At 29.2% G+C, this 144,179-nt stretch overlaps 7 protein-coding genes across 8 annotated transcripts; 3 read left to right on the top strand and 4 right to left on the bottom strand.

The window, feature by feature from the left end:
* The first annotated feature begins 50,845 nt into the window (after window positions 1-50,845).
* On the top strand, window positions 50,846-56,446 carry LOC123291822 (mitochondrial-processing peptidase subunit alpha). The gene is made up of 9 exons (XM_044872246.1): window positions 50,846-51,057; window positions 51,125-51,366; window positions 52,628-52,707; window positions 52,767-53,045; window positions 53,846-54,127; window positions 54,993-55,198; window positions 55,260-55,425; window positions 55,507-55,639; window positions 56,145-56,446. Exons 1-9 carry the CDS (start codon window positions 50,999-51,001, stop codon window positions 56,321-56,323), a joined length of 1,626 nt encoding a protein of 541 aa, XP_044728181.1. The 5' UTR covers window positions 50,846-50,998; the 3' UTR covers window positions 56,324-56,446.
* A 1,134-nt stretch (window positions 56,447-57,580) lies between these two features.
* On the top strand, window positions 57,581-59,274 carry LOC123293508 (mitochondrial pyruvate carrier 1). Its single transcript, XM_044874360.1, has 3 exons — window positions 57,581-57,748; window positions 57,813-57,913; window positions 59,036-59,274. The coding sequence occupies exons 1-3, from the start codon at window positions 57,681-57,683 to the stop codon at window positions 59,206-59,208; spliced, it is 342 nt and encodes a 113-aa protein (XP_044730295.1). The 5' UTR covers window positions 57,581-57,680; the 3' UTR covers window positions 59,209-59,274.
* Window positions 59,275-60,202: 928 nt separating this feature from the next.
* On the bottom strand, window positions 60,203-62,131 carry LOC123292855 (UPF0488 protein CG14286). The gene is made up of 3 exons (XM_044873568.1): window positions 61,822-62,131; window positions 61,626-61,760; window positions 60,203-60,456 (listed from the first exon to the last, which is right to left on the bottom strand). Exons 1-3 carry the CDS (start codon window positions 62,015-62,017, stop codon window positions 60,203-60,205), a joined length of 585 nt encoding a protein of 194 aa, XP_044729503.1. The 5' UTR covers window positions 62,018-62,131.
* A 541-nt stretch (window positions 62,132-62,672) lies between these two features.
* Window positions 62,673-74,384, bottom strand: LOC123292854 (the record flags this gene model as incomplete). The annotated part of the gene is made up of 15 exons (XM_044873567.1): window positions 74,235-74,384; window positions 74,022-74,156; window positions 73,049-73,205; window positions 72,378-72,599; window positions 72,147-72,316; window positions 71,487-71,829; window positions 70,131-70,375; window positions 65,983-66,162; window positions 65,778-65,912; window positions 65,388-65,544; window positions 64,821-65,042; window positions 64,590-64,759; window positions 63,757-64,104; window positions 63,341-63,473; window positions 62,673-63,034 (listed from the first exon to the last, which is right to left on the bottom strand). Coding segments are annotated over exons 1-15 (3,129 nt in total), but the record flags the coding sequence as incomplete, so codon positions are not given.
* An 8,770-nt stretch (window positions 74,385-83,154) lies between these two features.
* LOC123292239 (ubiquitin-conjugating enzyme E2 Q2) lies at window positions 83,155-92,927 on the bottom strand. The gene is made up of 5 exons (XM_044872815.1): window positions 92,587-92,927; window positions 87,133-87,636; window positions 85,238-85,529; window positions 84,198-84,425; window positions 83,155-83,477 (listed from the first exon to the last, which is right to left on the bottom strand). The coding sequence occupies exons 1-5, from the start codon at window positions 92,746-92,748 to the stop codon at window positions 83,446-83,448; spliced, it is 1,218 nt and encodes a 405-aa protein (XP_044728750.1). The 5' UTR covers window positions 92,749-92,927; the 3' UTR covers window positions 83,155-83,445.
* Window positions 92,928-95,075: 2,148 nt separating this feature from the next.
* Window positions 95,076-100,816, bottom strand: LOC123291698 (cyclic AMP-dependent transcription factor ATF-6 alpha). 2 transcript variants are annotated; one of them, XM_044872074.1, is made up of 6 exons: window positions 100,647-100,816; window positions 100,438-100,568; window positions 98,807-99,535; window positions 98,102-98,247; window positions 96,512-97,137; window positions 95,076-95,377 (listed from the first exon to the last, which is right to left on the bottom strand). In XM_044872074.1, exons 1-6 carry the CDS (start codon window positions 100,726-100,728, stop codon window positions 95,091-95,093), a joined length of 2,001 nt encoding a protein of 666 aa, XP_044728009.1. In that variant the 5' UTR covers window positions 100,729-100,816; the 3' UTR covers window positions 95,076-95,090. The 2 variants fall into 2 exon arrangements, with proteins under 2 accessions (XP_044728009.1, XP_044728008.1); XM_044872073.1 differs by having other exon boundaries at window positions 95,076-95,371; window positions 96,485-97,137; window positions 100,647-100,812.
* Window positions 100,817-103,104: 2,288 nt separating this feature from the next.
* On the top strand, window positions 103,105-143,893 carry LOC123292853 (protein crumbs). The gene is made up of 25 exons (XM_044873566.1): window positions 103,105-103,109; window positions 103,208-103,236; window positions 120,247-120,668; window positions 121,480-121,669; window positions 121,751-122,059; window positions 122,922-123,298; window positions 123,487-123,838; window positions 127,755-127,994; window positions 128,374-128,619; window positions 129,423-129,656; window positions 130,050-130,198; window positions 130,570-130,765; window positions 131,781-131,952; window positions 132,017-132,196; window positions 132,279-132,504; window positions 132,580-132,822; window positions 133,463-133,862; window positions 133,988-134,304; window positions 134,934-135,167; window positions 135,412-135,605; window positions 136,001-136,721; window positions 138,166-138,694; window positions 139,888-140,169; window positions 141,614-141,987; window positions 143,430-143,893. The coding sequence occupies exons 1-25, from the start codon at window positions 103,105-103,107 to the stop codon at window positions 143,655-143,657; spliced, it is 6,849 nt and encodes a 2,282-aa protein (XP_044729501.1). The 3' UTR covers window positions 143,658-143,893.
* Window positions 143,894-144,179: the final 286 nt, after the last annotated feature.

Genomic DNA, 144,179 nt, shown 5'->3' with positions numbered 1-144,179 from the left:
ATATATTGAAATAATTACAAAATAATAAAAAAAGAAGTATTATTAACTTTATTTATTTGATAACAAAAATTGTTTAAATTTAAAATTTACTTTTGTAAAGCCAACACAAAACTTTTGACTTTCAAAAAAAAGAAAAACATATTTTACTCAACGGGTATTATTATAAAATGGCATGGCTGTCCTAAAATTAAAATATTTTTAATACCTGTTACGAAATTTAGTAAAATAATATATTTTTAAGCTTCTCTAGTATTACCTATATCTTAATTCATTCATAATTCTCGCATTTTTAATTATTACAAAACAGAAGAATATCTTCAACAAGTTCTTGATTTTTTTTAGAGAAATTATTGTTCCAAAATAGAGAGCACAAGCTGTTACGTGTTACGAAACACTTTTTTTTTATATAATGAAATGAAATGTCAAGAAATTTGTACTATACCACTTAATTACAATTTGATACATAATGATATCACAACCCTTATCTTAAATATTTACCCCTTTCAAATCTGGTAAAATAATTACTAACGTTTAATGTCGGTAAATCTTAAGATATGTTCATAATTACAGCTACTTAGTATCAAATTAATATCAAATATAATTATCCTTATTTCAAAATAACGTCTTAATTTCTGTAGCAGGATAATACAAAAAGAAAAAAATCAAAAATTAAATAAAATGAAACTAATTAACACGAAACAGGTAGATAACTTTTTAAAATTACACTTTACCTGTTAATAATTTAATTATTATAAAATGAACAGAATCATTAATAAAATTATTGGTACTATTTTAATAAAATGTTACATCTCATCAATTTTTGAAGAGAAAACTTAACGTTTGTTATTGAACTCCTCCTAAACGAGTGCACCGATTTTGATGAAATTTTGTGTGTGTATTCAAACGGATGTGATGGTGGTTTAGATTTATAATTTGGTCCACTAAAAAATGAGTTTTGAGGGTTCCGCGCCCAGTATACAACATTACATCTTACTATTTAAACGTATTTATTTGCGCTTCCACCATATTTATCTAGGATTGCAAACAGCTAGTTGAAAATAGTATTGAGCTCCTGGCTTTTTACTTTGTCGGTCCTGCCCTGTCTAATTGAAAAATAACAATCGTAATGAAATTGATAGGGAAAAGCAAATTTTTATTATACTTTATAGGAAATATTTCGGAAAATTTAATTAATACTCTCATTAAAAAAAACTTCAAATAATTCAGACCAGATTTCCCCAGAAAAGATGATTCCACATCGTCTATTAAATTCATTATAAAAAAAAAAACAGAAGTTATATTTTAACAATAAAAAATATTTTTCAAGCGGTCATATTCTTCTAAGCGCCGCTATACAAATCTGTCAGCTTCTGTTGCTACTTATTATTATTACATATACTTACAATACAATATTATACTGATTACGTATTACATTTAGCTGGCTCTCTTGAATAATATATATATTGGTGGTCGCGGTCCTTACGGCATCTTCTCGCGTGCGATCTGCTCTCTATAATCATTTTAATGTATTGTTGTGGTTCCTTTTTGTTATAAAAAAAAAAAACTAATTCTATTTTTTTATGTATTTTGCCATTTAATTTACAAAAATAACTACAATTTAAAGAAGAATATATGCAAATATTGTATGTTCCTTATATTCTTTCCAGAAAGTTTGTTGAAAACAAAATGAAATATAAAATAATTTTAAATGGAGCAAATAGAGATATCTTATTTGCTCCATGGAGCAAAAATTCATTAAATCACCACAAAGGAAAGCATATTATGGAGACCTAAAGTATATCTTAAACTTCACGGTTTAAAATGAATGCCTGATGAATTCCTCTGCAAAAATAATTAAGTGCTATCTGCTAGTATTTTAGCGCTTTCATGTAAAATAAATAAATTACTTTTTATGTCAATTAATTTATAACTTTCTTTTCCCAAAAATATGAATAAATATTACTTTAGAACAATTTTATTTGGAACACATTGAATTCATTCATTATTTTATAAAGTTCGGTCTACTATATTGAAAGTTTGAGCAGACGTCATCGAAACAATTACAGTACATTACAACAAGTACAGACCAAAAAGTCACTTTGCTGTGATTCTGACCTTTCTCGTATTACTTGGGCGAAAATATAAGATGTAAAAATTACATAAAATTGAAAAAAAGTTTCCTGTCTAGTGGTTTATTCATACTGCACAGATATAATTTAAATTTTATAAAACCAATTTTATAAACCCCGGATAGAGGTAACTATACTTGTAAATTTTCTTATTTTGCATTTCATGAAAAAAATTCATTCTTTATAAGAAGTTTTGCTTATTCTGAAAAGTATGTAGGCATACTTAAAACTTCTAAATAAAGCCAAAATAATAGCCAAAAAATTGAAATCACTATTTTTCTTTTTGGTAAACTAGCCTTCCTTTTTTTAAGTTGACAAAATGTTACTAAGAAGAGTTACTCGAAGTTAACAACTATGAATCTATACAAAATATCAAGAAGATCCGTGTGCCTATTTTAATTGTAGCATAATTTTTTATTTGAACAAACAAACGTAACAAAGTTGTAAAAACGTTATAATTACAAAAAAACGTAGTAAAGAAAATAATAATAAATCAATTGGCATGTGCTATTCGAGAGTGTATTCTTTTTTTGGACTAGGTTAGAAAATTAAAAAGAAAATTTATTTTCTCGGATAAACATTCACTAAGAATGGAATTGTCAAAGTTGAAAAGATCTTCTTGAAATTTTGTACAGAGTCATAATTGTTAATTTCGAACAACTTTTCTTAATTTAAACAACTTTATTAACATTTTGTCAACTTACAAAAAGGAAGGCTAGTTTACCAAAAAGAAAAATAGTGATCTCAATTTCTTGGCTACTCTGTACAATATTTAGAAGTTTTAAATATGCCTAAATATTTTTCAGAGTAAGCAAAACTTCTTATAAAGAATGACTTTTTTTCTTAAAATTCAAAATAAGAAAATTTACAAGTATAGTTACCTCTATCTGGGGACACACTGTATATTTAAAAAATATGGTGGAAAAGTTCATTGGCTCATCATAAGTGAATTTTTTTTTATGATTCTTATGACTAATCTTCTGGAGAATTGACAAAAGTAAGTCTGGAAAAACTTCAATTTTACTACGCAAGATCAATTAGATATATTGTTACCATCTTGCATATACATATTCCTTTGGTTTCTCTAAAAGTAAATTACTCTTAGAAAGTGAACTTCAAAACTTCAATCAAATTGTTTTCATTCTTGCTCATTTTTCATCATCATTTGTAGAACATCCTACAATTTGACTGTGTAACAAGCAAAACTTTATCTCATAATACAAACAAAGAGTAATATTACATCGAGAAAAGAAAATAGTGGGAGCCGATGATCCAGAAAAATTCAAGACACTTACTTATACGAAATAGTTGTATCACGTATCTCAAAAATATCGTGTTTTACATATTATCTAAATAATTTAAACAATAACCTAATTTGTTTTCATTATACTGCGCAAGATATATTATGTTTTTTTGTCAATAGTTGCGTGGGAATAACTTAAAGCAATTCATGCAAAAAAAATTCTTTTTTACTTGTGCCGAAATCAATAATATTCAAAAATAAGTAGCAGTTACCTTCAATGCATTTAAAACTAAAATGTTGACATTACTTTCCAGCAAAAAAAAAACAAAAAAAAAAAACAAAATAGCAAACACATGCAAATGTTTGTCGAAAATATACACTCATTAAAATATATTAGTGTCTAAATGATGTTCGATGCTCTCAAATGATTGAAAAGTATGAAAATACCTCTAATATTTAGAACTTTTTAGCGTGCTGTTAAATAATACACTAAATATTAACTAATTATATTCATATGATTCCAATCTAATAATACGCTTATTTAAACTGTTACAGTGTTTGTATAAGACCAGTATACAAAATTCTCTTTCTTGCTGAGTGGCTACATTTTTATATGCGGCGAAATTGGTATTGAGGAAGAATATAATGATGAGGCAAATATTGATGTTTGCGGGAATGGCAAGGCTCTTCGTAGATTGTTAGAAGAATGCCAGATTTTTCTACTAAACACTAGTTAAGCTAAGTCATTGGATAAGTCAGGCAATGTGTCTACACCTCTTAAATGTTTCGTCTAAAAATGCAGATAGCTACGATCATACTTTACAAATCCTGTCTGCAACGATCGGGGAGTTAGATCACGAATATCAACGATTAAGGTTAGGAAATGTATTTGCTACAATTGTGTCATCCAGTAAGATTTACCATAATGGCTACTTTTCCCATGTGAAACCCTAGTCAAAGATATTTTTAGACTAGGTTTCGCTAAATCTTCAATCGAAAATTACAATGCGATGGTTGTCTAATGTCGATCTTGCGAAGTTACACATAAAAATGTAAAACTAGATTTGATACCATGACAAAACTTGAGAGTGAAATTAAAATTGATTAAAAACGAAACGAGGTCACTAACCAATATCTTCCTCTTTGTTTAGTTACATATTTAGTTTCATATTTTATGCACTTCCAATGATTTTCAAAAACCAACTTCACTTTTCTGCCCGTGGAGTGAGGAATCTTAATCTAAAATCATGAAAAAAATTTAGTCAACATACCTATATTACCAAGAGTAATCCTAGGCCAGTCTACTCCAGAAATAAATGTCTTCCGACCAAATCTGTTTAGGTATTTGAAGCTTTAGACAAAAGAAATTCATAGAAGATATAATCCAATAAATATCCTTAACATCAAAGTCTGGTTTCTTAATTGTAAGACTTTCTTGGCATACACTTACAAAACCAATTTAAACGAAGTATGTTAGGAATAAGCTTTACGGTCTAGCATTTGCAAATCTCGGGACAAAGGTATTATCTCTACTAGGGGATTAAAATTCTGGATTAGTGCTATGAATTAGTAAATATCCATAAAAATTTAAATTGAATTTTAATGAATTTTTTAGCAAGGCCGTGAATATAAGAAGTAAACTATATATAATCGTTTTGTTAGTGTTTTTTTATTAATAGTTAAACAAAATTGAAAACTTTGAATATATTTACCGACAAACGATAATTTATACACACTTTTTAAGACATTATTACATCAATTTTAAATTGGATAATTGTTTGAACAGCTCTTTAATTTACTGATCATTTATTAATTTTAATTTCATTTAATTCAATATTTTACACGAGTCACTTTTACATGGTCTTGTTAAATGAGGAGAAGCCACGCCAAAGCTCTAACCATACATATCTGATACGGGAGGCAGTTCTAAATTTTAAGCATCTTTTTACTTGTCACAGACAATTTGCGTGTGCAGGCAATTGGTACTTGGTTATTTGTCCAATGAAAATCTGTGTATGATAACCGGTGCGGAAATTACATCATTCTCAAATTCTTTAAACTATTTTTATAAGCCAAATGATTGCGCTTTTGATAAAAACTAATATAATATAATCCATCATCACTCGCGTCAACCGTTCGGTATACTTTAGTCGCGTGATGAGAGATTCGCTCACGCGTTCTGCACATGCGTCATATATTTTGCGCGTTGAATATTCTGTAACTTTTTAAACCATGCCCTTATGTAGAAGCTATGATTTACAAAGATAGAATTTTGTAGAACTGGGCTTAAAACTAAAAACCACCGCTTTATAGCCTCCACCTCTCTTGATCTCACTTATCCCCCTTCCATAGCACTTGTTGAAGGTATTGTTTTACGCAGCTAAAAGATATGCACAGTTTTCAATTTTTAAATTGTAAAATAGTCATAATTCATTGAGTATATCAGAAAAGGTGGCCAGGAATCTTTGACATTTACTGTTTTAAGGATTTCTGCAAAAATTTAAAATAGTAAATGTCAGATTAAATTTAATTTTTTTGGTCTGGTATAATCTTTACGAAAATTTTGTTTGTACGAATCCTATTTTTATTGTTATAGCCTTTAGACTTTTAGCAAACAAGAAATTTATGCAGGACAAAATAATAAAATATCAGAAAGCAGTTTTGCTGACCTTAAGAATAAAATTTTGAGATTACCATTGAACGTTATAAAAAATTATATCTCATCCAAAAATCTATTTTAACAAAAAACCAATTTTGTTTATCATTAGTTTGTAAACTTTTCATTAATATTTTATTAACTGGTAGTTTTATTTTATAATAAAACTTTTTTTATGGGGAGAATTTGTTTTTATACATGTTTTACGATATGTTCCCTGTTTCATTTAAAAAGGAAACAATACATAATGTTTTTTTTTTTATGTATGGTGTGTACTGTAATTGGATATATTCACTTTAGTTTCTGATTGATGTGCAATGGAAGTGTGTGACCACTTGAGATAATATTAAATCGAAGGGAGATATTTGATTATTTGTAAATAAAACAGTTCCCACAAGTTTTTAATTCTTTCTCATCAATGACTGATATCAGAAGAGCTAGATAGATTAACAACTACTTAATGAGAAATAAGGCTGAAAAAACTTGGGAATGGAAACTTATTTAGTAGTTACCAGACCAAAAATATTTTATTTTGACATATATAAACAACGACAGTTATTTCGATAAGGCATAAAACAATTAGAGGGAATCTCAGAAATTTATATGAATGAGTGGAGTGCCGACCGATTGTAAAAGATAATTCTAACATAATTTCATAGAACGCGATCAACGCTACACAAGAACCATGTCACAAGTTAAAAACGATTTTGACTAGCTATAGACTTCTAAACACTTTTTTTCGAAAAAAATGCATTTAAAAAATTGACTTTAAAATATGCCACAGATTGCTGACCGGTTTTGAGTCTTAATCGATTGATTAATAATCATTTGAGGACTCTATTAATTTTCAAGTAGTAAACAACCTGCACGAATTACTGCACAGACTTTTTTACGAATGCGAGGAGTGTTGTAGTTCTCTTTTTTCGCAAACACAAATATGTAATAGGGGATAATCCTGATGTCGAATTAGCCATATTATCTATAAAAATGTAAAACTAGATTTAATACATGACAAAATTTGAAAGTGAAATTAAAATTGATTAAAAAACGAAGAAGTTATAAGCAATCAAAGATTGCATTCAAAAGTTTCCCATCCCCTTTTAGCAAAATTAGTGGGTATCTTCCTCTTTGTTTAATTAGGAATTTTAATCGTTCATATCTTGCATACTCGTAAAGATTTTTTAAAATCAACTTCACTTTTCTATTTGTGGAGTGAGAATTCTTCAGCTGAAGTGATAAAAAAAATTTAGTTCGATTCCCTATTGATCACTGATTGCGCAATTTTAACTTGCCACAGATAATTTACTTGTGCAGATAATTGATATTTTGCTATTTGTCGTATGAAAACCTATGCGGAAAGAGAGAAGTAAGCTTTCATGAGTAAAAATATATATTGGATTTATTTTGTATTTAACTTTTTGATTGCAATTATCTTTTTTCGGGTAATATCATGTCCCCAAACAAAGTTATCTATCTCTCTATTTCAATATGTGCACGCACATATGGCTGTGACCTAGTTTTCATATTAGGAAAACAGCATAACAAGATAAACAACTAAACAAAATCACTTGCTTATACCTAAATTATTTTCTTATTAATTAACAAATTTGTGTTAAAGATCTTAAAGTTCATTGCACATGTCTCATTACATTTACCAGTGTTTGACAACTTGCATATTGGTCTTTAATACTCGGAAAGTCTTAACATAGTGATCTTTAAAAAAAATAAATAAACAAGCTGTGATGGATATGACCTTAAGAGGCAACATCATTATTTTTTTTAATTTTATGCATTCGTAAATATAAAGAAAGTTTGGTCGCAAAAGGATGCGAATTTCACTTATAGAGGTATTCTACTTAACCAGCGTCTCAGATATCCAGGTATAAATAAATAGCTGTCTCCTTTACAGAGGGTTCCAATAATAGAGGTCAGAATACAGGTTATTTCAGTTATAGAGGTTCGATTATTAATTATAAATAACGTATTGTCAATATCATTGCTGATATAAAAATTATGAATACCGAGCCGTTACGCGAAATTTTGTACCTTTTCTTTAATCATCGGTCCACTTACCGGAACGTTTTTGTTATCAAGTTGCTTGAACCATGTTAGCAAACACTGTTCAAGCTCAGGATAGTCTGATAAACGTACACGTTTTGTTTTTCTTTGTCCTTCAGAACATTGTGATTTAATTTTATCTTTATTCTGAATTATTTTAGAAAGAGTAGATTTGGGCATATTAAATTAGACACAGAGTTCATCGCGTGTCTTCCCGCTTTCATAAACGGATATTAACTTCAGTTTTTCACGTACTGATAAAGATTTGAGCCTTCGTTTTGTATGATATAGAAGTGTGCTCCGTCCCACAAACAGAGGTAAATCAGTGCCAAAGTTTTGGAACCCAAGCTTGAGTTCCAATTATGGATGTTTCCACTTATCCAGGTCCCACTTAACCAGGTTCCACTGTAATAGTAAAAATTATAATTAGTATAAACCAAGTTGGAGAAAATAAAATTTATATTTTTATATTGCCTTTTATTTAGTGTAATTTTTTATTTAGTGTAATATTTACATATTTACGTCTAATTTTCTATAATATAAAACCTGAACTTTGTCGCTTAATAAAGTATCTTTCTATCAGAAAATTAAAAAAGTGAAGATTGAAGATTCATCAGTACAAATCAATGATATTTGACACCAATATAGGTAAATACGTTACATGTTGAAGCTTAGACAAATGATAGTTAAATGGTTGTCACACAACACACACTGTGATCGGATAATCCGATAAGAAAGAACTTGATGTTTAACGTTTAACGCATCATTCATGTTTATAATCAATGTATTATATGGTCTTTTAAACAGGATAAACAAACATCCCTTTTAGTAGGTAATACTGAAATTAAATTTATTAGTTAATCATACATTTATTGTTTTCAATTAATTTTTTGATATTATCAAATACGAAATACATTCAACAGTTTAGTAAAACAACCCTTTTTTTAAAGATTTTTTTTCGTTGTTTTTATTTGCTTTTGGATGTTTTATTGGTGTTTTTATGATATTTTTAATTATTTTTTGACTACTTTATGTTTAAATATTTTGAAAATATTTGGACTTTCGATACATAAATAATTATTGTATTTGGGAAAATCTTGTGCAATTTTTGTTTTATAATATTGAATTTCACATTCCATGAGAAGATTTTTTGCTGTTATTTAAAATTAAAAATTTTAAGGAGTGTCAGGACAACATAACTTAGGGGTAGTAAAAATAACTTAGGGGTAATAAAATTTGAGAATTTTTTTTGTGAATTATCGTGTAGTGTTAAATCAAAGTATAAAAGTTTGATTTTTTGAGGCTATAGTTTCTATACATTCTTGAAAAGGGAAACATTTTTTATGACACTATGACCATTTAAAAGAGAATTTCTTCAAAATAATGGTTTTCTCTAAAAGTTCATTCTAAATTATCTTAAAAGCTTAGGTAAAGAAAAATTTTAATCTTACTTTTCGTCTAATTCCATTAAGCTCTAACAGAATTCATGATCAAAATCGTAATCTCAAAGATTGTCATGAAATTATTTTTAGCGGAACTATACACCAAAATTTTATAAATATAGAATTGTTTACAATTATTCTGATAGAAACAAGATTCGTCTAAATCGATTAAAAGCCACAATGTATAGCTAAAAAATAAAACTCTGAACACACATTCGTCGATAGTGTATTCGTGGTTAATTTCCATTTTGGAACTATTGGAACTATGTCGCACGTTATGATTTATAAACTAATTGCACTTTATGATTAGTTTACTCGTTGGGAGGTAAAACCAAAAAATGTGCAACAAATTAAAACGATTCCAAAATCCGACATGTATCTAGGTTATCTAGAACTAAATCTCTTTTAATCGATTCAGCTTGCCATGATTTTTGAGAATATGCAAAAATATTTTACAATATGTCAATTTGTATTTTTTGTCCAAAATTTATGTTTTTTCATTCGAAAAATTGAGTTGAGAGTTATCCGAAGTTAAACATAATGGAGATAATTTAAAGTAAGAACAAGAAAATTTTATGTTATGTCATATTAAATATTCAGATCAATAAATTGTCTGTAATGTTCGCACATATTGGGTTGACTACTAAATCAGAATTATGTCTTTTTTAAACTAATATTACAATTAATTCATAAAGAATAGAGTTGAAGTAGCTATAATATTTAAAATGAAAAAAAAAAAAAAAAAAAAAAAAAAAAAAAAACATATCAAACCTAAAATTACCAAAGCACAGAAAAGCAAAAAGTATCGAGAGAGAAAAAAAAAACAATTAAAAGAAACCAATTACACTAAACTTGTAAGGTAGCGTAACACAAAAGTAATATTAATAATTAATTTCTAATACAGTTATTTGTATTATCAAAGAATTTTTATCCTATTGTACAATTCATTATTTTTTTTTTAAATTTTATTTTTTTTATAGCTAATCGACTACAAATCGTGTTGAATATTTTTTAAAATATAGACAAAAGAAAAAAGCACAAAATGATCTTAAAAAATTGATGATGTGCATAATCAATCATTCAAATCAGCAAAAAAATCAAAGCCAATCTAAGTAAAAAAGTAAGCGCTACATTTATAATGTACGAAAATACGATAGAAACCTGGGTCTCTAATTTTCCTCGCACTAGAAAGTTATTCGTCATTAAAATGACGAAAATATTATTGATAAAACAATTCATGTGTTTAAGATTAATTACATAAAATTATTAAAATTATTCAGCCTCCAGATAAATCTGAACCAAATGACGGAGACGATTTTGAAACTTATTAACAGGAAACGTCTCATAAATGTCACTTTAAGTTATAAAAATTACCGTAGTTGTTTGTTTGTACACTGCAGTTAATAAATTTAATTGGTTGTTGTATAACTTTTTAAAGCCTAAAGGAATACTATTAAATATATGTATTATACACATAATACATATACGTATATACCTTTAACGCCTTTCTTGATGGGTAATTGGACTTTTTTTTGTTTAATTATATTTTTTTAATGGCTAATAGTCTGTTATTTTACCCAAAAAATAGGCCTTGTCTTTCAAATCTCTCATGTCAATTGTAGGGTTTGCCTCAATGATAAATTTAGCCTACTTTAACAATTTCACGTCCACTTCGAAATATAATTCGAAAATTGAATTTTCTTGTAACAGATCAAATGTTGAAAAAAAGAGAGGTGTCGTGGAACACCCGGTAGGAACAATGTTTCTTTCGTACAAATAACTGCATTGGTAATTAATTATAAATATTAGTTTTGTAGTTCACTTCCTTGCAGGTTTAGTGTAATTAGATTCTTTTAATTGTTTTTTTTTTTCAACAATAATGTGCCTTTATGACTCAAAATCAGAATATATCTCTGCATGAATTTTAATTTTTATCAAATTTTAAAATTTATTTTGCTCTACCGAAAGTACCCTATTGTTATATTTTGAAATGTATTTAAGTGGCGTCTATATCATTGTGATTTCCTACTCACTTTTCAGTCTAAATGCCGGACTATGACGCACATCAAATGTTATTATTTGCTTCATTTGTAAATAATCAAGTTTATGAAAAACTGTTCCCAATATGTTGACTGCACTAAAATAAAAATCAAATATTTTATATTATTTTAAAATTCAATCTTGGTAATATCAAAATATGTTCAAATAATAGGTGGATATATAGTTTTGTAATAATATATAGGTCGCTAACTTTTTTGTTTGTTTATAATTTCTAGTTGAATACACTTCTATATTAAATTAGTTCCAACCATTTTAATTTGTTTGGACAACGATAGTCACTCTATCAAAAATAATATGACCTATAAAAAAAATTGGTCAAACTGTTGATGCGAAAAAAATAATTGGTATATTGTAGAGTGAATTCCATTTAAAAATAAAAGTTTTTAAAACATTTTATTACCAACAGATAAAGTATAAAACTTTTGAAAATATGGTTTTGTTTTCCTGCCTTTCTATATCAATTTTTCAAAAAACAAAAATTTCAAATGCAAAAAAATGATATCAGAACATGTTCGTCAGAAACAAAACCCACTTTCGACATACGGATAGAAATTAATATTTATTTCGCTAGACTGTTGTTACAGATTTTATCAACACTTTGTCAATGAATTCAGTGTTCGCTTCTCATTCGGCAACAGCTTCTCTTTCTGCCTTGATAACATAAGATGCCAAAATATATTTTGAAAAAATGCAGAAATTGATGGAATGCTGATAAATGAAAGCAAAACAAAGAAATTAACGACCTTATTTAGGAACAGAATAATATTGTTGAAGTCACTTTTTTGGCAGTTTTTATACTGACTGATTCTTATTCCCTTCTTATCCATCTCCCTTACGTCAGAATTTTTGTGTGTAATGGATTTAAACTAACTTTTTTTTTAATTTCACATTCTTTTACTAAAGTAATAGTAATGATTTTAGACACTCCTCTAGCAAGAAAAAACAAAAATTTCAGGGTTTTTGCAAATATCTTAAACTTTGAACACATATAACACATACCTATATCGAATGAAGACTTTATGCAGTAAGTCTTCAGCTTACGACTGTTATATCTTAAAAAATATTGAACAATAAATATGACTAATGTAATTTCATGATCACAGTATATCCTACTCTAACAAGGTAGAAAAAAAGAACGAGAGGTGTCGTTGTACAACCGGTAGGGCATATGTTCTTATCCTAGCGATTACTGAAAATTTAAAATATTCATTTTAGAAGTCAAATACTTGTTTTATTCTTTCAAGATATTAAATATTCTTTAAATTTAGCTTTAAAAAAGACATAATTCTGATTTAGTAGTCAACCAAATATGTGCGTGTACCTACATTTGGTTTGATCAGGATATTTATTTTGGCATAATATAAAATTTCCTTGTACTTACTTTAAATTATCTCTATTATCTTTAACTTCTGATAACTCACTTCCACTGATAACTGACTGGTAACTCACTTCCACATTTTTTTAAATGAAAAAACGATGATTTTGATAAAAAACCCAAATTGACAAATTATAAAAATATTTTTGCATATTCCCAAAATTATTGGCATGCTGAATCGCTTAAAAAACATTAAGTTTCCTAAGTTACCTAGGTGAGAATGGTCGGTTTTTGATGTCGTTTTTTGGTTGCACATTTTTTGGTTTTACCTCCCAACCAACACACAAACCAGAAGAATACTTCTGCATTAAATTTCAGGAGCTATTTTTTTATTTAAATAGGTTCAGTAACACGTACTGAATGTAAATGCACAAAATTCTTACAAAAATAGGCAGCCGGGAGAAGTGCCTCCATTTTAAGGAAAACCGTTTTAGGCTATCTGTCCATAACCGTGCACTTTAGACCAAAAATGGTAATAACTTTTATTGTATATAATTAAATTACCTACCTTTTTTTTAAACTAATTTTTGTTTTTGTATCAATAACTGTTTATGACTTATACGACTATGACGATTTACTTATTGACTATTTGACCGATATGTCTTCTAATATTTGTTTAAACAAGAAAATGATAATAACTTAACTTTTAAATCTACAAATTTCCTAAAACATTTATTTTAAACATTTTTTCCTAAAGTTAATATTTATGACGTTATAACGCGTTTAAAGTTGCATTACGGCCTATAATATATATAGCCTTTATATATAGATAATTAAATTTCCTATCTTATTAGTCAATTTTTTTTTAATCTGAATAAAAATTTCAAGGGGCGGTTGCTGTTTTAGCAGGTAAGAAGTCTATTTATTGCTAATTATGTTAACTAATGAAACTATTTATTGCTAATTATGTTACTAACGTTTACATTTTTCACATATTTATTGAATTTTTATCATTAAGCTATTTAAACTTCTTTTTTATTAATCTTGCACCCGGTGGCTGCAACATTAAACGCGTTATAACTTTATAAATATTAGTTTTAGGAAAAAAAGGTTTAATAAAGTAAATGTTTTAGGAAATTTGTAGATTTAAAAGTTTTTATCATTTTTTTGTTTAAACAAATAATAGAAGATATATCGATCAAATAGTCAATAAGTAAATCGTCATAGTCGTATAAGACATAAACAGTTTGTGATAAAAAAAAATTAGGTAACAAAAAAGGTAGGTAATTTAATTATCTACAATAACAATTATTACCACTTTTGGTCGAAAGTGCACGGTTATGAAGATAGAGCCTAAATCGGTTTTCTTAAAATGGAGGCACTCCCCCGCCTATTTATGTAAAGATTTTGTGCATTTACATTCAGTACGTGATACTGAACCTATTTAAATAACAAAATAACTCCTATAATTTAGTGCATTATGGACAAGAGTAACCATATATAATAAATATTTATATTATAATTTATTGTCTATGAGAGTAACTATATCTTCTATATAACCTGTATTAGAACGACAACGTGCAATAAAGAACATAGTTCCAAAAATTAGACGGAAATAAATTTTATTAATATTATCTCATACGTTAAATACTATATTATTAGCCGTTAAAACAATCAAATGACATATCTTAAGGGCATTATATTATATGGTATAGTAATACTATTAATACCTATTTCATAACAATAAATTTTAAAGTTGAAAAAGAATAAGAGAAAAAGTCAAGGATTCACCTGCTTTAGTTTATGCTACTTGATCCGCCTACAATGAACAAACATATTTATGTACGTTTATGTATATATGAATGTGTGTGTTAACTTTACCAGTACCAAGCTAAATGAATTTTATTCACAATATAAAACATAAAACGGTGATCTTTATCATAACATCATAAAAAAAAAAGAATAATACAAAAAACATAACTAAATATATTTCCGATTTTAAAAATAAATAAAAAATTTATAGGGTCCGTAGATTCAAAACGGCCATGCTTTTTTTCGGTAGTGAAAAATAAATTATAAAATTTGATAAAAATAAAAATTTATGTAAAAATATACTTAAATAAATCTGTATATCACGTGACCTAAAACACAAGCCGCCATGATGTGATGTCATATAAGCAAAAATAATATGCAATAGCTACTTATGGTTATGTTACCAATGACTTTATACATAGCTCTATTACGTTAGCGACGCAAAGTACGGAAATCGCTTTAAAAAAATGCTAAAATAAGGTACTTTTTAGATGCTAATTAGGTACCAAAGTCAAAAATTAGGTGCTCTGTGACTTACACCGCACTAGGCATTGTGTGATGCAAGCAACGCAATGAAAATAATAATGAAATAATGAATGGTAAAGAAACATAATTAGGTGCTTATTAAGTACTAAACGGTCAGGATCGAGAAATTGCCTCATTAATAAACGAAAGCCTCAAATTTTGCAAAACAACGGATCTAAAAATCAGGTCTCTCTAAAACTAGGACGAATAATTAAGTGCTTGCAAGTAATTAAAATGAAAACGATTATAAATAAACGGGATATGTATTATGAATTTATTGTTTTTACCAATATTACGTCACCAAAATGGTTGACATCGTTTTTGAAAAAATAAGAAAGGTTTAAAATGCAATTTTAATTTATAGGAACAAAGCGGGTTTATTTTGCCGAAATATATTTTTTGTGGCTTTTATTAAGAAAATCAACATTTTGAAGCCTCCACCATATTTCTTTAACCACCATAATTATTTTTTCACTATAATATTAATTATTATTGCATTGATACGAGCCTTAAATGTATACATACAATTTTTTGTTGAAATTATTCAGTAAAAAAAACATCCTTTATAAAAATGATTGGGAAAGTAAAATTTACATCCCATTTCAAAAGTAATATTCATCTTTGATAACTAATTTCAATCAATGCCTCGGTTGTTAAAAATTAACAAATATTACCACATTCAAATCGTTGAAAAATTTTTAGAGAGTAAATCTATTCAAAACTTTCAAAAAAAAAACCTTGTTAAATACAAACTTTCCTGTAAAACTCAGAGAAATTCAGAGTGAGTATAAAGTTGTATCAAGTTCAAAAACTTTTTGACAAAAACCATTTTTACTGACCAACTCGATGTCATAAAAATGAGATAATATCTGTTAGGATAGTTAACCTGAGCCATTCGCAATTATAAAAACAAGCTAATAACCAGTTACTATTCTAGTGCATACGAAACCCTTGATTCTGTACCAACGAGATCTATTATCTTTTTTTTATATTTGTATCGTAAATTCCGTACAAAAAGTTTCAGTTTAAAGTTGACATGTAATACACAATATATGTAATATTAATTCACTTTTATTAAGTAATAATTTATTATTATACTTATAAAAAATTGTAATTTATACGGATAAAGACCGTAAATTGTAGTCTAAATAATATTTTTACTATTGCAAAAGATTTGCTAAAAATGACATGTAAATTAATTCCCAAAATTATTTCATAATTTCAAGGTGTTTTTTTCACACAAAAATTGCATATTTAAAAATTCATTTAAAAGTTATATATTCCAAAAAACCATACTCACAAACGAACGATGTTTTAATATTTTAAGCCCTTTTTGCATTTTTTTTAATTTTAGAGCTATTATCATTTAATCGAATTAAACAAACCTAGAATCAATCAACTAGTAGAGATTACGTAAACATTTTCAACTTCTTTGTTTTATAAAGTTTCCCAATCCAGAGGAAAATGTACCGGCAATGATTAAACCTTTTTATGAAAATGGGTGCTCAATTTAAATCAAGTAGGTATTCATCGTTCGGTAAAAATTTAATTCAATTTCTGGTTTGTGAAATAATAGTAATGCCACTTTCGTAGTTGGTAAAGAGAGCCGACTATCTGGCTTCTTATTTTGTATGTATTTGTCTATAAAATGTATATCCTTGGCACTGCTTACAGTTGACTTTACGCTTTACGGAAATCATTGCCCAATTGATCCAAAAAAAAAAATCTATGCACGAGACTCTCTTTTTGGCTTAATTAATTGACCCCTTCACTTTAAAAAATTTATTTAAAAAAAAATTTAATTCAACTTAATTTAAATTAATTGAGCTCTTTCACTTTCAAAAGAAAAAGATATAGTACAATGCGAAGTAAACAAAGCAGGTTTCGATACGCTCGCAGATTCGGAGGATTTCCTTATAGCGCCGAAACCGTAATCGGCTTAGCCAACTAATCGACCTCTTTTCAACCGACTAATCAATTAGTAGGCCTATGTCATAGTCAGTACATCTCTAAAGTTGTAGAGATGTACGTTGCTCTTTATAAGAAGCACAGAATATGCCATCGACGATATAAATCCCGATCTATATGGTCGAGTTACTGAAGACTTGCATTTCTCGCTTCAACGCTGCGCAGTGGAGCAGCGATTACCATTTGCTTGGTATTATGTATCACACTAAAAGGCATGAAATGTTATTACACGCAGAAAACAATATTTCAAAAAACAATATTTATCGTTAATTTTTCTCTGAAAGTATAAGAGAGTAAATGAAAATTTATATCACTGGTTATAAAATTTATATTGAAAACGTTTTTGTGATAAAAAAAGATAGGTATACATGTGTACAAGATACCATTTAGCAAACAAAATAGTGGCATAAAATAAATCATCAATATTTTAATTTTCTATACATGATAATTAACAAATAGGTATATATTAGATTGCAATCATTAATCTTTGTTATAACAAAGCATGAATACACAGGTACACAGGTTGTAATATTTAAATTAGATGAATGTTTATTTAATTCACTAGGTACTCCTATACAGTTGTATCATCATTTTGTTACCGTTAATACACGAAATTGGTTAAATACGTTTATTCGGGCTTTGTCAATATGAAAGAACAACGCATCGATATCAATGCATTGATGTCGAGGATTACTCACAAAATCTAAAATAACTCAAATTTGTATACAAATTTTTATAGAAACTAGTTAGCACTCGTTTAAGACTTCTCATGAAGACTAGAACAAGTCCCCCACCAGTTTGCAAAGAAGCCCTCGTCGGAAGCCTAGTAATATGACTCGGTTTGCAACCACCTGGAAAATCGAAAAACTCAATTTTCATTATCATGAAGTTTTGGGTCACAGAATTTTCATTTCATTGTGGACTACACATTTCTAAAGTTTCTATTATTTGAAACTTTGGAAATGCATGCATTTTTATGACAAACTAGCTGTGAACTACTCGCTTCGCTGGGCAACTTCAATTTTAAATACAAAGATTATTGTGCTATAACCTTCACTTCGTAAGCCGCCACTTTTTCTTTCACAATTTGATTGATTTTATTATTGTGGTACGGAACCCTAACTCCCGAAAATGGACTAATTAGATGATTTTATGAAGACCTATACCAAAATTTTATTCGTATCATCAGTATCTTTAAGCGTTACAAACTTGGGACTAAAGTTAGTATACCTTGATATATTTCATATATACATGGTATAACAATCCTTGAAGCTGGTTGTATATCGTGTCCAAATTTGAGCTTTATCGGTGTACAACTTTTTAAGTTTTTGAAGCACAACCCTTTCAATCTCTATTTCAACCCCTTACAGCCCTTTTTTGCATTAACATAAAATGAATATAAAAAATGAATTGAACTAAAATTAGGTAGTAGCTAAATTTGTTTAGCCACTGAAAGACCATCAAGTTATTCATAGTTTATAAAGGAATGCAACAAGTAAATGTTCCTAACGCTTCCACCTAAATGATACTAAATTAAATCTGTCTGAAACATGATTTAATCGTTTTGATTCATTATGTTATTAATGAAATCTACACGTGTTGTCAGTTTGTGCAAGTACATAAGCCAAACACTACTCTTGTGTTAAGAAAAAGGTATTTTAGTTCGAAGGTTTTTAAAATTTGGTGGATTTCATTTATTTTGGATAATGTCTAGCTCAAACACAAATAGAAGAAATTTCTTGTGTTTGCTATTAAACACTCTTGAATGAATGAATTATCGCGTTTAATCTCAAACAAACAGTACTTAAATATAATATACCTTTACACCTTTTATTCCAGTTGTCATCGAATCATTTTATCTGATAATACAATGTATAAAGTATATTGTTATAAATATAATATTTAAAAAAATGAATTCATACCTGTGTACCACATTTACTTAGCGTTTTTACCTAAGGTACCTAAGTTTCAGATCTTTTTATTAAGAATCTAGGTATATGACTTACAATAACTTTTATGACAGATTCGCTTTTTTTTTTGTCGTTGTATAAAATTAGTGTTTATTGAAAATTAAAAATTATGAATAAAATTCATGGCTATAAATAATAAAAAATTAGTGTTATAATTTTTTTTAAGTCTAAAACTGTCATTATTTCAACGAAAAATATACAGGGCGCGACTCGATGGCCATAGTATAAGACCATATCCGTATTCTTTTGATAATTTTAAGTCTAAAAGGCTTTATATTTTTTTAATGCCTTTTTATGTATAACAAATAAAGTAAAGTTATTGTTACATAAAGTAGGTTAATGTTTTATTAATTAAAAATGTTTGTATTATTCTAACATAAATGTAATTAATTGATTTTTCATGTAATTAAAAATTGAAAATGGTTTTTATAAACTTTAAATTCAAATGCCAGTGACGTACACTATTAAATACCTATTGCTTTTACCATATTATAACGTAATTTTCCATAGAAACAAGCTGAAAAATATAAATTTTGCCTGATTCCGGTTGGCTCACATCCTCAACGGATTTGAATACGTCACCACCTTTTTTTTATATTCAAATATATAACTATCTTTTATTAGTAATTAATAAACAAAAGGAATTATTAACTTTTAAAAAATATACTTTAGATGTGTTATTCTTTCATTTATACATGAATTTGCGGCAAAAAAAAAATTCAATTATCAATATTGATAATTTTAATTCCAAGTTCCTTATAGGAACCAGCTCTGTGAGTTAAATTATTAATATTTATATCAATATAAAATTATCAAATGTATCAGTAGTTATACATATTTTGAAGTAAAATGCAATAATTATCGTAAATTTTTAAAATGAGTTTTTTTAGTATTCATTTTCAGATTAGTTATACTATTCTAGGATATGAAACGTAAAAAATCCACTAACATTAATCCATTTTCTCTTATAAGACATATATATGGCTGAGCCGGTCTCTCGAGATAGAAGGGAAGAGGGAAATACTTTTTTATCGAACCTCAATAACTTGAATTTTACTAGATCAATAACTACAATCAACTTCGAACTATAATATAAAATTATAGTTAATTTTTAAGGAAAGAATCTATTTTACATTGCTTTTCTCATATACTCATTAGTAAACTTTGAAACATTGTCGCACAAATGTTTGACACACCATTTTAAGAAATATCAATCAAGAAATTTGACTTATTCTACTTAATCTTTGCACATAAAAGTCATTAGACTTTTTACTGACATACTATTTTTTTAAGTTTGAGTTGTTTCAAACATTATTCATTATTTTTGAGGAAATAACAAAGAAATATTAAAACCAAACATCCTAGTTCGTAATCTCATATCAGATAAAGACAATAATCACATCCAACGAAAATAAATTTTTTTTAATAAGTTCATACTAAATCATTATGTCGAGATTTAAGAATTATTGCGTGCGTTGAATAATTTTAAACTTTCAATGATATTTTCAAAAATTTTTGGATACAAAATTCCGAAAATTTCTCCAGAATATTTACATATTTCTGAATAAACAATTAATTTACGTATAAAAAAATGTATAAAAGTGTTTTAAAATACCCTAAGGCAATGGCGGTTTTAATGCTTTTTTTGTAAAAATATTATATATTCTTACAACCCTTAACAAATGAGGGATGGATTTTATAAATTAGGGTTTCATTATTTCGACAGCAGACATTTAATTTCTAATATGAGAATTATATATCTTTTTATAAAGATTTTGGTAATTTCCATAGTATTTTTTTTAAATATTATTCGTAAAAAGGATTGCACCTCGCCGCGTTTTATGATGAGAAAAAAATCTTTCGTTTGTTAATGTTCACTTCCGCAGTGAAAAAAAAAAATTGATGACCCAAACAACCCCCAAAAAAAATTCTATAAATTATCTTAAACTATACGCTTGGTGAAAGTAATCATTTTTTTAGGTGACCTTTCTAAAAAGTTTTTTTTTTCTGTATAATTAAATTTTTTTCAAATACTAACAAGAAACATTTAAAATATGATGCTGAAGCCAACAAAATATGAAAACCAGAATTGTCTATTATCCCATTTCCTGTATTACAGATTTATTTTAAATTAAGTAAATTATTGTCATGGTTCTAATGAATATTTTTTATCCTTTCGTCTCCATCAAAGCTTTGAACTTATAAAGAGCATAAAAATGAGCTATTAAAAGCTATAAGATCAAAATAATATTAGCTCTAATAGATTTCAAGAATGTGGAGTCCTGGTCCCTTAATTAAGCGCATAAGTGATAGGTAGCGAAAAATTGATAACTCAGCTGAATATAATGACCCAAAATTAGTGATAAAAAATAATTCAATTCAAAAAATTTAGTCAAAAAAATTCCAATAAGAATTTTGTAATTTTAGACCAAGTATGCAATCCTACTAAATGTGGGTCATACTTTTCAAATTTGTGATCAAAATTAATCTAGCTCTAATAGGTTTCAAGAATGTATAATACTGGCCCCTTAAGTAAGTACATAAAAGATAGCTAGCGAAAAACTGACATCACAGATGAAAAAAATGACCCAAAATTATTGGGTTTAAAAAATAATTCCAATAAAATCGGATTAAATTTTCCTGTATTATCGAGAAAAAAATAATTTTTTAACTTTATGACGTCATCATAATCCAAAAAATTTAATTTTGCTCTGTCACATCCAAATTGTATCCAATTTTGATAGAACAAGTAAGTAATCCTTCTAAATTTAGGTCAAACTTTTCAAGAACGTTTCGAGAACGTAGAGTGCTGATCCCTGAATTAAACACATAAGTGATATCTAGCGAAAAACTGACCCCACAGCTGAAAAGAAAGACCGAAGATTAGTGAGTTTCAAAAAAAGTTCCAATAACATCGGATCAAATTTGCCTGTGTTATCAAAAAAATTCGAATTTTTTTACTTTATGAAGTCATTAGAATCCAAAAATTTAATTTTGCTCTTTCTGTAGAGGTTTTAGATTTCGAACTTTTTTATTTAATATCTTTATATTTTTGAATCGCTAATTTAATTAAAGTTATGTAAATAACTTTCTTTAATGATTTTATAATAGATCTATTTTTTATATTTCATACAACTGGATATACCAACATAATTTAGATATATCCATACAGCGAACGACCCATTTATACTACTGAAATTTTTACCTGAGTTATCATGGATTTTAATAAATTATGATTTATCGTAAAGCCTCGTTAATATTGGTATTATGTAAATGAGCTGTCATAACGCATTCAAAAAACTACGAGCATGATAATATAATTTAACTCAATTAGTATGCAATATATTATAAATTTATTATGTTAACTTGTGTTCTTTGCAGTATCTATTAAACTAATTACTAAATACTTTTCTCTGACTAGACCACCCAAAATAAACAAAATATTATAATTTTTTTTTTATTCCTGCATTTATTAATTACAAATCGTTACTGATCTACATGATATGTGCATCAAAATACGATTTAGAATAAAACAAAATTGTTTTTTTTATACATTAGTATTCTGTGAAGCAATTATTTGTAGAATCCGCAATAGTTTTACATAGATACCTGTTGTTACAATGGCGCGATTAGTTTTATATTTTTGAACGATGCTTACGATTTGCGACAAGCAAATTTAACGCTCATATTGATTAATTAGTTATTTGTTCGGAAAATAGTGCAGAAATAGAGAATGAGTAAAGAAAAAAAATCCTATTTGAAATTTTTCAATTTTTTTAGGTTTTGAAACAAAAAACCGTATTCAAAAGCTGAAAAAATAGAAATTTTTAATTGTTGTACTTTGTAATGATGCAAATCTGCAATGTTTCGGATCATAATCAGGTACCTTTGGCACTATCTGTAAGTACATAAAAAGACTGCTTTAAAGAAAAAAAGTTAAAATCCGAGGATTTGCCTGAACTGTACGAGCAGTTCAGTTGAAATTCAGAAAAATTTGTTTGTCTCTAAATTGAAGTTAATCGGGTTAAAATTTACCACATTTTTTTATGATCATAAGTTACATCTTTTTCCAGAATTTTAACTCAATTGCTTCATTTTGCAAAAAAGTTATCACAGAAAAGTGTTGAAAATATGGATAGGAATAGGATGCAGAAATTCATAAAAAACAATTCGCTTTTTTATTCGCTCAATAGAAGCAGAGATATTTAACTTTTAAAAGAATATATTGTACAAAATTTCATATTTTTCTAAAAGTTCTAAATTAAAAACTAGTAAAAACAGACAATTGACTGGAAAGTGTTGAATGTTAGTGTTTGCATTAAAAAAACACAATTTGTTTTAGTTTTGAAAAATTTACAAAATTATTTCCTAGAAGTTTTTTCCTTTTTCGATAATCTTTCACAAGAGCACTAGTTGAAGCTATCTGCAAATTTTAAACTGCCTATCTTCTATGGTTTTCAAAAAAATGGACATTAAAGTTTTGTCCTAATTTGCAATCTCACGGGTAAACGGTGATGTTTACGAAAAAAATATTTCAAACAAAAGTTGTTTATTTTTTTATAAAAAACATTTGTTCTATCATTAACAGTTTACAAAATGGCCCTAAGAGCTCAAGACCTGGTCCTTTAACGGAAAGTTTTGTCCTGAACACGCTTTCAACTGACATCTCTTTTCGTTTTTGAGTTATCGTGTCCATGAAAGAACAGACGAACAAACAGGCAACAAGAATAGCATTAATAAAGTGATTTTATGAGCACTTATAACAAAATTTTGTTCCCAACATCAATTATTTTAAGGATTTCAAACATGGGGGGGACTAAACTTAATATACCTTGATATATATTTCATATTTACAGTGTATAAAGAAGATACTTTAATTAGAATTGAATGAAAACAAAATATCTTTTGCATGTCCCGAAATTTCAAATCAATTGATAATGCTGTATGCCTCCATATACCGTATCCAAAAAGAATATCAAAAATAGTACACAAGATACCAAAAATAGAAAAAAGTTGTTGTTGAAAAAAAATCCATTATCGAAAAACACCAAAATTTGTTTTCATAATTAAACCAACTTCGAGCAAATCTAACCTTTATTGTTACCTTAAACGCAAATGAAAAACAAATAATTTTGACTTCATAATGGGCTGGCTATAAGTTGATTTTCTCTAAACGAAAAACTTGATATATACCTACTTTTAATCGACCGTTAATTTATACTGTTAATAAACTTTCGACTATGCTGTTGACTTTTCAACTGTGTAGTTTCATCTATGTTCAAATAATAACAAAAGAAAGAAACTCAAAAGAGAATAATAGTAATATTTAAATATTAATAAATGAAATGACATAAAACAGTCGTTATTAGTTGAACCGAAAACAATAACAATGATTATAAAGGTTCCGGTCATTGAACATAAACTAATATGCCTTGTAGAAGAGTCCTACATAATATAGATTATATAGGTATAGGTACTCCTGATCAACACAACTGGATAGAAGGAGAAGTGTGTGGTTTCTTTATTTTTTTTAAATAATTTTTTTTGGAGCCGCTTGCCAACTGGCACTTGTTCGTCCCTTACAGTCCCTTTTACAATTTTGCTCGTTCAATATACATATGTATTTCAAACACTTATATGGGGTAAATGTTCATACATGTTTTACCTTAAATATTATTACCACGTGGCTGAAAAAAACTCCCATCCAGATCGGACGTTCAATTAATTTTTAGTTTTGTTTTTGAGCCAGAATGCACATTTTTCCCTATAAAGAGCTTTCCCCCGTTAAAGCCTAAAAATTATCGCTTTCCCATAAGAACTAATATTGGCGTTAACTTATTTTCTGAATAACTTGCATATAAAAAAAATATAAATATTTAAAAAAATTTGATTGTGGCTTCTTAAGTGGCTCAGTAACCTTAATACATTTAGATACATCCAATTTTCATAGCAAATTTCCTTAATAACTTATTTCCATTTAAAAAAAAAAAATTTAGTAAAAATGATAATTTTTATATTTATTAGTGAATTTTAGTGACTATAATTTCTAGGATGAAAAAAAGCAAAAAGTCAATTCGTATCAAGAATACTAAACCAAAAACAATTCTATTTTTTAGAATTAAAAGGACTAGTCCGATTAAAACAGTTTTGACTATGAAGAAATTAAGTAAATAGAAACTGAATATATAGTTCTATGGATTTATTTGCGCTTCCACCATATTTTTTAACTTTGGCTACTTATTAGAAAAAGACAAAATTTAATTTTTAAAATTTTCGAAAACTTTTGGGAATATAATAGCAATATTTTTTTCACTCTCCTCTTTCAAGAATGTAATGCAACGCTGGAAATCGTATTAGAAATAGGCAATCCAAAATGATAGGAAAAAGTCAATATTCAGCAAATTAATATACATCTTTCCCTAATCAAGTTTGAACTTTAATATTCTATTGAACTTTAATATGATAACTTGTTAGTCGTAATTTTTAACGCCCGAACTAAAAAAAAAGGGATGTTATAAGTTTGATCGCTATGTGTGCGTCTATCTGTCTGTCTGCCTGTCTGTGGCATCATAACGCCTAAAAGGATGAACCGATTTTGATTTTGTTTATTTTGTTTGAAAGGTAATTTAATAAAGAATGTTCTTTGCAATGTTTCAAGTGCGAGTTTACAATTCCGTACCAGAAAAAACTAAAAAATTGACGAAAAAACGGTTGAATTTGAAAAAGGCTTTGAACAAAAAGATAATTTAGTGGAGAGTGTTCTTAGATATGCTTCAAGTGCGAGCTCAAAGGTCCCGTCTCCGAAAAATTGTCGGGGTCACTTGTCAATCTATTTGAGAAAGAGACAAACTCAGTTACACGACCATATTTCCTTCCAACTTTAAAAATAGTAGTATTGCATTTTTTTACCCGAAAATATGCAAATTAAACTTTTAAACAAATAGAACTATACTTTTTACGATTCCGTACCTGAAGCCTAACCAACAGAACTCTATTACTAAAATTCCGCTGCGTAACTGTTGAGCAGTGGATTGAGCCTTCAGGCTCCGTGTAACTGACACTACCGAGCGAGTCTTTCTCCCCTATTTTTTGCTTCCAATATAAATATAGCTTTATATTGCTTAATATAAAGCTTAATAAAATATTGGTTTATAATATTGCTTATAAAAAAAGAATTATTTGTAATTTTTGTGAATGTGGATATTTTTTCGTAGACACTTGGCTTCAGTATTTATAAATAATCGCATTATATACACACATATATGTGTACACATAAATAGATAAATACATATGTATAAGTATTATACATGTGTGTTAGGAGAAATAGCTGTCACGGAAGCGTGCACAGCGCGTGCGGAACTACTCACATATACAATGTATATATGTATATATAACCATCCAATCATAGACAATTTCCTTCAAAATAAACCTGATGTATATAAACATATTTCCAAATAACTATACACGAGCTATTGTACTTACTCATGCGATAATTTTTCATACCTATATATAACTAGATGAAATCCATTGAAATTTAAATAATACCGACATTCAAGTTATCAAAATACGTAGTCATCGATTAGAAAGTGCGCACACGTTTGTGTATGATTGAGCGTCACGAATGTATCACGTGATATGTTTTTAGTGTGGATTGGCATTATTCTGAGATTGGAAAGCAAATTTCTTGAAGACAAACAAACTCGACAAACATTATCTGGTCGAACGTTGCACAATCGTTATCTTCGGACGATGGCCCCCCTATAATATCCGACTGAAGCTCTCCACCGAGAAACCGAACACCCAACTATCCAAACCTTCATCCAAACCATGTCAAAATCATGTTTCCTCTCATCAAGCGAAAATTCTTTTCCGGAAGTCAATTTGACCCATGCACGTTACTTTTCAGGAAAAAATACCGCATGTTACACTATATCGATTGCAACTGATTCAGTGTAATCTTAATTGTTTATACTTTCTTTAATTTCACTTACTTATTTAAGGTGTAGTTGTAGGGATGGCTTATCCATCCAAAGTAGGAGTTAAGTTATGATTTCAATGGTTTTTATTAAATTTTCCATTTAAGAACTATGTAAAATGTTTATAAATCTCGATGTATTTTATCATAAACGATGTATTATAGGTAAATTCTAGGCTAGGAACTATAAATTTAAGATGTTTTGTAATTGCCCATACGGCTGGTCACTTTTCTTCAGAATAGCCTCTATTAATGCCCATACACCTTCGTATGTAAGAAGTTATCGTTACAGAGAACTTTAAAACTTATTGAAATGTTATGATAATATTACACTATTATATAAATGATACGTTATAAAATCCGTGTGACTGAAATAAATATTTTTGAAAGACTGATCATTAATATTCAAACTTGATGAAAAATAAACTTTTTTCATACAGTGTACATACGAACGAGGGCCTGCGTTTTGCACCTGTAAAATAGAAACATTACTTCAACCGCAAAAAAGTTCTGGTGATCAAACTGGAGCTAAAATTTCAAAAACTTCAAGGGCTAAATGTAACGTTAAATTTGATGAAAAATAAATTTTGGCATCCAGTGTACGAACGAGGGCCTGTATTTTGCACCTGGAAGATAGAAACATTAATGCAACCGCAAAAAAGTTATGTTTTTGCTAGAATTTCGACCAATTCTCAATTCTCAGCAATGTTTGCTATAATTTCAAACGATTGTTATTAACAATTTTTAATTACTTTTATTGATACAATGCCATATTACACCTTGCATCAAAAGAGAGAAAACCCAATGTGAGAAATCACGTAATCGATTTTCGTTTTCCCAATTAATGTCCCTTAGTCCTAGCATTTATGCAGCTACAATTTCAAACAAGAATTTTAGAAATTCAATAGTATCTGCAGTTTAAATCAGTATTTTTTAATAATATAAGACTACTATATTCAAGCCAAAAGAAAAAATTTAAACCAATTCTCGAAATTGAATGTTATCAGAGAAATTTTGACCGTTGACTATAAAACTGTTCTTCCGATTGGTGGCTGAAGTGAAGCGTCTTGCGAGTCTATTACAACGGCGACATATTACAGTTATTCAATCAATTTTTAACTAAATCGTCTTTACACAATATATATATATATATATATATATATATATATATATATATATATAAATTTCACAGTACCTAAAATCTCACCATCTGTTGTAACCAATAAAGAAGGATCGTCGTCATCCCAATTTTATCTGTTGGTGCTTTCATTCAATATTCAATTGGACTGACTATGTATGTGTAGTTTTTATATACTGAAAAAATTAAAAATGAGACAGCATAAAGAATGGATTTTTACAGAATTCAGTATAAAGTATAGATTATTTAATAATTCTGGCCTTCAATGTGCGCCGTCGCAAATTAAAATTAAATTGTTTAATTATAAACTAAGCCAATTATAAACTAAATCATATTAAAATAATCGATACATGTTTTTTTTTTAATTATTAGAATAATATCTAGCGCAGTGAAATACAACAACAAAACTGTCTGCCGATTTTAATTTATATTGCTAAATGAGTAAAAAAAATCCTAATTTTTTTAAAATTATTTTAAAGCTAGGAATGTTTGCAGCTTTATCGGAGAAGGCACTAGGAAACGCAGTAAAGACAAATGCTCTCACATATCAGTCGTATTCCATTCCTACCTAATTTCAATAAGAAAACCAGTATCCAGAAAAGCAATAGCCTCACTTATACAGGGTGTCTTTTTTAACTTGACATATGCGTGAAACAAAAAAAATAAGTTTAATTGCGGAAAATGCTTCAAACGAAAAATGTTAATTTCAAAGACATACATCTTACACGGGTATTGAATTCAATCTGAGCTTTTAGGTTCAATTAAAACCTCTCTCTAATTCATAACTGGCAAATATTAAACGAACACTTTAAATTAAAAAGTTCTTCTTTATAAAAGCGCAAACATTTTTTTTGTTTGAAACAATTTTTTGTAAACCGAATAGGTTAGACAGTAATTAATAGCAAAATACCCTATAAGACCCTACAAGAAACTACATATCATAGCTTTTTGCGCGTTTTCTCATTCAATTTGAACAAAAACGCTCTTTATATAAAAACAAACCACTTTTATTTAAATTTTTTTCAAAGAGTTTTTGGGGTAAAACTTTTCTGTCCGTTTTTGCCTAAACTATATGGTTTGCGGAAAAATGTTTCGAACAACAAATGTTACCTTTTTAATCAATAACAACTTTTTAATTTAATTTGTTCATCTATCGATTACCAGATATAAAATAGAGTCAGCTTTTCATTGAGCCTGAAAATCTGGATCAAGTTTAATGTCTGCGTAAGATGTTACATTTTTTGCTAGAAGCATTTTATCGATTGAAGTTATTTTTCGAATTTCAAGCAAATGTCAACTTAAAAAAGCACTCTGTATACTTCAATCTTCATATACTGCAATCATCTCATTTACTTTACCTTTCATTATAAATGTTGTGTCTTCATACCATATGTGATCTAATAATAATTAACACACCTGGATAATCTAACATCATTTCTAAAATCCAAAAATAAAAATAAAAAAACAAAATAAAACTATAAAAATTATTGTAGCTGCTGTTGTTATGCTTTCAACAGCAGGATTCATCTAAAGAGATCTGTTTATAATTCGAGTGGTGATAAATTCATTGTATGGTCTACATAAATTTTATTCATTTTGTCACTAATAGTGTAATACATTTTATTTTTTGAAAATTTGTAGACGTTTAATTAACTTTTACCGGTTTGTTTTCAATGCAGTTTTTTTTTACTTACCTTTTCTTTATCTACCATTTACTAAATCTTTTTGTCAAATTAAAGAGGAATTATTTAGTAACACAACATTAAAAGAAATCAAACCATTTATATAGATAAAAAGAGTGTAGCATTTTCAATTTTTTACTTCACAGCGTTTTCAATTTTTACCCATTCTATACTAGGAAAATTTTCTTTCCTACATACTTATGAAAATAGGTAATAGTTATCAAACAGTTTTCATTAAATCAGCATTTAAATAAAAATAAGAGAAGAACTTCATTAAAATTAGCCCAACAATTACCAGAGGGACAGTAATTTTCTCGTGCATTATTAAAGTTATTTTAAAATGATGGGGCATGGGCCCAGTGTATAAACAACGATGAAGGTAAATTGGCACAATTTAATTTTAAAAAGGCAAATTTAATCTTAAAAATGTGAAAATATACAATTGACCAAGTTAATTATTGAAATACCCTGTATAGACAGTGCTTAAATTATTTTTAATAAATTAGAAAAATTTCAAAAACAAGCACATTTGTGATGGACTTTCAACACCCATTTATTCTAATTGTAAAATTTTTCTAATTATTTTCTAGAGCGTTACAAACTTGAGACTAAATTATAAACCTTGATATACATATATAAAAATTGTTGTTTTTCGATTGTTTTTTGGTGAATCGTTTGGTGAATTGAAATTTAAGGAAAATTTTTCATCGATAAATATTCCCACCCTCCATGTTTTTTTTGTCAATTACATACACGGTAGACGAAAACAATGATCGAAAAAAACGAAAATGCTCGAACCACCATAATTGCTTCAAATTTTTATTATCAAACTTATCTTTATCAATCCTCAAAATGGCAAAAGAAAGAATCATGGAATTTTCGCTTCATTATGGACTAACGGTCTAACATGTTGAAAGTAAGAATATTGAATGTTTAAAACTGGCTTCTTTCATACATTTCAAAATAATACTTGGAAAGTTATTAGTATGGTCTAAAAGGGTAATTGTAACTGTTAAAAATTTTATTAGGCTAAAGACTAATTTTATAGACTTTCTTAATTCTCCCAAATAAATAGTTTTTTTTTTTTTAATTTTAGAGGTATATAAACTGAAATAAGTATTAATGAACAAAATGATATACAACTACCACGCCCCTTATACAAAAAGCAAACAAAATCGTTAACGAAAACCAAAACCATAGGTAATATTTTTATTTATTTAAAGTTAATTTATGTGACGTTAAATATTGTAATAAAATATAAATTATGATTTTACCAAAGTGGCTATTTAAACGGTTAAGTAAAAATTATTTCGAAAAACACGTTAAAAATATTGTTTCTATTGATACCACAGGGATATAGAGGAAAGTCTTCCAATTTCATTCAAGTTCGTCAAATATTTTTCAAAGCACTATCAGATTTAAGCAATGAAAAACACAAAGTCCAATACTTAAATTGTCTATTAGAAAAAATAACTAATATATAGTAAAAAATTCTAAGAAGAAAATTTCTTTTCAGTTTTTGGGTCCAATGTACTAATTTTAATTATCGATAATATATATATATATATAGCTTCGTTAATTATCGTTTACATATTTCAAGAATTTCAAATTAAGTCAAATTAAAATTTTTATAAGAATCAAAACTATAGGAAATAAAATTTACTACAATTTACGTGCTTTAATATTTGTATTGGTTTTCAATTTTAAACTTGTAAAATAAAAAATTTTAATTTTTATTGGAAAATTTCAAATTTTATTTTAAACGTAATCTCTGTTATTGTAACTTAAATTTAAAAAAAAAAAAAAACTAAACTTACAGAAAAATGGTCGCAATAGAATGAATTGTAAGTAAAATTATTTTCTACAACTCTGTATATTATAAAAATTTTAGTTTAACTAATATTAATTGAGAAATTCTCAAAATATAAATTAGAATTAACTAAATCACATCACGTTTCTATATCAGTCCGCCCATATAATGGTCTAAAAGATATTTTTGATGAGACATATATTTATGAAATTTTATTGATTTTTAAACAGTGCTATCATAGTTTTTCTATCGAAAAGTGTTCATGGCTATTTTAATTAAATTAATATTAATTAATTTTTTCCATGAACAGTTTTTTTCAGACAAGCCTATGGTATTATTTTCGTAATTAAATTATCTTTCTTCTGATATCAATTTCGATTGGTTAACAGATCGGTGTAGTTACCTATTTTAATTTACCTGTTTCTATGGTATAAACAGATCTACACCAATCAGTTAACCAATCGAAATTTATATCAGAAGAAAGATAATTAACTTACGAAAATAATTTGGTATAGGTTTGCCTGAAAAGAATCATTCATGGAAAAATATTGATTAAAATTAACTTTTCGATAGAAAAACTATGATAGGAGTGAATAGGAGTTTTATAAAAAAATACGTCTCATCCGGATATCAAATGGGTGAAGATCGACCTTTTACCGTCTCTTGTACTATAAAAAATTGATAGAATAATGCTTATTAAACTTATCTGCTATACATTATTTCTTTATTAATACAAACAATAATTTTAACGTGTAAATAATTGTTAAAATTATTTTTACCTCTCCGTGTAAATACATCTAGAATATAGATATAAATAATTTACACCTATTGACAATAAAATGTTAATACAGATATCACATTCATTAATATATATTTATAATTAATACTCCATTGTTATTATTTAATAATAATGAATATAAATAACTAATTATTACCAAATTAAATTTAAATGTACCTATGGATAGATCTTACCATAAAATGTGTAATTGGTCATTATTTTGGTTTACAGTGGGATGGGAAACAGATTGTACATGCCTTTCGTGTACTTAAAACTTATACGTGTTAATTATTCTTTATACATCAAGAAACAGACCTATTAAATTTCTATCGTGTGTTGAACTCTTGTACATAAAAGGCGAAAGTGTATTTACTGTATACACGAAATTACAGATTGCAAAGGTTGGTTTTACGCTTTATCTTTTTGTTTGAAACGGTTCGATTGACCCAGTAATATCTTGTATGTTCAATGGGTACATTGAAGTTTCCGGAAATAGATTGTAGTGTTATGAATCAAAAACAATTCGACAAAAAAGAAATATGTTGACTCAAGAAATCAAAATTTACTTCTTATAAAAACATCAACAGCCAAGTAAGCGCGTTTCCTTCAATCCAGTAATTTTTATTTATTGCAGTGTAACTGACAATACATGTACCTACATACTTCCTGTCAGAGATGGATTATCCATAAGGCAAAGTAGGCAAGCGTGAAATAAAAAAAAAAATGTTAATAATAATGCACAGCAAGCTTCGGAACTTGTAATAGCCAAAGAATATGAAAAGGGCACAAAGAGGATGCGGAAGAGAAAGCTCACAGCAGATGAATCGGCCGAAGATATTACTTCTTTATTATCTGATCGGAACACGTTCATAGATAGACAAACTTGTGATTGAACTTCAAAAGAGGCGATAATTATGAAGCAACTTTTACAGTAAATTTTCATTTCTAAGCAATTTGAACACTGACGAAGTAAAAAGACTATCATATTATCTGTCGAAGAGAACAATAGAGGAATTAAGTCGTCATAAGGAGCCCAAAATCAGAACCAACCCACCCTTTTTTACAAGGTCAAAATATTTCGCTACTGTAGTGAATGTAAATATCTTACTTACATCATATTTTTTAAAAACTAACTTTTTTTTAAATTTGTTAATTGAATTTTTTTAATGCCATTTAGGTTTTAGTAATTTTTTTGCTAAACTTAATTGCAAGTTGCCGTGTATGTGGGTGTGATCATTAGTACAGGCCACCCAAGTATAATTTTTTTTTTTTTTTGTACAATTAAGAAACTTATTTTTAAATTAACATATCAAAAATACATTATAAATAAAATATTAATTAAAATGAGTAGATTTAACAATTAATAATAACACACGATTTTTTCAATTTATAAATATTTCAGTTGTTTCCGCTCAATTTAACCATTAAAATTAAGAATTTGCGAACAAAAATATATGAATCGAGTGTCTATCTCGGGCGAGACTGAAAAATGTATCAACTTTGACTAGAATGAGAGAAAAGGCCCCACAAGACTAACATATCGACATATCGTAAAATTATTTTTACCTCTGTCGAAACAAATAAGGTTTTGTCGACCTTTGCTATGTTTATTGAATGAAATCTATGAAAGAACCACGGCATAACTGTGAAACTCTTTAATTTTTTTGGTGAGGATGATAGTTTGTATAAAAATTCACCTATAAATAAGTTACAATGCACCTATAAATGAGTTTCTGAGATATCGCAATGTTTGGATCGATTTTAGTCCGTATCTCAAAAACTGTACGACCAATCATCAAATGCACTCGATTTTTGTATTTTTGGGTAAAAATTACCTTATATACTGAGTTTTAACGAAATTGAAGATAAAAAAAAATTTATCGATTTTTTGTAATTTTTTTAAGGGGGCCCCTTTGAAAAAATCGGTAAAAACGCAAAAACATTTTTGTTTTGTAATTTCATGAAACTCGGTGAATGGGGTAATGTTGATCCAAAAAGTACAAAAATCAGGTTAATTTAATGATTGGACCTATAGAAAGTTACAATGTCAGCGAGTATCATATGGGCAAAACTTCATTTTCAAAAAAGTTAGAGTTCCCCATCATTAAAATCCATAAAATTGTGAACAAAAAGAGGATAAGTGTCGAGGGCTATAACGTGATAGTCTTGTTGCTCAGCAAAGCGCGAAGGTATCTGCTAGTATTATTATAAAATTTGTCCCTACTAGCCTTTATACTGTATTGTATTTAGGGCATGGATACAGGAATACTATAATTATAACATCCGTGATTTAGGGGCACATGTCAGTAATGTTTCTATAGATTTATACATCAACAAAATATGTACATTGTGACAATCGGTAAAATAACTTTTTTTTAAATATTTTTATGCATTGATTTGTCTTTTTCTGAAATAATACATATTTCTATCTGTATTTCAACGATAATGTATGATAATTCATCTGAAGAAAGCTCCTCCAATCAAGATGAATCGCGTGATGAGAATGATGTACCATTAAGTAAATTTCAATTTTCAAAGTTATTTGCAGCACAAGATAGTTATCACCTATCAAAAAAACGATTAGATGATTTATTTCCATATGGAACGGCATCCCAGGAAGGAAAAGGCCTATACGAAACACAATCATCCACAATATTTCTAAAAGAATCCGCTAATACAATATCAATTAGTGATGATGAAAAATGGTTAATTCAATCACTTCCCACCGATTGGGGTAAGCATTCTATTCAAAACTCTGGCATTAACATACGTTTTGAATTAGACTCTATAACCACAATTTTCAATCTCCCGGGTGGTAATGAAATTCGCTAATCCTCGCTAAATTGTATGAGGTTAGTGGAGACCAAGACCTTTAAATCTTGATCAACACACACTACTCCTTGAATATAATACCATAATTTGCGACTTTAATTCAGAATTATATTTAAAAAATATAATTAAAAACCGAACAACAGACTTAATAAATTAAGAATAAATTTAGGTGTTGATGATGATTGCATTGCAATCGAAATATCGATATTTAGCAAATATCGAATGTAAATTTGTTGTATGTTTTTAAATTACATTTCTTAAGTAAAATTTCTTAATATACAATTTTATTTCGAGTATTAGCCGTGGTATTTATTTGAATAATTTATATCTCAACTCCAAGTCAACAAAATTTATTATATATTTTTTAGTACCAAATACAAGTAAATCAACTGTTCTTGAAAGATTGAATGAAAGACATCGTATTAAACATGAGGAAGCAGTGAATATTATGAATCAAAAAATGATTAAAATCCATGAATACATTGAATTTGGTGTGAGATTACGTTCACAAGAAATTAAGGAAGAATTGGAAAATGAAAAACTGGACGTAGTTAAATTTTCAGAATTTGTTAAAAATGCTGATGTAGGTTTAAAAAATATCATGTTTATATGTTTTGGGTTAAAATCAATTTATACGCGGGATAATTAAATTCGGAAAAAAAAACAATTATTTTCTCGTTTTTTAGTTTGATTAATCCCTTTTTCTAAGGAATACTTTGGATTTTCTCAAAAAAAAAAAAAAAAAATTTCAAATAAAAATAAATATAATTTTTTCTTTTTAGACCCAATCACTTGATCGAACATTGTTTGATATTGAAATTGAAAATGGAAAGAGTGTAGCAAATGAAAATTCAAAGAAAATCGAAGAGTATTTTGAACAATTATCTAATTTGGAGAAAGATCGTATCACTAAAATAAAAGTTGTTTTACGTGAAACTTGTAGTTGTTTATATCAAATTGGATACCTTCCACCTTATGAAATTCAAAAATTTATGGAAAAAGAAATACTAGTGAGTATCCGCAAGAAGATCGAAATTTTCACAGTTGATAAAAATTTTCTTCTTTTCTCTAAATTCTGATTTTAGAATTAAAATTTAGATTTAATCTAAATTATTTTCTTTTTCATTTTAGAGAGTAAATCAAACAACATTAACAAATTTTCGATTATACGAAGATATTTGTTTTAAATTACAAGTACAAATCCAAACTGATCTTCAAAAATTAATTTTGGAAATTGGAAATATAAAAAGTGAATGGCGTCATAGAAAAAAAGAACTAACCCTACAAAATCTTGTGTAAGCGCATTTACATTTACACCAATCATTATCCCTTTCTTAAGAATAGAATACTAGCTCAATGGTCTCTCTGAATCCAGATGTATATATTTTCTCCTATCAATTATACCAAAGTTTATGTTAACATTTTTATACCATGCATATATGTAATATGCAAGGTATACTAAGTTTAGTCCCAAGTTTGTAACGCTTAAAAATATTGACACTACGAAAAAAATGATGGTATAGGTATTCATAGAATCACCTAATTAGTCCATTTCCGACACGATAACTCAAAAACGAAAAGAGATATCAAGATAAAATTTGTATAGCATACTCAGGACATAAAAAGTTAGGTCGAGTTCGTAAATGAGCAACATAGGCCAATTGGGTTTTGAGTCCGTAGGACCCATCTTGTAAACCGTTAGAGTTAGAACAAAAGTTTAAATTTTCGTAAACGTCATTGTTTACCCGTGAGGGCGCAAATTACGCGTAGATTTTATAGTAGATATTATATGCGAATATTATTTATATTAGTTATGTATGTGTTACATGCTTTATGTATGTGTAATGTGATAGAGTAATCAACACTGTCTATGCATGGTATTTCAACAATTAACTCATTCAATTGTTTTCACTTGTTTATTATGAAATTATTTAGGTCATCTGCAGAAGAATCAAAAAGCGAAGTAGAAAATACGAGTAAGAATGACCCAGAAAAATCATTACACAGTGTGCCTGATAATGATTCAGGAGATAAAATTATTTTTAAAATTCCAAGTTTGATTCGAAATGATTCTTCTTTTCAAAGTATACAAAATATGGGTGAAGAACTGCAAGCTGTTGTAGAAGACTTAGGTTGTTATTTTGTATATTATTTTTATCAAGGTTATCTAAAACTTTTACTAACTACGGACTTCATGTGTATTGAGATACTCAAATTTCTTCAAAATTCAATTATTAATTGGCTCCAAAACTCGCGTACTAGAAAATATTCTTTGTTTAGCCTATTTAGTCTGGATAGTGCAACCTCATTACCCTACACATGCTGATAGCTGAAGGATTTCCATCTCCAAAGCTTTCTTCAATAAATGGTATGACATCTGGTAACGTTTTCGAGAGTTTATTTTAAGATGACTGTATTTCCGACCTTTCTTTTCTTCTTAAACTTAGGTATACTCAAGACAATCTTCACTCCTATAGGGGTGAAGAACGTCTTAAATTTGTAAAGCATTTAAATTTCTGCTTGATCAGTTAATATTACATTCTATGGGTAACTAATACAAGTGTAAGTGTACAAAATTTTAAAAAACTCCGACAAATTTTTCAGGTACGGAATCCTAAACTTGTACTTAAAAGATATCTAAGAACACTCTCCATTAAATTACCGTTTTCTTTAAAGCCTTTTCCAATCTGAACCGATTTTGAAGATCACCGACAATTTTTTTTCGGGTACGGAATCCTAAACTCGCACTTGAAATAAACGCAAGCACTCACAGTTGCTAGACATACGCCATATACGCTAGAAATATCCAAAATACAGCCGTTTTGAAATTTACTTTTTCGTAACGTTGCCAGGGCTTATAACAAAACAATAAACACTTTCTTGCTGGATTTTCATCTTAATATATATATTTCTTGTGTGCGTGTGTATGTAATTGAACTCCTCCTAGACGGATGGACCGATTTTGATGAAATTTTTTGTGTGTGTTCGTGGAGATTCGAGAATGGCTTAGATTTACAATTTGGTCCAGTACAACTGTTTTTGAGGGCTCCGTACCAAAAAAATGAAATTTCATTAAATGGTGGGAGCGCATATAAATCATATCACATTATGTATACTATGTGTACTATGTATTTTTAATAGTATTCAGGTATTGTCAATAGGCATTTATTAGAGCCATATGCGAGCGCAGCGAGCTCTACTATCAAAGGTCAGGCCAAAGATCGAAGGTCAGGCCACTCCAATAAATAGGAGTTAAATTGGGGTTTAGCGGGATGGGTTTAGCGGACAGGCTAAACGTAGTATAGGTATTCATGAATTGGAGTTACGTTTTTACGGGATAACGTCCGTCGGGGCCGCTAGTACTCTATAATCTTTAACTTTAACTCGACACCAAGAATCATTCAGAAACTCTTTGACTCTTCGCAAAGCTGATAAAACTCAAATATTTTTCTTTCTTTTATAATAGATAATATCGCTCATGATTTGGTAAATTTATATGCAAATACATTACAAATGGTGTTTAATAAATTTTATGTTAATACCACAGAATATACAAATAAAATTAACTCGTTTGCCAACATTGTTGTAACCGAGGAGGAGGAATCACACTTATCATTATATTCTTGTACCAATGAACAGTATATTGACGGTATTATTAAGACGGCACAAGAACCTCTTGAAATTTCATTTGAAGAAGTTTTGGTAATTATAATATTCTAGTCTAGTACACGTTATAAGCCGGAAAATGTGGGGAAAATGGTGGAACACCTCTTATAGGGCAGTGTAACTATCCTCAGGGTCATTTTGAACCATGGTTCGTGATCAGCGACCCCAAACACTGAGAGGCTATATCTGAGGTGAAATTTTTAGTTAAAAATTTTTTATGCCTTTTTGAGTTAAAATTTTTTTATGGAAGGTTAATGAGATTGCAACCATTTTTAGGTTCTTTTGATTCGTGAAAATGATTCTAGATCATTTTAATCTGATTCTAGATGATTCTAGAAATTTTCTCATTTTTCACAGAAATGTAGATATTAGTGCCGATGAATGTTTCTGAAGATCAAAGAACAAGTTCCACCACTTTTCCACATTTTATAATATTTTCCGGGTTATTTGCTGTATGATTCCTATTTATGGTCGAAGGGACAAAGCAGAGTTTTGCTCGTGATCTGTAGTCTTTTCAATATAGTTGTCATTATATAAAGGGATTTGAGAAGGGTTCCTTTTTTCGGTAATGGTGGATAAAACCCCTGATGCAGGGGTTGAGAGTGCTATCAAATAGGGCAGCAGGCAATATTCTTCCTAATTGTTTTATTCTGTTACCAGTTTATTTGGAATACAGTAATTGATCAATTACATCAAAAATTACAAGAAACTTATGCATTTGTTAATGATTCTTGTGAATTGTGGGACACACATCGTAATAGAGTTGAAGCAAATCAAGATGCGGTTCGTCAGTATTTAGCCAGCGCTTATAAAGCACATGATACTACTGATCTTGTGAGTTGAAAAATTTAATTTATGTACGTATGTGTTCAAGGAAAAGTCAATTGTTATTAACGGTTGATTCTTTTTCAGGCAAAGTGAAATTTACAAAATTTTAAAAACCCCCGATAAATTTTTCGGCTACAGAACCCTAAATTCGTATTTTAAACATATCTAAGAACACTCTCCATTAAATTGCCTTTTCTTTAAAGCCTTTTCCAAACTGAGCCTTGGAAGATTTTAGTTCGTCAATTTTTTTTTCGGGTACGAAATCCTTAATTTGCAATTTTAAAAAACTTACTGAAAAGACCAGTAACAGTCGACTTTACCCATGAACTCTTACTGAACGATCAACATTTCTTGTAACATATGCAGTAGATTGAATTAATTTTCTTATCAACTGTTTCATTGTTAAATGGTAAAGCAACGAAAGATTCACATCAAATCGTCTAATTTTGACAATCTTATTTTAACCATATTGTACAAACGATGGCGGTTTCGAAATATTTAGTCAGTGTTACCGTTTCGTTAATGTGTATATTCAAAACTTTACTTTTAGGTCTATGAAAACAAACTTAACGCCAAAATGGATGAATTAAGAGATGCATCAACTGAAATTGAGCTAGAAAAAAACTACATTAAAGTCCAAGAGCTATTGAAGCATAAAGAAGCTGTGTAAGCAGTTCATGATTTGCCAGGGCAGAAGTTTGAAAATTTGCTGTCCGTTTTGACCCACCCTGTCTTAGGACCATTCCACGATCTATTCTATTTCAAAATTAAAATTTATCCTGGACTTAGTGTGAGACGTAAACTGTGTGTATTTTAATATATCGATATCACCCACAAAATAATTTAACCCAACTATTAACAACGATTAAAATACAAAGGCTAAACACTCAATTGTTCGTCGTCTAGTTTCAGTTTCTTAGGCAATTCGTCCTTTATCTTCTTACAATTCCAGTTTCCTACATGTTTTCTTTTCTTCGAATACTTAAAGTTTCTTAATTATTCCTTCCTATCTTCGGTCAAGTTTAACAACAATGAACACCGTAGATGGTGTGTTTAAACGCAAACACCCACAGCTCAAACTGTTTCCATATAATGTGCTTTGTGGTGGATATTTAGTTATCTAGAATTTAAAAATTTATATAGTAATTAAATATTCTAAAATTTTTTTACCAGATTAAGAGATAATTATCAAAAAGAAATAGATATTTCAAAAAAATATAAAGAACTAAGTTTAGTAGAAACAAAAGTAATTTTGTCTGAAATTGAAGAGTTCTTTGAAACGTAAGGTTTTGAAACTATCTTAAATTAGTGACATAAAAATTTAATTATAAATTACAATTATTTTATAGTCACAAAAGAAAAGCTGCTTATGGGCCAAATGAAAGAATCACATCCAAAATACCAGAACATATTGTAATACCAAAACAATTAAAAATATGCGATATTAAAATTGCATCCATAGCAAATTGGCGAAAAGGGTACATAATTTTATTCGAATAACAAAACTTTTTACAATTATTCTAATTTTTAACGTTCATAATATATGCCCAAAAAAATTGAATTGTGAGCTAACATCAAGAAGTAACTACCCTCAATTTACAAAGAATAAAAAAAGTAGTTTTTTTCTAAAAGTGGAAAAGTTTTAATAGTAGCCTTGTAGGAAAACAATCTTATTTTTTTAACTGAGCGAAATTTCACAATGGCTATACAGTCAGGTCATTTTGACAATCTTCTTAGAATCTCAGAAAGAACAACATGTTATTACTCCCAAAGTGCCTTATATTAGGTCAGGTAAAGCTAGGCCATTTAAATTAACATTGGTAAAATTTTATGCAGTTTTCATTTCTGCAAAACAGAAATTATGGAGAACAGAAAATTGGTGTTTATTCCTAATAACTTTTGTTTTTGACTAAAATAGTTTCTTTCTAAAATGATCCCGCGCGAGCGAGACTAAAATAACGAGACTATAATAATATATTCGTTAATAGTTTAAGCGAAACTATTGAAAACTTCAAGAATAAAGGCGTCGAGCAATCTAATCAACATGTAAAAGAATGGTTGGATGAAATTTCGAAAAATATTGAAGATCGATTGAACTTAAAATTATTGTATCATAATGAAAGGTTTGATCGCATTAAAAATGGTATATACAAAGATCGTTTGCTAGAATTACGAGTACATTTCGATAGATACCAAAGTCATATAAGTGTAAGATAATTTTTTTTTATTATTCATGAAGTATGAATTATCTATAACAAAATTGCAGTTATACCGATGACTAAATTTCGCAAAAGTCCTCAAATTTCGAAGCTAGATACCTAACAAATAATTCATAAGCGAAAACTGTTAGAATGTTTCAAAATATGAAAAATATGAAAAATAAATAAACGAAATTTGATTTTTTTCAGGCATTTCATACAATATTACAAAAACTTTCAATTACTATCAGTGAAATACAAAATCGTGATAAAGCCTTAATAACTGCTTACCACAAGGATGTCGTGAAGATGCTTCAACGCATTGCCAAAGTGAATACACGTGTTGAAATGACTCAAATTACATTAGAAATAGAAGAAATGAAAACAAAAGCTAAAGATATTATAAAACATTTTGAACATTCTTTTATTACGCGATTAAATCAATGCCAAGACCAAGCAAAACAGTCAAATATGAAATATTTAGAGAGTATCAAGTATGGGGTATACTTGTATTTTTCTACACCAAAGGCCAGATTTGCCAAATTTTGATTGGGAGCTTAATTTCTAGCATTAGTAGGGAAAAAGGAAGTACCTATATGTGTGTCCGCTGTCCGTATCAGCGTAGCCACGGACAGCTACACACACCATTTTTTTTAGTTTCTAATTTTTTTCAGTTTGAAAGGTAATTGAGCTAGTTTGTTCTTAGCTATGTTTCAAGAAAATCGGTTTAGTTTGGAGAGACTTGCAAGGAAAAAACCGCATTTGTCGGGAATTTATTAAATTTTGTAAGTTTTTTTGCTTGTATTAAAATAATTTTTTTTTAAAAGAATTTATGTGATTTTTAAAATATTACAATCGAAATTATCTCTGTTTATAGCACTGTTATTCCTACACTATCTATTTTTTTTGGAATTTCAATATGATGTGTGAACCATGGTACAACATCATAAAATATTATGGTTCACATCCTTATGTACCTATAATCATTTCCACCGATTGTAAAGATTGTAAAGTCATCCTTTGCGATCTGAAATTTCTTGTAAAGTAAATATTTACCACCAGTCTTGCCGATATTTGCTAATGCAAGAAGTTCAGAGCATGATCAAAAAAATTTGTCTGGCCTTGGGTGTAGTTTAATCATGTATTTGTTTAAAATTGCATTATATTAACATTTTTAAGAATGTTTTCTAATGGTGGTAATTACTCTACGGACGAAGCAAAAACGTACCTCAATTATTTAAATGAAACCGAATTCGAAATAAACGATGATGTGAAAATTTTAAAAGATAATGTAACAAGATTTATATCCAATGTTAAAAAAAAACTTAGACAATATTTACGACATCTATACAAATCGTAAGAATTATATTTTTTTATCAAAGTCAGAGCTGTTTAAAATTATGTGATATCAACTCATCAAAAATGTAAACACAATTTTGTTTTTTTTATCTTAATTTGAAAAATAACGAGTTTCATTGAAATAGAAATCTATCAGAAAATGTTTACATCTTGCCTGACACCGTACTGGCCTTGAAAAAAAAATACTATATAGTTTCAGTTAAAAAATAAGAGTTCTTAAATGCAGTGACCGAAGCAAGTGTCCAATTAAAACTTCGGAGTCAATATAAAATATTGAACAAATAGAGAAAAATGGAGGGAAGAGGCAATAATCTTCACGAAGGTTCCCTAGTGTTCTACACTCATTTCTCTATACTTCAAGAGACAATCGAGAACTGATATTTGGGAAACAGTGATATTACAGCGAGCTATTTACTGTGTCTATACGCTTCGGTTTTTCAAACAGATTTAAGCCATACTTTCAGTGGCAAAAATGAAACATGTGAAGGGTTGCACTTCTTTGTTGCACAAGGGTGGTAAGTTTGAAAGAAGTGGAGAGTTTTTACTCTCTCGGAGAGTCAAATTACTCTTAAAGTCATTTGCTCCATCAAAATAACTTGGCAAGGAAAAATAGGTCACTATAACATTGGTAACGGCACGCTACAGAATTAAGGGCAATGAAACCATCATTGAATTTGCATGTGAGGAACCCATACTCTCGTGTCAAAGACTGGAGCCAACCTCTGACTCGACCTAAATGTTTCACTTCTTTGAGAAACAACAGAAGTGAAACTGCCTCAAAGGCTCCAAACTTCACAAGAATAATGTTTTTGGGGAATTTTTGTTTAAAGCCGTATAAATGAACTTGAAGTGATCTGCTTAAGCTCGAGCAAATTTACTATTATAGGAAATACCTTTGGCGAATGAGTCAGCATATAATAATACAGCAACTATATAATATTTGCAGGGCTGAAAAATATTCATTTGAAGTTACATTTATTGACAAAGTTTTACATATTTTAAATAATTTACAAGATGAAATAAAGCATGCTGCATACGAAATAAAGACTCAAGCTAATAGAATTACTTCAACTATTGATAATATTATTGAGTCATTAAATCAATTATGTGACGATAATTTACCAACTGAAACAACCATTCAACATTTCATAAATCGCATACAAAAATTAATATCTGATATTGAAAAATTAACCAAATTCTTGCAACAACAAGATGCAATGTTAGATGGTAACTATTTCTCATTAAATAAATAGTTGATTACCGCTCAATTCACTTGAAGAGTTTGAAGTCTGTAGATATATTACGAGACAGAAAGTTTTTCTCTCCCGAGTGAAAAAAAAACATCAGCTATACTTACTATTACAAAAATTAATTAAATTACTTTTTTGTTTCATTTGAAGTACAATTGCCATTATTTCTAACAAAAAATGAAACCAGTCCATCCAGATCGTCTAAATCGGATAAAAGAAGTTCAAAAGTTAAATTGGTCAAGTGTCGAAGATGTACGCCAAAAACTGTGGTTAAAAATTGGTGTCGATATACATCAAAAGCGAAATTGTTTGCAAGCAAATTTATGGCAAGAAAAAAAGATACATTTTTGCCTACTGACTTTCGTAGTGTACTTTTTTCATGGATGCCATCACGTGATTCTAAGAAATTTATTGGACATATATGTTACTTAGTATTTGAAGCATTTACTACGTTACAAAGCTATGCATTTGTAAATGTTTAATTTTAGTTTACTTATTTTAAATTTACTTTAGTAGGAACTTTTGTAGGAGCCGAATTATAAGAATTTTATTTGATAAAAATTTAAAAAGTTTAGCCTAGGCGACACGTATACTTACCTATATAATAAGAATTGCTGTTAACAACAATTCTAACCATATCATTAATAAAAAAGCCAATATGATCAATCATCCCTAAATTTACCTTTAAAACTCAAGAATCTTTCCCAAAAGTTGTTTTTCAATTATTTTTAAAAAATGTATAGCGACTGAGAATACTCCTATGTTAATAGAATTTTAAGATTATTCAAACCAGAGTCTGAAAAATACAGGATGAGGCAAAGAAAAGATTTTTAAAACGCTGTAAAAAAATCTCATCAAATTTTCCAAAAGACATTTATACTACCCAAAACTGCTGAAAGAAGCATTAAGTACTGTTTTTAAGCAAATTGTGTTGTTTTTTTAAGTTAATTCCCTTAATTTAGGAAATTTATTTTAATTCTTTGATAGTATTAGCTCCAATATATAATAGGCGTAGACATTTTTGCAGGTGAGTATTGAAGTAATACATGCCACAACATTGCCACTGACTGGGATTTGAACCACTTCTTCGTAAATATGTGATCGAATGACTAAGCCACTCGCTTTCTGCTAATACCTGGTGCAATGTGTTTCTTAGATGTCAAATATCATTGATAAACTATGAGCTAGTTTTAAACAATAAAGTGTTAATTCAATGAAACGAACAATGTTATTAAATTATTTAATAGGCAACTTGTATGACGTAAATGTAAGTGTTTTCAAATAATCGAAAAAGTAATTATACAAGTTGCCTACTTATTAATTTTAAGTCAACTTTAACAATGATCATTTCATAAAATTAACAATTTATTGTTTATTAAAAATTAGAAACATTTGTGCAATTAAGCTCATGGTTTACTAATGGCATTTTATACTTAAGAAACACATTCCTCCAGGTTTTAGCAAAAAGCGAGCAATTTATTTCATTTTCCTTAATTTGTAACATCTTTGACTATACTATATAGTACTTACAACAAAACACAATACAATAGTAGTTGAGGTCTTCAAAATATAATTTGGAAAAATTGAAAAATGGATAGACTTTCTCTTTACAGAGCTTTTATCATCACACCCATCTCAATACTCAGGAAAGTTCTAAATTATCAGAGACTGTACATTAAATAAATCGGTCACAACACATTAATAAAATTACTTGTACTTATTTCACATTAATAAAATTACTTGTACTTGTAGAAATTTTATAAAGCTAAATTTAATTCAACAATTATGAGAAAAGATTTAATTCAATCAAATTACGAAGCATTTATGAGAGAAATTCTGTACAAATGTAAATATTATCATATTCAATGCGAAGAATTATGGTTGTCTATTGTCAGAGGTAAGAATTAAAAACACCACTTACATCTCACAAAAATTTAAACCTTCAATAAAATGTATTATTTAAAAAAAAAGAAAAAAAAAGAAAAAAAGAAGTGAAACAAATGAAAACAAACAATTGACTGAGTTAACTGTTGAAATGCCATGCATAGACAATGTTGATTACTCATATTACACATACATACATGTCACACGGGTAAACAGTGATATTTACGAAAAAATGTTTCAAACAAAAGTTCCCAAGTCCCAATTGACCTATGTTGCTCATTTACGAACTCGACCTCACTTTTTACGTCCTGAATACGCTGTAAAAATTTCAGCTTAATATCTTTTTTCGTTTTTGAGTTGTGTTCACAGACGGACAGACAACCGAAAATGGACTAATTAGGTGATTTTATGAACACCTATACCAAAATTTTGTTCGTATCGTCAATATTTTTAAGCGTTACAAACTTGGGACTAAACTTAGTATACCTTGGTATACTTCATATACATGGTATAAAAATTAAACCTTATATCGAAAGTAAAGTAAACACATTGTTGATGAGTAAAGCAGTTTAATGTTTTATTAATTTAAAAAGTTTTATATTGCTAACACAAATGTAATTAAAGTTTTGGTTAAAAATGTCTCCCGGCTGCCTCACAACATGTTATTGCTCTTCTAATAAATGAAGACGTAGCTCTCTGCAGAGTAGGGATCTGCATCAAAATATTATGTACATCTGTATCAAAATATTATGACCGCAGCTGCATCCATTCGAGATGTCCAGATAATTTTCAGAGAGCTACATCTTAAATTAGCAGAAAAACAATTATGTTTTGTGAAGCAATCAAATGAATAAGCTCTTAAACTATGGCCATCGCGTCATGGAACACTCTGCATAAAACAACGTTATAATTTAAAGTGTACTTCTATCTCTTACCAGAGACGAAAAAGAGTTAGTATTTACTTGACATTAATTATCTGACCTTCTTGGACATACTGTAAGTAGGTATATGTTCACCATATTGATTTTCCAATGATGATACTATTCTATGTTAACCAAACTGTTATCATAATTACAGATGTGGTTAATAAAATAGGTGATCTCAAGAATGGCTTTTTAAAGTATTCAAATTTAGTAATTGAAAAGTATGGTAGCAAATATTTAACCGACTTAAATAATATACAAAGCAAATTTAAGGAAGACAGTGGCAAGGACTTAATATACAGAGAAAAAAATTGGTATCATACACGTAATCAATTAAAAACTTTACACGGTTTTCCAGAAAATCACCAGCTATTACATAAACTAAATACGGATGTTATGGCATGTATAATGGATGTACATAGAAATCCATGGTACTTGAAAGAAACAAATGTGTGTGTTGATTTTTATCGCACCCATCACAATTTGGGTCCATCCAGAACCTATACCTTAGTTAATTTATTCAGAGATATACATCAGGGTGATTCAAGTTATAAGAACAGGGTTCCATAAAATGGTAGATAACGTTAAAATAAGAATAAGAAGAAAAGGGGTAATTTTAGAGTATAACCAAAACGCCTATTTAGAAAAATTGGAAAGTTGGCAGTATGAACTAAATACCCTTCATGATTTAAAGTTCATGATGATAGATTACGAAATAATAAAAAATCCAGAAATATAGGTGAACCATCACCCTGCTTCTATGTGGTTACAATAACGTTAGGCAAAGCCCCGTGCTTGGGACTCGAAAAGGACGCTATTCTGTCTCTGAGTATATTGAGAAACTGTCATTATTTTAACGTTATCGAACATTTGATAAAGTTCTGCTGTTATAATCACCATAACAAAAAAATTATCCGAGTAAAAATTCTACTTAGAGGAGAATCTTATTATTAACTGATCTTGATTTTTAGGGTCATTTATAATCCAACTCAAAACAGAAGAGATTTTTGGAATTTTCAGTTTTTCTTAAATTTCTTCTTAAAAAGTCTTAATTAGATGCCCCATTCTAGGCAGAAAGTTTTATATTTATAAAATGACATTACAATTCTTTTAAAATAGTAATATTTTGGTAAATCATTTTTATAAGCTATAAAAGCCAAAATACTATTATGATGTTATCTAGCCTGAAAGTTCCATTACCAAATAGGTTTGGGTGCCTCATCAAATATATGCGTTTAACTTATCAATATTTCTCTATTTTTCAGACTTTTATGTCTCAATTAGCATCTGATTTCACTTCGGAAATTGATGTTATACATAACAAATTATGTGAGTTATTGAAGAATCTTTTTAACGAGCCACACACATCGAATTTAATGGCTCAAATGTATAAACTTTTAGAAGACAAAAAGGAAGGAGAAATAGATAGAGGTATATACTCGAATTAGTTAGTGATCTTCAAAACTACTTGCTTTAGGCTAAGTTCATAGCGGAATGAACAATTATTCCACTAGGCTAGGTTGCAGCGACTGTCCTGGTGACTGAACAAAGGTCTCAAATAAGGAGCCCTAACTATTTCAACTATTTGGAGCTATTTAAGAACAGCAGGGAAGATTTGACGTTAAGCTCTGAGATAATGCAAAGAATGAGTGATCCAAGTGTGTCAGTCTTCTCATATTGCAAGAACTGGGTAACTGAGAAGATAATATTGTTTATTTCTCCTACTCACTATATATAAATGAAGCGGGCAGATAATGGCTACTCTAAATAAAAATTAAACAAATTTTAGCATAATAAAGAAAAAATATAAATCTATATTTACTTTCAAGCATATGGAAGACCACAATTAATTGTACCTGAAGAATATCGAATAAATGTTGGATTAGGTTCAAAACACCAGTTATTGTTATCACATGCAATTGTTGATTATGAAAAAATAAAAATTCAAAAACTTTTAAATGACTTAAAAAAAGAAGAAGAAAAATTTAAATTTGAAAGTAAATTAATGGACACTATAAGTATGCTGGATTCAAAATGTGGATTAATTGATGACGGTAGCGAATTAAATATCACTCGTGAGAAGGCAAGAATTTATAACGTAAGTTTTTGGACTTTTCATATAAAATTTTAATATATCGCCGGTTTCACCTGCCTGAACCCATTCTTAACTTACGAATATATTTAAATTTTTATTATTTTCAGTTGTTTTTAGATAAAATAAACCTCTTAAATTCAGAGATTGAAAATGAAAAAGCTCTGTTAAGGCAAGAAACCGATAGTTGGATAGAAAACTGGGTATTCGATATGGAACAAATTATTAAATTATACGAACTTCCATATACCTAAATAAATTGATTTATTTTTTATTATTAATTTTTTTTCGTATTTTTATTGCATAATTTTTGAATAAATTACACATATTATGCTTTTCCGTTTTGTTTAATTTTCTTTCACTCTTCTAATCTACAAAAAACGCCAACTCTTGCTATAAATTAAATCCATATTATTTTGGTTTTGGATAAACAAAACAAAGTCATTGTTAGTTGGGTCATTGTAATCTCTATATAACTGGATAGAGGATTTATATGGCTTAAAATAAAATTAAGAATCTTGAATTGAAGGATTCCCAGCGCCTCAAAATGTGTGGTGGGGAACTAAATAAAACCATTCAACGCATGCACGATATATATATATATTAGTTTTTTTAGTTCTAGTCACCCATTTGGTAGTACTAGTATACATCCCAAATTCAGAAATTCAGACCAATTTCAATACATGGGATCCTCTATCCAGTTATATAGAGGTCAGTGGTGCACGTTAAAAATCGGTTCAGGGCGTTTGCAACTGGGCTGCTGACTGACCATTTTAAACTCAATAAACATACGCAGAAAATCAGTCTCATGAGGAATGATCTCTCCACAATTTTAGTCATGAAGAGGAAGGAACTATACTTACAAACGACCTCATCACTTGGGATGGACTTATCTCCACTAAAGTGAAATAAATTAAGTATCGTCCAGAAATATCTTAAAGTTTATTTTATTAGCGCTGTATGAATATTCTGGAACATTACGTTATATATTGATTACAAACCCCCTCCGGTGTGTGCGGTTGAAGAAATACTTGAATGTATTACATAAAACGGCTCAACCTGTATATTGAAATTAACCACCAATCTACTAGTGTCATCTATTAACGATCAAATACACTAAAATCAAAAAATGACAACTTGTATTTTTAAGCCTCGTTTGTTAAATTATTGAATGAAGTTTATGATATCCAAAAAACATACAAAATCTATGCATTTAAAAAATTTATACGGTATCCAAAGTTATAATAAAACATTTTAATTGAACATAAAAACAGTCTTTTGAAAATCATTCAAAATCACCAGCAATGCAGACACAGACATCAACATAATCATTCATAAGTCATTCGGTAACTTTTGCAATATTTGATAAGTAAAAAAATTCATGAAAATAATTTGATTATAAAAATGGTGTCCCGATCTGGTTTACAAATTCTTGGCAGACGTTTTTTACATGGAAAAAATAGGTAATTCTATTATCTTCTATTGTTCTTGTCATAATTAGCAAACCTAACCTTCATTACCCTTTTTTAGAATTAAAACGTTAATATCAAGCAGAAAATACACAGATGATCGAAATTTAGGTGATACAGTTAATATTCCATCAAAAGAAAAAGTTACCGATTTACCACCTTTAACAGAACCTGTACCAGGACTTCCCAAACCTATATATGCAAATGTTTTGAAGGAAAGGAATGAAACTCAAGTTACGACATTACCTAATGGACTTCGTGTTGCATCAGAAAAAAGATTTGGACAATTTTGTACTGTAGGAGGTAATCCTTAAAAGCTATGTTTATTCAACGTACTTAGAATAAATTATCTTTGGTAATGTTTTTAATGATGAGCTGTGGATGATGCAATATCGCTGATTACACGTTAAACACTCAATTGTGTTCGAAATTCCTTGTCGTGAAATTAAATGATCTTAGTTATAAGTAAATTAAAGGAAAAAGGCCAATTTTAACTCTGAAATCACGGATCTAGTAATTATAGTAGGGATATAGTATAAAGTCCTATTTTAGACAAGGGGAGTGCATCACTCAGGGGGAAGTAATGTGCCTACTTTTGATTGGCTTCGGCGCTCATTTGCGGCAAATTCAAATAGAACGATAATATTTCGTGTGTTTTAAATTTTAAAATTTCTATATCCATGGTTTTAGATTGCCTCAAGCAATATGCCTGCTTTTGATTGACTGCGGCTGTTCACACTCTCAATTGCGTGTGTTGTAGATTGGTTCGAGCAAAAAATCTTTCTATTCAAAGTAAAATCTTTTAGTAATGTATTTTTTTTTTAAATACAATTATAAATTAATTACAAATATAATATTTTTAACTAATTACTCTTGGATGAAGGAATGAACCTTTAATATTCCTATGACCGACTAATTACTAAAGAATATATCGTAAATAATTCGTAAAATAATAAAAATAAAACTTCACTTATTTAAATTAAGATTAGGTTCACAGATACATAATTAAATACATAACTAAGTAATAATTTCCCCAAATAAATTTTTAGATTAATTTCATATTTAAAAAATTCTATAATACGTTGAAATTTAGTATTGAAAATTAATCGACGTATTTTCGAGACTTTCTTAAGCCTTCTTTTGAATTTCATTAGTTAACTTATAATAGTCGTAACACTAGGATTGAAGATTGAATATTCACTAAATTGAATAGAATATTGTTACGTTTAGGTTACTTATATCGTTGAAAAATTGTTTTAAAACAAGCATAAATACTTCACATATTTATTTTTCTTTACAATTTTTACTTTTGTTTTGAATATATGATTATTTATTTATGTTGTCCACACACGTCAACCATATGTCAAACATGTTTTCATGCTTACAAACGAATCAAAAACACGCGCCTAGTTAACAGCCAATAGAAAGTAGGCACAATGATACCCTGCCTTTTCCCCCTGAATGAGACTCACCCAACTCGGTTATACTCCATCCCTTTTAAAATATTCCTATACCCATGTCTGAAATCCAAAAACAATTATTAATTCGAATTTCTACTTTTCAGTTCTGATCGATTCGGGACCAAGATATGAAGTTTCATTTCCCAGTGGAATAAATCATTTTTTGGAAAAACTATCCTTTAATGTAAGGGTTTTTTTAATAAATTGTATAAAAATTCTTTATAATATTAATTTACTTTTTAGTCAACAGCTAATTATACAGAAAAAGATAAAATTTTAGCGGAATTAGAATTGCATGGTGGAATATGCGATGCACAAAGTTCTCGGGATACTTTTGTTTACGCAACTAGTACAAATGTAAATGGTTTAGAAACAGTCGTTCAAATATTAAGTGAAGCAGTATTAAGGCCTGCTATTACAGATCAGGAACTAGAGTCAGCCAGAGATGCTGTACAGTTTGAATTAGAATCGTTAAATATGCGCCCAGAACAAGAACCAATTTTAATGGATATGATACATGCAGTAAGGTTTATTTTTATAGTTTATTATTCAGTTTTAATTACCTGTTTGAGATTTGATTGATACGCTTACAAAGATGCGAAGAAATTCAAAATATTAGTTCTCTATTTTTGGAATATGTAGAGTAAAATAAAATTCCAAAAGAAAGCAATCGTAGTTAATTTGACGACGTACCATACACGATACTCGGCTAATCTTCAAATGAACCCAATTTTTGTATTTTTGGGTCAAAATTACTCTCTATATTGAGCAATATCAAATTCTGAAAGAAAAAGTTGTGTTCGTATTTATTTCGAGCAAAATGCACTTCGGTGCACAACGAACATTAGCAACGCTGTAACTTCTGCCATTTCTTTGACAAATTTGGTCAATTCTCCCGTTTGAGTTGGATCTCCATGGAAAATATAATCGATAAAATCACAAAAATTTGTGATATTCCTAAAAATTTAGATTAAAAGTAATTAATACTCAAATACACAAAACTTTTGACCAATTTACAACCAACCAACAATTTTTGGAGATTTCGCCAGAAATACTACAAGAAAATGTACAAAGTTTAAATTTCTTGTCCAAAAATACTACATCAAATGAACTTTTTCTATATGTAAAAACATGAATATTTTAAGGGAACATCGGGAATCATAAAATAATTTCAAAAGCTAATTCTTGGAGCTACCCCGATTTCTAGTGTGATTGCCTCAGTAGATATCGTATCGAGCAGTTTTGTTTCATTTTCTCCCCTGTAGCTTTTTTTCGATACTAATAATACTGATACTAGTAAATTTTATACAACTTATTTACAGGCTGCCTACCGTGATAACACGTTAGGACTTCCAAAAATTTGTCCCATACAAAATTTATATCGAATTAATAAATCAATAATATTCACTTATTTAAAACATCATTACGTTCCGAAACGCATGGTGATAGCTGGAGTTGGTGTTGAACATGAAAAATTGGTAGATCTTGTTGACAGACATTTTGTACAAGAACCAGCTATATGGGAATCAAATCCAGATTTACTATTTCCTGGAAAGTTTTCAGTGGATGAAAGTGTAGCCCAGTATACAGGTGGCTTAGTCCAAGTAAGTAATTAGTTTTACGTATAAATTGTTATGAAGTGTACAGATCGTTGGCTTGCAAATGAATCCAGGCCCGGATTTAGAAGTTTGGCGCCCCTTGAATATTTGCAAAAATTGTTGCCTCAAAAATCTTTAGTGGAATAAGTCATGTTTTTGTTGAAAGGGAAAGTTATGTTTTTCACAATACACTGTAGGAGAAAAAAAGATGATTTTCGATGTAGAATTTTATCGAATATTGGATATTAGGCCAATATCGAGGCTTGTATAAATCGATTATTTTCTCGATTCAGACATTTTCCACTTATAATGTTAGTACACGTACCAACAAAATAGGTCAGAAATTCAATTTGCCGCCCTTCAGTTCTTACCACCCTAGGCACGTGTGTACTATGCTTGCTTTATAACTCCGAGTCTATGCTTATCTTTTTTATATAAAATGTGCCTCAGAATTGAAGCACGAAGTTTTTATTCACGAATTGTAAATTTTTTCAAACTTTCGTTACTTTTTAAATGTTGCTTAACAGTGAAAATGTTTTTGTTGTTTTTACTGACAGTTAATTGACTGTAAGCTGTTACACTATTATTATTGTGACTTAATCGCACAAATGGTATAAAGTTCAAATTTGAGTCTTGGGACACCGGTTATAAAAGCGTATTTTTTCCGATGTATGAAGCAATTTTTAATACAGATGTCACCACTAAGCCATCCAAATGTGTTGTTAATACAAATTGACCATCAATTCTTACTCAATCATTTAAAAATCTTGTTAAAAATTCACGACTCGTAAAGTATCAAATGGCACATTTAGTTTCACTAGTTCTTGAGATCTTAAAGTTTTAGTAAGTTAAATCGACTGACATGTTACAGGAAGTATGTGAAATTCCGGAGTTTGCGGGTCACGCTTTACCAAAATTAGCACATATTGTTATTGGATTAGAGGGTTGTTCACACCAGGATGAAGATTTCATCCCGCTTTGTGTTTTAAATATGATGATGGGTGGTGGTGGATCTTTTAGCGCTGGTGGTCCAGGAAAAGGGATGTATACCAGATTGTATACAAGTGTATTAAATCGGTAAATTTCCTGTAAAAATTCCTTAAAAATTTTCTATTTATAAAATTTCAAATGTACACAGATATCATTGGATGTACAACGCAACGGCTTATAATCATGCTTACGCCGATACCGGATTATTCTGTATTCATGCGAGTGCCCCACCAAATCATGTACGTGAATTAACTGAAATCATTGTTCGTGAAATGGTTCATATGACATCAGGTCCAAACGATTTGGAATTAGCTGTAAGTAAAAATAAAGCGGCTGAATCTCTCTAGGATTAGAAAACAAGAATTTTACTATTAACACGATTAATTATTTTCTAGCGAGCTAAGAAACAATTACAATCAATGTTATTAATGAATCTCGAGGCGCGGCCTGTTGTTTTTGAAGATATTGGCAGGCAGGTGCTAGCAACAGGTCATCGAAAACCACCAGAATTTTTCATCGATGCTATCGGTAAATTAATTTGTATATGAAATTAAACGTAAAGAAAATTTAAGAATAATAGCATGGATAAATCATCTTTCCGGATTTTACCCCCTTCCATGCTTGTCCTACAAGCGATGGACAATGTCCTGGGAAAAACGTGCCGCCTTTACCGTCCTAGTAGGTCTAGGTGCTAGGGACCATTTGCGTTACCCCTCTTATGTTTTATTATTATTATTACCGTCCTAGTACAATATTGCTAGTTATGTGCTAAATGGCTTACCGCACGCCTATCATAATGCGAAAATCGCAGCTTCGGACAAACCACCGCGCCTATTATTTGATTTACTTTCACGATAAATGGTAACCAAATCATTCTGTGTTATTCATCACCACGCAATTCAGTGTCTTTGAAGCATTCATAGATAATCCCGGTTCTAGTCTTCAAGAATTAAAAAAATTAAGGCAAATCTTAAATCTTCTTTAAGGGTATCAAAGTAGATCTCATCAAAATAAAAATTATTAAATTTTTTAGAAAAAGTTACACAAGATGATATAGTTCGTGTTGCAAGAAAATTGTTAAGTTCACAACCATCAGTCGCAGCTCGTGGAGAAATTAATAAATTACCAAATTTGCAAGAAATACAAGCGGGATTATTAGATAGTGATGGACGTATGCCAAGAGGAAACAGGCGATTATCTCTATTTCGTTGACTCAGTTGAGTAGAATGGATTTAAGAGTCGCAATAATATCGTTTTATAAAATATGTACTGTTAATTTATTTAAGTAAAAAGGACCCTATCAAAAAATTCTGTTTAAATGTGAAAAAATTGTAACTATTGGTTATTAAATATTTTTTAAAAGTGAATTAATTTTGTTTTGGATCTTTTTTTTAAACAATCTATATTCTAATCCAATTAATTATTTACACTAGCTATAAATTTACAATTTCTAGAGATAGGGAGGTGGGGTGTTGAAACCAATAAACCTCGAATCTATAATAACGTGATCTAAGAAGAAAATAGGTATATGAATTTTATTTCTTATTCATGAACTTTCTTCTGGTTTCCATTAATTTCTCCCTTTTCTTTAATGAAAATAGAATTCATGGTGATGTAACGACCCGATGCTTTCAAAAATTTGCTTCAAATTTTCATCAATCTTACCTGGTACGTAAAAGTTCACACTCGTAACTCCGACAATTCTCATCCGATAAAAATCAAATATTTTTGGTGGTTTGCTTTGTGTTAAACACAAAAAGAACTATCGCGGCAGTTATTGCTACTTCGACGTCAGCCATAGCAGTGAGAGACTTGCGAAGTAAAGTGAGATTGTGGTGGTGAGTACTTTATTGGCCCTAATAATGAACATATTACATTCTAATATTATTATCTTTTGTTTTTTCGGCTGATTTCTAAATTACACGGTTATAAAGTTAGAATGAAGATATAACTTTTGTAATGTTTGGGGCTTATATAGATTTAAGTTATTAAAAACTATGTATTCTTTCTAAAAGACTTAACAAATGGTTCCCATTTCATGAGAATTGAGCGAAAGATAGCGAAGTTGTATAGGAGTTTTAATATTTAACGAAAATGTAAGGATTCCTTTTTTGCCAATTGGCTACGGAACCCTATAAAAGAACAATTTTTTTAAATGTAGGTAAATAAAATTATTTGAAGAGTTTAGAGGCATAGAAATTCGTCATTTTTGGTCAATTGTTTTTAATGTTTGAATGTACTTTAGAACGATTTTCAAAACTTATTATGTAACAATTATAAATACACCATTTTTTGAATAAGTTGTTAAGCTTTTGAATAATAAGTTGTTAAGATTGCTTTAATAATTTTAATTTACCCAATATGATTTAAATGATAATTTAAACCCGTCAAAACCTTATTAAGCTTAAAATTGCATATCAACATGTTATCCCTACTTCTGTAAATCAAAAATCAGTAGACTGTTTTGTCAATTAAAAAATTAAATTAAAAGTCACCTTAAAGTTTAGAAGTTCATAACCATTCATAACTTAAAGAAATTTTTGAATAAACTAACAAAACTATATTAAAAATGGCAGCATTCGGCAAAAAACTATTCGAACAATTAAAAAGCAAAGAGTTTCGACAATATTTAATGAGGTACAAAATTTTATATTACTTAATAATTGTTGGTAAATATTAATTAGGTTACATGTAATTTTAGCACACATTTCTGGGGTCCAGTTGCAAATTGGGGTATTCCAATAGCCGCTTTAGCAGACATTAAAAAGGATCCTAAAATGATTAGTGGTAAAATGACTACAGGTAATATTTTTAATTTTTTAATAAATAAATAATTGAACGTCGTAATTCTGAAGTCATTTAGAGGTTATGAGGTACAGCTTCGTTCAATATAACTGAACATTACAGAAAAGTTTTTTGAAAAAAAAAAGTACGAGTAAGCACAATAAAGAAAAAAATAATTTGAATTAAAAACAACTATCAATAATTTCCTTGACAGTGAATGTGAGCAATTACGTTTAAAAGAAAAGTTGAAACGCGACGCCAGTTATGTACTTTGTTAGAAATTCATTCACAATACATTTTGTAAATGAAAAGCTCTATTTCAAAAGATAATAGGGAATAGGACAATCGGATTAATTCTCTTTATCACTTCAGAATCAGATAAAGAATTCTCACTTCGCGCATGGAAAAGTGAAGTTGGTTTTAAAAAATCTTTACTAATAGGGCTTTTCATTTTAAATTCACGATTCACATTTGTTTCGTACTAAATGATTTATAACCAATGTGATAAAATGAATAACAAATATCTTCTATCTTAGTCTTACTTATTGCTGTCAGTACGAAAATTAAACGCTGAACTTGCGCTTATGACATGATGAAAAGGCCTATATATGCTATTGGATTTTAATGCTAAGAAAGACTCTATCTAGTGATAGAAAAAAGAACTATTGTCCGAACGCCAAATACAGCACAGCACTTTAAAATGTGTATCTTCTGTCCAATCCAATCCAAATCCAATATAAACGTTTAAAATTCCTTGTTAAACAATGAGGAAGATATTCACTAGAGACGTCATACGTGGGTATCTTCATAGAGATTGTATATAAAACTTTGTTTTGCTAAAAGGAGATGGGCAACCTTTGAATGGAATCTTTGGTTGCTTATAACTTTTTTTTCATTTTAATTTCACTTTCAAATTTGGTCATCATATCAAGTCAATTTTTATATTTTTATGGGTAATATTGCCAATTCCACATCGGTATTAGCCCCTATTGCTCACAAAGCACTTTCTTTTTGATAGAAGTAGTTATTTAATCGAAAAACGATATAACAGTGTTAACCTCGCTTATAATTTCCTAATAATATCAAAGTATATCTTGAACTTCTTTATTCAAATAGTAAAATTTTTTCTTGTATTTTCAGCTTTATGTATTTACTCAGCTATATTTATGCGTTTCGCATGGAAAGTTCAACCACAAAACATGCTATTATTTGCCTGCCACTTTACTAATGAAGGTGCTCAATTAACTCAACTGTCCAGATTTATAAATTACTATTACTTAACAGGAGAGAAACCACAAGAACAACAAATTTAACGAAAATTTTTTAGTAAATTTTAGTTCAATTATATCAATAATTATGTGCCCATCCCATTTTATTGTTCAAAAATGTATTGATGGTTTATTCAAAAATTGTATATTATTTTCCATTTTATGTAGGAAACTATAGATTTAAAAAGTTAAACGAACATTAAATTTATGTTATATTTTAAAAAATTTATTTTTAAATGCGATGTATATTTTTATATACCAATGTTTATGATCTGTTAATATTGTTATGTGTTGTTATCATTGGAAATAATATATTTATTTTTCGTAAATTATGGAGATTTCAAATTTTTCATAATCCTATCTTACAAAGTAAATTCAGACTTTAGACGATCCTATGACTGAAATTTTAAAATCTATTTTTTAAATGTTTCAACGGAACAAGCATTTTGATAAAGAAAAAATGTGCCTGGAAACGTGAGCATTATTATCGTCGTATGCATGCAAATAAATAATAATGAATTGGGCTATCGCAGAAGTACGTTAATTACGCATTATCATACGTATATGGTCTAATCCATATACGTATGATAATCCAAAGTCTAATCCTCGGCCATTGCGTATTTTATACTACGCATCCAGGCTGTCTTTTTTTTTAATCAATTGAAAACAATTTCAATTGTTTTCAATCACTTAGCCAGCCTGATGCGCAGTACAAAGTACGCAATGACCGATGACCAGACTCGGTATAGGAGGTTTCACGTCCTTATATGTATATGTTCTTGAGCCAAATCTAAGGAAACCAAAAAATTTTTCTATAGAAATATCAACTTTTTTCAAAACAACGGACTCATGTTTCTTAGAGGAAAATGTTTATTTCAATGTACCCTACCTTTCGATTAGTGATCGTTTTCCATATACAACCTGTACTATGCTGTGATTTGGAAAGGACGGGATTTTTGGTTATAAATAATGAAACAAACAAAAAAGATTATTAATAATTTTTTTATTTTTGTAAAAAACAATTGAAATTAATATCACTTTAATCCTCACCAAAATTAAATCTAAAACTATTATCAGAATGAAATGTTATTGTATTATTCTTTTTTATATTCAAATTATTCATATTAGTATTTAGAGTTTGTTCATCTGCATTTGTAGCTGTATCTGTATCTAATGTCTTTTCAAAATTAAACTTGAATTGGTTGCCCGATTGATTTGTAAGAAACACTGATTTTTTAACAAACATTGAATTTTTATTCGGTGGCATAGTTTTAAGTGAATTTTGTTGGTTAACTGAAATAAAATAAAATAATATACCATCTATTTTTATTTACAACTTAAGTATTCAGCTAATACTTGAATAGGGAATATTCATGTATAGTCTATGTCATTAAAAACGCTAGAATTAAAACATTCTAAGTGTTACTATTATAACATAACATATGATGAGTACGCTTAGAATGTTTTAACTGTTATGATTTTTATGGAATCAAGTATATTTTCTTTATATTTTAAATTCATTGTTTACACCGTTATAACAAAGTAAAAAATATAAATACTGCTTAAAAATGCTGTATTTAAGTGTAAAAAAATATTTAAAATACATTATAATTTTGAGATATTTAAACGCAGTTTTTTGGCGCTCTCTGTTGATGACGTATACGTACGTGATCTGTCATTTTTTGACAGTTCAATGTATAATTTACACTTTAAAAAAATGAATTTACAACACAGAATTTACACTCATTATTATTAAGTTTTCTAATAAAAAGCCGTAGAATAATATAATTTAATGAAATACCATATAAAATGTAAGTAATTAATATCATATAGTATGTCAACAAATTTGACAAGTCCGTACTATGATGTCGCGTTCGTATAAAAATTTGAATTTCCGTTTTAGAAATTTTTAAATACCCTCACTGAATTTGTACTTTTATTAATTTTAAGTAATTAAAAAGATATTAATTACTAAAATAATGGTTTAGTTGAAATGGCCAGTCATTAAAGTTACGTAAGAAAAGTATTTGAACCAAATTTAAATTTCATGAATATTCCCTATTGTTACTGGGACTGCTTTTCAATTTTTTTTTAGGTTTGTTACTTCTCATCACAAAGTTAAGAAGAAAAAGAAAATTGATATCTTCAAGAATAATGTTGGCGATTAACCATTTTAAAATTAGAAGAAAAAAAACAAAAACACTTGTACTGAATTGACCCCAAAGCGCGCGACGAGCAACAAGCGAAATATGATGGGTAAAAGATGAACCCTATGAAATCATAGATGTCCCAATCATCTATTATGATTCCATCCATTATACTGTCAGTTTAGAGAAATTTTTGCAAATTGGTCCCCACCTTTTTTATTCCCATGGACCTTTTAATCATAAATCCAGCCCTGATACTAAACTATTTTTCAGTTAAATTGGTTTTATTATCGACCTTTTGTTTAATTATGTTACCTTTATTGTATTTTTTCTCTTCGTCACTCATCTTTTTTCTGTAATCGCCAAATGTTGTACGCATTAATTGCCTTTTTTGAACAATTGATGAATTTTTACTGGTAAGAATTTTTAAATTTTTTGTTGCATCTTCCACTATTATAGAAACAAATGAATAATTAAGATTAAATAATTTAATTATTTTATTTAATCTTACATTGTTTTTGATTTAATTTATTTGAGGCTATGGCATTTTGTAATTGTTGTATACACCAATATAGCTCAACTTCAAATTGCCGTTGAGATTCTTCATCTAAAGCTGCTGGTGTTGATGTTGATGCGGTTCCTGCTACAGGTTTAGGTATATTTTTTAATTTTCCTTTATCTTGATGCAATCTTGGTTTTGGTGGCATATTTCTTCTACTTCTAGCTTCCCGTAAGTTTAAAAATAATCAAACAATATTAAGTTTTACAAAAACAAGGTTATAAATAATACCGCGTGTCACACATCTCCTGTCAAAGTAGATATTAACCATAGAAGCAAATAAATATAGACCGCTAATACCATGACGTAGATACAAGATATAAGTTAAATTTTTCGCCTTTTAATTGTTCAGCAGAAATTTGAGCAAATTGATGAAATAATAAACAACTTGTGTTTTTAACATTGTCAACGTAAATTTTAAAAGATTTTTCTCAATGGAAATAATCGTTAATCAAATTTAAGTTAACTTCTGATGACACAGGCTTAATACCATGGACGTAACAAGGAGAGGAGGACAGGTCAGTACTTACCAGTACATGTGTTTATGCCAAAATATTGTTTATTTATGCAATTTTTAAATTAATTTCTGATTTGTTTCCCTCTCCTCCCCTGGGGAAAAACCTAAGTAGATAGGCTTGGGCTTTTTATTACATTTAATTAATAGATTTTTTTTAAAATAGCTCGTGAATACTAAGAATCTTCTGTACAAAGACGTACATTATTATTAATTGATATTATATATACAATATACATTATTATCGTACAATATTATTAGATTTTAATATTTCCATTTCTTTAATTATTTGAGGTATATTTTCTTCTTTATCTTTCATGTCTTGATAATATTCTTGAAAATATGTTTCATAGAATTCATCCCAAAACTTCATTCTTGACAAATCTGGCTCATCTTTTTCGTGTACCAACACTTTTCCAATAAACAAGTGATTGAGTTTTCCAGGTTCTACTGGCAACCACTTTGTTTTCAGGAATGGATCAGGTTTAATTGAATTTGGATTTCCAGTTTTAGCAAAATTTGTCCACATTTTAATCAAACGATATTGTGTGATATCTTCTGGACTTCCAGTTCTGAATGATCGTGAGTATTGTGTTTTAAATAAATATGTTAATTCATCGCCATGACAAACACCTGGTATTTCAGTTAGGCCTATAGAATCATGAATAACGATAATATTAGTTTTTAATTAAACAATTAAGTAAAAGGGTCCTTTTTTTGGGCCACATGATACCAATTTTTAGGTTTTTAGACCAAAGCTTTATATTTTAAATTTTAGCCTAAATTTGTACATCAGCTAAAGTTTTATGTAATCATACATCCAAAATGGTTTCATTCCAGTTTCATTTGCGTTAATTGATACTGATATTCGACGTTATTGATGTATTTTGTAAAAAAAGATATTGTATGAGTATTTTGTGGTTTAATATTAAAAAAAGAACTATTTCTTAAACTTACCGAACATTTTTTTATATAAATTGTATGGTGATTCAAATCCAAATCGATAAAGATATATTGGATTTGATGACACATTTTGATGTAATTTTATAGTCCTTTTTATTCGAAGATTAAATTTTATGTCATTTTGATACTGAAAATGAATTACTTTGATTGAAATTAAAATAAATATTGTTTATTTTAATTAGTTTTGAAGAACCGCGAATTTCAACAACGGTGGAATTTGTTAAATTATGTTTTTCATCGTTCTCGATATTCGATCTAATAATATTTAGTTTGGGAAAATTCATTATATTATCTTTATATCTTTTAAATCAATTAAGTTATACAAATGTAATAATTATAAACTTAAAAACAATTATTCTGTATTAAATTAAATTCAATATGTTTTTGAAATTGTGTCAATAATACCATACCTTTAAATATTTGTCAAAATTTCTACGAGATGGAGTTTCTTTTCCATAATAAAACTCAACAATTTTTTTACCTAACTCGATACTCTTTGAGCTTCCTCGCGGTATGTTTAGTTCATATGGTACCAATACTTCTGGATTATTATTTAATAAAAGTTCAGTTTCTATTGCGCCATCTGGATACCTTTTGGATGCATATACCATGCCATCCACAGTATTTGAACCAATAATCATTGATACAGTATTTGCACGATTTTGCAGGTAATATAATGCAGGATCTTGATCAATGATTGTTGCATTGGTGCGTGTTGTCTCAATGATGGGACCACCGGTTCCTTCGTATTTAATCTCCTAAATTAACAAGCATTATGTTTGTTCTTATGTACACTGTAACCACTGTAAGGTATGACTTTGCAGTTTAAAACCGTGGCGAATTTACCAGAAAGGTGAAGTCTATTGCAAAAAATTTTTGGGGGCGATAAATTTGGTGAAACAATTTTTTTTTTGGTCTAACAGAGAACGATGAATATTTAAGATTTTCAAGATTAGTAGAAAAATAGTATATTACATATCTAGGTAGTTAAAGTATAGAATAACGTACCGGTGATCTATGACGTCATTAATTTTACTAGAATACTGTGGCAGTATACTGCCATAGTCCATAACGAAACGAATTTCTCATCAGTAAGAGTAGTGAACGTTTTTACCTAGGTTCTAAGAAATAATGAACTTGAAACTAAAGAATGCCTAATAACTTCTATCCTAACCCAACTTTATTACAGCCAGAACGAAAAAAGGACCCTAATTGAAAAGAAAAGATCTATTAGATAACTTACAATGCATTTTTTAAGTTGAATAAATGCTAAAACTATCTGTTCAGTTGTTAACGTTTTTAAATACTCAAACGCTTCTTTTTCACTGTTAGTTTCTAGACCAGCAAAGGATACCAGTTTTGGAAGAGCATACATAAACCTAATATTTGCATCGAATCCAACGAAACTTGCACCTACAATACACCAATAAATATGAATAACTAGGAAAATCAATAATTTATTTCGATTTCTTACCACTTTGTATAATGGCTTTGTGGAAAAGTCCTTTAGCTGCGGGAGATACTACTAGAAAATGAGCTAGTGTAGCGCCCGCACTTTGACCCCAAATCGTTACGTTATCCGTATCACCATTGAAACATTCAATATTATTTTGAACCCATTTTAAAGCCGTTATCATATCTTTGAGTCCTACATTACCTGGTACATCGAGCGAACTATCTTCAACAGTTAACCATCCTACACACATTAAATGTGAATTAATTAAACACCAAAATGTGTTCAGACTTTGATTGCTTGTTAAAAAGTTTCTTGCAAGAAAGAATATGAATAGAAAAAGCTAGTTTAATATTATTTGATTAACATCTAAATACATCTACCCGTATGGAGCTTGTTTAATGAGACTTTAGGTTTTTTATTATGATAGATTTTATTCTTTCATTTTCATTGATTTTTTTCCGAGATCAACGAAGTGATTTGATTTTATTAATTATCGTTTATTTGCTTTTAACAGTGGCGGTAAACAGAAAATCTAGAATGATACTATAAATACGATTGAGCGTGTATGATCATAAGATGTCTTACCAAATATGCCTAGTCTATAATTGAAAGTTACAAGTATGACATCTTCGCTCATTAAATAATCGGGTCCATATAAGTCGGCATTTCCAGATCCACTATAAAAGCCTCCACCATGAATCCAGAACATTACAGGTTTCTTTTTTGTGCTTGTATCAGGTAGCTGCAGCAATACGAACAAATAAATTTTAGTTTTTCTTTTTTTTTTTTTTTGACAAGGGAAGGTTTTATTTGTAAATTGGAAACATTTGTATATTTATATATAAATATAAATTTATATTTATTTATAAATATATAAAAAGGAAATGAAAAACTATTACGAGAGTACAATACAAATTTTCATCATACAAAGAAAAATACATCAAAATATTTCTTGCCGTTAACATAAAAACCTACCTTTGGTGTATAAACATTTAAGTATAAGCAATCTTCATCTCCAATTACCACATTTGTGTCAGTAAAAGAAGGGCTACGTTTTCCCTCTTGTGTAGCATCATGAATTCCATTCCATGGTTCTGATGGTTCTGTCTCCTATATGGGATATAAATCCAGATTAAATAAAAGCAATAAAGGCTCTCTAACTGCTAAAACCAACAAGTACCTTAAACCTTAATTTTCCAACAGGTGGTTTTGCATATGGTATTCCTTGAAAACTGTAGTATGGGGAACCGTTTTGTGTGACTGTTTTCTTACCCCGTAATTTACCTAGTGGAGTGTCAATTATAACTTCAGCACTCGCATTGCGATCCATTTTTAATAAAGTACAAATATAACTCAAAAACTTTTAAACCTATAAGAGTCGTTCCCCTTTTAAACAACTTATCGAAAGACAGTATAAATAAATATTAATTACAATATTAAATTAGTTTTAAATGGTAGCTCGTGGAGAAAACAGATCTGTAATAAGTAAAATTTAAAAACGTGGGAACCAATATTAATTCAGAGTGCGTATTCGAAAAAAATTTGCCAATCTTTTATTATTAAATACATATCAGAAGATATTTATTTCCACTCCTTTGAAAAATGCACCCGTTTGGAACATGATATCTTACAATTTAAGGCACATGTATTAAGTAGTATATTTTTCTGTCCATGTGACATTTCGGACCATTGAGGCTTCAAATATAAAAAAAAGATATACTTACCACTTCAAGATTGCGATAGAAAATTATCTATCTAAGTTTCGAGGTACTAAAAAATCTGGTACTGAATAGTAGCAGTTTAAAAAATAGCGCCCTCGTAATAAGAATCTTTCAATGCTGAACTTTTATTTAGTTCTTTAGTTTCAATTCATCTTAAAAGCACTTTTCTAAATCACCAAAATACATCGTTACTAACATACTTGCTCTATTTTGAACTTCTTAACTGTTCAAATTGCTTATAAAAACGAAATTTACTGTAAAAATTATTGTAAAATTATCGCCTCTTTTGAAGTTCAATCGCAAGTCCGTCTATAGTTACTAGATATACTGTCACTCTCAATTTATGTCCCGAAAAGATAACAAAGATGTAATATCTTCGGCAGATACAACTGATTTCTTTGACTATTGAGAGTTCCAAGGTTTACTGTTAATTTGTATACTCGAATATATTAAATATATATCAAGATATAATAATTTTAATCACAAGTTTGTAACGCTTCGAAATATTGATGATAGGTAAGAACAAAATATTGGTACAGATTTTCATAAAATCACCTAATTAGTCCAGTGAGTTTGAGTTCGTAAATGAGCAACATACGTCAATTTAGTCTTCAGTCCTCAGGACCCATGTTGTAAACCGTTAGAGATAGAGCAAAGTTTAAATGAAAAAAATTTTCATTATAAAAAAATAAACAACTTTTGTTTGAAACGATTTTTCGTAAATACCACTGTTTATACGTGAGGGTGCAAATTAGGACAATACTTTGGTGTACATTTTCTCCAAAACTATAAAAGATAGGGAGTTGAAAATTTGCAGGTAGCTTCAACTAGTGGTAATGTAAAAGATCCCCAAAAAACGAAAAAAATTCAAATAAATGTCTGTCGAACGGCCGCCATAATTGTGTTGGTTTTTTAAACTTTTCTAATTTATAAAAAAAATAATAATGCAAGCCCTAACATTCAACACTTTTTATATTTTAGGATAATTCAACAATTAACTAAGTTAATTGTTTGTTTTCATTTTACATTTCTGCAGAAATTAATTGAATTAGAGTGTCATATATTTGAATAACTGTACAAATGTCAATATCAACGAACCGTAATTTATTTTGCATAATTATACTATTACACATTTAATTTTATGTTTGTTTCAAAGCGTCTGTAGGCACTTGCCTTCTTTGTATTATGATAATACGCCTCCTATTTTGCATAAATGCAATTAAAAATTTTTGCCAATTCACGCCTATTATATTCTTTAAAAATAATTTATTGTCTGACATTATGTATAATAATGCCTGTATTAGGTATATCTAATAATTGCAGTATACTTTACTATGTCCGTAAAATCTTAAGCTAATCTTATCAAGCAAATAAAAATATATTTGTATTTTGGCATTATTTATACATAAAAAAAAAAACGATATCGAATATTTTCAAAATAAGTAAATAAATTTCATATGCAAAATCATTTACATTTATACCGCTTACAAATATACGCTCATATTTCGAGAACGAAAAATCATATGGCTATGAAACCCAAAATCAATTAGACGGAAAAAAATAGGTCTCTAACGATTATAATAGTTTTGATAAAAGAATCGTGAATCGTGCTAGGCGTCCGGAAAAAAATTTAGCTTTTTTCTTTTTACAATGGTCTTAAATTTTTGATTGCCATGACAACACATCAAGTCTAAAAGAATAATTTGTAGTGACGCATCTTTAAGTTAAGCTTTTTCCCTTAAAATAATCCCTGTTAAAGTACAAAAAGACCAAGGATAATAAACATGCCTGCAAATATGATGTATTTTTAAGAAAACAAGAGTGCCGCGTGAAACTCTATTGAATTTTTTTAAGTATTTCATTTTTGTTTTCTTGAAGGTTTCTTATATTTTATTTTTTGATAATCTATATTATTTTAATTGCGAGCTGGTTGGGTGTTGAATTTTTTAGCTCTTGCATTTAAAATGAGATGCTATTATAGAAAACGATGTTATCGTAAACTATAAATAAAAGTTCAAGTTAGAATTATAGATGCATATATTTCGACATGCGCGCATGTATTACGCAGTCGATTTCTGCAATTTCTGCTACTACTAAGTAATAATTATTCGGTACTAAAAAGCAAATAATAAAGATAAATGTATAATTCTTTATTCTAGTCAAAAATAAAAAATTTTTGTGGAGACTTTTCATCTGAAGTTATTGTTAGATTCAATAACATGGTTTGTAATCGAATAATAATTAATAATAAAATTAAATTTAACAAAAACAAGGTTATGTCTACCAAACAGCATGCTACAAGTCTGCTGCCAAACTGTTATTTAAATCACAGACCTATATATAAATAGACTACTAATATAAAAGCACAAAGATACTCTTTAGCTTGATTTGATCTATCCTAACTAACTCTAGCATGTAGAGCTCTCTAATTATATTTACGCACAGTCTAGCTAGAAAGCGTTGAATAAAAAAGTAGTTTCAATGTATCTTGCAGTCAATAAAAATGCAACACCTTATATACATCAAATATATTTGCTGGCACTAAGCATATTATTATTATGTGTGTTTTTATACCATGTATATGAAATATACGATGGTATACTAAGTTTAGTCCCAAGTTTGTAACGCTTAAAAATATTGATACTATGAACAAAATTTTGGTATAGGTGTTCATAAAATCACTTAATTAGTCCATTTCCGGTTATCTGTCGTCTGTCTATCTGTCGTCTGACGTATGTACGTCTGTCATCATGATTACTCAAAAACGAAAAGAGATATCAAGCTGAAATTTTTATAGCGTGCTGAAGACGTAAAAAGTGAGGTCAAGTTCGTAAATGAGCAACATAGGACAATTGGATCATGGGTCCGTATGACCCATCTTGTAAACCGCTAGAGTTAGAACAGAAGATTAAATGTAAAAAATGTTCCGTATAAAAAAAATTAACAACTTTTGATTGAAACATTTTTTCGTAAACATCACTGTTTACCCGTGAGAGCATATTATGCGCAAATTGTAGTATTATATGGCTATATCAGTTATATATGTGTGACATGTATGTGTGTATAATGTGACAGAGTAATCAACATTGTCTATACATGGTATTTCAACAATTAACTCAGTCAATTGTTTGTTTTCACTTGTTCACTATCAAATATATCAGATATATAAGGCAGTGATGTTTTATTCATCGTAAGAAGGTAGTGATACATTTTTATTGGCTGCAAGATACTGTTAGTAGATCTAGCAATATTAATCTAGCTCTTTTCAGAAAACTGAATAGAAAAACTAATCTACATGATTTGCCAGGAAAGTGTTCGTAAATGCTACCAGTATATTTGGAATGAGTTACAAAATAAATACTACTATGAATAAAAATTTAAAAAAAGAAGTTTAATCTTAGACATTTAGTTCACAATTTTTAATTATTTACATAATTTTTTCAGATCTTACATTATTATTAGATTTTAATATTTCCATTTCTTTAATTATTTTAGGTTTATTTTCTTCTTTATCTTTGATGTCTTGATAATTTTCTTGGAAATATTTTTCATAGAATTCATCCCAAAACTTCATTCTTGGCAAATCTGGCTCATCTCTTTTGTGTACCAACACTTTTCCAATAAACAAGTGATTGAGTTTTCCAGGTTCTACTGGCAACCATTTTGTTCTCAATAGTGGATCAGGTTCAACTGAATTTGGATTTCCAGTTTTAGCAAAATTTGTCCACATTTTAATCAAACGATATTGTGTGAAATCTTCTGGACTGCCATACTTGAAAGTTTGTGAGTATTTTGTTCTAAATAAATATGTTAATTCATCGCCATGACAAACACCAGGTAAATCAGTCATGCCTAGAATCATGATACATAAACTATACACAAATTTAATAGACGCATATATGTATTTTGAATTTAACAGGTGAATTAAATATAGAATTAAAAAAAAAAAATTAAAGCTTAGCGTGTTGTGTATCGCTTACAAAACAAATATGTGACTTGAAGACTATATAAACTTACTTACCAAAAAAAGTATTTCTTAAACTTACCAAAAAATTTTTTATATAAATTATATGGTGATTCAAATCCAAACCGATAAAGATATATTGGATTTGATGACACATTTTGATGTAATTTTATAATCCTTTTTATTCGTAGATTAAATTTTATGTCAGTTTGATACTGAAAATGAATTAAATTTGATTGAATGTTGCATTGAAAATTAGTTTAAACAAGTGAAAACAAACAATTGACTGAGTAAATTGTTGAAATAACATGCATAGACAGAGTTGATTACTCTATCACATTACACATACATACATGTCACACATACATAACTGATATTCCCATAATTATATGGGAATATACCATGTATTAACATACTATACAATTTACGCCTAATTTGCGTCCTCACGGCTAAACAGTGATGTTTACGAAATAATGTTTCAAACAAAAGTTGGTAATTTTTTTATAAGAAATATTTTTTACATTTAAACTTTTGTTCTATCTCTAACGGTTTAAAAATTTCAGCTTGATATCTTTTTTCGTTTTTGAGTTATCGTGTTGACAGACAGACGGACAGACAACCGAAAATGGACTAATTAAGTGATTTTATAAACACCTATACCAAAATTTTGTTCATAGCATCAATATTTTTAAGCGTTACAAACTTGGGACTAAACTTAGTATACCTTGCATATTACATATATGCATGGTATAAAAATAACTCTCAATAATGTCAAATTCATTAAAAAATCCATGATTTGTATTATACGAATCATTAGCAGAGTTTTTAAACAAACTATTTTTTTAGAATTTAGTGGGTTTTGACTTAATTGTGATATGCCAGGTATTAGAAATGAAGGATACTTTTAAAATGTTTTCTAATCGTCTGAAAGTAATTCCACTGGGATAAATAGGATCCGATAACGAAAACCACTGGTTTAATTATTTATATCTTACGTACATACCTTTGAATATTTGTCTAAATTTCTACGAGATGGAGTTTCTTTTCCATAGTAAAAATCAACAATTTTTTTACCCAACTCTATGCTTTTGGAACTTCCTCGAGGTATATTTAGTTCATATGGTACAAGTACCTCTGGATTCAAAATGTCAGTTTGTATTGCACCATCAGGATTTCTTTTGGATGCATATACCATGCCATCCAATGTATTTGAACCAATAATCATTGGTACAGTATTTGCACGATTTTGCAGGTAATATAATTCAGGATCTTGATCAATGATTGTTGATTCTGATGGTATCGTTTCAATGATAGGACCACTAACACCTTCGTATTTAGTATCCTAAATTAACAATTTTTAAATAATTGCAACTCATTATCAGAGTTGTAGGTTGATCTGACTTTAATATCTAAAACTTAACTTCTTCGAGTTTTTTAAGGATGTTACAAAATATCTTACGATCATCTTGCTATGCAGAAAATTTCATTACTTTAACATTGATAATAATAAAAAAAGTAAAACATAATTGATACCTCAGCACAATATGGTCCTAAAGAAAGCAATTTATACTACATTGCGCATGATCACTAACGGATTAGATTCAAAAATTTTCTAATTATGTAACTCTAAAGAATTATATCATATGTATTGTAACTTACACTATACTTTTGAATTTGAATAAATGCTAAAACTATCTGCTCAGTTGTTAACGTTTTTAAATACTCATACGCTTCTTTTTCACTGTTTGTTTCTAGACCAGCAAAGGATACCAGTTTTGGAACAGCATACATAAATCTAATATTTGGATCGAATCCAATGAAACTTGTGCCTACAATACACCAATAAATATGAATAACTAAGTAAATCAATAATTTATTTCGAAAACTTACCGCTTTGAATAATGGCTTTATGGAAGAGTCCTTTAGCTGCGGGAGATACTACTAGAAAATGAGCTGATATAGCGCCGGCACTTTGTCCCCAGATAGTTACGTTATCTGGGTCACCATTGAAGCATTCAATATTGTTTTGAACCCATTTTAAAGCCGTTATCATATCTTTCAGCCCCAAATTACCTGGTACACCGAGCGAGTTATCTTCGATAATTAACCACCCTACGTATAATAGAAGTACATGAATTAATCACTACAATTGTTTTGATTTAAATTTATATAGCAAATAGATATGGCCATACAGGAACCTTCTTTTTCGGGCTTATAACAAAGCATGTAGATTTATTGCGCGAAAAACATCTAATCGAAAAGATGGATATGATCAAACGTCATGAATACAGTCTAACCCACGCATCAACCCTATGGCCAAAGACGTTTTGCGATTTTATTAATTATTCCAACAGTTTCATTTTGAAAATGATTAATTTTAGTCTAGTGAATTTCACGCGACCTAATCTTTTTTTTACAATTATGTCCATAGATCTAAACGCTTTTTTTAAGCTTGTACAGTACATTCTTTCTTCAGCGAAGCGTGGAATAATGATTATTCAGTATCGTTTTCTCCTATCAAAAAGAGTGTTCCTTTATGGTTAGCTAATAAGACGCCTTACCAAACACGCCCAATCTGTAATTGATGGTAACAAGTATAACATCTTCACTCATTAAATAATCGGGTCCATATAAATCAGCATTTCCAGAGCCACGATAAAAGCCTCCGCTATGAATCCAAAACATGACAGGTTTCTTTTTTATGCTTGGATCAGGTAGCTGCAGAAATATGAAATTTTAATTTTTTATACATTTTTATTTTCACAAAGATAATTTGAAATTTTTTTTAATATTTTAATTATGAAAACGCAGGACAATAATTCAATAAATTCACTTATCCCAGTACTTTCAAGTTACTCTAAGATCCACTGAAATATTCTGGCCTAAGTAGCACTCAAATAAAGCAAGTGAAAACAAACAATTGATTGAGTCAATTGTTGAAAAACCCTGTATAGAAAGTTTTGAATGTCAGTATTAGATCTATTAAATCAATTATTTATGATTTTCGAAAGTATTTGATGCTTGGGAAAAAATTTTTTAAACAAAAGTTTATTTTTTTACGAGGAAAATTTGTTTACATTTAAACTTTTGTTCTCTTTCTAACGGTTTACAAGATTGGTCCTACGGACCCAAGACCCAGTTGACCTGTGTGGCTCATTTACGAACTCAAGCTTAATTTTTATGCCCGCTATATATAAATTTCAAAGCACGCTCTAAATTTCAGCTTGATATATCACTCTTTTCGTTTTTGAGTTATCGTGTTCACAGTCGGACAGACAAACGGAAATGGACTAATTAGGTGATTTTATGAACACCTATTCCAAAATTTTGTTCGTATCATCAATATTTTTAAGCGTTACAAATTTAGAATTAAAATTCGTATAGGTGTCTTTATAAATATTTCATATATACAGATTATAAAAATTTCATTGAAATAGATTCATCAGTTTGAGACATTGAGAAACACTGTGTCATAGAAATTCATACGCTTTAAACTAAAAATCCGTCTTATCTGCATTCATATTTAAAACTAACCTTTGGTGTATAGACATTTAAATATAAGCAATCCTCGCTCCCAATGACTACATGTTCGTCGGTAAACGAAGGACTTCGATTTCCCTCTTGTGTAGCATCATGTATTCCACTCCATGGTTCTACTGGTTCTGTATCCTATATGTGAGATAAATCCAAATTAAAAAATAAAAAAAACTATAGAAGGCTCATTATTCATTATATTTAAAAAATTACCTTAAACCTTAAGTTTCCAACAGGTGGTTTTGCGTATGGTATTCCTTGAAAACTGTAATATGGGAAATTTTTATATGTGACTGTTTTCCTACCCCGTAATTTACCTAGTGGAGTGTCAATTATAACTTCAGCTCTCACATCGAGACTCATTTTTATTAGAGTACAATTTTAACTCAACAATTGTATCCAAAACTTTCAAATCTTTAAAAATTATCTACAACTTTTAAATCGTATCGACTATCGATTACTAGTCGTCGTAAACTTGATTACCTGTCTATTCAAATTCTATTTCGAACCAAAGTTTATATTTACAAAAACAAATAGAAATCATAAATTAGATCGTGAACCTAAAGTTTTGCAGGTCTGTACTAAGAAAAATTCAAAAATATGTATGTCTCCTAACGTTGGCACATAAAAGCATTTTTTCTGATAGTTTTGGTGGAACTTACACTTGAAGTTTCAAGATTTCAAGTTTTCTACCGTGAAGAAGAACCGTTTTCATTGGCAAAGAAAAGATAGTCTCGTCATTATTTTTAACCCCCGAACTTAAAAAGGGGTGTTATAAGTTTGATCTCTATGTGTGTGTGTCTGTGGCATCGTAGCGCCTAAATAGATGAACCGATTTTGATTTTTTTTTTTCAGTTGAAAGGTAATTTAATGGAGAATGTTCTTAGCTTTGTTTCAAGTGTGAGTTTAGGTTTCCTTACCCAAAAAATTGGCGATGATCGTCAAAACCAGTTCAGTTTGGAAAAGGCTTTAAGGAAAAAGGTAATTTAATGGACAGTCTTTTTATATATGTATCAAGTGCGAGCATTGGGTTCCGTACCCGAAAAACTTGTCGTGAGCTTTTTAAACTTTTTAAATTTCACTTGTTTAAAACTCTTATTTATCAAACTATTGCCATTTTATAATTAAATTCGTAATGTGGATGAAAGAAAAGCAATTGGGCGAAGACTAGGAACTATTCCGTGAATACCTACATAAAATCAATATATGATTTCTGTTAACGTTAATCGATTTAATTAACCCCCGAACTAAAAAAGGGTTGTTATAAGTTTGACCGCTATGTGTGTCTGTCTGTGACATCGTAGCGCCTAAACGAATGAATCGATTTAGATTTTTTTTGATATTTGATTATTCTTTTTGTGGTTTTCGACATTTCGAAGCAAATGTTGTACATTATAAAATAAATTTTTATTTTTATAATATTAAATTTAAAACCTTTTTAAATATTATTTATAAATTAAAATACCAACCATAAAATAATACCGTTTTGCAGAAATTTCTCTTATTTATGATAATAATTGCTCATAAAACATTATTTTTATTAATTCAAAAAAATAGTAAACTTTAGTGGACAGACACTGGACTAGGGAAATGAATGTTTTAATAAAACTCCTTAAGACACCCCTGTTCTAATTTTATAACAATAGGTAAATAACTATTTTATTTTACAACCAAAAAAATGCAAATAAATAAGTTCATTGTATTCAACTAGGAATTGAATCCGTATTTTGTTTATATTTTGAAAATTTTTCAAACGTACATTGACTTATAAATTTTGATCAATTCAAATGAACTATTATTAGAAATCATTATTCAATGTCTGCACAGTCACTTCTATTATTAACTTCTCAGAGGAAAATTCTTGTAATAATACATATGTATTCGAAATTATAATCGAAATTTTCAAACGAAACAGATCTCTACCATTCATAACCAGGACCTCGAAAATGTATTAAAACCACTTTTAGATTAATGTCTAATGAAAGCGTGATACCGATCTCGGATTTGTACCAAACGTTGTGTAAAATATCAAAATGTATTGAATAGATTGACAAAAGCGGCGCATAGAAAATGGAGCGTTTGGTGGAGGAAAAAAAAATTTATATTTAAATAGTAAACTTAAGAATGATGAATATTATGAATCACAAAGGTGAAAAATTTGTGCATGATTTTAATTTTACGCCAAATATGCAGCCCCCAAAAATGGGGGGCTAAACGAAGAAATAATTTACGCTTTCACTATTGAGCGAAATTTTAAAAATAATAAATATATGCAAACTATAAAATAATCAGAATAGTGATTTATTTTCTCACAGTTAATGAAATTAAGCCACTATTCTAATTGTAGTTTGTATATCTTCATTATTTTTAAAATTTCGCTCAATAGTAAAGTTTTCCCTTGTTGTCACGATTCACTGTAAATACCACAGCTGCCTTGATATGTATCAACGGGCAAATAGTTTGAAACTGATTTAACACACCGAAACATGTTCACGATTGGAAAATAAAATTGGATTCTGTACAAATTTTGGAATTTTTAATAATAATTGAGTTTCATAAAATTATTAGGTCTCTACAGCATTAGATCGTAGAAAACCCGATGCTTGGACCAGTGATCAGCGTGTCTTGACGATATATAGAGTTTTCATTTTTTTCGAAGAATAATATCATGTAATAAAAGAGTCACTAAATTAGCTGCTAATGACATTTTTCTCAGAAGATAGTAATTCTAGAGAGATAAAATTTCCATATCGCTTAAAACGCCCATAATTGTAGGTCCCTCCAGTGTCTTATAACCAGTTTTGACTGTAGTTCGATGCAGGAAATTAATTCAAAGCATTCTAATACCAAAAAAATGCTAATTAATGACTTTTAATAATATAATTCAAGAGAGTAGAGTTCCCATTGTATTCATAAATATTGAACTATGCGTCAGCAACAATACACTTTGTTATACCAACCTTGTAAAGGAAACTAATATCACCTATAAATTCATAACATTACCATATAATAATATTTTGTTCAAATTCTAAACACAAAAGTCCTTGCAAGTTATTCGGTCCAAAGTACCATTATCAAATTACATTTCAAATCTAACTTAAAACTCCTGAAATCAGTACCTAATCCTTGCGAATTAGACGCTTATGAAAGCATCTACATTCAAAAGCTGGGTAATGAAACAATGAACTTGGATAAAGGACCTATTCCAAATTCGGATTTAATAAAAATTTCAAAATCGAGGTTGAATTCTAAAATTGTTAATACGTTGTAAAAATAAATAATTTTTTATTTTCATGATTTATTTATAGTTTGTAATTTAAGTTTGATTTGTAATTTATTATTTTAAACGTCAAAAAATACTCGATAGGCTTGCGCAAGTATCATGCCCATTGGCCCAGCACTAGTCAGCTGATTGGCTGGCGCCAATGATATACAATTTGGCAGATACTGTGAACAGTATAAATTGTAAGAACACGAAAGTATCAGTGTGCACTGTGCAGTCCGCCACCAAATTAGCAAAGAGTAACATTCATAATAAGAGTAATCACGACTAGCTAATTCTTACTGATGATGACTATTTGGTAGGCGAAATACGTATTTATAAAATACAAAAAACTGATCTAGGAAATTGAGGCAAAAATCGAAATTTATTTCGAAATATCCTAGAGTTCTCATTTATTATCTTCGATAATATTTATATAGGATTAATTGTTTCACTCTATCCCAATTAGATAACAATATACACTACTTCAAGTCTTATTAAAAGCTGTTCAGAGTTTATTAGACTTATTCACATTTTCTTTTAAAAGCTTTCAAAAAAGACCATCATAGAACTTGAAAATTAAATTAAAAGTTTTTTTAGGATTGTTGTTCTGTCTCTTCTTACAAAACGAACTTTTATATAAAGTCTCTATGCCGATTCATATAAATAACGTCATTTTTATATATCCCCCTTTGTCTAATTTGAAAATTTTTAATGTTCATGTTTTCCGTAACTATTTCTTAATTTTTTCAAAAACCTGTACGCCAAGCAAGTCTTCATTTTCACGCGAATATATAGTTATTCCTGAATGCAAAAAAAAAAAACAAGTGAAAACAAACAATTCACTGAGTTAATTGTTGAAATACCATGCATAGACAGTGTTGATTACTCTATCATATAACACATATACTTGATTCCAAAAAAACCGCCACAGTTAAAACATCTAAGCGTACTCATCATATGTTATGTTATAATAGTAACACTTAGAATGTTTTAAAACGAGCATTTTTTTTTTGACATAGAGAAACATACATGTCACACATACGTAATTGATATACGCATATAATACATACTATACAATTTTCACTCTCACGGGTAAACAGTGATGTTTACGAAAAAATATATCAAACAAAATTTGTTAATTTTTTTATAAGGAACATTTTTTATATTTAAATTTTTGTTCTATCTCTAACGGTTTACAAGATGGGTCCTACAGATGCAAGCCCCAATTGACTTATGTAGCTCATTTACAAACTTGACCTTACTTTATATGTCTTCAGCACGCTATAAAAATCTTAGCTTAAGGTAGTACCAGCATGAAATCACTTCTCGACAGATTTGGCCGAATTTTTTTTCTCGGGTTTATAATAGCTTTATTTATGAATTCCTAAAATTTCATAATTTTTGACCGTTTAGATCGCGAGATATTTAAAGACAAAGTTCGCGATTTTGAGGGTCATGTCCCATTTAAAGCATGTAAAATGTCCGGTCTCTCTCCTATTTTTTATGATATTATTATATATTGAAGAAAAAGTAGAAAAAAATGTTTATACAATACAATTCTAAAAAAAAAATTTAGAAATTAATTTTCACTTTCGAGATATTAATTTTGACGTAAATTGATCGAAATTGGGACGTTGGCATAATTATTTCCCATTTTAAACGGTCAAAATTTCTGAAACTTTGGGAATTAATAGTAAGCATTATTAAATTCTTAAATTTAATTTTTCGTTAAATTCTGTCGAAAAAAAAATTGTACCATTGCTTTAACAGAGAAACTGCAAATACCATGCTGGAACATCCTTAATATCTTTTTTCATTTTTGAATAATCGTGATGACAGACGGACAGACAGACAGACAACCGAGAATGGACTAATTAGGTGATTCTATGACACCTATACCAAAATTTTTTTCGAAGCATCAATATTTTTAAGCTTAACAAACTTGGGACTAAACTTAATATACTATGTATATTTCATATATACATGGTATAATATGTATATTTCATATATACATGGTATAAAAAAAGTGGCAGTTGTATTCTTTTTCTACTGTGATATAGGAAGGAGAGTAAGGCACGACTTTGATTTTAAAAATATTAAGCATTTATGTAGTATTTCGTTCGTATTTATTTCGTGCAATGCACTTGGGTGCAAAAGAGACGACACTATAATTTCTGCTATTTCGTTGACACATTTTGTGAATTCTCTCGTTTGAGTTGAGTATCCTTAGTGTCCATGGTATAGGGTATAAAAACAAAGTACATGTTCTTACCTTTCTTTAACACCATTTACGTCATAGATCTGCAACCAATGAGTTCAAAAAAAATGTAGTAAGGCCAGTTTTAATCAAAATTTAATAGTATTTTGTTCGTTACAATGTTTGCCATAAATTTTATAACTTTCAAGATATTTGGGAAAACGGGAAAACTTATATGTAATAACTACAACTGTTTTTCTTAACTTTTTATTGTACCTTCATAAATAAAAAATTTATGCAGAAGATTATCTGATATTATTAATTTGATCATAAAAGGTTAAATACATGGTGTTTCAACAAAAGCTTTCATTTTTTTACGAAAAACGATTACGACTAGGAGATTGATAATAAAAAGCAATATCTGAAAAAAAAGGTTACCGCTCTTTATGCAAGATATTCTGTAGCGAAATTTTTCATCAATTTACATATGATTGAATAATACATTTATTGTAGGATTCTTACACGGCTCGGAAAGTTGGAGTAAAATTTAAGGTTCCTTTGAATCCAATAACTTGGAAATTTTTTTAATATCTAAGTTTCCTTACAAGGTATTGTTTACTATTGTGGTTAAGAACTTGTGGAGACATACTGTATAGTTTGGTAACCATCTCGTTAACCATTTAAAATATATAAAGTAAGAAGAGGTTTATGGATGACCTTATGTATAAGACAAAGAAAGAGTCTTCAGACAATGTATTGTGAGTGATTCTTGCGTAATCATATTATTTGATCTGCAGTTGTATATGTGTATACATGAAGACAGCCGGTCAGTCTCATCACTTGAAGTTTTACACAAACGATACAGCGTGAAACACACACAGTACATTCCCTCTTTGATTTATACATAAGAACGTCCATAAAAACTCATCTTACTTCATATATTTTAATAGCTAACGAGATGGTTTAATAATAACGAAATGGAATTTATATATTATTTGTCTAGCCTGTTTTTCTGCCCCTCCACGAGATTTGCCTTATTCCTTTACATGAAGGTTATAGAACTTCCTTTATCAATTTTCATTATTTACCTCTCATTTTAAAGCTTATTGTGGCTAACGACGACAACTAGATTTGGTTTTCAAGATATAATTTTGTTCAGTATATAATTTTTATATCATATAGCGCTATCATGCACGCTTTTTGAAGCGTATATCTGCCGTAATATTCGCAGGAGGAAAAAATCTCTAGAAGATTTTGATACTATTTTTAAACAACTATTAAAAAATAATCCACCAGTGGCCTGAGTGAAAACAAATTTTCATTGAAATTGTAATTTTCATAGAAAAACTCCGTAGTTCTTTGAGATTAAAGAAAAATAGGACGCAATTTAAAATGAAAACTCTTATTGAAAGACCTGTTATGATCGAATTCTAAAGTTTTGTGGGAATTGTCTATTAAATGAAAAAAAAAAAAAACGTTTAGACTTAGTCACACGATGGTTCAACCGTTCGTTTTTTAACGTATGTTTTAGGAATTCATTGTGTTAATAAAATAGATTTTGCCATACAGACATCAATTTCAACATACGTTGGAAATCCGTTTACACTATGTAATTCTAACAAACGTTCGTTGAAAAAAACGTGCGTTTAAATCAATGGTCGTTTGACCTGAGCCTTATATGAATGAATGAATGAAAACAAAATTGAAACAAATCACAAAAAGAGAACATTTTGTTTATTTAAATATATATGAAAATGCACAAACACATGTCAATGTCAATGTCAATGTAAATAGATGTGACGTGTTCTAAAGCGATAGGGCAGTATTTATTACATTACATTTTACATACAATTACATATTTTTATTTTTTTGTTTTTGAATACTGCAGTCAATTACTTTTTTTTTTAATTACATGTTTTTTATGATATCAAAAAAGAATTATTTTGTTGTTACATTATTTTAATTATAATAATAATATTTTAAAAAATAATTATAATAATGATAAGAATAATTAATTAAAAGATCGATTTGATGATTTAAAAAAAAAATTTGAACGTGGTATGAAAGTGTCGTCATGCATTCAAATCATCACATAACCAAAACAGAGAACTGAAAAATATTACAGATGAAAAGGTTGGTTTTTTTTTATTAATAGTAGTTATGTAAATACAGTCAAAATCGGTAATAGCGACATCGCTTATAACGACCAATCGGTTATTCATAATAATTAAACTGTTTATAACGTCCAAAATATAGAATTTTTAACGTTATAAAGCAGTAAGGTCTTACCCACGAGACTACATGTTGTAAATGAGAATTATTCACTTTTTTTTTCATATTCAAGGAACAACTAAACGAATTTTTATCTACAATATACTCAACAGAAGTTTTAGCCGTAATTATTATGTTAATAGGGGTTCATTTGGTGTCTGGCTCTTGGCCTACAATAATTCTCCGAAGATAACCGAAAGTTTGGTCATCGAAACACAAGTTGAGTAAGGGATGGTTTGCGGCAGCTCAATCCGTCACACGACTTTACCTACATTAATTATGTTAACCATCCAGCCTTTATCCAGATCTGAAAATATTTATAAATATCACGTCATTTTGCGTCTTCATTTATGCAAATAGGGTTGAAATAATCTGCTTCCGCTTGTGCAAATGACACTAAATTTACATCTACCCAATAGGTATTAGTAAATGCCTTTTAAGCAGGCGTTTATTTGGTCATTTTTGCCCTGTTTGGATCATTTAAAATTCAAAAGACATAACTTATGCTGTATTTTGTCACAGTCTATTAAAGCTGGTTAGCTGGCGATTTGTTAAATGTAATAACGAACACTCGAATATAAGCTACAAAAGATTTAGAAAGGTCTACAGATGTATTGAATATTATCTGGTAGACCTTTGTTCTTTCTAAATTCTCTCTATATAAATTTTCTTGATCTGGTTTGGGTTTTTTTTTTTGTACTTTTCACGTAATCTGAAAGTATTTACTGCTTCATATTACATATCGTGCTCTCACTTGATACATAGCCCGTTGACTATTAGTCAAACATAAAATATATGTCATCCGTTGACCATTTGTCGTAACATAAACCCATAAACTATAAGCCATATAACTGAAAAGGAACTATGGATAGCTGACAACTCTCTTCTTTTAGTTTTCCTTTGTGGACATGATTCGTTTATATTTTTCACAGATTTATGTATTTGAAGAGTCTAGCCGAACCTTTTGCTTTTCCAGCTTGTTTTTTAACGACCGGGCTGTTATTTTTCCTCGGAGAAGGATGTTTTTTTTTTTTTATGAAACAGTTACAAAATTAGCATCTAGTGATACTTCTCTTAGAAGAAAATTATCCCAAAGAGATAAAGTATCCATAAAGCTTATCAGGACCAATGGCATTATTACCGGTTTTGACTGTAGTAAGTAGTAATAGATACAAACAAACATTAATATTTTTAAACACTGCTATATCAATTATATCATTAAATTTAAACTACTTGTTGTCTATTTTTTTTTTTTTTTTGTAGATCTGATCAATTACATAATTAAATTTTTTTTATTAAACACTTGAAACATTCAAATATTCATTGTTATATAATTTTTATGTGTTTATATTGGATTCACATTTATATTTATCACCACTTTATGTTTTATTTTTATTTTAAATTCACTTAAACACGGGGGGACGCTGCGCATATCGAAAATTAAAAACAAATATAATATCGTTTTGGAGTGTCTTGTCTTGTCATAAAGCATAAAACAATAATTGATTTAATATTTTTTTAAATCAATAATAATTAAATTCATTGGAATCATATTATTTTTGATTGATTTCATATTTTTTCATTTGATTGGTGCAAACTATTTTGTATTGTTTTATTTTTAGATTTGTTACGTTTATTTTATTTTATTATCAACTTTGTTTTTTTATTTTAAACACAAAATTGTTTTAAATTTAACCATCTTCTTTTGGAGGTGTGAACCAACCTGAAAATTTCAATTCAATTAGTATGTAAAATAAAGTCATTGTGGCAATAAAAATCAACTTTCAAACGACCTGGATTTTTGTGTTTTTAGAGTATTCGTTACCTTTTTTATTTAAAAAAAAAAATAGAGGACAAAAATATTTAGAATTTCTTGGTACCGTTCGTACACCAAATTTGCCAAAAATCAGATATGAGTAAAATCGAAAAATATTAATCCAGTTAGACAGTTTCCTATACAGAGCTGTTCAAGCTATACGACACGGAAGATTATGACTAACTGGAGCGATATTAACAAAAATTTTCTTTCAGGAATAGATGGAGGGTTATTGGCCGTACATTTTAAAATTATTTTCGTAAGATGCAGAGTGACCGGAAACGCAGAATGTATCAAAGTCTTTTTTTAAAAAATGGAACATTCTGTTAATATTTCATTTTCAGGTTCTACGATCAAAATAAAGATGTTTTTCATTAAGGTTTACTTCACTTAAACTTCACGGTTTAATTGAGTTTCTTGTCACAACTGTGAATAATTGAATTACGTATACAGGTTGTCCCAAAATTATGACTTAAGAATTACAAGTTTTAAACGATAATAACTTGTTTAACTTAAATACAACACAGGGTTTATGTCAACAGCAGATGTAAATTGTTATATCTGATAATATCTGATTATACCAGTTTTGTAAGAATAATTTATTTTCTAAATCATTTTAGTACTTACCATTCTTTTCATGTATTTGTACAAGAGATTTGAAGGATTGCTGTGCACGTGCAAGACTATATTGACCTTGAGAACATACTTTTGCTGTACCAAACTGAATGCGGGCTTTACCTTTAACCAACGTAGCACTTATTTGCATGATAACAGCTTCAACTGTATATGCACTAGACCATCCTTGTTTTGTTAATAGTTCCATGCAAATAGCGCCACCAACTAATACATAGCCACCTGTATCAAATTAATAAATTTAAAAAAATTAATTTTTAAATCTTCCATAACACAAGTTACCAAAAGATAACAATACAAAATAAAACCTTTAAATTTTTGCTTTTAATTTGATGGCTTCATGTGAAGTGCTCTTCCTAATAAATTTTGCCTGACTGAATTTGAATCTAACGTCAGAATTGCACTGTCGGCAAAATTTGAACTTTGTCGTAACAAATTACCTAGTTCTACATGGTTGCAGTGTTTTTCCAAAATAAAATTTCTTGGCTTTTCCAGATGAATAATTCAAACACTCCCTGTCCAAATTACTACTTTTAAATATCTTTGAAAGAAAGTTGGAACAGAAAACTAATTTATGTAATAATACACGTGCTAATTAAAATGAGGAGGTCATCTAAAAATTTGCCTACATTGAAAGTGTATTTAAATACTTCTAGGATTAGGATTCATCAAACAATGTTAAAAACAATTTTTTTTTTGTCTCAAAACTTATAAAAAACATGTTCCGATTATTTTTAACGACATTCGATTAATATTAAGCGAATCTTTCCACGTAAAAATTAAAAAATTTCTTAATAATTGGACTGTTTATCTTAGTTTCAAAAAACTATTTTAGATTGAAAAACTACGAAAATTCAATTTTTGGGAGTGTCGATGTGCTACATGATATTTTTCTTGAATAAGATTAAACATCCAAATTTTCGCTTATTCTTCCAATATGTGTTTAACAATGCAAAAATATAGCTACAAGTAGTGTGGGCAATTTTTTTAAATTAAGTAAAAAAAAATATTTTCTATCATAATTCTTAACATACCTGAGATAATAGGATAGACGACTCTTACAAATGGTGGTTCAAATGGATAAGTTTCTTTGAACAACATATTGAGCAGAATTGAATCTTTCCCTTCTTTCTCTTTTAAAAGTGCTAGATCATGACTGAGTGGACTGTCTGGATCGACGGCCATCAATCTAATATTCCATTCGTATATCGAATCATTTACTAATTCAATTGAATACATGTTATTTTTAAACGAATCTGAACGATATATATCACGTAATTCTTTCATCAGTCGATCTGTTGCTTGAACGGAGCCGGATACCGAACCCTATACATAAACAAAATCAAATATAAAATCTATCCATTTTGTTTTACCTAGATTAATAACTTTTCAGGATGGATTATGGCGAAAAATCTATGTTTAATAATAGAAAAACGATTTAAATCGTTGTGTTTGATGAAATATTGTCATCCAACAATTAAAAAAGGACAAGCTATTAAATGATGGTTTTACGAGATTTTCCACATTTTATACAACAAATATTTAGCAGTTTTATGACATTGTAGATTGACAAAACCCAAAGGATTGGTTGACAACCAATTCAGTTACAAGATACGCAGAGATGTTTATTAATTTAAAACAAGTCTCTTCATCCTTGAAAGTTATTACTCTGAGTAATTTAAAATGAGGCACTCTACCTATACATACAATATCATAAAGGCGATGAATTTTTAAGAACAAAAATTACATAAATAGATTATTATATTTCAATTGTTCAAAAATCACTTGCTTCCACTGTAGATTTGTTAAAAAAATGTACGGGTGTATTTTTATAATATCGGATCATTTGAAAAAAGAGAACTCCAAATATCTTAATTTTATTGCGATTGACAAAAATATGTTTATATACTTATTTTTTTGTTAACAGAAAAAAAAGAGATTTTTGACACTTTCGAAGAACTAGTGGAACTATCACAGTAAGGAATAGGAAACAATGACTCATCTCCTTAATCATTACCAAATTCTTACTATAAGAAGGCTGGCTTGTTTGGCTTCACCATTCTTTGATAACTTGTACTTATAATTTGTCGACGTCTCTTCTGCTATTCTTGAAAAGCTCCAAATGATTCAAGAAAATGAATTCTTTATGAGGTGATCCTTCCTCAATTACTACAATGCATTTAATGACTAAATTTGATCCACCCACATTGATTGCAACTTAGGCTAGCCTAACCTACATTCTCAAATATTATTTTGCATATAATTAATTATATTAGACACAGAGAAATTCGTGAAATAACGCCTTCGGTAAGTCGCGAAATATTCCCCTGAGCATACATATTCCATTCTTAAAGAAAACCTTGTATTTCATTCTTAAGCGCGTATCCAACTAAACTGGACCAAAAGTCTTTAAACAAAGCTGAAATTTTTCTGTTTCTTTTATTCGCAGGTGAGTATTTCCGAAAAAATCAAGAAGAGAACAAATATAAATAACTTTTTAGTTATTGCCTTTTTGTTTGTTATTCAACATTTATAAAATCTCGAGGATTCGAAAAACATAGGGATCTTATCATATACATATTTATAAATAAACTCTCCCCGTACTTCTTACGCAAAAACTTGGATTTACAAATAGTTTCGATAGTAAACAACTTAATCTCATCAACCCGCTTACTTAAAAAAATATATCGAATTATGATTTTATGATCAAATGTCCTTAAATTAATTATATTCAGAAATGAGTCAAAATAAATTGTAGAAACAATTAAAATTAAACTTTTTTTAAATTTCAATTAACATTTTAATTGGTTAATGATTAATTGTAATGCAAATTTTTGAATTAATGTCCAACTTTGAATATAATCAATTTAAACAACAAAAAAGTCGCTCAATATTATTTTAGTGGACAATAAGTTTGAATAAAATTTACTTTTAAATAATCTCTTCGTTGATTTTGTCGTAAACGTTCCAATGTAGCTAAATGTTCAACACCCATTTCATCTTGTTTGGTACGCGGAGCTACTTCTTCCATATCTAATTGTAAGTCTTCTTCAACATCCTCACCATCGCCATCGCTGTCTTCATCTTCGTCTTCTTCGTCATCGTCAGCACTAGCAGGATCAACATCACCAGTCCCACTATCTGTATCCATGTGCTCTACATCGGAACTTAATCTGTGTGTATACGTTTGCTGTTGGTGTGGATGTGACGATGTAATGGAAGAATGTGTTCCTGAGGTGGGCAGAGTCAGTCGGTCTATGTCAGGTGGTTCAGGCACTGAATGCAAGCGACATAATTCACGTAACAAGATCGCTACTTGTTGAATAACGTGATTATCTCGCCCTTCTGTATTACTTAAAACCTGCACTGCGTTGGTAATACTTGTTTCTTCACTTTCAGCGAACCATACTGGAGGTGTCGAAGGATACGTTTCCTGTAATAATATCAATTATATACATTCAATATTTTTTTTAATATTTGCTCTCCTTTAATATGAAATTGATAAACCTTCTAAAGTTCAGTACACTCAGCAATAAATTATCACAGGGTGCTTTACAATTAGGGTTTTTTCACATTAAGAGAGAATGTGGTATCTTTTTAAAGAGAAAAATATAGTTCTTTAAATAGTAGTATACAGTGGACCACCGGTAATCCGGCAAACGTTTTTCACGGTTGTGTCAGACTATCGAGTTTGTCGGATAATAAAGAGTACCTTGTTGTTCGACAAATCACAAATCCAATGATAAGGTTCTATATGTTATACTCTGAGGTACAAATCATACTTCAATACAAAAACAATAGTCGGATTACAGGGGGTGTCGGATTAACTAGAGTCCATTGTATTGGCTTAATTATACCATGCATATATGAAATATACATAGTATATTAAGTTTAGTCCCAAGTTTGTAAAGCTTAAAAATAATGATGCTAGGAAAAAAATTATGTCATAGGTGTTCATAAAATCACCTAATTAGTCTATTTCCGGTTGTCCGTCCGTCCGTCCGTCTGTGGACACGATAACTCAAAAACGAAAAAAGACATCGAGCTGAAATTTTTACAGCGTACTCAGGACATAAAAAGTGAGGTCAAGTTCGTAAATGAGCATCATAGGTCAATTGGGTCTTGGGTCCGTAGGACCCATCTTGTAAACCGTTAGAGATAGAACAAAAGTTTAAATGTAAAAAATGTTCCTTATCAAAAATTAAACAACTTTTGTTTGATCACTGTTTACCCGTGAGGGCGCCAATTAGGCGGAAATTTTATAATATGTACTATACTTGATTATCAGTTATGTATGTGTCACATGTTTGTATGTGTTATGTGATAAAGAAATCAACACTGACTATGCATGGTATTTCAACAATTAACTCAGTCAATTGTTTGTTTTCACTTGTTTTGAGTTGTATTCAATTTATTTTGAACCTTATAAACAGTGAGACCTTAGCCACAGCACTAACTAAATAACAGTGCTGTCAACTTAAGTATGAATTAATCACCAATGATTATTTATTATGTTAATAGGGGCTCATTTGATGACTGTTTTACTGAAGTCATCTATGTCCCAATGAAAATGAAAGTCCGATCTTCATAATATAACCTGATTACCAAAAGATCGAGTTATGGATTTTTTTTTATCGCGATTATATTAACTGACTTTTGTTTCTGTGTTTAATTTAAAAATTAATGTACTTTCGCTAGAGACTTGAGAGATCGCAGTGATTTTTCATAATATGTACACGTATGTTAGTCAAGTGACAATACAATATGTATTGACATAAAACAACTTGTTAGAAGCGATGAAGAACTGTATTGCTTCTTCCTTCTCGCTATCCCTATCCCTATATATTATAAATGTGAAAGTAAGATTGTTTATTTGTTTGTTTCGCTTTCCGCAAAAACTACCGAATGGATTTGAATGAAACTGTACAATAATATAGCACATACATCAGAATAACACATGAACCATAATTTATAGATATTTGTTTTTAATTAAAAAAAAAATTAAATTAAGTCTATTAGACGAGCATCATTTTGAGCATAAATAAGAAATTTCTGTAAAAAATGGTGAACGAGATACTATTCATGATACACTCAATGAATCAAGACATTATCATAACATTTTTTTTAAATTGAAATCTTTACATATATTTACATTCCCTGCCCTTATTTCGAGTGTTATGGGATAAGTGAGAACAAGAGAGGTGGAGGCTATAACGAGGTTTGCTTTTACTTTCAAGTCCAGCGAAGCGGCGGTAATCAAGCTAGTATTTTGATAAACATACGTTTTTAATTAAAAATTTTAAATAAAAAATAAACAATTTGCCCTAATTTGCGCTCTTACGGATAAAAAATTATGTTTGCGAAAAAATGTTTTAAACAAAAGTAGTTTATTTTTTTTATAAGTAACATTTTTTACATTTAAACTTTTCTATCTCTATTTCTAACGGTTTACAAGATGGGTTATACTGGCCCAAGGCAAAATTGTTGCTCATTTACGAACTGAAACTCACTTTTTAAGCCTTGAGCACGCTATAAAAATTTCAGCTTGATATCTCTTTTCGTTTTTGAGTTATCGGTTTGACAGGCAGGCGGATCAACGAACACCCAGAAATGGACTAATTAGTTAATTTTTCGAACACCCATATCAAAATTTTGTGTGTATCGTCAATATTTTTAAGCGTTACAAAAATTATAGTATTCCTTGACATATATTTCATATATACAGGTATAAAATTTTTTTAGTATAATTCCTACGTTAAAAGTATAAATTGGGCGTACTCGATAACTATTAGGTGAACTTATAGTAAGAATGCATAAAAGCTCTCCACTCTAAAATTAAATTAAAATTTTTTAATTAAATTATACATTACAATTAAAATAATGATTTTATACTTTTTAGTACGGTTTAAAATAGAGGTATATTACAATTATATTTTATTTAAATTTTTTTAATAAAAAAATCACCAGTAGCTCTTAGTGGCGTCTCTCAGAGGATAATTACTTGTAAGAGATAAAATGTATAGTCCCGTTCAGAAAAATCCCGCCAATCTACAAAAAAAATTCATCTCCAAATTCGATTTCGAGTGTTGGGTGTATTTTAGTCAAAACTATTCATATTAAATAAAACAACTGAAAACAAACAATTGACCGAGTTAATTGTTGAAATACCATGCATAGACAGTGTTGATTACTCTATCACATTACACATTCATACATGTCACACATACGTAACTGATATACCCATATAATACATACTATACCTACAATTTACGCCTAATTTGCCGCCCTCACGAGTAACCATTGATGTTTACGAAAAAATGTTTCGAACAAAAGTTGTTTATTTTTTTATAAGGAAGTTTTTTTACATTTAAACTTTTTTTCTATCTCTAACGGTTTACAAGATGGGTCTTATGGGCCCATAGGTCAAGACCCAATTGACCTATGTTGCTCATTTACGAACTTGACCTCACTTTTTACGTCCTGAGTACAGCGTAAAAATTTCAGCTTCATATCTTTTTTCGTTTTTGAGTTATCGTGTTGGCAGACAGACGGGCAGATAACCGACAAAGGGCCTAATTAGGTGATTTAATAAACACCTATACCAAAATTTTGTTCATAGCATTAATATTTTAAGCGTTACAAACTTGGGACTAAACTTAGTATATCTTGCATATTACATATATACATGGTATAAAAAGTGAACACAAACAATTAACTGAGTTAATTGTTGAAATATCTTATATAGAAAGTTGAATGTCAGTGCTTGTATTATTTTTAATAAATTAAAAAATTTTAAAAACCAACAGAAATATGGCTGTCATTTTGGTTTTCGAAAAATTTTCTATAATTTTTTATGGGGATGTTTCACAAGACCAGTAGTTAAAGCTACCTGCAAATTTTCAATTGACTATCTTAAATAGTTTTGGACAAAATGGGCACCAAATTTTTGTTCTAATTTGCGTCCTTACGGGTAAACAATTATGTATACGAAAAAAATGTTTCAATTAAAGGTTTTTTATTATTTTATAAGAAACCTTTTTTATATTTAGTGCTAGCTCTAACTGTTTACAAGATGATTATGATCTTGGATCCTATGGAGATGGACCCAAGACCCAATTACCAACTTCATCTCACTTTTAAGCCTTGAGCATGCCATAAAATTTCAGCTTGATATCTCTTTTTGTGATCACGAGCGAGCGAACAAACAAAAGAAAATGGACTACTTAGGTGATTTTATGAACACCTGTACCATAATTTTGTTTGTAACATCAATATTTCTAGCCGGGACTAAAATTATTACACCTTGATATACATTTCATATATACAAGGTATAATAATTATAATTCAAATAAAATACCCATTATTATTGTGGGTGGTATGGTTCTTTCTAAAAATCTTCATGTACCCAACCACTGTTGGAAAAATGGGCGTCTGGTCCATTCGAAAGTTGGTCGTTAATTTTTATGGAATAAATAAATGAGGAGGGGGGGCATCCTATACTTATTTCAATTTATTAATTTTATAACATTTCTTCTTAAGATCAACAATTTCAAACAGAAATGCTTTTATGAAGGATAAACACAAAGGAGATAACATCACATAAACTCAGCTGTTCAGTTTAAAAGAGGAGAAATTCGTTATGAAAATATTTCATCAATTAACTTTGAACTGAATATTGTTTAAAATTATTGAAATGTATAAATATTTTTCAATTATCAAAATATTCCATATTATTTACTTTAGTCAAAAAAAAAAATACAAAAGATTATTATCCTGTAAATGAATTTGGGATAGTACAGTTACCATTACCAGTGAAACCTAAGAACGTACTACAATACTAAATACAGCACTTTTGATACATAAGTAATAAAATATTTAAGACACCTGAAAGTTCTATTGTTATAATATAATGATGAGATACAACAAAAAAAAAACAGGTAGGCAGATGGATCCATTACAGCGCACTGTCCAATCATTATGAACACAAGAATACAAGAAGTTATTATCAAATCAGAATCTCAAATCAAATATTTGATAATTATAAAATTAAATGCAACAATATTAAAAAAAAATATTTCCTATCATGATTCAAGTTTCAATGTTTACTTTTTTGAATAAAAAACTAAATGAACTCAAGGTCATTATATATCGCTTAATAAATTTAATTTAAGCTAAAATTGGTGTAAAGCAATCAATACAGTAAAAATTAAAATAAAAAGTAATTATGAAGTCCAACAAAACAATAAAACTATAATTTAATCATCCATCATAATAAAACTGTTTTGATAAAAACTTGAAAACATAAACATACAAAACACAAAGATAATGAAATGTTACCAATAAAATTAAAATAAATTAAAATTAATTTTCATAAGCCACTTACTGTAATGTTAGCATGGATTTCATATTTTTTACCACTTTTTCCTATAAATCTACAACTGAGTTCATCTACACTAGCTGACATGATTTGAAACCTTTCATGATCTTTTGGGAATATTGCTTCTAGTGTCTTGATTTCTAACTTTAATGTATTTAAACACGCCATTAGAATAATATTTTTTAAATTAAATTATTAATAATACTATTCCAAATCAATCATTTAAACTAAGAAAAAACACATTCAAAACACAATAACTAATTATTAATATGAATGGCAGGCCAAAAACAGATACATTATCAGTCTCTGCATAAAATGGCCGACTGTCGACTGCCAAGCAAAATCTAAAGAAAAGAAACTGATCACAGTGTTACCAACATTATTGACGTTTCAATACAGTCATCACTTGCATTTATTTATTTTTATTTTGTATAATTTTTATTAATATTATTATTTTTAATTAATACATTTTTAATAATTTTATTTCATTAAGATGTAATGATTTTTATGTTTTAAATTTTGACTGAGTAATATTTAATTTTAACAATAGTTATCAAGCTGTAGAATCATGCGAAGAGCAGGCGTAATAAATTTATTAACTTTTATTAAAATACAATTTAATTTTTTATTTTTAATCAATCATGAAATATTTATTTTGTTTTATATATTTACATTTCCTATCAATTTTTAATATTTTTTATAAACATTTGATAAAGTGATAAGGTATAATTTCACTAAGCTTTATTTTGGTTAAAGCGCGTATGCATTTTCCATCAATTTTCCATTTTCCGACATCTGTGGCACTGGTACCTAGGATTTAGTTATTCGTGTACGTTGCCAACATAAATATTTTTGACATTTATATTTAAAATTATACAGGGTTGGTTCACAAAAAATTAGACGAACAAATTATGACAAAAAAGTTTTGCCATTCATACAACAGGCAATTCGCTGGCTGGAATTAAGAATACCTAATTCAAGAGCCGGAGTATTTTCAACGTGAACAAAAAAAATTTGTATAAAAATCCTCGATTTTAAATGTTCAACTCTAGCCAGCGCCGGTTTCTTATTAGTATACAGAGTGTTCCAGAACAACCACATGGAGGAACTAAACAACCGATGTACAAATTATTTCGATACTTTCAAATTTGACTGATTTTTAAACGTTTTATGTATATACCACAAGTTCAGTTAATTCATTCAAATGAATGATTTATGATGCTCTACATCGTAGACACTTATTTACAATCTATACATTACCTTTGTTAGAATAATGCGCAAAATTAAAAAAATGCTAATAAAATCAATAAAAAATTTATACAATATCAAAATAATTTTAACGAAATTTTTGACGAAAATATAGGAAAAAAATTTATAATATAATTATTTCAATTCAGACATTTCTAATATAATTATTTTTAAAGCATATTTATAAGAAACGACAAAATTTATTAATAGGTTCTTATAGCACTCGAAGAAATAAGGGGAAAAACAATACAATTTTTGGAAAGATTACTTTAGTTTTCGAGCTATCTTTTGTATATCTAATCTACAATAATAAAAAAATTTTAACTTTCGGTATCTCGTAAATTAAGCGATATTACGAAAAATTTTATATTTGATTTGATGTCCTACTCTTCGAACTAAAAGTAAAAAACTATATAGCATAATATTATCACTTAATTGAGTCTTTTATTCACACCAAATTTTCATGAAACAATCTGTATATCGACAAATGGGACAAAAAAAGTATGGATATACAAAAAAAAAAATAATGTTAACAACATTGATAATTTAACTTTTGAAAAATAATTTTATAATTGATTGTGAACGAACGAAGAGATTTGAAGGAAATTTATTCCGTTTGTTTGATCGGTAGTAACCTTTGTTTCAGCCAGTATGCTTTTGGTATCTGAAAGAGCTTCAATTCGTTAAAGATCTAAATCGATCCGGAGACAAGGAAAATGGAAATGTTCATGTCAATTCATTGCATGTCGATTGGCTTAAAAGTACGTTCACATATACCAATGCAATCGGCATGTTCAAAACATACTTCAATGCCAACCGAAAACTTCCTAAGATTATGAAAATTACCTTTTCATCTAAAAAAATCTCTTAAGTCTACGCAGTTCTTGTTTATCTTTTAATTGTTTATCTTAGCGATTGTCAGATCTTATAATTTAGAGGAATTCGTAAGCTAGGCAGAAATGGGTATTCCACCTAGTTCTTTATTACAAATGAGGTGAAAATTGGGTAAAATCATAAACTTCTAACTAACTTAATAAATAAAGTTTATTAGATATCAAACATAATAAATCTACACATACAATTATGTTAATGCTTTATCAGCTATTGCACATACGTTTATTTTTTAGATCTATTATAATAAAAAGTTTTAATTTCATACTATTTAAAATAAAAAAACACTTCAACAATAAAATCAATACAAATGCAAAACAATTAATATAAAAAAAATCTTAAATAGGTACTATTAATTATTCATTTCGAAGTTAAGGGAATGGTCCAAAACTTTTTAAATCTAAATCATCATCGGTTGTTCTAATAAAATACGGTTTATATAATCGATTTCTTTTAGGTTTTCTTGTTATTGTAATATTTGCTGTTGTAGATGGTGTTGATGTATTCAAATTGTAGGTTTGTGTTTGATTTTGGAATGATGCACGTAGATGTTGTGGTATTGAATTCTGATTGACATGTACTAAATTCGTATTTAATACTTCACAATCGATTTTGACTAATGTTATATGATTGTTTGGTGTTGAAAACGATTCTGAAATCAAAATATTTCTTATTTAATTTACTCTTGCAAAACTGTGACCCTACTTGTGAAAATGGTGCAGAATGATCGATCTCATTCTTCACGGGAAGGTGTACCCAACTGTTCTCCTCCCGGGTCTTAATGTTGTACGGAGGGGTCAAGGATCGGAGATCTTTGTGATGCGAAGATTTATGAACCTAGAATAAAGGAATCGATTCCTCTTAGTCAATATACGACGGTTATTCAAGCAGAAATCTTCGCCATGCTGAGAGGTGCCCAGATCGATAACATGAGAGGTAACAGTGGTGCACATATCAGCATCTTCTCAGTTGATCAGGCCTCCCTTGGGGGTCTATGAGGCGCCAAGAATCCAATCGAGGATAGTCTATGAATTTATCGAGAAAGTGAATATCCTGGCATTGAATTACACAATCAGGCTAATCTGTGTACCGGGTCATTCTGGCGTTAAAGGGAATGAAGCAGCGGACGGTCGTCTCAAACGCCTCTTTCATCTGAGCCATTCATTCCTATAGCAAAATGTTCCGTAATTTATCGAATCAAAGAATACTACGAAAAGCTTAATTTGATTACTGGAACTTGGCGCACAGTTGATAAAGGTAGCGGGACTCTTGGCAAGGCACTGTCAATTGAACGATCATCTTCATAACATGAAGATTTCTTATGATCCCACTTGTAGGGCCTGTATAGAGGACGCCGAAACCTTCATAAATGCTATTCATAATATTTGCACCTGCAGAAATCCAGATTGCCAGGTTCCAAATTTCTGGGTCCAAAAACTTGGATCCTTCAATCTTGGGAGATATTCTGGCGAAGAAGCTGTGGGATTTCGGCCTCGCTTGAACTAAATGCTAGGGATCATATGCGGCACCCTATTTACGTTTTATTATTAATTTTTGCAAAATATGATATCGTGCAAAATATGATAATCTAGATTCTTGTTCCCTCTTCGGATAAAATATCAGACGAATCAACTAATCGCCAAATCATGTAATTATGCTTGAGTATGTTTTTCTTACTTTTGAATCAAATTTATCTTGATTTTTTCAAGACTTCCTGGATTACATTTGATGTAAAATAAAACAAAAAAATACAACAAATATTTACCATTTTTATGTTTGCCTTGATTATTTGGTGCAGGCATCAGAAGTGACATCTTAGGCCTAGAAGTTTTATTGTGATTCATTGCTGGTATAAGCATATGATCTCCTCGTAACGATATCACATAAAAAGTATCATCTCGTAAATTAATACGATCAAAGAATCGCGTATAATCTAAATGTGGTCCAAACGAATAAATTTGCATATCTTCTGTACCAGCTGCGATTCTACGATTTCTTCGTGATAACGAATACAATTTATTTAATTTTGCTTTAATTTGATGTTCATTTGCATATCTCTTACTTCGTTTGAACTCATAGTCACGTAAATTTAAACGTGATTTTAAATTACGTCTTTGATAAATATGTGTAATATTGTAAAATGGATCACCAATGAATTTACGAAGTTCTGACGCTAAACGTATACTTTCTGTTTGATTTACAGATAATGGACAACTGGTATTTGTATATGTCGGTTTCTGTAACTTTAAATCATTTTTAGTAGGATTTTCTTCATTCGTTAGCCCCAATCCTAATCCATTAGGATTTGGAATGTCCGCTATATTCAATAAATGTCGTGTATGAAAATCGTTTAAATCAATATCTATGCTGGGATTCGGAGTTAAATCTTCATTTGAAATATCTCTGAATAGTAGATTCCTAAAAATAATAATACTTTATGTTTTAACCTTGGTTTTCAATTAGAAAAGATTTGATGATCCAAATATACGGCCACGATGGAAGGAACATTTACAATTTAAAAGTTAATAATCACGTAGGCCCAGAGGTATACAGGATGGGCCATTTTAATATATTATGGCTAATAGCATGGAGTACATCATGTTCTGACATCAGATTGGACTTAGTTGCATTGGACCTCTGGGTTGCAAGAATTGTCAATTTAGATCCTTAAGGTTAGAGATAGAATAACAGTTTAAATTAGAAAGTTGATCCTCATATAGAACTAACATTTTTTATTTAAAACATTTTTTCATTATTGCATTTTATCGAAAGAAAATACGCTAGCTACAGAAAAATGCTTCAGCCAAAAGTTCTTAAAGGCAATGGAGGACATTTGACCTAATATTCTAGGTCAAAGTAACTTGAAATTGATTCAAATGATCTTAAAATTTACCTGGACTTAAAAGTTATTAACACAGCCGAATTACCTTTATTATCCTTGATAAGTTTTGTCTAAAACATTTTTTCAAAGCTAGCGTATTTTTTTTGTTTTTTTTTTTTTGATTAATTAAATTCATGAATGACATATTTTTAAGTTCATTTCTTCCGAAAGCTAACGATTTTCGAAAAAATGTTTTAAATAAAAATGTTAGTTTTATATAAGGATCATCTTTCTAATTTAAAGTGTTATTCCAGCTCTTACCTTTTAGGATCTTAATTGATATTAAAGCAACCTGGAGAACTAGGTCCTGCAACTTTTGTTTGAGTTGTTTTTTGATTTGTTAACTACAAAACAAGCTATTAGACATAATAAATTTAAATGGCCCACCCTGTATAATAGCATACCAATCACAGAATGTTGTTTATGATACAATGTTTAAAGTTACTAGATCGCTATAGATTGTTTGTGGATATTTTTTAAATTAAAAATTTTTTAACTCACCTGAAAGAACCAATATTAATAGAAACCATTAATAACATTCCCAATAAGATGGCGGTGTTTTTACTAGAAATATTATTGAAACTCAATACTGTTGATTTACAATTCATTTGGAATCCAGCGACTATTTGTTTTAACGAATTGTTTTCCTAAAAAAGACAAATAATCAAATTAATTCAAAATAAATACAAGTCTTAAAAATTTGAATTTTCCGAATATAGAATGTCAAAGTTTTAAAACAGGCAATAAAACTCTCCTTCAGAAGCTTATATAATTTTCTGTAATAATCGCCTGAAGAAAAAATCCACAGGAAGATTTTCATTTTTAAATATACTCAAGTTTACTAACGTAACAAATAGAAAATTTACATGCCAGGAATTATTTCGACCCATATTCACATATTACAAGAAGCAAATATTTGCCCAGAGTGATGTTTATCTAAAAATCATAAAATTGAAAGATGGTTGCAGCACTTTACAAGTCAAAATTCAAGCAATAATAAATGAAAATGACAAATCAGTTATATAAGGAAAGCCACAATTTACACTGATGGGCAGGCTACTATTGCAATTTATACTAGATTCGAGCGAGTAAAGCCCGTCTGTGCCAAATGAACTAACAAAGATCATATAAAAAGATAATAAACTTTGCATGATTTCTAAACGAAAGTGGTGTGATTAGCAGTAACATAATACAATTAAATCTTACCATTCGTAACTTTTTATTTTCAGTTGACAATTGTTCACATCGTTTCTCCAAAGATACCACATAATCTTTTTTACGTTTCCGTGACATAGACGCCGATTCACGATTTTTAATCATACGTTGCATACGTTTAAACATTCTTGGATCAACTTCTGATCCATCAACATTCATTACAATTGGTGATTGATGATTTACAGGTGTCGTCGTAAATAATTGTACATCATTAGCTGATGTATTGTTCAATAACGGTTTGGTTGTTGGAGATGATTTTGGAAATAAAACACTACGCTTGACATTATTTTTCATTTGTGTTTTAGGTCTTGATGTATTTATTGGTATTTTTATTGATTGCGTATGTATTGTATTTGTACTAAACGTGGTATTGTCGAGGTCTGTAGTTGGTTCAAATGAGATCATTCGATATAATTCACCGTTACTGTTGATTAGTATTGGTTGATTTGTGTTAGTATTTCTTGGAGGTGATATTGGTGGCGTTTCTAAGTTAATTACATTATAGCTAAGGTTTGGATCATTTATTGAACAACTATCGCTGCCCGATAATGAGGGAGTTGGTGAATGACTATTTATACTATTTGTATCATTTTCATGAGTACTAGAAGTTTCTATTGAGTACGTTGCTGTTCCATTAGATTCCGTTGGAACTGTAGATTGTATATTATTATGACATGTTAAATTATTATAAGTTTCACTGGGGTTTTGGAATTGAGTCGCCTGAAACAAACATAACTGGATTAATATTGCAAGGCAGTTTTGCTGAACAAAAATTACATTAAATCTCTTTTATTCATAATCGTAAATCATACAAACAAGAAATATAAAAACTATCATAGTAAATTGTTTAAATAACCTGTATATATAATGAATGGCATTCAATAATTATTTTTTTGTAAATCTTATTGTCGTTGAATGCTGCATGTTTTGTTCTAAATCTCACCAAAAAAAAAATGCTGGAACACTTTGAAGGAATGAAGGTACAATAGATCAAACCGGCCGCAGTATACGAGCTCTTTAAACACAAACTTCTAAACTAATGCTTTCGGGATACCTCACGAATTACCTTACATCCGCCTATCAAATGGAGAATGCTAAGAAAAAAATGTATTCCTTAGCGAATTGTTTTTGTTGTCAAACTACACTTTTCACAGAGCGACCTTCGAACAATATCTCTTAGCTAAAAAGCCTAAAGAGGTTTCTGAAAGACTTTTCAAAATTCAGCTAAATTTATAGTGTCTTAGTTTTTTGTCAATTACAAATTATTCTTGTCGAAGTTATTAATTGTCCTCTTTCGGGGTTTCTTTTGAATCTATCGATTAAACACGCAATTACTAATTCAACTCAACTAACTGAACTTGGGAAACGCTCTGCACGATTGTGTAAGATAATAGTCCTAGAAAATCTGATATAAATGTATACAACCTGTATGACTTCTAAGATTATTATAACCTTGGAATTATATCACTCTAGGAACAGTAATCTACTAGTTCTCGCATAAGAAAATAACACAATCACCCACACAGATACACTTAGTAAATCTGCACATTATTAAGAAATAATTTTTTGTCGAAATATTCGATTGAGAAATCACAATTTATTACTATTCACAAAACACATACTTCACTCCAGATTTCGTTTGGAGTTGCATCTCGCAGGAGAATGTTGTCCGAATCAAACAATGGTATTTCAATCTCATTGGTAATTTTTTGAAATAGTTCTTCGTCGTACACATAATCCATATCCAAATTATCTAAAACATAAATATTTACATAAATGCCGGTGTAAAGCACATTGTCTGATATTACAACTATAAATGTCAACAATTTACCTTTTAAGAAATCATCACAATTAAAAACATCGTACGTTGTTTTTTCATTGCCAAAATCATCAATTTCAAAATCTGTTGGCATTTTTTATAACACGCTATTTAAAAGCAATAAACATTTATTTACAATCTTTTTATTGCACAGTTCAAATTCAATTTAACTTTATCTTCAAATTTAATTTAATTCATGGCGTATTTGGTTAATTCTTATCTATTTACCTTACACGTCAAATGCACAGAAAAAACACAAATCCATAGATTAATATAATAGTATAGAGTTATCACAAAAAAATTTTTAACTCAGCGCTGAAATAGATTGTGAGGTCCCATAGTAAGGTCGACAGTGTATACGTAAGGTAACTAGGCATTTATTTATTCTAATTATTTCAATCTTCAAGACAGTCTCAAAACATAAATATTTTTGTATTCGAACGTTAAGTAATTCGATGAAAAAGATTTTATATAATTATATATAATTTTAATAAAATTGTTTATTAATCATATCTAAAACTATTAAGCATTAATAATGAATACCAGAAATTATAACTAATATGGCATCCGTAACAGATTCGAAATAGGAAATTTCCACAAATACATCGAATAAGAGAATAAAGGGTAAGTTTATAAACGGATTCACTATTTCAAACACAAAAATAATTTCTCCGGTGTATCTTATCTAAAATATTAAAACTAATTAGTGTTAATATTCCACCATTATTAATCAAATATTATAAACTAGAGTGATACCCACCCGCTTCGTTGGGTTTAAAAGTAAATATTGATAAAGATTGCTCTCGCTTATCTCCTTCCTATAACACTCGAAATAATGGTAAGGATTGTTTTACACAGGTAAAATATATGTATGTTTTTCTATTTTTTTAAATGTATAATAGTCGTAATTATTCAATGAGTATATCAGAAAAGATGGCCGTGAAATATTTTATATTGACTATTTTTACAGAAATGAAAGCGTAACAAACAAACAAATAAACATGCTTACTTTCGTATTTATAATATATAGATAGATAGAAATAGAGATTACATAAGAAATTAATTGTGTTATGAGACTATTAAATTGATATGGGCTAAGCGAGATGACTTTTAATTCCTTTGAATTGTGGGATCATAACCATAATATAATGCGTTAATTTGCCATTTTTTTAAATTTTTACATTAATAAAAGGTGGGTCATGTTGATTTAATTTTAATTAATTATCATATTTATTTATGATATGATAAGGTATTGTTTTGAATAACAATTTGATAACAAGTTTTAATTTCAAAAATATTATAATTTCATTTGAATAAACTTGAGAAGATAACCAGATTTTAATTTATTGTTTATTTACTTTCCTAATAAACCTTTAAATAGAAGACAAAAGTCGTTGCTTTTTACAATTTTCGGTGATCTAAATGAAATTCAAGTCTAGCATTAACCATTTACTCCTGCGTAAGTATCACCTACACATTTGTAGTAACTATCATTTGCGCAGGCGTAGAAATATGAACTTTTTTAACAATTGTTTATTATAGATAAAAATTAAATTGATTAACAATCAAACACAATAATGACTAAACATTTATCTATATAAATGCATTCAACCGATAATGATAATTTGTTGACAACTTCTACTATCGGTTTATTTCCATCATTGTGTTCTTTCGAGTTTAAGGTGATCCGAATAGAGTTGAACGGATCCACTTCCGTCTGCGTCAATGGCATTGGTTTATTTGCCTTTTGAGCAGACTTAAGCGAACTGAGCAAATTTAAATGAATTTTATTTGGTTAATGGTTGTAGTATTAAGCGTGGTTCAGCGAAATTTATGAGCTCCAACTATTATATTTGATAAATTGCGTATTACTCAGTGTTCAGAAGTCAAATGAATCATTTTGTTATTTGTTATTTAACGATTAAATTTAAAATTATAATGGCGCCTGTTGAATAATATTACGATAACTGGTCATCTAGTGTTTGAATAATGTAACAAGTTTCGATAATGATATAACAAGTGCAAAAGATTGTTATTTAGATTTTTTAATATCAATTCATAATCGAGTTAAAAATTTAAATTTTACTAATATTTAATGAATATGAAAATTTAAATTCATATTATTTTATATAGGCTAAGTAATATTTTATACAATTTATTTTGAATGATACGAACAAATGATCGTTTTAACGATCATTATCTAACCCTCCTACGTTCCACCTGCTCCTACGTCAATGACGTAACGCCATGGTACCAGTGACAACAACCTTGCTAATTGACCATCATCTAGTTGTTTTATAATCTGTGATCATATATTCATATGTCAATTTTAGATGTAGTTTATAGTTTTGTATACTTGTATTTGTGCATACTTAAGTACCATAGATATAAACAGTACCATATAAACACTTGTAGTGAATCACCTGGAAATAAAAATATTTTTTTTTTTAATGTGTCTTCTAATATTAATATGATGTTGTGTTGTAATTAATAATGGCTAGAGCTAGTTTTGTAATGAACTATTTGTTTTTAATAATAGTTTTATAATATTTATATTCAAATAAAATGACAGCTTTAAGAAAAATACATATTTTTTTGATAGGTAAGTTTTTTAAAAATTACATTACTGAAGGTAACTTTTGAACGTGTACGCTTCACTGCTTTCTTTTTATTTATAATAACAATAAAAATTTTAATTATTGTGATCAGATTTAACAAATATGAATAACCATCATGTTATACAAAAATTTGTTTATATAAAACTTGGGGGCTTAAATAAATAAAATTAGTTTTGAAATGATTTTGACATTTTAGACATCTAACCTGTTAATATCGGTTTGTCAGGCATTGTAATTAGATACAGATTAGAACACCTGTTTTGTGTCCAGATCACATATCAGTAACCGCTAAAACACCTATTACTTTTATCTGTAATCTTAGTTCTTTAGCAATTTATAATAGTTTTTGATACCTCTGACCATTACAAAATTATATTAATAAAAGTGCTTCGTATTTCACGTATCAAAAGTTTTTGATATGTATAGGGTAATAATAATAAGGGTGGTATACCATAAGGGTATCGCAAATTAGGCTTCCGCAAATGGGTACTCAGACTTAGTCCTCACTTCTTGTGCCCACCTTGAGAACAATTCAAAAATCAAATTTATTTGACGAGTACATGAGTAGACTCAGCACAAATTTTTGTTAAGCTATTTGATCTTAAAAAACCAGGCACAAGTAAAATCGTTAAAACAAAATAACAAAAAATTTTTTTCGATTGTAAATTTTAAATATTTGTAAATTGAACATCTTTTAATAATATACGTTGACGTATGCAATTTTGTAATTTTGCACGCCTTTTGTAAATTAAAACATGCATTTGAAAATGTGAAATTTCGAAATTTATTTTAATTTAAAATTCAATCCCTTTTTTTACTTAAGGTAGTACGAGCGCCAAGCAAGTTTAGTCTTGGGGTTGAAATCATTATACCATAGTATACGAAATATACCAAGGTATACTAAGTTTAGTCCCAAGTTTGTAACGCTTAAAAATATTGATACTTTGAACCAAATTTTGGTATAGGTTTTCATAAAATCACCCAATTAGTCTATTTCCGGTTGTCTGTCTGTCTGTCATGACGATAACTCAAAAACCAATAGAGATATCAAATTTTTATAGCGTGCTTAGGACGTAAAAAGTGACGTCGAGTTCGTAAATAAGCAACATAGATCAATTGGATCTTGAGTCCGTAGGACCCATCTTGTAAACCGTTAGAGATAGAACAAAAGTTTAAATGTAAAAAATGTTCCTTATCAAATAAACAAACTTTTGTTTGAAACATTTTTTTGTAAACATCACTGTTTACCCGTGAGAGCGCAAATTGTATAGTATGTATTATACATATAGGAATATCAGTTATATATGTGTGTCATGTATGTATATGTAATGTGACAGAGTAATCGACACTTTGTATACATGGTATTTCAACAAATAACTCAGTCAATTGTTTGTTTTCAATTTTTATAACTTCATGAATGTAGACGAAAAATAAGAATATAATTTTTCGATATCTGCCTTGGTTTTCGAAATATCGAAAGCTAAATAATTAAACCAAATTTTCAATATCATGTATACTCCATAATACTCCACATATCGAAATTTTATTCTTTCTTTTTGTCTTATATTGTCAAAGTATAACATAATTCACCATTTAAATTGAAAAAAAAAAAATCTATCCCTATCAGCAAAAATCAGCTTTATACAACAATTTGCTGAATTTTCATAAATGCAATTTTTTAATCAGCTTTAAAGAATTTGTAGCGATCGAATCGGATGAAAATTAATCGTATTATCACGTTTTTGACAAATAAATGTAGTTTATTCTGATAAATGGCATTCTTTGAATTGTTTATTTATAATAACACCTACATAATTAATGAATGATAACACTATAATTAATTATAATTAATTAATTTTATTAAAGAGAATTCGCAATATCACTAACAACTAGATAGATAAAGAGTTAAGGTTGAGTCTTTCATTCGAAAAGTAAAAAATTATTTATGTCCCACTTAAGGTTGTAATAGGCCTTTGCACTGATGTCGCAAAACAACTTTTGAAATGTAGTCTCCATGACAGTTGCAAGTTATGACGTCACTGCGTGCTATTTTCCTCTCTTTCTATCTGTACATTTAAATCCTTCATATTTTCGTAGTTTATTATGTTATCTAAAAATTGTTTTCACGTTTTTTTGGCTCGATAACGAACGTCGATTGAAGTAAAAAAAAATTTTTAAAACTTATACCTATTATACCCCTAATTACAGGGTATACTAATTTAAGTCCTAACGTAACGTAGTCTTTTGTAACGCTTGGAAATATTAATGATATGAACAAAATTTTGGTATCGGTGTTTCCGGTTATCCGTCCTTCCATCCGTGATCACGATAACTCAAAAACGAAGAGAGATATCAATTTGAAGTTTTTATAGTATGATCAGGACGTAAAAAGTGAGTTTAAGTTCGTAAAAAGTGACTATCTTTTGTTTTGGGCAGTTTGTTAAAAAACTAATATGATAAAATGAAATATCTTGTATCTTTGTCCAACTTATTACTTTCTGTCCGAAACAATAATGAATAATGAATCGTAATTGAAACGAAAAGGTCTATTGGATATTGGGTCCGCAGGACCCATCTTATAAAGCGTTAGAGATAGAACAAAATCTTAAATGTAAAAAATATTTTCGAGTATTTACGAAATTTTCGAACACCGAATAAATGGGCGAAAGGTAGCCATACTTGTGTTAGGTTTTTAAACTCTTCTAATTTATTAAAAATAATACATGTACTGACATTCAACACTTTTTATACAGGGTTTTTTAACAATTAACTCAGTCGATGGTTCTTTTCACTGGTTTTTTCCCTAAATTTAAATCAAATAACTCAGGAAGCGCTAAAGTCACATCTTTAAATTTTTGCATACGCTTATCATTCTTCAGAGTAAAACTTTTTCTTCTTTAAATAAAATCAACTTGTAAGTACTAAAAAAATTTACAAAAAATTTGTTTCAAAAACTTAAAGTTATTATAATCCAATAAAGGGCTTTCATGTAATTAATCATGTACTGAATACCAAAAATTGAATAATCGCATAAATTTTCGATAATATTGCTTCACTCACCGCCTGTAGATTAAAAATTTAAAACTTCTACTTTTATAAATTAAATTTCGTAAATTACATTCATTAAAATTATAAAAAATTAATTCACAAACAAATTTTAAGAGTTAAAAAACGATTATTTATTGTTTTTAGTAATTAAACAATTACATTAATCCGATTACTTGTGCTAAAAAATAATAAATGCTAAAAAATCTAAATTTAAAAAAAAATGTAAATTGCAGTGTACTGTCAACCTTACGATCAACCTTAATCATTAAATTAAGTTTTTATGAGGATAAAAAAAAATTAAAAAAGATTTGCATATTGATCATACAAAATTTTTATTTCCAGGAAATAAGAAAGTATTTTTATTTAAATAAAATTTTTGACACCAAAATTTTTCTTGGAAATAGTATATTAGGAAATGTTTTGGGAAAAAAAAGTACTTTTGAGTAATTTTTTATATCCTAAATAGAATATCCCCCTATTTTTGTTTTTTTGTTGTTTGTTGTTTTTTTTTTTTTTTTTTTGAGTAGAACAAGTAAGCAATAACACAACAAAAAAGTTTCCAAATTAACATTGAGAAAAAGAGTGGCAACATTTCTGAAAATAATATAATAACATTAGTGAATTTTATATAACCTCACTGTTTAATAAAACTTTCTCGATTTTGTAGGACCGATTCTGTACTATTTTTCGATTTTAAAAATCAATTTTTTTAGTTTGAAAAATCGATTCTTTGGCTAATCGATCTCAGATTACCATGCCTATTTTACAGTCCCACAAAACATGAAAAAATAAAAATCCCATTAAAAAAAATGCATCTTACAATAAGAAGCACTTAATTACGGGAAAAAAAGACCTTATTGATGAAACTCCGTGGCTTACGAACTATTTTTAATGTGTATTCACGGATAGACAATTAATATTGCTAACTGTTAAAAATGTTGGATTAAAGTTATATAATAAATTATATATTGTTTTATATTACATATTTTGGGGGGCATAAAAAGTATATAATATGTTTAAATCTTCTTTATAAATAAAAATTACGTGTCACGTTGTTTGTCCGCTATGGACTCCTAAACTACTGAACCGATTTTAAATTTGATTTGCACACCGTGTGCAATTTGACCCAACTTGAAAGAAAGGAGGATAGCTTACATCTCAATTTATAGTCGCATTAATATTTTATAGCAAATTATTATATTTTAATTGCAAATTATTTGACGGTCACAATTATCTGTTAGCGATTAGATCTGTTAACGATTCTAACAGATGGCAATATCTGTTGACTGGATTAAGTACTCAATAGATGGCTCTATGTTAAAAATACAAACGTTTCATATAATGCACAATTTTATAAATCCATGTTTTTCTCATGGGCAACTATATGTTGCATGTTCACGTGTAGGAAAACCATCGAATCGAATATTGTGCGCCACTTAGTGCTAAATTAAATTGAAATTAAAAGTATTTATAATTCAAAATAATAAGTATTATTGTTAAAGAAAATTTCGATCAATCGTGTTCAAAGTCCTTCCTTTTCAAATCCCAATCCAGTGGATTCTTATACCAGCTTTAACGTTTCCGTCTTCGTTCGTAAATAATAATTTCATTGTATTAACGGATAATGGTTGTATAAAATCAGTCATGGAGGTCGCCATGTTTTTTTACAAATGGCATCTATGTAAAAACGCATGTTGGTCTTCATCACTGAAGTCCTCCTACCGTTCCCCTTGAATAGTTTACTACAATGTAATATAACAAGTACCTTAGCGACAGCAACGCGTGGTCGGGTCTGCTAGTAATATGTAAGAAATATCTATTTTACCTTTATAATTGTAGCTAGATGTAGGTACCCTTGAATCTAAATGAATCTGCGGAATTACCTTACCACCTTATATGTGTTGCGGTGGTTTATCTTCTTTGTTTTAACTTCTATATACTGATCAAATCACTTATCTCAACATATACTCCCATCAAATTAGGTGATATTTACTGAATTTTGGAGGCAACCATGCCACTACCTATGCCAAGTTTTAGCTTTTTACCTGTAGAGTAAAAATTATCATGTGTGCAGAAAAAAACACATTTTTTTCTTTTTGCAATTTACTCGAAAACTATGCATTTTAAGAAAAAAAGTTTTAATAAACTTACTTTTTGAGGGACAAGCTTTTATTGTACTAAAAGCGATGGGAAAATTAGGACGCCGCAACCTTATCAGGCATTGTCATCCAAACTAAATGTGCATGCATTCAGCTTAATCGGAAACCGGGAAGTGGATCAAATTTGACTTGCAAGATTTGATTACACACAAACAGACAATGGGAAAGGCGAAACTAAATAAAAGCTTGTAAAATAGGTCAATAGACCAGTGCAAAGTTATCGGGCGTAAAATTTACGAAAGATTTTCTAGATATACACTTTTTCTTATTTTTCATATTTTCTGAAAAATCAACATTAAAGTACAATTTTTCCTTTTTTTGGTGATTTGTTTAATTTCTCTTAAAAACTATGCATTTAAAAGAAAAAAATACTTCTAGTTAAAGTTGTTAAGCATAAAATTTCCTACCAATCGCGATCTGAATATTTTGATTGCTTCTAATCTTCGTATTTTTGAAAAAATCAATATTTAAATAAAATTCTGCGTTTTTCTGCAGTTTTCAAATCAATTGAAAAGTTTTTTCCTTAAATGCCTGTTTTTGAATAATCAATAAAAGAACGCAGAAAACTTCATTTAAATATCGATTTTTTTGACAAAAAAAAGTTACTATATACAAATCGATTCAGAATTTAACGCCTAATAACTTTAGGCTAATGTATTTTTTCTCTAAAACGTATAGTTTTCGAGTAAAATGCAAAAATTTCTGAAAAAACGTGGAAAATGATTGATTTTTTCGAAATTAACCTTTTCTTTTCTGCGCATGTGAAAATTTTTATTATACAGGTTAAAAGCTAAAACTTGGCATAGATGGACATCAGTAAATCATATGAAATTTCATGTAATTTGACGGGAGTAATAATAAATGAAGACAATACAATAAATAAATATACCGGGTGTGTATGAAATCATTTTACCTAGGCTTTTATTAATATCCAAAATAATAAAATCATTTAGGGGCTAGACCGATCGATTGTTAATAAAAATCAAATTTTGTCACAAATAACAATTCAATATCGAATGTGTTTTTTCAGGAAACGAGTCGTAAAAAGTATAAGTATTTTTTTTTAATACCTATGCTATTGATTATGTCTTAAAAACAGGGCAATAAGGAAATATAGCGTTCACGATTTTTATTGCAGGAATCGTTCAATAGGTTATTTAAGAAGGAAAAACAGTGGAGTGCTGTTAAATTAGAGAGTGAAAATTGAAGATAGGGGTGAAAAAGGACTATTTGTATTTTTTCCCAAATATCTCGTAAACTAAGCAAAATTTCAATGAATTTTATATAAAACTTTTTGTGAATAATTTTTTCCATCGTATTAGTATTTTTCAAAAATTAAAAATAAAATTGTTTCATGCCAAAACAGTTGAAACAAACAGGGGAAAAAAGACTTTCGAAGAATTTCGATTTTTTGTGTTTTTATAGAGCAGAGATAAGCAGTCATTGCTTCAAACAAAAGAAATTATATTAAATTTCCTTTTAATTGGTATGCTGTAAAAATTTTTTGGTTAAAAATTGACCGAGATATAGCTATTTTAATTATGGATTGTAAAAACTGGAAAAATTGATAATTTAACAGTATTATGTATTCAAATAATTCAATAAACTTGTAATAATTTTACAAGTTTATATAATATAATTATATATTATTTTATAAACTTGTGATTATGATTGTGGACCAAAATTTAAAAAAAAATTAAAAAATGAGAATTTTGTCATGAAAATCGGTATATGGTATCGGTAAAGTTCAGATTTCAGTTAAGTATCTTAAAAATTGTGGCCCAGCACCCTTATAACTGTATAAGGGTTAAAAACGTATAACTGTACAAAATTTCAAATCGATATTCCTACATATAACGAAAATATGATGGTGTCTTCATCTTAAATGCGACACACTGTATAAACGTCTAACAATTTATATGCGTAGATATATTTTTCTCCTTGAATTATGAATTTTAAGTAATATGATCGAGTCGTGTCACCCGAAGCAAGAAAAAAAATGTGTTTTCCCCAACGTGAGACGAATCAAGCCTAGAATTCTTTAAATTGTTGTCATGTTTTAATTTTCTTGTACTATACAGACATTTTAAACTGATTTATCCACAAACCTCAGTATTATTATATTTTGGCTATGTAGCAAAATTTTGTTACTTTTATTTTTCACGTGTAATAAAATTTTATTTTTATTATCAACGTTTCTTAGTGTTTTAAAGTTTAATTTTTATACACTCTTCGTATCTATCATACAGTACGTAGATACCAATGTTCAATGAACACGGGCTCCTTAAAATGTAAGGATGCGATAACAATTTCATATATCCTGTATATATGAAATATGTCAAGGTATATTGTCTTAAGTTCCAAGTTAGTAACGCTTAAAAATATTGATGCTTCGAACAAAATTTTGGTATAGGTGTTCATAAAATTTCTTTATTAGTCCATTGCCAGTTGTTTGTCTGTCCGTCTGTAAACACGATGGCTCAAAAAACGAAAAGAGATATAGAGCTGAACGTAAAAAGTGAGGTTGAGTTCGTAAATGAGCAACATAAGTCAATTTGATCTTGTCAATTATCCGTAGGCCCTCTCTCATTTTGTAAACCGTAAGAGATAAAAAACATTTTTGAAACACCCTTTCTCCTGTTGTGACATCACATATTTTTCAATTTTATTTTCTTGTAACAAAATCCTGCTTATTAAATCTCCCACCCCTATGAATCTGTAGAGGGGAGAGGGCCATTTTTCTCAGCGGAGCACATCTAAATCGACAGTAGCTATTAGAAATATTATGTCGGGTGTAGGTTCGATAAGGTTAAAAGTTTCGTTCGGTTGTGCCGATACTCATTCGAGATGCTGTATTAAAAAATTCATCTAGCTTTCTTAAACATTCGAAGCTATTCCAGGTTTAATCAAAGTATAATGCCTCCTCAATATCTTAGGTGAAGTTCTATGGTTTTTTTTACTCATCCAATTACCCGGAAAAGTTGTCATTTGTGTCACCAATTTTTTTGAAGTTGATACTAAGACCATAGTTTCTTGTTGAAAATCCTGTCGATCAACAGTGCGACCGAAATTAAAGTAATTCACTCGAAAATTGAATCGCAGAGGTTTTTATTGTCGTTTATTACAAATTTTAAGTCAAATTTGCAGAAATTTACTTCCTTCACCCCTTATCGACCACCCCCTGGGATAAAATAACATGCATTATTTATTATAATTGAGTTATATATCGTTTTCAAAGGTTTTAAGATCATGTACAATATCGCTGATTACAAATTTAATGTCGAGTGTACAGAAATTTGCCCCTTTCATCTCCCTTATCGGCCACCCCCTGCACCAAAATTTTAAATGCGACCAAAATTTGAAAGTTTAAGTAATTCACTCCAAAATTGAATCGCAGGGGTTTTTGGGGTAGCTGATTACAAATTTTATGTTAAATTTACGAAAATTTACCTCTTTCACCCTTTATTGACCACCCTTTGGGGTAAAATATCATAAATTATTAATTATAATCGAGTTATAAATCGTTTTGGAGGGTTTTAGGGTCGCGTTACTGTGAACGATTTTCATTTCTTATATTATCCCTATAGCAAACTTAATGATGAAAAAGCAATATCTAGAAACTTGTTTTTCTTCGAATTTTGGCCGTATTTTTTGCCTTCGGCCGCAATGTGCATGCTATATTTCTCCTCGGTGTTTATTTTTAATTCCATAGACAAGGTTCTTTAACGATTTCATCAGTGATAGCGGTGAATTCAAAACGGTCTTTACACGGTCCTTTCCTGCTGTAAACCTTGTCAGTCGGATAGATGGGAAATAAAAGTGTATGATATTTATATGGAAGTAAGATGAGGTCAGTTAAAATATTGTTAGGTATTAATTTGTAGCTAATTAAATTTGTTGAATAACCCAACTCTCATCTTCATTAAATATTTATAACACTTGTTTTTTTTTCAGTAATAATAATAAAAATTTAATAATTTATTTGTTTATTTTATAAAAGTAAGTGAATGAGTTAAGTTAGTTATTATAGTTAAGTAAGTTAATTAGTGAATCTTTGTGTAGTGATTCAGTGGGTGATGTGCAATAACTGATAAATAAATATTTATAAGTGAATTTTACTACTTAAATAAATGTTACACTTATTGTTTTAATGATATCAATAATTAGGAATCAAAAACAACGTATTTTTAATATCTTTATATCGATATCGATTCCGATTATTATTATGGTTACACTCACTTTATGTATGAATGATTTTTATTTACATTACTTATGCTACAATATTTTATTATTCAAATAGAACCGTTTTTACTATTTATTTATTACTGTTAAGAACTCTTATTTTATTAAATTTCTTTGTTAGAAAGTATATTGTTGTCATTTCGAAAATCGAAAAAAAATTGTATGATCTCTTTTTGTTTTGAGGTGGTACAAAGTTATTCATTGGGCAAAATCAAATTAGGAGGCTCCATCCAAAAAATCATTCGTTATAATAATATTATGAAAATGGAAAATCAAATCAACAGTATCAAAAAAATTTTATTTCCATTTTTACTAACTTGTAGAGAAAATCATATTGTAGACTAGAATTAATTAGAAATAGTAGAGATCCGTTAGATTTTTACCTCGGAATCCAGGGATAGTCAATGAATCTTTAAAAAAACTGTTAGACTGCCTTGTTAAAAGTAAATATTAAAAAAAAATTGTGCGAGCTTGTTCGGAAAGCTCAGAATCCAAGGATGGTCGATGAAAATTTATAAAAACTGTTCGATTATATTGTTTAAAGCTTACTTAAAGAAGTTAAAAACAAAAATTTGTGCAATCTTGCCGAGGGGGTGGGGGTCACCCCTTCTCGGGGGTGAAAAAATTTATGCTGAAAATGACAATGGGAACTAATTAAGGAATAAATTCTAAGCAAAAAGTATCATTCAAACATATTTCGAAAAGTCAACACTGTCCGAGCTATTGGCGATTGAAATTCGGAATATTTAACGCAAAGTAACTGAAAAATTTTTGAAAAAAGTATATCATATACTTTAAGGTTTTTTATAGTACTTTTTAAAGTACTATGAAATTTTGTTAAATTATTTTGAAGAAGCTCCCGAATCGGAGTCCCCAGGACCCTGTCACACAATGGCACTTTAACTCTCTCTCTTCCCCCCCCCCCGAAATTTACACATACATGTTGAAAATTTCCCTTTTGCAACCTGCTGAATGAATTTCAAGTCTCAACTTGATAACCCCCCTGAATGGCATTTCTACCTACGTGCTTGATTTTTTGACATCATTAAGTTTTTAACTCCCCTACCCCTTATCACACAATATCGCATTTCGTTGAATACTATTTAAGAAAAAATCATATATAGTGAAGTTACTACCATGCAACAAATAGCGCCCTTTTCGAAAAATGTGTTTGTCTGTTAATCTGTCAGCCTGTGGGTTAATTCTAGAAAATTTTATCGAGGGAGCCTATTTTTGTAAGAATTTTGTGCATTTGCATTCAGTATGTGATACTGAAACTATTTAAATAATAAAATAACTCCTGTAATTTAGTGCATTATGGGCAAGAGTACCTAACTTCTATATAACCTGTAGTAAAATATTAGTGTAGTTTAACAATGAATACAATATTTTTAATTTAATGAAAGATATTGGTCTAATCTGCAAAAGCCATATAAACCACAACATGTTTTACTATTAATTTATTATTAAATATTGAGAGCTATTGTTTTAAATATTTAAAAGTTTATTGCAAAAATGTGAAAATGAAAATGCATTGCTGCATATCTTACATATTTTAATTATCTTTGCTTTACTTTTGATGTAAAACTAAAGATGATATTGTAGGACAACCAAAACTCCGAAAACTGTATTCAAAAGGCGGACAAATAAAAATTATAACTACAAACAAGTGAAAGCAAACAATTGACTGAGTTAATTGTAGAAATACCATGTAAAGACAGTGTTGATCACGCAATCGTGTTTTTTTACGTCATATAAGTAAAGAAAGCGAGCCAAACATGCATAAATACACACTTAACTGATGTTCCCATATAATACAAACTATATTTTTGCACTTAATTTGCGCTCTCACGGGTAAACAGTGATGTTTACAAAAAAATATTTCAAACAAAAGTTGTTTATTTTTTACATTTAAACTTTTGTTCTATCTCTAACGGTATACAAGATGGGTCCTACTTGTAAACAAGATCCCAATTGACCTCAATACCCAATTAACCTATGTTGCTCATTTACGAACTTAACCTCAATGAAAATGGACTAATTAGGTGATTCTATGAACACCTATATCAAAATTTTTTTCGTAGCATTAATATTTTTAAGCGTTACAAACTTGGGGCTAAACTTAATATACCATGTATATATTTCATATATACATGGTATAATAATTCAAAAAATGCAGGTAGCAGGTTTAGCTGTTTTTATACCATGTATATGAAATATACTAAGTTTAGTTCCAAGTTTGTTACGCTTAAAAATATTGATACTATTTTGGTATAAGTGTTCATAAAACCAGCTAATTAGTTCCGGTTGTCTGTCTGTCCGTCTGTCTGGTTGTCTGAAAATGTGTACAGTACTTCGAGCTGGTACAAAGATAAAGCAAAAATTGTTCCCGCTACAATCGTATCATTTATGGAGAAATTAGCTGCTTGTTGAAAATGTAACTCTGTTATTTTGTTTTCTGTCCGAAAGACTGATTAAACAAGAAATTGATAGTTTCAATTGTTTAAATAAACAATTGAAAAAAATAATGAAATAAATCTAATGAAAGCAATACAATGTTAAAAGGTGGGTAAACGTTGTGAACATCTACGAAGGTCTTCTCTTACGTTTATTTCACTTTTATTTTAAAGAAACAAACTTCCATTTAAATCACCAAAATTAAATTATTTTTATCTCCTATACATATGAAATATATATGAAGGTATGTTAAAAATCACCTTATAAGTCCATTACCGATTATCCGTCCATCCGCCCGTCAACGCGATAAATCAAAAACGAAAAAAGATATCAAGCTGAAATATATAGCGTGCTCAGGACTTAAGTTAAGTCGAGTCCGTAAATGAGCAACATAGGCCAATTGGGTCTTAGGTCCATTAGATCTTGTAAACAGTTAGAGATAGAACAAAAGTTTAAATATAAAAAATATTTCTTATAAAAAAAGAAACAACTTTTGTTTGAGACATTTTTTCGTAAATATCATTGTTTTCTTGTGGGGGCGCTAATTAGAACAAAACTTTGGTGCCCAATAACTCCAAAACTATAAAAGATAGGAAGTTGAAAATTTACAGGTAGCTTTAACTAGCAGTATTGTGAACATTCTAGAAAATGCTTATGAAAATTTTCGCAAACCAAATAAATGCCATAATTGTGATGGTTTTTTAAATTCTTCAAAATCAAAATAATGCAAACACTGATTTTAAACCTTACTATACAGGGTATTTTAACAATTAACTCAGTCAATTGTTTTCAATTGTTTATATTTCTTTGTTATAAAATTCAGATAAATTACATAATTTACACAATTTAGTATATAATTTGATACTAAGAATAACAAAAACAATAATGATTACACTAAGCATAACATTTGCATTATTTACTTGGTAAAATTTTTTTATTTAAAATTAATTTCAACAATTGAAAACAAACAATTCACTGAGTTAATTGTTGAAATACCATGTGTAGACAGTGTTGATTACTCTGTCACATTACACATACATACATGTCACACATATATAACTGATATTCCTATTTAATACATACTGTAAACAGTGATGTCATAAATATTAATTTTAGAAAAAAATGTTTAAGGAAATTTGTAAATTTAAAAGTTAATTTATAAGAAGACATATCGGTCAAACAGTCAATAAGTAAATCGTCATAGTCGTATAAGTCATAAACGGTTAGTAATACAAAAAAAAAAAAAATTAGTTTACAAAAAAAGGTAGGTAATTTAATTATCTACAATAAAAGTTATTACCGTTTTTGGTCTAAAGTGCACGATTATGGAGATATAGCTTAAAACGGTTTTCCTTAAAATGGAGGCACTTCCCTCGCCTATTTTTGTAAGGATTTTGTGCATTTACACTCAGTACGTGATACTGAACGTATTTAAATAATAAAAAAATATCCTGTATTTTATTGCAGAAAAAAATTCTCTGTAGTCTGAAGTATTAATCGCATTTTTTGCACATATTTGCATTTTTGCATATTATTATCTACGTAATAACATTGTAATTGTGATTGAAAGATGGATAATTTAGTTCAAATTATAACAATTATAGTTATATATATATATATATATATATGTAGGTACTTCTATGCTGAAACAAGGTGATCTATCAGATACGCTGAATTGAATTTTAAACAAATTAATTTAAACCGCAGGAAATTATTATTTGATTGAGTAAATTTTATTAATTTATAGAGCAACATACTTTACCTTTATATATTCAATAAGATTTGTAATCGTTTAATAATTTACTCTGTTTTAATTTAATTTTTCTATAATCCAATTTTTTCTTCTCAGATAAAAATTTCGTGAGGTTTAAAATTTTAATTTTAAAGGAAAATTTCTCATTTAGCATTGTGAAAGAAAACTTTTAAAGTTTATTAAAAAATTTTGTAGGGGACTTTTGATAACTAAATCGAAATAGTTATCAGAAAATATATTTTCATCCGAATTCGCATTATCTCTTATAAAATAATAGGGTATTATCGTTAGTAAAAAATAAATTACGAAATTTGAAAAAAGTTAAAATTATGTAAAAATATACTTAAATATTCTGATTTCGAGTCATAAAAGCACATTTTTCTTTTATAATTTTAAAATTAAAAATCGTAATTTTTAAACTGTATATCACGTGACCTAAAACGCTGGCCCTAGTGTGATGTCATAGCGGTATGAATCATAGACCATCAGTTTAGACAGCTGGGTATAATATATACATAGATAAGTATTTATATTTATATTATAATCAAATGTCTATGAATATATCTGTCAAGCTTGTTTATGTTATTTCGTATAATGATACCGATATTACGTCATCAAATTGGATGCCCGCGTTTTTGACAGTTTAAAAAAGGTTTAAAATTTTATTTAAGTTTTTGGCAAGAAAGCGTGTGTATTTTTCGGAAATAAATTTTTGGTGGCTTTTTTTTAGCAAAATCAACATTTTGAAGTACTTTTTCAAAAATAGTAGAATACCCTATTGAAGTAGATATCTGATATTGAAGTAGAAGTTCCCTAATAATTACATGAATATTTTAGCCCAGGCGCATGATAAATTTTGTTAATTTTTTTTTTTGTGAGTGGATGAAAGTGTTATTCTAGGGAGTTATTTTGTGCGCTGATCACGATTTTTTTTAATAATTTTGCTCCCCGAGAAATTTGAATTGGACATGGAAATTTCGATTTTCTTGAGTCTAGCTTTGAACAGAGAGGTCAGATCAAAAAAGTTTTCAGACAAAAGTTTTAGGTAGAGTACATTCACATCAATTACTGCCAACGAAAAGACATTTAAAGGTAATGGGACACAGGTATTGCCCATTTTTACCGTTTTTTGAATAGGAGGTTGACTCTAAAAATATATGTATTCCGGGAAAGATATTAGTTTTTATGTTGTTCACCTCGATTTTTGCCACTTCCGGTTCCAAAATCAACGATTTCCGTAAAATCGTAACATTGAGTTTTTAGGTCGAAAAATGCAGTTATTGACAAAAATCAAAATAGGTCCTTTAGATTAAGGTCAATATAACCTAAAAATATCATCAATTGTAGTTTTGGTCAATACCTCGAAATCTGAGCTGTCTTGGAAAAATTCGCAGCGTATGAATGAAGGCCTTCGTGGGAACTCGGAGTTAATATTGTGCAACAATTTTAAACTGCATCAAATAGTCGTAGAATGTTGAAATTTTGTATATTTAAGTAGTAATTTTAAATGTATCTGCTATATTTGTAAAATAGAATGTAATTTATAAAAATGTTATGATATAATTATTTAAACTACATGAAATTAATTAGGCATGTTTTTGTATGTAAGACGATGGTAACATACTCATAGAGTTGTAAATGAGTGTAGGTTGGAGAATTCATATTGAACTATTAAATTAAAACTGAACTAAATTGAATGCACCAAAAAACTTTCAAAATATTTATACAGTTGATGAATCCAAAATATTTTAATAATCAACATTTTATTATTCAATCAATGAATGGCTGACTAGCTACTTGCTAGTCAAATAAATCATTTAAATAGCTACATAATATATCGTACAAGCCGATCTAAAAAGACGAATCGAAGCACTTACCTCTTCAAAAATCAAGTACTATTTTAAGTAATTAGCACATAAATTGCAGCATCTACCCCTACTATATAACACGACCGGGTATATATATATCATTGTGCCTAGAATGGAATAATATCTCAAAAACGTTTGGAGACTTTTTGGATTTTTTCAATATGCATCCACCAAGAAAATTGGCTAAACTATTAGTCTTAGATTTATATAAATAAAAACCAGTTTCTAGAGTAATTTTTACTCAAAGAATACAAAAATCAGGCCTTTTTGATGATTGAACTAGTAGTTTATGGGATATGGACTAAAATCCTATACGAAGGGGTGATATTTTGGAGCAATTTCAACAGATATCTCATAAAGACGTTAAATTATAAAATGAACATAGATTTTTGTGTTATTGGATTATTTTTGGGTAATTAAGACCCCAAAAAAGTAAAAACCAATTTCATTTTACGATTAACTGATTTTTTGAGATATCTCCAGAATCGACTCTAAAACAATTTTTCATACAGAATTTTAAGGGATATTTTAAAAAATACCCATTCAATCGTTGAATGAACCCGATTTTTGTATTTTTTTTTTGTCAAATTACTCTGTATAGCAAGTTTTATCAATATTCGAGAAAAAATTTTTTCCTGAATTTCTCAATTTTTGAACCCCCTTAAAAAATGCAAAAAAACGGAAAAATTTTGTCTACCCAATTTTGATAAAAATTATTATTTATCGTAATTTTGACTCAACAAATATAAAAAAAGGGTTCATTTTAACGATAGGACCAGTATTTTCTGAGATATCGACTAAAATCCTGTACGAGATGTGTTATCCCTGACCGATTTCTTCATTCGATATCTACCTACCTCGACCCATATAATCATCAAAAATAATCCAGCTTATTTAACGATTAGTTAAGATATGTGCAGACTCGGCGAAATAAAAAACTTTTCAGAATTTTAAGTGATATCTCAAAAAATATTCACTTAATCGTTATATGAACCCTATATCTATATTTTTTGAATCAAAGTTACCATACTAAAAATTCCAAATTTTGAAAAGTTGAACTTGAGAATTTGATTTCATCAAATTCCAAAAAACAACCTTTAAGGTGACTGTCTCGTTTCCATTTTCTACGGAAAGTTTATGAAAATATGCTCTAGATTAGAAGTTTTTGGCTTATCCCGATTTGTAAATGAATACATAAAAATCACAAGAAACAGATTCAAAAAAAAATACCGGATCACATACTACCTAGCCTAAGGAGGTCAAACTTATGATACTTGATATATTTTACGTGCTAAATTTCATAAACAAACTTTTGTAACAAGAAACTAACGTGTTACATAATGAGTATCGCAATTGTGAGACAGTAAAAGATCTTATTTGATTTTTTATTTGAATAATTTCATTTGTTATTATTTTATAATTAATTTTCATTTTCATTTTAATAAATTGTATGTTTTCTTTTTGCAGTATTGCTATGGTGTATTTTGGCGGCATTATGTCAGAAGACCACGTCTACATCGACAGAAAAATACGAAACACACAGCTATCAGCCATTAACAACCGATCGCGAAGTATATTTAAATGGTTCAGCATATATTCGTCTACAATCGACGATCTCATTACGTAGACATATCGGATTAAGTTTTCGTACATGTCATGGTGAAGAATTGTTCTCACAACATGACCGTAGTAATTCACAATCAAATATTGCATTATCCGTCCAAGACAATAGACTGAAATTCTCTGTAACAATTGGTAAACGACAATTTGTTTCAGTATTAGAATCGTACAAATCGTTAGTAGATAATAAATGGCATACGGTTGACCTAATATTTAGGTTTGGAAATTTAACCATGTATTTGGATGGAATTAATTCAGGAGAATCACAGGTAAATTTGTATATACTAAAAATACACAATAATTGCTGCAGGCATGTAACTTTGTTAACCTTGATCCTTTTGGATACTGCCGAAGCTCATTTTAAGGATAAAAAAGTGAATTTGAAAATGCCCTAACTTTCTCTAATAGTACAGGAAACGTTAAGGTCAACCTTCATCCATCTGATAACCAGTTCAAATTGATTGATACTGAACTAGAATATCACAACAAAAATGGTGCTCTAAGTATCTGGTGCCAAGGTTAATCACTTTACACCTCGTCTCTTGGAGTTTTACGAGAATATGTATGTATCAATCAATAAAATTTCATTAAAAATATGTCTCACCTGGTTATTAAATGGGCGAAGATCGATCTTATATATAAGACTCGAGTATTGTCTTGGAAATCAAAAAAGTTCGATGTTTGTCCCGACACGTGCCACACGCCTTTTATGAAAACTGTTATGTACGATTTTTCATTGTTAACTTATGCAACTTGGAGTAGTGTATTCATATAAATAAAAAATAAAAATTGAACAAACGTAATACATAAAAAAAAAAAGTGGTATTTCCCATTTAATTGAAGTGAACAATAAAACTTGATTTTAATGATAGTTTTATGATCATTAATTACAAACTAATGATTACTCTTCAATTAACATCCCTCATTTTTAAATCTTTATTTTGTCTGATTATACTTTAATAAAAATTTAATTTAAACTCATTCAGAGTATGTTTTGATTGACAACCAATAACGAAACACGTAATTTCCTATTCGACAAGGTCCGAATTTTAACTTTGAGTTTTATGTTTTTTTTTTTAGCTCCTGGCTAATGAAACATATAATAGTGAAATTTTAACGAATCCTGAATTAAACAAAGAGGGTGGTATCTTAATTGTTGGAAGTAATTTTAATGGTTGCATTCTAGAAGGTCCATCATTATTGTTTGGCACCAATATCGGTACTTCGTACGATGCTACTTTTGGCCCTTGTCCTTTATCAACAGAAGCTTGTAAGTAATTACAAATTTTATACTACAAATTGTTAGCATAGTAAATGTAATAATAATCTATAATTTATTGAATTTTGAAAGGTAATCGAAGTTCTATGAATCCAATAACAAGTATACGTCAAGATATGGTTGCCACAAAACAACCAAAAATGGCTAGCACCGACTATTGTTTTAACGACCCATGCATGCGACATGGATCATGCCAATCACATAGTAATCGATATGAGTGTAAGTGTAGTGCACGATACACCGGAAAAAATTGTGAGGTAGATTTGGGTCCACCTTGTGATCGACCATCAGCTAGTGGAACTGGGCCATGTTTAAATGGGGCACAATGTATTGAAGATGCTATGGGTGATTATTCATGTGTTTGTACAGCAGAATTTACAGGTAAACTTTCATACAATTCATTATATATACTCTAGGACAGGAGTGGCGAACTTTTATGTATCAACGTTCCATTTTTTATTGGGAAAATTACTTATATTAGTGTTGTAAGTTTTTACTTTTAGCAGAATGCATACTGAACTAGAATAGGGTCAATTATCAAACGGTTTCTAACCTAGTCTTTAATGTTATTCATGGATTTTGGAAAAAAATAGGCCGAAAAAAATTCCTGTAGAAGTGTCCCATTTTTGAACGCAAGGGCTAAAAACTTTAGAACTCAATCAACTTGTTAAAATAGCATGAACCAACTTCTTCAAACAGTTAAATGTGTCTGGTAAATGGACTTTTTTATTTTTATAGTGAACTTTATCTTCCGATCATCAAATATTATGTCGCGTGCTATTGATCCCGTGCACAAAATATTGTGTCGCGTGCTATTGATTCGCCATCTCTGTTCTAGGAAATAAATTCGTAAGTTTCAACATTGTATGGCGTCACCAAATTTTATAAGAGCCTAACATACCTAAAAGCCACTCCAAGCATACACGCTCGCGGTTGTTAGCACTTGACAAAGAACTGTTAAGAATTTACAGCTGTTAAAAAATAATCTTAAAATTTTGTCAACGTAGGCGATAACGCCCCCCTTGTGAGCTCTAGAGGCCTACATGGTATCGGTAAGGCTAATTTGTGTAAGATATATGTAAAAAGATAAGACTGATATAACACGCTTTGGTGGCGCTGAAAAACTAATTGATTCTCGAAGCTCTAAGCTCTAAGCGTTTCTTTTCAAATGTTGAAAACAGAATATGAGCTCGTCCGTTTATTAAATTCAAATAAAATTAATATCGTTGCATTTATTTTTAAGGGACGCATTGTGAAAGTATAATTGAAATAAATCCATTATGTGAATCACATCCATGTATAAACAATGGAACATGTACAGTGAGTCCAAACAAATCCGAATACCATTGTATCTGTATTGATGGATTCACCGGTGATCATTGTGAAATCAACGTTAATGAATGTCTATCGAATCCTTGTAAAAACAATGGACAATGTATAGATGGCATCAACAATTACACTTGTAACTGTGACAATACTGGTTACACAGGACCGACATGTGAATTGGATATTGATGAGTGTGATACGAATCCTTGTATAAATCAAGGATATTGTTTCAATTATTATGGAACTTATGTATGCCATTGTAGAAATGGTTTCTATGGTAAAAACTGTGAAAATGTAAGTATTACCATAAATTTAACAATAGTTTTTGAGAGTGAAAAAGCATTCCTGAACATCGCAGTTTCTGAAATTTTGAGTAGAACCCAATTTACACATAAAAATCGGGGAGTTATTTTCCTGCCCATTGAATTACTTTTCAAATGGTTTAAAATGTTGAAGCTATAAGTTTTTATTCTTTTCAATAGGTTCTAAATGAATGTGCCTTAAATCCATGTAAAAATAATGGCCGTTGTGAGAACGACGCTGAAAGCTACAAATGTTTATGTTTACCTGGTTACACGGGTTTAAATTGTGAGGCCAAGGTAGCATTTCCATGTACAAAAGGCATCACTGGTGATTGTCCACAATATGCTGAATGTTTGGAATTAGGAGGCATTCAACAATGTGTTTGTAAGACTGGATTCCCTAAACCTCCAGAAGGCTTGACTGCTAATTGCACGGAAAATCAATTGTGTAAAAATAATCCATGCATGAATCTTGGTACCTGTATATCTTTAGGAGAATCATATCAATGTGTTTGTAGGCCAGGATTTACAGGTTTGAATGTTTTTATGTGTTTTTGTTTAGATTTAGTATTTTAAGATTCAAGATTTTAACACTTGCACGTTTTACATAATTTACACAGATTAAAATACTAACACTAATAACGCTATACAAATTTCACATTTGCACGTGTCGAGTGCGTGTCTTTACATTCCATTTGATACTCTATGCAATGTAATCATTACACAATTTGGCCTTTTTCCTATTCCGAATCTTCAATAGCATGTGAAAATATTAATTTTTCAATCTTACTATACTTTCGTATTGCTAGAAAATAACAGTCCTGGTATATCCGCAATTTCTTGGTTTAAGAGCTGGGGATAGTGTGGTCGAAAATGGCAGTCATTTAAACGTTCAGTGAAATAAAAACCGCAAGGTCTTATTTAATATAATTTGCGACTATAGACTCGGAAAGTTTTATTTAATGAAATGATTTGATAGTTATTGTATAAATTCCATGTTACCCAATTTATGGCAGAGAAAGCTTCCGAAAATAGCGCTCGATAATCCGAAATTTAAATTATTTTACTTACTGGGTTAAACTTAACTTAATGGCGATTTTTACCCGACTACTAAGGAGCGGCTATATTTTCGTGTGTATTTTGTATGTATATTTGTTTTTAAATTTCTTTCTTACCTCGTATCTTCCAAACGTTTCGATGGATTTCGATAGTCGTTATATTCGTCTTAAAAAACCCAAGTGTTCTGTTAGAAAAAAAATTAAATGGCGGATTTTTGGCGCGAAATAGTAATACGGTAACAAATCAAACCTATCGAGTTGGGTATCAAAATAAAGGAAATTAAAAAAAATTATGTTTAAAAAGTTTTAATATAGTATAATAAATACGAGGGTATTTTTAATGCCGGGGCACTTAAACATCTAAAATAAAATAAAAAATAATCTAAAACCCCACTTCGTTAAATAAAATCTGAAAAGAAAGAAATAAATCCAGTAGTACATAGCGACTTTAACAGTGGGGACCCACTATTGCAAAGATTTGGTCTAGATTTTAATAGACCTCGAATGTTTTCGCTATATAATGGGTCCCGACTCGAGTCGCTGTATAAACTACTAGACTTATTTTTTTCTTTTACGATTTTACTTAACGCAGTCGGGGCTTTTATTTCCCTTCCCTTTAACTTTTTGTGAAATTTAACTCTCCCAAAATTGGTGCAATTGAATATTTTATTAAAGTTTATAATTTTTTTAATAACGCTTGCCTAAATCTACAAATGCCACACATCAGGATATCAATGCGAAAGTGAAATGATTTGTACAGGTATTGATTGCCAATATCAGTATCAGTATCAATATCAGGATCAGTATCCTGTTACTTGTAATGATCATCCATGTCAACATTATACTTCTTGCCAGGACTATGTGAGTGTTTTTTTTATCATTTTGTATGGTTGTCTTATCGTTAATTAGAATTTGAATGAAGTACTCGTTTGTTAGACCTAGATTTTCAAAATGAAAAAAAATCGAAAACAACATCATTTAATTTTCAATTTTTATTTTTGAGAACTTAAAATTAAAACTTAATTATGTTATTTGACGCTGTTTCAATTAGCTGTTGCTACAAACAGCGTTTTTTTAACTCTTTAAGAATAGCATGAATAAAAAATTCCAATTTTGGAAGCGTATTCTTGATGGATTTGACGTTTTACTTACTCTTCAATAATCTTGGCAGTCAGAGTAATAGATCGAAAAAGGAGGGTACTTTTCTATCGTAGCTACCTAGGCCAATATTTTTTTTTTTAAATGCGGACTCTTGTTCTGCAGCAATATGACTTGAGGTACAGAGAAAAAGAGAGACGTGGAGCTTTTAACTAAACCAGGGACTTCAGTTAAGTTACTCCGTTCGCTTATCATCAACTATTGGCATGAACATGATTTTAGTTGACTCTGAGTTTGTATAATATTATAGTTTTTACATCGAGAACTATTTGATTAATGTAGGTTGGTGGCTATCACTGTTCTTGTTTTGCTGGATGGACAGGTTTGAATTGTGACATTGAAATCAATGAATGTTTATCAAATCCATGTAAAAATGGTGCTATTTGTGTTGATCAATTCAATTCATTTGAATGCATTTGCATGGCAGGTTTCACCGGTATGATCAAACTACAGACATAATTATTAATCAATAATAAATTATTTTTAAACTTACCTAATTTCGATTAGTTTTTCTTTCTTTTTTTGCTATTTATTAGTAGTTTTTGTAAACTTAGCATCATATTTATTTTTAAAAAAACTAGTAACAATACAAAATAGAATATTGGTAATTGTTTAATGTATGTTTAACTCTATCATCTTTACTTATTTTTTACTTCTAAGGGCATTCTCTGGGAAACGAATGATTCATGTTCCTCTTTAAAAACCTAAATTGTTTTTTAAAATGTTTGTTTAAGATTTTAGGAAATTATAAAAAAAAAGCTCAAAATCAAGAAAATTATCAATTTCTTCACTCATATTTGAAAACTAGATACTTTTTTCCGATTGTTTAGGGTCTTAAAAATTCTTTTGGGGCTTCAAATTTTTGAGGAATGGAGTTCATTTCCCGGATAATGTCTATAAATATAATTATTTAGAATAATAGCTAACTAAGTAAATAAATAAGCAGCTAACAGCGTGGCTGACTGTGATTTTTTTAAGTCTTGTTTTCCAATACTTATTTATCAAGCAAAAAATGTTGTTAAATAAAACCGTTCGGCATAAAAGGTGCTTTATTGATAAATATTGATGTGATGTCATTTAATAATAGTTATTCGATAATGCGCAATATTTTATATAAAGGAATAATATCATTGTACATTATCAGATATTATCATCTAGCATCTGATTTAGATTAATCAAAGAAAGAACATGGTTTTGTTATAACAAGATGTTTTGTCTGAAAACATTTGATCAGTTTAAGGATCATCATTCACCAGCAATAGAAAAAACTTAATTAATGGATAATGATTCGAATTTTGAGTAACGAAACAAATTTTTATATAAAAAAAAAATTTGGCTTCCTTGCCGATCGATCAATTAAGAGAGTAATTAATTAATTAAAAATACACTAAATAACTTAACATGTTATAAGAATGGTTCATCACTGGCGAGTGATGGTCCTTAAGATAAAATGTTTGTTCATTTAATTGAGGAAATAAGGCATTTGAGGTCGGAATTTATTAGTACAGATCCGATTTTTACGGGACCCGACGCAAATTTATATTGACAAAATTAACGATTATTGTATGGTTTTGTACAAATATTTGATTAGAAAACCAACTGATGTTATATTTTTGACTATTCCAAATACTTTTTGTACCTTAATATTTATTACCTAACCTCCCCTTTTTAGAGCTATAAGCGTTTAAAGAAAAAAATTTCGTCAATATTCTCATCAAAATTAGTTAACTAACTTTTTTTTTTAAACCTTGTATTTTAAAGGACAAAAATTGTTTAGAATAGTTCAAAATATAACATCTAATTTTTTTTTCTATTTTCATGATTTTTCACACGGTTGATTCTTACAAACTTGTAAGCGCGCTCACGCGCAAAAATTTTAAGACCCCACTTTCTGACCTAACTGACTTTTCTACACCCGCTTACGAACAATTGGCGCCCGGTCCTGTAATTGTTCAAGGTAGATTGGTATTAATTAGAAATTTGAGTAAAAATGATATTAATGTAGAAGTATCCATTTCGTTTGTTGTTTTTGCTACGGTGTATTACACTGAGTGTAAGTAGAAACGATACTGCTATTAAAGTGCTATAAGATAATTCTTTTTTACTTGTACTTTGTATACTTAATTAAAGTAAAAAAAAGAACGTACTTTATGCCAATCATAGTTAAGTTAATGAACCACTTTTACTTATTGCAAATATAATTAATAAATAATAATTCGTTATATTTTAAAGGAAAACAATGCCAACAAGAAATAAATAAATGTTTTACAAATCCATGCAAAAATGGCGGTATTTGTAAAGAATCTAGCAGTGGTAATGGTTTTAACTGTACGTGTACAGAATTATGGGCTGGAGCCACATGTGAAATACCTATAATAAATATTTGTCAAACACACAATCCATGTACCAACAATGGTACTTGTATTGTTGATCCAAACAGTTTAATGCAATACACATGTAAATGTGTTGAAGGTAAGTCATTACATAATTAAAATCCACATTTTTGGGACAAATTTAACTTACCAATTGGGGTTTATTGAAATCAGAAATAAAACATATCACAGTTTGTTTCAATTGTTTTAAGAGAGTAAAAGTAAAAAATTTTACCCCCATATTTAACAACATTTAAAAATTGAGTTAGTAGTTTCTCAGATATTGCCGGAACTCGCTCCAAATCATAATTTTCAAAGTACAAAAGGACTGTAAGTAATATCTCATAAATTATTCCCGAAAATATACGCTGCGCAATATCTTCAACCGATTTTAGAAAATATCAGAGAAACTAATCTTCCAAACGTGTAGGTCCAAATATTTGGTTTAATCTAATTGTAATTATATAAATATTGTTTAGGTTTTACTGGTGTCAGATGCGAGACAAATATAAATGATTGTGAAAGTCCAGATGCATTGTGTCCAGAAAATCATATTTGTGTGGATGGTATCAATTCATTTGAATGCGTTTGTCCAGTTGGTTTTAAAGGTGATAATTGTTCAATAAAGGTGGATTCTTGTGAAGTACCTGGTACATGTAATAATGGTACATGCCAAAAAGTCGATGATAGCTACGAGTGTAATTGTACTAATACAGGATCTACGGGTATGTTTAAATTATTAACAGTCGTAAGAAAGAGGTTAGATTTGCTTTAATTTGAATCCATTGTAATTTTTATGGTAAAAAATGCCACGGGAACACTGATCTGTTTTATATAGGGTATGTCATATTTTATGTTGATATTTAAACATTGAATAACTTTGAAAAAAAAAACAACCGATTTCTGTTTATGTTATATTTTTATTCAATTCGGTCGTTTATTTGATCTTGTGTAGATTTTCCATTCCCAAATGCGGCAATTTTGCTTATTAACGTCGCCAGAGAGTGTAAAATGGGCCTCGCCGGTAATCAAAATTTGCTTAAAACAGCAGATTCAGTTTCAACCGTTTGAGACTGACAAATAGTGTTGTCAGACGGTTTCTGTAGGCCGCGATATTTTCACTTTGCACTTTGAGTTAACATAGGTGAAACACTATTTTCAATGTACAGCGGCACTATTTCAACGCGTTGTTTCGATGTGAAGCGATTCATGGTTTAAAATTGTGCTGAATTGACGTTTCAAAACATGTCTAATAAACTCAATCGATTGACAAAAGTTATTAAATGTTTGCATACCTATATCTTCACTCTGTATTCCTTATCATTCCAGGCAATTTTTGGGTATTTAAAAAAAAAATTCATTTTGTAAACAATTATAAACCAAAATAATTAATATCAAAGATGGAACTGAAAGAATCCTCTAATTAAATTAAAGTTTTATCGGGTTTAGGTTTATTAAATATTTTTAGTTTTTTGATAGCGCCCTTCAAAAAGTAATATAAGTTTATAAATAAACTTCTAATTTACAGGAAAACATTGTGAAGTAGATATCGATGAATGTAGTGTTTATCCATCAATTTGTAATCATGGAATATGTAAAAACCTTATTGGTGCTGGTTTTGAATGTTATTGTCGCCCTGGTTACACCGGCTATCAGTGCGAACAAGACTTTGATGAATGTTTATCACATCCATGCAAGAATGGTGCTACGTGTCTGAATCTAGTTAATAATTATGAGTGTGAATGTCCACCAGGATATACATGTAAGAATCATCAGAACCAGATAAATTAAAAATAAATATTTTCAAAGGTTAAAATTTAGATACAGCGCTTAGTACTGATATTAACAATGCAAAATTTTTAAAAATTGCTACGATTTTTTCCGCAAATTATCTAAATTGTGGACTTATCAACAATAAATAATCAATACTAAAGTGTAATTGAGACCATTCTCTCCATTAAAGCATTTTTCCATAGATTAAGAATTTTCTTAAAAATCTACTTCGATTTTCTGTCGGATCAACGAGTATTTTTAAGATTAATAATAAGCGGTATATCTAAATTTTCTGTAATAAATTATTTCAAGATTAAATGTCTAATTTTCTTGGATTATGATAATTTTAAACTATAGCCAAAGATTAATTTCTTGTTTATAGCTAAAGATTGTAACATAGAGATTGATGAATGTTTATCAAATCCATGTGCTAATGGATCAACATGCGTCGATGGAATTGCATCATTCACATGTGAATGTCCCGCTGGTTTATCTGGGCCATTGTGTGAGCTTGATATTAACGAATGTTTGGTAATCATTTATTATTTACATTTATTACATACCCTGTTAAAAAATTATCAGAAACAGTTTTTAAGACAAATTCAATGTTCGATAAACGTACTCCGCAGTTGGACTTAAAACGAGCAGGAAGGAGGATTTTTTGTTTAAAAGAGGGTAAAATATTATAAAAACAACAGTATTTAGTCATAGACACATACCAAGGTATACAACACGACTACTTTGAACTAAATAGTAGACAGATTGCGTTTATTCACGACATAGTAACTTAAAGGGGAGCACTAGAGCTACCAATTTACGACAATTTTTTCTGGTACTTTTTGACAGGCTTCAAGATTGCATTTAAAGTAAACTAAGAATAATTTGTTTGTTTCTTATTACAGTCCTCACCATGTTTAAATAATGGTAAATGTATTGATGGTATCAATAGTTACACATGCGATTGTGACAATACTGGTTTCAGAGGTACACATTGTGATGAAAACATTGATGATTGTTTAAGTAATCCATGTACAAATGGTGCTAGTTGTATTGATCAAATTTTAGACTACAAATGCGCATGTTATGCAGGATATACAGGTAAGTACTAGTGATGTCTACTGGATGTCGTGCAATATCTAAAATCAATCGATTATATCTCTATTTTTTTTAAAACAAAATTAATATGTAATAGGCTCATAAAATAAGTGTCTGGATGGTTAATATTAAATACCTTAAGATGCAGTATATCATAACGGATCCTATGGTCTAAGTACATCTCAACCAAGGACAGCCACTATAATAGCCTAAGGTGCAACAACATTGCCATGCTCATTGATGGCTAAATTACGATAAAATGCACAGTAAAATTTACTTAACTAGAGATATTTCGGGGAATAAATACTTTAGAAGAGCGAAGTAGTTTATAATAATGTAATATCGTGTTCACTAACTTTACACTGTAGTGTGTATCAAACCCAAATGATGGTCATTATTAATGTGCCTGTAAGAAAAAGGCTGGCCTTTCTAACGTACAACGAAATTGCTAGCATCTTTCATAGCCAAAATTTCTAACATTAGTCAATCTTTATCTATTTTCTTAGGACTGCCGATCTTCGCTAAATGTATTTCCGGCAATTTTTAAATTAAATTTGATATAAATATGAGCCTGGCAGAATTTGCAGCTTGTTACTTTCAGCTACTCTTTGAATGAGTTTTGCTCTTTCTAAATTTCACAGAGTAAAATCGTCTAAATGTGTTCCATCACAGACAGCCACTACACTCTAACCCAAACCTAATCCGTATTATCAAAATTATGAATTATTATTACCTAATTGATATTAATCAAATTAATGTTGTAAGGCCTGCCCCTATTTTACTCATATTCAACGATAGATACAGGTAAGGGGTAATTTTGATAAAATTGGAATTGAATACAGTATGAAATATTAAAATTTAATTGCTTTACGTAAACATTAATTGCAGTTTTGAGAATTTGCGTATAACTCTGCTAATTTATTCTTAAAATTGTATTATTTGATTTTAAGTAGATATTGAAATGTATCTTTTAGATATTATCAAATAATTTTAAATTAAAATACAATTTTAAATGTAGGTAAAAATTGTGAAATTGACATAGACGAATGTTTATCAAGTCCATGTAAGCATGGTGGAACTTGTCTACAGAAATCAAACATTACATTATATGATCGAACTTTCCAAGAGTCACTTAACTTTTCACTATCAAAAACGTTCGAAAATGAATTCAATTATAGTAATTCAGATGGGTAAGTTCGTGAAGAAATGTTTATTTTAATAACTTTAAATTATATTACAATTATTTGATTTTAGCTATGAATGTATTTGCGTGTTAGGAACAACCGGCAAAAATTGTGAAATTGATATTAACGAATGTGATAGTAATCCTTGTTATAATGGATTATGCACTGACCATGTTGGCTACTACACGTGTGGTTGTGAAGATGGTTTTGAAGGTCCTAGATGTGAAATTAATATCAATGAATGTGTCAAGTAAGTTTTTGTGTTTCTGCTTCTTCAAACAAATGTCATTTCTAGAGAGTCCTTCTAATTTGATTGTTTTTGGTTTTTGTAGATATACACCATGTGTGCATGGTACATGTTCTGATCGACGTGCAGATTACTATTGTGATTGTGTACCTGGTTATGGAGGTAAGAACTGCTCCGTAGAATTAACAGGTTGTATGCAAGAAGGTACCTGTTTAAATAATGGTACTTGCAAACCCTACTTAGAGAACGAGACAATTCATAAATTTAATTGTTCCTGTACAAATGGATTCCATGGACCTATTTGTGAAAATGTAAGTACAATTCAGAGTGTAACTTTGCACATAAATGTAGTAAAAAGTGTTAAATATATTAATTTTGTATTGTAGGTGACCACAATGTCTTTGGAAGGATCATCGTATGTGCTAGTGAATACTACACGAGATGAAGGCTATGACATACAATTCCGATTTAAAACGACATTAGCGAATGGTTTGTTAGCAATTGGTAAAGGTGTTACATTTTATATTTTGGAATTAGTCAGTGGTCGCTTGAATTTACATTCAAGTTTATTAAATAAATGGGAAGGTGTTTTTATTGGATCAACTTTAAATGATGGCAAGTGGCAAAAGGTATATATCAATTAACATTTATTATTTTGTTTTTATTGTTTTAGTCCCCGGGACAGTACCCTTCATGTTAAATGATTAATACATACTTGAAACTTCGTAGCTTCTTTACGATTCTTTTCAAAAGTGCTGCATTTTCAAATGAGCATGATAACGTCATATTTAAGCTATCGGTCTGAAAAAACGCAGCAGGGAATTTATCGGGCACTGTGATCACTTGATAATATTGAAAATTATTAAACAATTAAAAAAAAATGAAGTGTGTATGTATTCAAAAACAAAAATACTTAAGTAAGGTAAGCTATAGGTGGTAGACAACTCATTTTTTAATGACTGTTAATGTAATCGAGTGGTCATAGTGTCAGACAAATTACCTGCTGCGTTTTTTGAGACCGATATCTTAAATAACACGTTATCATGCTCATTTGAAAATGCAGCACTTTCGAAAAAAATCGTAATGAGAAAATTTGATAGACTCGCCAAAGAGAAATCATTCACGAAGTTTCAAGTAAGTATTAATCATTTAGCAAAAAGGATGCTGCCCCGCGTACTATTAGCAAAGAATTATTGATAATGACTTGTGTATCAAACTGTCAGTCAATAGGTTGCATTAAAACTGTTAAATAAATTTGAATGTTTGTAGGTATTTGTTGCAATAAACTCATCACATTTGGTACTGTCTGCAAATGAAGAACAAACAATTTATCCAATTAATTTGAATGAAGGTGCTAATGCATCCCATACAAGTTTTCCTACAACTTACCTTGGTGGTACGATACCCAACTTAAGACAATTAACACATGGAGATCCATTCTTTGTTGGATGTGCTGAAGACGTTGTTATTAATGGTGAATGGGTACTGCCAGAATTAAATCCATCAACGATTGGTGGACCAGTTGAATTGCAAAATATTAAAGTTGGTTGCCCTAGAGAACCACAATGTGAACCAAATCCTTGCCATTCTGGTGGCCATTGTACCGATCGATGGGTCTCATTCAACTGTTCATGTGAAAGACCATACATTGGGCATACTTGCCAATACAGTAAGTATTCATTAGTTAGAATCTCAGCTTTATAGCTTTTCTTCGCCTTGGAGAGTGCAGCTAACATAGTTAATTTCAGTATTCTGTTAAAGTCATCTATAAAATCCATTTGTTTTGATTTGTAGATTACACAGCTGCTACATTTGGTCATGAGAATATAACGAATTCCTTAGTGACTGTACAAGTAACTGAATCAGCAAGGCGGGCAGTACGATATGTTGCTCACATTTCTATGTTCATACGTACACGTCAAAATAAAGGTCAAATCTTTTGTTTGGGTTCAGCAATAACAGCTTCAAATTTAATGGATAAAACCTATATTGCGGCTGAATTAGAAGGTGGTGAATTACTTCTTCGTATACAATTCAATGGTACACCAGAATCATATGTGGTTTCTGCGGGGGTTAAAAAGTTGGATAATGGAGATAATCATTTGATAGAGGTAATTTAAGCATTTTAAATCGTTTATTTATACAATTATTTGAGTAGCAAATTATTTAAGGTAGTACCAGCATGAAATCACTTTTCGACAGATTTGGCTGAATTTTTTTTCTCGGGTTTATAATAGCTTTATTTATGAATTCCTAAAATTTCATAATTTTTGACCGTTTAGATCGCGAGATATTTAAAGACAAAGTTCGCGATTTTGAGGGTCATGTCCCATTTAAAGCATGTAAAATGTCCGGTCTCTCCAACTATTTTTTATGATATTATTATATATTGAAGAAAAAGTAAAAAAAAATGTTTATACAACACAATTCTAAAAAAAAAATTTAGAAATTAATTTTCACTTTCGAGATATTAATTTTGACGTAAATTGATCGAAATTGGGACGTTGGCATAATTATTTCCCATTTTAAACGGTCAAAATTTCTGAAACTTTGGGAATTAATAGTAAGCATTATTAAATTCTTAAATTTAATTTTTCGTTAAATTCTGTCGAAAAAAAAATTGTACCATTGCTTTAACATAGAAACTGCAAATACCATGCTGGAACATCCTTAAGTGAAACACAATAGCACTTTCAAAAGTAAATGTAATATTAACAAAATATTTTTAAATAATTTTTAGATTAGTCGAAATTTAACACTTGTTCAAGTTAAATTAAATGGAACAGAATACTTCCGTAAAACTATAAGTGCTACTGGTCCATTGGATGTACAAACATTGTATTTAGGTGGTTTACCACAAATATCAAGGCCTGTGAGACAAGCTGATATGGAAATTGGAAGTCAGACATCTGCAAGTCAGCCGAAATTAAACTTAGGTGTGGCTAATTTTAAAGGAATTATACAAGATGTACAAGTAAGTATTGATCTGACAACAAATCTGAATTATATAGATAACCCTGCTTAAGTAAGTAGTATCACTTTTGAGTCAAAGGTAGCCAAACGATAAGCTTTTAATAAAGATGATTGCCTTTAGGTCAGATGGTTGTATTACTTACGCAAATTCACCTTAAACATATAAGATTGAACTACTACATTAAGACGTTAAGGTTTTACGTGCATACATGAATGAGCAAATTACATTTTGTTTTTATTTTTAGATAAGTAATGGCACGAGAACAATGATTGTTGAATTTTTCCCGTTGAAAGCAGATGATTTAGAAGTTCCCAATTCATTTGGTGATGTATTTTATGAAAATGGAACAATTTTAGAAGGTGTAGTATCTGACGATATGTGTAGAATTAATCCATGTCAAAATAATGGAACTTGCTACAATACATGGAATGATTTTAAGTAAGATTTTCAATTTATTCATTTTCGTTAATAAATTAGCTTTATTTATCTCATAAATCGTAACCGGATTCAGAGAAAATTAGGTTGGATTAGGTTAGGTTGAAGAGAAAAGCGGTGAGTTTTCGACAGTCTTTTCTAATAGCCCTAGCTACTCTAACGCTTTTTTTTTTATACAATGGGGGAGGAGGGGGATTCAGGTGAAAAAAAATCCTGAATACTTTTTCAACTCTCCATGTAAAACGGCAAGGAGTGATAAAAATTTTTAAGCCATGAATTCTAAAACTAGAAACAAATACTTTTTAAATGATCAATTGCGAAATTGTGTTAATATGATTGTCTATATATATATTTTTTTTTAATCGATTATAAATAAAATTTTGATTCGTTTCTTTTAGCTGTAATTGTACAATTGGTTATAAAGGAAAGATTTGTAATGAAATGGAATTTTGTCAATTACAAGATTGTCCAAGTGGATCAATTTGTAGAAACTTAGATAATGGATACGAATGTATAGCAAATGTTACGTTTGATGGTAAAAAACCACCATTAGAATATAAATTTGTTAATTTAAATAACACACCAGATGTCGTTTTTGAACAAATGGAAATTAATTATCGAAGCAACAAGAGTGGTACCATACTTTTAATCATGAATGGGGTTGATTATTTCATATTATCAATAAACAAAGATTCGGTATTGGTTCAATGGAGTATTAAAAATCAAAATGAGCAGCATGTTTTCAGTAAAGGAAATTCCGATGGTGATTGGACCACAATTAAATTCCAATTCAAAGATAATATCATTAAAGGTGGTTTTAGTAAAGATTTTATGGAGGATTCACCTAAATTCACTGTTGAACACTTTGACAATGAATCGTTTTATAAAATGATCATGAATTCTAATATAATCATTGGTGGGGGACTCGGTAATTATGATAAAGAGAATTTAATTGATTTATCTGGATTCAAATTTAATAACACTAGTTACAACGCTCAATCTTCTATATATGCAACCACGGAAAATATATTGATTAGTAATAGTGTTGATATACCAACATCTGCTGCTGTTACTGAAACTCCTCCATTACAGATGTCTGAATTTGGTGAAAATTATAAGGTAAATACATCAAAGTTAAATTAATAAAGTCATAAAGTGGCATCATAATTACCTTCTTAGCTTTTATAGTTTTTTTTTAAAGAGGTACAGGATATTTAATTTCGATTTTTCCCTAATTTTCTAGATCAATTTTTGTATTATATAAAAAATACGTATTTCGACTACCATGTAATCATCATCAGTATGAATTAGCTAATCGTAATTACTCTTCTCTAATAGTGTATGTTACTCGTTGCTAATTTGGTAACGGTCTGCACACTTATGTTTTGTTGTGTGCATAATTATACTTTTCCAGGCATATCTAACAAAATGTGACGTCGGTCAATCAAATTCGGTCGATTGATTAGTGTTTGACCAATGAGCGTGATTCTTATATGCCAATGATATTCAAGTTGACACTCGGAAAAATCAAAGTTCAATTCGAAATATCTTAAGAATTCTCATTTATTATCTTTGATAATTTATAGGTACATTATAGGAATAAAAAAAAATACTTTTAACCTGAGCAACAAACTTAAGTGTTCGAAAAAAAAAATTAAACTTTTGGAGAATGTTTTTCAGAATTATAGCTCGCTGTGAGCTTTAATTTTTCGCAGGACCTTTCAGGTTAACTGAAAATTTGTTTTTCTACATATTATTTGCCTCTACAATAAAATCGACCGTCTTGGCGTCTTCTACCTACCATTCCGGCTCGGTAATTGCTTTTCGGGCTTGATATTTTTTCTTTAGTATAATTTCTTTATGTTTCACATTTTCCTACCGTTTCTATATGTCATCCAATATCGTTTTTGGTTCCATAAATCCTTGAAATTATTTTTGGAAAAAGTATAGAAAGAAAATTTGTTGGGTACGTGTCGTCACAACAAATTCTTATATTTTCAATTTTTCGGAAATGTCTGTCACACACTAAGCTTTTGATAGAGACATATTTATAAAATTTTGGTAAAATTTGTAATACTCCTTACGGTTTTAATAAATTTTGATGTTTTGATTCGCTCCGTGCATGAGTTTTATTTTAGGGAGACCATAGTAGCAACACATATTAATATAATTATATGGATGGACATATAAGTCTATGGATTGTATATATGGTTTACGTTGAAAATTTAATATTATTTTCTAACAAATTAAACTAAGTTATTATGTAAATTTCCATTTAAAAAATCTTATTTATGATTTCCGTCTCTTATTTTCACAATTTGTAATGCAACAAGTATAATTAATTGTTATTTTTTAATAATTTCAAGTTGACATTTACTTGACCATTTACCGGTAAACAGTTGAAAATTAGTCATAGCAGCCCCTTTTAACGCCAAAATTATCCACTGGCAGCGCTGCCGTCTGTTTGATTGTCCCTATCATGACTATGCACCCAACGAATAACGAGTTTATTACTATCAGCATTTAAATTAAAAATATTAATATTAACTTTTAATTGTTTTAGGGTTGTGTTGGTGAAATTCGAATTGGTGAATATCTTCTAGCATACTTCACAGTATCTGAACTAAATGCAAGCAACATCAATGAACTAAATCACTTTGAATTGAAAAAGCCAATCGACGACATTGGATGTTTATTATGTTTCGATAGTGATTGTCAAAATGGTGGTGTCTGTATGAATGCTCTGAACGAATACATATGTAAATGTCCACCAGGTTTTGAATCAGATGACTGTTCCATTGATATTGATGAATGTGTTGATAATAGATGTCAAAATAATTCCACTTGCATAGATGGTATTGCTAATTATACATGTGATTGCAAAATAGGCTATGAAGGATGGTTGTGCGATCAAGATATCAATGAATGTCTAAGTAATCCATGTCAGAATGGTGGTACTTGTTTAGATCAATTAGGTTACTATCAATGTGTTTGTGAACAGGCGTATACTGGCACAAATTGTGAAGTACCTCCGTTGATTACATGTAGTAATAATCCATGTAAAAACCATTCCAAGTGCATCGATGAAAAGAGTAAGTACAATTTGACACAACATAAACATAGTCAGAATAAAACAGTGCCCACAAAGTTGCAAAATCGGAAATTATTTGGGAATATAATTGACCGATAATTATTGTGAAAATTAAAAAATATCAAAAAAAAATCATGGAACGTAACTAACAATAAAATAGATTATTATGTTCAGCCTAGTTTTAGTTATGTTTACATTAGAGAAAGATTATTATCCAAATCTAGCCAAAGTTGCTATAATTTTTTCGAATTTACCAATACCTGATTTTTGGGATTTTATCGGTACGCTTAAAAAGATATCGAGAAAATCAAAATTCTAGTTGGATATTATAGAGTATAGAAGCTCCGAAAAAAATCTAGTTCACTAGTCACGATTAAGTGAATTGTTTCCGATATTCTGCGCAAAACATCTTCAAAGTATAAATCTTCATGTAAGATTTCGGGCGATACCATGGAAAATAATCGACCTGTAGCTATATAAATTGAATTTTTGTGTCAAAGTTACCCTTAACAGTTTGGGTGTCAAAGTTACCCTTAACAACCATCTCGTTAGCCATTTATAAGTAAGAAGAGTATAATATATGAAGTAAGACGTTTTTATGCATAAAAATAAGAAAATAACACAGCAGTGTTTTATAGTAATCACATAGCAAGGCAGGTTTGGTGTTTCTATTGATGGACATACCAAACTTACCTTGTTATGTGATTTTTATTCAACACTGGTGTGTTGCTTTCTTTGTTTTATGCATAAGAACGTCTTAATTCATATATTATACTCTTCTTACTTATAAATGGCTAACGAATAGGTTGCAAAACTGTATACAAAATTTCTTCAAATTTTTTTTGTTCCCAATTTCGATAATTCACTATCTAAGATAATTTTAACCCAAAAAAAAAAAAAACGAAAATAGGGGTCATTTGATGAATAAATAATTGTTTACAAAAATTTTTATTTTTTGTTAAATTGCATATAACTGTTATTTTTAAAATTTTAAAAACCCTATTAAATCACCTTAATATGAGTAAAATCGTCTAAATCAGTGTATGAAAATATGTGAAAATTTCTTTAAAGTATTCCCTACTTTAAAGAAATTCTCACATATTTTACACTGGAAAATTGGAAATTATCAAGGAATTTTAAGAGTTGATTACAACAGTCAAATAATTACAACTAATTATTATTATTTAATTTCAGATAAAAAAACCGGTAATAATTTCACATGTGAATGTGCAACTGGTTTTGTTGGTGATTTTTGTGATATACCATATTGTGAAGAAACAAAGTGTGAAAATCGTGGTAACTGTACAATTGTTGAGAACAAACCACCAGTATGTGTCTGTGTACGTGGTTTTACTGGTAAATATTGTGAAACAAACATTGATGATTGTATTTTAGCAACTGGTGAAAGTCCATGTCAACATAATGGTATTTGTATTGATGGTATTGACGAATACACATGTAATTGTAATGGCACAGGTATGTACTATCCATTGAAGTGAAATTATAAGCTGAAGAATTGTATATTAATTAATGAGAATTGAAAAAATATACTCCCACCAGGAGTCAAACCCAGACCTCTTAGATTCATGCCAAGCGCCTCAGCCACCAGTTCGGCCATACGAGCTTTAGGAACAGAATGTAATTTTTTGAACTCATCGAATTTTTGTTTATTACTTAAAGTGACTCGACAAGTTATTTGTCTTTATATAGTTTACGCTATTTTTATCATAATAAAAACGTTAATTATGATCGAGAGACTTCGATATTAAATAAATTTGTATTCAAGAGATTAAAAAGCAAACATAAATAATAGATTTAATAAGGATTGAACACAAAATTTTACCAAAATTCTAAACAAATTTTTATCTCTGCTAAAAATTATTGAATTTGTAATCGCAATAGCTCGTTTGAAAACTTGTACTTTCTAGTTTTGAAATCTGTTGCTCAAAATATTTTATCACCCATTGCCGCTTTGTGCGGAGAGTTGAAAGGGTGAGAAATGTTATCCCTAAATTTTATATGAAGTTTAGAAGCATATTAAAATTAAAAAAATTATTTTACAACAAGAGTATTCTGGTCTAAAGCCTCAATTGTAGGCATTTTTCAAATTAAGATTATAAGATGTAATAATATAAAATGTAAAAAATAAAAATTCTTCGAATAACAGGCCGTTAAAGTGGGGGCTTAAAAAAACACGGGACCCTGGTTTGAAAAATTCTGAATTAGTAAAGATGTCGTTATCGTCTAAACTTCGGAAAGAAAAAAATTTCACAAATTTCCAACGAAATGAAAAAAAAAATCATTTTAACCCCTTTTTTTTGACCTTTTCGAAATTTTTTAAAATACTTAAATTTGAAAATCTTAAAATCCGAGGTTCAGACAATAGAAAGATTTATAAGTAAGATTCCCACTAAATTTCAAAGAAATCGTCCGAGTAGAATTTAAGATTGTCAACCACCTACAAAAATGTAGTCTGTAAGAAAACGCGTTTTAAGTTTGAGAGAAAATTCCTGCAGAGTAACTCGGATGATTATATTACTCACTTTGGATTAATCGGCGATCTCAGATTCATACTTTGAAGCTTCTTCTACTCCACATGCTGTATCTCCGCTGAAAATCCGCTGTATGTCCGAAAATAATTCGAATTTAGAATAATTCGTTTAAGGACATACTCTTAAGGATCTAACCTTTAAAAGTTACTTCACATTTCTAGGACAGAATACTGCCCTATTAAAACACTCGAAAGCTTTCCGTACGAGCTTCTTGGACAAAGATATTCGCTTTCCGAGCATGGTATTTATTTCAATAACAAATAGATAGTATATTAGTTTTAGATTGTAAAAGTCCTCTATGTTCTTGTGTACTTCCATATTATAAACCAATTATCTAATATCACTTATTTTAAATGTATTGTGTGCAGGTTACAAAGGTTTACTATGTGAACATGACATAGATGAATGTAAACAATTTGCATCTAGTTACCTATGTGGTGAGAACGGTGAATGTATCAATTTTAATGGTGGCTACAAATGTAAATGTCCTTCAGGATTATGTGGTCGTAAATGTGCATTTACAGATCCATGTTACAATAGTTTTACTATATCACAAAATAATAAGAATAATATCAATCATGACATGGATATAGATATTCATACAACCGTGGATGAAGATGAATATAAATTTTATCATTTATGTGGACAACATGGTAAATGTGTAGAGACCTGTGATCTAGAACCAAGTTATAGATGTGATTGTTTTGATGGCTATCAAGGTGATAATTGTACAAGTATTGAGGTAAATATCATATCATATTTTTATTGAATTATTTAACAGAGGTTACTTTTTAATATTATGGTGACTCGAATGAACTAGGAGGTTCGAAACTGTACCCATACTCCTATTAAATATACCCGCAGATGGAGTTGAAAAAATTTGTTATTATCTTCAAATACATATATATAGAGTGAAATGTGAAAACAAATTATGCACAACGTGTTACGAGAGCGTTATTTTATACATTAAAATTTTTATTAACGATAAAAAAAAATAATAATAATGCTCTAGCTAGTTTTTTTTTAAAAGCGGAGGTCTTGTATTATTAAATGGTACAATCAATTTTTAATATTATGATTCAAATTTTCTTTTTAAAACGGATGCTTTATTTTTCTTTTTTAATTAGCCTAGATAATTATTTTATCAAAACCACAAACAAACATTACGATTTTTTCAATTTTACCTACACATGATTTTTGGAAAATTCAAAATTTATATTGTCTCTGCTTTTGGCATATATAGGATAAAGAAGATCCAAAAAATCTAAAAATCCAGTTCCTTTAACGGCTAAATGAGTATTTCTAGAGATATAGACGAAAATCTCTCCAAAATATAGGACTTCATAGAAGATTTCAGGCGATATTATAGAAAATATTCGATTAATTGTCAAATGAACACGATTTTTGTATTTTTTGGAACAGAATTACCATATAATTCGTTTTATAATAAAAATATTTAATTTGCATCACTTGTATAACAGTGTGAAACGTTTGTGTGTTCTGTATACACAAGCATACAAATAGAATAAAACACGAAGAGCTTACACATAGTTTGTATCATTCACATATAACACCAGTGACGAAGTTGGTTACGTCTTAGTCCGGATGTCTTGAGGACCCGGGTTCGAGTCCCGGCTTGTGTGTAATTTTTTCTTTTCTTTCTATGTCAAATGAAAATGCCTAATGTGCGTTTTCCATTGAAGTGTACAGTCTCATTCTCATATGTTAAGTGTTATAATGTGTTGAAATAGAACAAGCTATTAAAAGTATCATGTATGAGGGACTTTGACTCATATAAGGAATACAAAAATTTGTATAATTTTGATCCAAAAGATATTAAAATCGTGTTTATTCAATAATTGAATGCATAGTTTCTAAGAGTGAGCTTCGGTCCTAGTTACTTTAGAAAATCCAAAACCGAGACTAAAATATATTATTTAACCATTTAACACACAGTTTTCACGTCAAACTTTTGTGTGGCTTTAATTTGTTTCTGGAAAAACGGTAATTATCTGGGAAAGTGCTTTTTGTGTTTGCTTTGTCAATATAAGTAATTTAATCAATATTAAAAAGTATTATTTGTGATGTAAAGTGAGATTGATACCAAATAATGTAAAAAAGTAACCTCTATTTGTAACCTAATGAGATACACTTAATAAATAATATATTTGTTTCATGATTTAGGGTAAATTAGAGCATTCAGCAAGCTCTGTTGATATAGCATTAATTGTAATACCAATAATAGTAGTATTATTAATAATGGCAGCCGGTGGCTTAGCAATATTAATAGCAATGGCTCGCAGTAAACGTGCAACTCGTGGTACATACAGTCCGAGTGCACAAGAGTTTTGTAATCCACGTGTAGAAATGGATCATGTTCTAAAACCACCACCAGAAGAACGCTTAATTTAATAATTTAGTATTTTTAAAAAAATTGCCTTAAATAATAAAATAATATAAGAACAACATAATAAAAGAACAACATTTACATCTAGAGATAAGTAGATCAAAAAAATGTATTTTGTAAATTTTGGACCAATAATAATTTAATAAAACATTTAAATGAACAATTAGAATAAGAAATATAGGAATCAAAATGAAATGAAGTTGACCCAAGCCAATTGTTTATTGCATTTATATATTTTATACTATTTAGTTGACCAGGCAACATTTTATATTTTATCTTTAACTTTATTTTGTTTTAAAAATATATCAAATACAACGTTTTTATAATTTTTTGTTTTTAAATTTTATGCTGTAGAATTGTCTTTTATCTTAACACATAGTGGTCGTTCTTAAAGACATTTCTACTGATGGGAAACTTTTTAAAAAAAGATAGTTTTAAAAAATATTATAAGAACTTTCCACTGTAGCGCTAGAAAATTTGCAAAAGTGTACTTAAAATTCAATTTTTAAATTTATATGGCCGTTCGA

This window comes from Chrysoperla carnea, chromosome 2 (genome assembly GCF_905475395.1).
Source record: "Chrysoperla carnea chromosome 2, inChrCarn1.1, whole genome shotgun sequence".
In the NCBI taxonomy this organism is placed as follows: Eukaryota; Metazoa; Arthropoda; class Insecta; order Neuroptera; family Chrysopidae; genus Chrysoperla; species Chrysoperla carnea.
Note: the sequence above shows the minus strand (reverse complement) of the source record. Positions and strands in the feature narration are given on the sequence as shown.

Excerpts from the sequence above, each read along its gene's own strand:
- LOC123292853 (XM_044873566.1), top strand. Across the intron at positions 138,695-139,887 it reads CAAGTGCATCGATGAAAAGA|ATAAAAAAACCGGTAATAAT; the intron begins GTAAGTACAATT and ends ATTTAATTTCAG. Across the intron at positions 140,170-141,613 it reads ATGTAATTGTAATGGCACAG|GTTACAAAGGTTTACTATGT; the intron begins GTATGTACTATC and ends TATTGTGTGCAG.
- LOC123292239 (XM_044872815.1), bottom strand. The coding sequence starts at position 92,748 with ATGGCGTGTTTAAATACATTAAAGTTAGAAATCAAGACACTAGAAGCA. Across the intron at positions 85,530-87,132 it reads AACGAAGAGATTATTTAAAA|GGTTCGGTATCCGGCTCCGT; the intron begins GTAAATTTTATT and ends GTTTATGTATAG. Across the intron at positions 84,426-85,237 it reads CGTCTATCCTATTATCTCAG|GTGGCTATGTATTAGTTGGT; the intron begins GTATGTTAAGAA and ends AATTTGATACAG.
- LOC123293508 (XM_044874360.1), top strand. The coding sequence starts at position 57,681 with ATGGCAGCATTCGGCAAAAAACTATTCGAACAATTAAAAAGCAAAGAG. Across the intron at positions 57,749-57,812 it reads TTTCGACAATATTTAATGAG|CACACATTTCTGGGGTCCAG; the intron begins GTACAAAATTTT and ends ATGTAATTTTAG. Across the intron at positions 57,914-59,035 it reads TAGTGGTAAAATGACTACAG|CTTTATGTATTTACTCAGCT; the intron begins GTAATATTTTTA and ends TTGTATTTTCAG.
- LOC123292855 (XM_044873568.1), bottom strand. The coding sequence starts at position 62,017 with ATGCCACCAAAACCAAGATTGCATCAAGATAAAGGAAAATTAAAAAAT. Across the intron at positions 61,761-61,821 it reads TAAATTAAATCAAAAACAAT|TGGAAGATGCAACAAAAAAT; the intron begins GTAAGATTAAAT and ends TTTCTATAATAG. Across the intron at positions 60,457-61,625 it reads AGAGAAAAAATACAATAAAG|TTAACCAACAAAATTCACTT; the intron begins GTAACATAATTA and ends ATTTTATTTCAG.
- LOC123291698 (XM_044872073.1), bottom strand. The coding sequence starts at position 100,728 with ATGCCAACAGATTTTGAAATTGATGATTTTGGCAATGAAAAAACAACG. Across the intron at positions 100,569-100,646 it reads TTGTGATGATTTCTTAAAAG|ATAATTTGGATATGGATTAT; the intron begins GTAAATTGTTGA and ends TTTATGTTTTAG. Across the intron at positions 99,536-100,437 it reads CAAACGAAATCTGGAGTGAA|GCGACTCAATTCCAAAACCC; the intron begins GTATGTGTTTTG and ends TGTTTGTTTCAG.
- LOC123291822 (XM_044872246.1), top strand. The coding sequence starts at position 50,999 with ATGGTGTCCCGATCTGGTTTACAAATTCTTGGCAGACGTTTTTTACAT. Across the intron at positions 51,367-52,627 it reads ACAATTTTGTACTGTAGGAG|TTCTGATCGATTCGGGACCA; the intron begins GTAATCCTTAAA and ends TCTACTTTTCAG. Across the intron at positions 55,426-55,506 it reads CAAACGATTTGGAATTAGCT|CGAGCTAAGAAACAATTACA; the intron begins GTAAGTAAAAAT and ends ATTATTTTCTAG.